The sequence below is a fragment of the Hemiscyllium ocellatum genome, chromosome 46, assembly GCF_020745735.1.
Source record: "Hemiscyllium ocellatum isolate sHemOce1 chromosome 46, sHemOce1.pat.X.cur, whole genome shotgun sequence".
Classification (NCBI taxonomy): Eukaryota; Metazoa; Chordata; class Chondrichthyes; order Orectolobiformes; family Hemiscylliidae; genus Hemiscyllium; species Hemiscyllium ocellatum.
In genome coordinates, this window is record NC_083446.1 from 14,526,401 (window position 1) to 14,670,579 (window position 144,179).

At 44.2% G+C, this 144,179-nt stretch overlaps 3 protein-coding genes across 4 annotated transcripts; all 3 read left to right on the forward strand.

Moving 5' to 3' along the window:
• The first annotated feature begins 1,469 nt into the window (after nucleotides 1–1,469).
• LOC132836210 (zinc finger protein 271-like) lies at nucleotides 1,470–53,732 on the forward strand. Its single transcript, XM_060855539.1, has 7 exons — nucleotides 1,470–1,789; nucleotides 2,831–2,995; nucleotides 3,100–3,290; nucleotides 4,056–4,174; nucleotides 6,108–7,756; nucleotides 9,350–9,458; nucleotides 51,733–53,732. The coding sequence occupies exons 4-7, from the start codon at nucleotides 4,121–4,123 to the stop codon at nucleotides 52,840–52,842; spliced, it is 2,922 nt and encodes a 973-aa protein (XP_060711522.1). The 5' UTR covers nucleotides 1,470–1,789; nucleotides 2,831–2,995; nucleotides 3,100–3,290; nucleotides 4,056–4,120; the 3' UTR covers nucleotides 52,843–53,732.
• Nucleotides 53,733–54,056: 324 nt separating this feature from the next.
• On the forward strand, nucleotides 54,057–65,397 carry LOC132836211 (gastrula zinc finger protein XlCGF8.2DB-like). The gene is made up of 3 exons (XM_060855540.1): nucleotides 54,057–54,098; nucleotides 62,351–63,055; nucleotides 65,329–65,397. Exons 1-3 carry the CDS (start codon nucleotides 54,057–54,059, stop codon nucleotides 65,395–65,397), a joined length of 816 nt encoding a protein of 271 aa, XP_060711523.1.
• Nucleotides 65,398–102,300: 36,903 nt separating this feature from the next.
• LOC132836314 (gastrula zinc finger protein XlCGF26.1-like) lies at nucleotides 102,301–118,119 on the forward strand. Of its 2 annotated transcripts, none has more exons than XM_060855724.1 (3): nucleotides 102,301–102,348; nucleotides 103,098–103,205; nucleotides 113,867–118,119. In XM_060855724.1, the coding sequence occupies exon 3, from the start codon at nucleotides 113,915–113,917 to the stop codon at nucleotides 115,370–115,372; it is 1,458 nt and encodes a 485-aa protein (XP_060711707.1). In that variant the 5' UTR covers nucleotides 102,301–102,348; nucleotides 103,098–103,205; nucleotides 113,867–113,914; the 3' UTR covers nucleotides 115,373–118,119. The 2 variants fall into 2 exon arrangements, with proteins under 2 accessions (XP_060711707.1, XP_060711708.1); XM_060855725.1 differs by lacking the exon at nucleotides 102,301–102,348 and adding an exon at nucleotides 102,381–102,442.
• The last annotated feature ends 26,060 nt before the right edge of the window (nucleotides 118,120–144,179 follow it).

The following is a 144,179-nucleotide window of genomic DNA, read 5'->3' on the forward strand; positions in this document are numbered from 1 at the left end:
TGTTTCTGTTTCTGGTATAATTCAATTTCACACAGTATTCAAATGGGAGAATTCACAGTCAGAAAATTCAAACCAATTATCATATCAGGATCTGACTGAGTCATCCAATTTATTGGAACCTGAATATCATCAGATTTTGAGTATGGAAGAAAAGGCACCATTCACACCAACATAAACTTTACAGGACATTGGTTAGGCCACTGTTGGAATATTGTGTGCAATTCTGGTCTCCTTCCTATTGGAAAGATGTTGTGAAACTTGAAAGGGTTCAGAAAAGATTTACAAGGATGTTGTCAGGGTTGGAGGATTTGAGCTATAGCAAGAGGCTGAACAGGCTGAGGCTGTTTTCCCTGGAGCATCGGAGGCTGAGGGGTGACCTTATAGAGGTTTACAAAATTGAGGGGCATGGATAGGGTAAGTAGGCAAAGTCTTTTCCCTGGGATTGGGGAGTTCAGAACGAGAGGGCATAGGTTTAGGGTGAGAGGGGAAAGATATAAAAGAGACCTATGGGGCAACTTTTTCACGCAGAGGATGGTTCCAGGTATGGAATGAGCTGCCAGAGGAAGTGGTGGAGGCTGGTACAATTGCAACATTTAAGAGGCATTTGAATGGGTGTATGAATAGGAAGGGTTCAGAGGAATATGGGCCCGGTGCTGGCAGGTAGGATAGATTGGGTTGGGATATCGGGTTATTCTGTATTCTGTTCTCTTTTGTTTGTGTTTAATTCAGCAATCTTGCAAACAAATTCTGTTTTGTCTAAAACTAAGTAGTTAGCACTGCTTGCCTCACAGCGCCAGAAACCCAGGTTCAATTCCTGCCTCAGGAAACTGTCTGTGTGGAGTTTGCACATTCTCCCCGTGTCTGTGTGGGTTTCCTCCGAGTGCTCTGGTTTCCTCTCACAGTCCAAAGATGTGTAGGTCAGGTGAATTGGCCATGCTAAATTGCCCATAGTGTTAGGTTCATTAGTTAGGGCTGAATGTAGGGGAATCAGTATGGGTGGGTTGCTCTTCAGGGGATTGGTGTGGACTTGTTGGGCTGAAGGGTCTGTTTCCACACCGTAAGTAATCTAATCTAGTCTCTAACTATCCTTCCTTGTCCATATTTGACAAAAATTAGAAGTGTCAATAAAAGATGGAGGAGCAGCTCTTTCCTATTGAATGGGAACCATGGACTACTCTAGGTTAGAAACATCACTTGCACTTGGGAATGTGTGAAGCTGTTGCCAGGATACAAAAGTAAAATCAAAATATTTTTGAATGCTAGAGATCTGCTCTACCAGACTCGAAACGTTCATTTTGTTTCTGTCACCACAGATATTGCCAGACCTGAGGAAAGACCATTCGAGCTGAAACGTTAACTCTGATTTCTCTGCCCAGACCCTGCTGAGCTTTTCCAGCAGTTTCTGTTTTGTTCCCGCCCACTTGATGTTGCGTCACCGTGTTGGTGACGCATGCGCGCTGCTCCCGCGGAACCAAGATGGCGGCCGTCAACCTGAACCTCTTCACGGGAAAAGGCAACGGAATCGGAAATATGGGACTTGCAGGTTATTAATGGAGCATTGAGATGTCTAATAACTGTTTACACACCGTTTCCGTGCCCACCCTCCTCCCCGGCTCCAGCGCTCCTTCCGCGGACCCGCATCTTCACCGCCTGCTGATGAGAAAATACAGTGTCTTTGCCTCTTGTCAGCACCGCCACTGCGCATGCTCGAGACACAATGGAGACACAACGCATTGCTCTCTCGTATCGTGACTGAGGGGACAATAACCATCACGGTTATTGGACAGAGGTGGTTATTAATAGAATTGGGAACCAAATTATATTGGACTGATGAAACAAAGAATGCATGAGAAACTCAGCAGCTCTGGCAGCAGACAGAGAAACAGGTCAACTATGACTCCTGAAACCTCAAAGGTTATGACACTGGAGTAATGGTTGTGTAAAGTGTATAGGGCAAGAGTTCCTGAAGTGTGTTCAGCCTTTAGTCTTTCCCCATGCAGATTAGAATTATGAGAATTGATTGGGGAATAAAAGGCTGAAATGGGATTATTGTGTGATTGGCACAAGAACCAAAATTGTCGTGAGGAGTGCAGTTAGTGGTGAAGATATGAAATGATCAACGAGAGAGGAAGTAGATTTCAGTTTGGCTTTCCAAATGGAATTGGATAAGCAAATGAAACTAGTCTGTGGATGGGACAGGGAACTAGATGCTCTGCCTTGCTCTGATCAAGATGTGGCAGAGGCATAATGGGCCACCTGTCAGAGCAGGACGCAATTGGAAGCCCAAGTAATTGAAAGAATGCCTTTTGAGAGAGCCATTACAAGCAATGAAAAGATGTGACTTTGAGCAAGCCTGATAGTACTTATTTATAGTTGAAATGTCTGGTGCTGGAAAAGCACAGTAGGTCAGGCAGCATCTGATGAGCAGGAGAATTGATGTTTTTGGCTTAAGCCCTTCATCATAAATGTCTGAACATCGATTCTTCTCCTCCGCGGATCTGCCTGACTGCTGTGCTTTTCCAGCACCACATTTTTCGACTCTGATCTCCAGCATCTGCAGTTGTCACTTTTTACTAATACTTACTTTAACTTGATTAAACTTTCCAAGGTATTTCACAGAAATTTGCAAGGCCAAAGTTTGACACTGAGTCATGTGAAGAAATATTTGACGATGCTGTCCTTTAACAGGGTTGTTTTGTTTTTGTTTTTTTCGGGAGGGGTCCTAAAGGCAGGGTTGCCAATATGTCTGGAAATAGTTATTTTAAATAACGGCAAGGGGAGTGGCCAGTTCTCCCAGTTCAGATAACTTATCTAGTTTGTTTTTTTTTAGCAGGCAGTTAGAAACTGCTGGTAGCAGAGAAGCTGTTACTGTGAAGAAAATGGTTCCATGCTTCAACAGATGTTTCTTGCCTGACTGCTCTCTCTGCAATCTCTCCTGTCTGTAAGAACCTGAGTTTGAATTTCCAATTTGCGAAGAGATTTTGAAATATTGCAGGTATTGGAACAGCTCCTTCATTAAGTTATGATTTGAAGTTGGTTGCACTTCCACATATTTAAGTTATTTTAAATTCTTTTATTCTGTTTGTGTTTCATCCATAGTGCGTAAATAACCTCTGCTTTGCTTAAAGCTGAGTGTTTTGACCAGCTGCAACACTCCTGGAATATCCACTTTACATCTGCCTTTAAAATAAGAAGAAGTTAATGTCTGGGTTACCTTAAAGTGTTTTGAGGGAGTCTGGCCTGGCCCATCACAAATATTAAATCAGACGATCAGACATTTGGTCAAAGAGGTAGGTTTTCAGGAGAATTTTAAAGGAAGAAAATTAGAACCATTGGAAGTAGGAGCAGGTGTAGGCCATTCAACCTTTAAGCCTACTCCAACATTCAGTGTGATCTTGGATGATCATCCAACTGAGCACCCTGTTCCTATGTTCTTCCCATAGTTTTTCAGGATAAAGAAATCAAAATATAAGTTAAATCTTCCTTGCAAAATTGCCTTTCTGGATGAAGAAATTTCTCCTTATCTCTGTCTTAACAGCCTAACCTAAATTTCTATATTGTGGCCGCTACTTCTAGACTCCTGGTCCTCGGCGACTCCATGAGGGAACTAGTTCAGTGTCCCTGTGAACTTCTGGAAGATAGAACCCAAATCAACCATTCTAAAATCCTACAGTGTTGGTCCGTATTCTTCGGGGTTTCTTAATTTCTACACCATGTCTTTACTCAAACCAATTTCTTTGAATTTCTAGTCTTGTCAGACCATTGATGCCTCCTTATTTCCAGGCATGTTTTTATTTTCTATCAAGGAAAACCTTTGAGAAACCCAGAGAAAGTTACCATCTTAATTGAGACTGAGCATGTGTATGACTATCCTCACATAGGAAGCAGAAGTCTCATGTTGTCCGTTTATCTCCTGGATATAGGTTATAAAAACTCATCTTGCAAGGGAATAGATGGGGATAAATTGCACACTGCAAACTCAAACCAAGATAATTGTTTGTCTCCTCTTAAATTCTGTCTTTTCTTAACATGACTTTTTTCATATCCTTTTACAGGGTGTTAAAAAGTTTGAAGACTGAGAGATTATTCTGTGACTCTGGAGTTTCCAATATCTTTCAAGATGCAGGATCCAGCCAGAGATTTTAAAATTGAAGACAGTGAAATTGTATCAGAGGTTAGAATTGTTGAGCTTTCATTTACAGTGTAAGGCATCAGTACTGTGCTTTTGTTCTATGGCTCTGAGACTGCTGTGGCTACTTTACTATCGATCCAAATCCATGTCATCCATTGCTTTGTCACATCTCTGTCTTTCCTAGTCACCTCTCTCCCATTGTCTAACTACCACTGCCTCTAATAATGTGTACTTTAACCACGTTTAATGTTTTGTTCCTGTTTCTGCAAATTGTGTCTAAATGAAGTTTCCACTACTGCCCATTCCCCAGCAATTTTATCAGATTTACCTACTCATTGTTAGGAACTGTGTATCCTTCACTGCAGTTAATTTCCCTTCTGCTTTTGATCTCCTGCGGAGAGTCAAATTCTCCACTACTTTTATTCCACTGAGGGGTGACCTTATAGAGGTTTACAAAATTATGAGGGGCATGGATAGGATAAATAGACAAAGTCTTTTCCCTGGGATTGGGGAGTGCAGAACTAGAGGGCATAGGTTTAGGGTGAGAGAGGATAGATATAAAAGAGACCTAAGGGGCAACCTTTTCACGCAGAGGGTGGTACGTGTATGGAATGAGCTGCCAGAGGATGTGGTGGTGGTTGGTACAATTGCAGCATTTAAGAGGCATTTGGAAGGTTTATACGAATAGGAAGGGTTTGGAGGGATATGGGCCGGGTGCTGGTAGGTGGGACTAGATTGGGTTGGAATATCTGGTCGGCATGGACAGGCTGGACTGGAGGATCTGTTTCCATGCTGTACGTCTCTATGACTCTATGACACAATTATTACCTCACCTGCTAATTATTTCCAGTTTTTTCTCTTTTCAATTTCCAGCATGTGCAGAATTTACAGAATGTAAGCAGTAGAGTTTTGGATCACCTCAAAATTACTGAAAGCTTGAATGTGTGAGACCAGCCAGGAGTGCAGAGTCATAGAAACCCTACAGTGTGGAAACAGGCCATTTGGTCCAACAAATCCACACCAATCCTCCAAAGTGTATCCCACCCAGACCCATTCCTCTACCATATTTCTCTACATTTACCCCTGACTAATGCACCTAACCTACAACACCCCTGAACACTATGGGCAATTTAGCTTGGCCTACTCACCTAACCTGCACATCTTTGAACTGTGGGAGGAAACTGGAGCACCCAGAGGAAACCCATGCCGACATGGGGAGAATGTGCAAACTCCACATAGACAGTTGCCCAAGGGTAGAATCAAATCTGGGTCCCTGTAAGGCAGCAGTGCTACCCACTGAGCCACCATGCTGCCCATAAGTCTAGAGATAAGAAGAGAGTGGAGGAGGGTTTCAAAACCATATGAGGCAAGACTAGGAGTTGGTTGATATCTTTGAGGTGGTCTTGGTGATGATATGAATATAATGTCAAAACTTTATGTTGAGCATGGCATTATTGTTCTGACAGTCTGTTTCAGCATCACAGTTGCAGGAAAGAGAGATGGTATTGGTTACTAGGGTACGGGGTTTGGAACTGAAGACAGCTCCTTTCATCATTGGAGGATATTTCTATATGTCAGATGTCATACAGGTCAGGAGGCTGAGAGATTTGGAAGGAATTCGGAAGTTACAGTGTCCACATAGGTCTCTAATCTTAGTCCTTCTAGATAGTGAAGGTTGAGAGTTTGGGAGATTCTGGGCAAGTTGTAAATATATACAATCTCTCTCCTTTGTCACTGTTCCTCTCACTTCTCCCTTTGCTTCATCCTATGGAGGCCAGATTCTTGAGCATGTTCAGATTGGGATGGCAGATTGCCTTCCTAATGAACCACGTATGTTTTTACAACATGATGGCAGGTTTCACAATAAATTTCTCTGACCCAACAAATTACCACATTCGTTCAGCTCAATGTCACAGCTTGATTTTGTGGGTGTTCTCTCATTCCTTTTTTTTTCCCTGATTTAAAACCATTTCAGAGGATGCCAGAGGAGGAGAAATTACAGTCAGGGATCACAGATCCAGCAGCACCTCAAACAAATCTGGTGGAGGCTTCCAGGTTATCTCAGTCAGAGTGTTGTTTAATTTTGAATGTGAAAGGAAAGAGCACACTTCACAATTGTCCCTACGTGTGTCCTGTATGTGGACAAGGCTTCAGCCAATCATCTGGCCTGTTCAGGCACAAGTGCAGTGGCAGTGGGGAGAAGCCATCGAAATGTGGAGACTGTGGGACAGAATTCAGCAACCAATCTGAGCGGGAACTTCATCAACACAGTCACACTGAGGAGAGACCATGGAAATGTGGGAGCTGCAACGAAGGTTTCAGATCCCTGACTGAGCTGGAAACCCATCGACACAGTCACACCGGGGACAGGCCATTCATGTGCTCTGAGTGTGGGAAGGGATTCATTCGGTCATCCCACCTCACGACCCACCAGCGGGTGCACACTGGGGAGAGACCTTTTAAATGCACAGAATGTGGGAAGTGCTATAAATGTTCTGGGGAATTGCTGTCCCATCAACGTGTTCACACTGAGGAGAGACCATTCAGATGCCCTCACTGTGGGAAGGGATTCAAGACATCATCTGAAGTCATTGTACACCAGAGAATTCACACTGGGGAGAGGCCGTTCACCTGCAGTGTGTGTGGGAAGGGATTCACTCGGTCATCCCACCTCACAATACACCATCGAGTCCACACTGAGGAGAGACCTTTTCAATGCCCAGACTGCCGAAAGTGTTTTAAAAGTTCCAGGGAACTAATGCGTCATCGACGTGTTCACACTGATGAGAGACCATTCAGGTGCACTCACTGTGGGACTGGGTTTAGACAGTCATATCATCTGACTGAACACCAGCGAATTCACACTGGGGAGAGACCATTTAAATGTCCAGACTGTGGGAAGTTCTATAAAAGTTCTGGGGACCTAATGTCCCATCAACGTGTTCACACTGAGGAGAAACCATTCAGGTGCTCTCACTGTGGGGCTGGGTTCAAGCAATCGTCTCAACTCACTGTCCATCAGCGAATTCATACTGGGGAGAGGCCGTTCACCTGCTCCATATGTGGGAAGGGATTCATTCGATCATCCCAACTCGTGACACACCAGCGGGTGCACACTGAAGAGAGACCTTTTAATTGTTCACTCTGCGGGAAATGTTTTAAAAGTTCTCAGGAAGTGATGACCCATCAACGTGTTCACACTGAGGAGAGACCTTTTAAATGCTCAGACTGTGGAAAGTGCTATAAAACATCTGGGGATCTGATGTCTCATCAACGTGTTCACACTTCTGAAAGACCATTCAGGTGCTCTCACTGTGGGATTGGGTTCAAACATTCTTCTCACCTCACTGTACACCAGCGAATTCACACTGGGGAGCGACCTTTTAAATGCCCAGATTGTGGAAAGTCCTATAAGAGTTCTGGCTATCTGATGATCCATCAACGTGTTCACACTCAAGAGAGACCGTTCAGATGCTCTCACTGCGGGACAGCATTCAAGCAGCCATCTCACCTCACTCTACACCAGCGAATTCACACTGGGGAGAGGCCTTTCACCTGTACTGAGTGTGGGAAGGGATTCACTCGGAAAGCCCTCTTGCTGAGTCACCAACGGGTTCACACGTAACTATGAGAGTTGGAGTTTGTTGTTAGTTATATCCAGAACCAAACCATGTTCATTGGCTAATAAACCCATTTGAGTTGTTAATATTTTGGATAAAAATAAAATAAAGCAGCTTTGTAATTCAACGGAGATTGGCGCATCTTTTCAATGTCTCTGACTCATTTGCTCTGAGTGAGTTCATTTTGAAGAGCAATTCCTCGTCTTCTCCATCCTCACCAACAAGTGTGAGGTACTCATGGAGCTTCTTTACCACTGAGATTGAAACAATATGATCAGCTATCTCTGCTGCTCCTCTCCGTCCCACTAATCCACAGTAAAATTGCCCCAACAGTTCCTCCCTGAATGAACCTTGAACTCACATCTTCCTTCAGTTTCTCTCTGATCTCCTGCTTTAATTAATCTCATCATGTCCAGGAGACCCACCTCATAGTCTCTGAATTCTATTCCTACTAACCACTCAAGTTCTCCACATTAGCTGATACTGTTAAGATTCTGTTCTATTTTGTGCCCCTCACCTTGAAATCAATAATGTCACCCATTCTGAGATAAAAAAATCAATCCTTCACCACGCCATCTTAACAAGCTTCTGCCTGTTTTCCATATCCTTGCCCTCTCCAAAGTCCTTGAACTTGGTGCCCCCGAAGGCTGCTCTTCTTTCACATCACAATGAGGATGTGAAGTTCCTATCCCTGATCTACATGAGTGAACCAGTCTGTGATTTTACAACACTCCATCACTATTCCCTAGTGCCAGTCCTAACAGATTTAATGACCATGGTTTCATAACCTGCCTTTGTTTTTATACATTGTCTCATGTTCCTTTGTTTTTAGAGTCATAGAGACGTACAGTTAGGAAATAGATCCTTCGGTCCACCTGTCCATGCTGACCAGATATCCTAACCTAATCTAGTCCCATTTCACAGCACTTGGCCGGTATCCCTCTAAACCCTTCGTATTTGTATACCCATCCAGATGCCTTTTAAATGCCACAATTGTACCAGCCACCACCACTTCCTCTGGCAGCTCATTCCATATATGCATCACCCTCTGTGTGAAAAAGTTGCCCCTTATGTCTCTTTTATATCTTTCCCCTCTTACCCTAAACCAATGCCATCTAGTTCTGGACTCCCCCATCTTAGGGAAAAGACTTTGTCTACTTATCCTATCTATGCGCCTCATGATTTTATAAACCTCTATAAAGTTACCCCTCAGCCTGCAATGCTCTAGGGAAAACAATCCCAGCCTGTTCCGCCTCTCCCTTTAGCTCAACTCCTCCAACCCTGGCAACATCCTGATAAATCTATTCTGAACCCTTCCAAGTTTCACAACATCCTTCCGACAGGAGGGAGATCAGAATTGCACATAGTATTCCAAAAGTGGCTGAACCAATGTCCTATACAGCCACAACAGGACCTCCCAACTCCTACACTCTGTCCAACAAAGAAAAGCATACCAAATGCTTTCTTCACTATCCAGCTACTTTCAAGGAACTATAAACCTGCACTTCAAGGCCTCTTTGCTTTGCAACATGCCCCAAGACCTTACCATTCAGTGTAAAGGTTCTGCTCTGATTTTCCTCTCCAAAATGCCTGTCAGCTCCTCTGGATTGTCCATCCATATCAATGATGCATTTGAAGTCTCGAGCCAGAATGACAGGACTGGATGCCAACAGCAGCAGTGGGAGCTCACTCTTTACCACTGGAGCGTACGTGTTAATTAGTCTCAGGGAAGCGTTTCTGTAGATAATGTCTGCTGTGAAGAGGCACCCATTCAACACCTCCTTAACTTCAGAGATGATGAAGTTGCCTCATCACAGAATACCCAGACCAGAGGAGTGGCTATTGTTTCCCCATGACCAAACCAAAAGCCCAACGGTCCATAAATTCGACTATTTCCTGTAGCTTCTGAGGTGCAGTATCCCACACTCCTGCGGAAACAGGAAGTCTGCTTTGATGTTGGCCTCATAAGCCAATGTAGAGACACATTGTGTAGTAGATTTAATGCTACGCACATTAATACTAGGAATTTTAAAACCCTTTTTAAGAGTTCATAGAATTACCCAACGTCCATTCAGCTGCAAGCTTGTTACTGGGGGAATCCCTATGGTTTGGGCGAACTATTGGAAGTAGCTACCTTGTTCCTCCGTGGGCTGTGGGGATGGGTTGCCCTGCTCTGATATCGTCAAGGTGAGAATGAAGCCAGGAAAGTCCATTTCTGAGTTTGACAAAAGGATTGTTATGCACAGCTCCTGATTCAGAGTGTCACTCCTCCTGGTTACCTGCTGTAGTCATAACGGCATTTCTGGGTTGGGGGGGGTGGGGTGGAGTGCTTCTCTCCTTCTCCCCTGTGGCACTCTGCCTCTTTTTTCTGTCCCTCTGCACATCTTCGTCATCAGAGGAGCTACATGATGTATCCATCATGCAGCTGCCTCTTGCCATTTTGCTCTGGGACTTCAGAGACCTAATGTGTTTTTCTTTCTAGGTTATTTCTTACTGGTATCTATTCCCCTGCTTCTTTCACTTCCCCCTCCTCCACTGACTCCATCTATTCAGATGGAGGTTGGATCAGTTGTTGTGCTGCTGTGCTGGCTACCCCTCCCTCGTCTCTGGCTTGTCTATCCTTCTGGGTGCACCTTGTATTAGGTTCTTGCTGAGGGGTGGCACCTTACTGACAGGCGATCCTTCCTCCACCCTCTTCACCATCACCCCAACTGTACTGCACATCTATAGCCAGGGGTATGGGCATTAGCAGAGGCCAAAGCTCTGGTTGGGAGGTCACCGAATTGACGTTACATTGAAGCCAGCATAAAGCTTAGCTCAGCCTCAGCTCAACCAATGATCTTGCACGTTCTGCTCCCAATCCAGCGCTGATCTCAAGGCCTTCCAATGGTGAAGGTTCTGAGCTCAGACCATGGATCTAGGTGTCTCCCCTCCTGAGATGTGGTGTCCCTCAGGTTAAAGCACCACCAGCTGTCTCTCTCTCTCTCTCTCTCTAATAAGAAACAATCCTATGGTCCAGAATGAGTGTGCATCTTTCCCATTTAATGTGTTGCTCAGACTGAGCTACACATTAAGTGGAAAAGATGCCATATATATTTGTGATATTATATCCCTGGGATGCCCAAAGAAATGTTTTATTCTCTATAATATGTATTACATATGTCAGTTGTCCTTGTGGGAGATAAGTAGAAAGATTGCTTGTACACTGAACAACAAATAGATTTAAAATTTACAATGGTGGTAACAACGCAGAATTCCAAGTTCTGGTGAATCTCCCCTATGCACAGAATTGCTTATCACTGCACATACACAGTATTTTCCCTGCCTAACCACAGTCTAGAGCATGGGCAGTGACCGTGACCCTGAAGGTCAGCACCTGTATTCTTCAGTTTCACATGAGGCAGAATGGAGGGGGCAATGGACCAAGCAGTTCAACGGAAATGCTTCGTGAATAACTTGTGGATGTGATAGACCCCATATAAAGAAATTATCTGTCCCTGTTTCACAAAACAGAATGAATCAAGGCTTTCTTTCAACAATAGGAGTGGCAGGGTGACTCAGTGGTTAGCACTGCTGCCTCACAGCACCAGGGACCCGAGTTCAATCCCAATCACGGGCGATTGTCTGTGCTGAGTTTACACATTCTCCCTGTGTCTGCGTGGGTTTCCTCCCACAATCCAACGATGTGCAGTTGAGTGAATTGACCATGCTATGTTGCCCCAGTATTCAGGGATGTGTAAGTTAGGTGCATTAGTTGGGGATAAATGTAGAGTAATAAGGTAGGGGTCTGGGTGGGTTACTCTTCAGAGGGTGGGTGTGGACTTGTTGGGCCGAAGGGCCTGTTTCCACACTATACAGATTCTATGAATAGGCTCTGGATAGCGGCTGCCACCTTTGTAAGGGGCAAAGGGCAACAAGGCACATGTGCAGTCGTCCTAGGCTAGGGGAGAGAATGTTGTGAATGTTTCCCTTGGACTAACAAGGATGGAGTATATAAACTCCTTTTATAGGAAGTGAGGAGGAGAGGATTTACATACAGCAAACTCCACATAACAAAAATATTTGTCTTTTCTGAATTTCTGCCCTGGACTGATTGAGATGGCATTTGTAAACTTATTTTACAGTGTGTTAGGAGTTGCAGATGGGAAAATCAAACCAAAAGCATACCAAGATTTGAGTGTGCCACTTCATTCATTATTCATTCAGCACTGGATATTATTGGCCTTTGAATGTAGATATTGAGTAACATAAAATAACGTAAAATTCCTTCCTTACATTTGCCAGTAGCTTTTGCCCAACATCTTAAATCTGTGTCCTTAATACTGTTAGTATCAGCTGCATTTTATCTACCTTATCTAAACCTACCAAAAACCTTTGTCAAATCTAATCTCAATTTCCTTTGCTCTGTGCAGAATAACTTCAGTTTCTCCAACCCAACCTTACAATTAATATCACTCATTCCTTGAATCATTCTGAGAAATGTATTTTTAAATTTCCTCACAGAAAGAAAGGGGGGGGCAGGAGAGGAGGGGGCGGTGGAGTTTTTGATAAGGGATAGCATGACTGCTGTACTTAGGGAGGATATTCCTTGGAATACATCCAGGGAAGTTATTTGGGTGTAACTGAGAAATAAGAAAGGGATGATGACCTTGTTGGGATTGTATTATAGACCTCCTAATAGTCAACAGAAAATTGAGAAAGAAATGTGTTAAGGAGATTTCAGTTATCTGTAAGAATAATAGAGTAGTTATGGTAAGGGACTTTAACTCTCCAAACACAAACTGGAACTGCCATAGTGTTACAGGCTTAGATGGAGAGGAATTTTTGTGTGTACAATAAGATTTTCTGATTCAGTATGTGGATGTACATAATATAGAAGATGCAAAACTTGACCTACTCTTGGGAAATAAGGCAGGGCAGGTGACTGAGGTGTCAGTGAAGGAGCACTTTAGTTTTAAAATAGTGATGGAAAAGGATAAACTGGATCTAAAAGTTGAAGAAGGCCAATTTTGACAGTATTAGACAACAATTTTTGATTGAGGGCAGATGTTCGCAGGTAACAGCTGGATAATGGGAAGGCTTCAAAAATTAGATAAGAGAGTCCAGACACAGTATATCCTGTTAGGGTGGAAGGTAAGGCTGGTAGGTCGACGGAATGGTGGATGACTAGAGAAATTGAGGTTTTGGTGCAGAAAAAGAAGGAAGCATATGTCAGGTATAGACAGGAGAGATTGAATGAATCCTTAGAATAGTATAAAGGCACTAGGAGTGTACTTAAAAGAGAAATCAGGAGTGCAAAAAGGGGGCATAAAATAGCTTTGGCAAATATAGTTAAGGAGAATCCAAAAGGATTTTATCTATACATTAAGGACAAAAGGGTAACTAGGGACAAAATAGGGCCCCTCAAAGATCAGCAAGACAGCCCATGTGTGCAGTGGCAGGAGATAGCAGATACTAAACAAGTATTTTGTATCAGTGTTTACTGTGGAGAAGGAATTGGAGGAAACAGAATTGAATTGAATTTATTGTCACCTGTACTGAGGCACAGTGAAAAGCTTTGTCTTGCAAGCAATACAGGCAGATCACAGAGTTAAGTTGTATAGATAGTAAATAGTAGGTAAATAGCGGCAAAAACAAAAATACCGTACAGGCGAATGTTCAGAGTTTGTGAGTCCATTCAGTATTCTAACAACAGTAGGGTAGAAACTGTTACAAAACCATCTGGTGCTTGTGTTCAGGCTTCTGTACCTTCTCCCCGATGGTAGAGGTTGTAGGGAAACATTGCCAGGGTGGGATGGATCTTTGAGAATGCTGGCAGCCTTTCCTTGACAGCGGGCCTGGTAGATGGATTCTATAGATGGGAGGTTGGCCTTTGTGATTGTCTGGGCCGAGTTCACCATTCTCTGTAACCGTCTCTGATCTTGAATGGTACAGTTGCCATACCAAGTAGTGACACATCCAGACAGAATGCTCTCGATGGCACACCTATAAAAGTTGGCGAGGGTATTCGCCATCATGCCCAATTTCCTCAGCTGCCTGAGGAAGAAGAGATGTTGTTGGGCTTTTGTAACCAGTGTGTCCACACGAAGAGTCCAGGAAAGCATGTTGTGGATGACCACTCCCAGAACTTTGACACTATCCACTCATTCCACCTCTGTGCTGTTAATGTGTGTGTGTGTGAGTAACATCCCACCAAAAGTCAATAATGGGTTCCTTGGTTTTGCTAGCATTGAGAGCTAGGTTGTTCTCAGTGCACCATTTTTCCAGGTCTTCCACCTCCTGTTTGTAGTCTGTTTCATCGCCATCTGAGATTTGACCGACTATGGTGGTGTCATCAGCAAACTTGTAAATGGCATTAGTCTGGTATTTGGTGATGCAGTCATGGGTATACAGTGAGTACAGTAGGGGGCTGAGTACGCATCCCTGGGTGTTGAGTGTTAGTGAGGGTGAAATATTGTCCCCAATCTTCACTGATTGTGGCTCGTGGGTCAGGAAACTGAGGATCTGGTAGCAGAGAGTGGGGCTTAGTCCAAGATCACTAAGTTTAGAAATCAGTCTTGAGGGGATAATAGTGTTGAAGGCTGGACTTGTCAATGGGTAGGATTCTTACATAGCTGCTCTTGGTGTCAAGATGTTCCAGGGAGGAGAGAAGGGCAAGTGATGTGGCATCTGACATGGATCTGTTGGTCCGATAGGCACATTGGAGTGGGTCAAGAGTAGTGGGGAGGCTGGAGTTAATTAATGCCATGACCAGCCTTTCAAAGTACTTCATGACCACTGAAGTTAGGGCCACTGCGTAGTAGTCATTGAGACATGCTGCATGAGCCTTCTTAGACACAAGGATGATATTGGCCCTCTTGAAACGGGCAGGGACAGTGGCCTACTGCAGGGAGAGGTTGAAGATGTCCGAGAGGACCTCTGCCAGTTGATCTGCATGTGCCATGAGTACACAGCCTGGTACTCCATCTGGTCTCATCGTTTTCCTTCGATTCACACAAAGGAAAATTGATCTGACCTCTGATGCAGTGACTGTTGGGATAGGTTTGTCAGGACTTGTGTTACCTCTCTGCTGAAACTGGGGGGAAATAGATGTTGGGAAATAAATGGTGACACCTTGAAACACGTCCATATTACAGGAGGAGGTGCTGAATGTGTTGAAACACATAAAATTGGATAAATCCCCCAAACCTGATCAGGTGTATCTCAGAACTCTGTGGAAAGCTAGGGAAGTGATTGCTGGGCCCCTTGCTGAGATATTTGTATCATCAATCATCACAGGTAAGGTGCAAAAAGACTGGAGGTTGGCTAACGTGATGACGCAATTGAAGAACGGTGGTAAAGAAAAGCCAGGGAACTACAGACCAGTGAGCCTGACGTCGGTGCTGGGCAAGTTGTTGGAGGGAATCCTGAGGGACAGGATGTACATGTATTTGGAAAGGCAAGGACTGATTAAGGATAGTCAGCATGGCTTTGTGCATGGGAAATCATGTCTCAGAAACTTGTTTGAGTTTTTTGAAGAAGTAACAAAGAGGACTGATGAGGGCAGAACGGTAGATGTTGATCTATATGGGCTTCAGTAAGGCATTCGATAAGGTACCTCATGGGAGACTGGTTATCAAGGTTAGATCTCACGGAATACAGGGAGAACTAGCCACTTGGATACACAGCTGGCTTAAAGGTAGAAGACAGAGGGTGGTAGTGGAGGATTGTTTTTCAGACTGGAGGCCTGTAACCAGTAGTGTGCCACAAAGATCGGTGCTGGGTCCATTGCCTTTCAACATTTATATAAATGATTTGGACGTGCACTTAGGGGGTATAGTTCATGAGTTTGCAGATGACACCAAAATTGGAAGTGTAGTGGACAGTGTAGTGGAAGTGTAGCACCTCATAGATAAATATGAGGTGCTGCATTTTGGGAAAGCAAATCAGAGCAGGACTTATACACTTAATGGTAAGGTTCTGGGGAGTGTTACTGAACAAATAGACCTTGGAGTGCAGGCTCATTGCTCCTTGAAAGTGGAGTTGCAGGCAGATAGGATAGTGAAGAAGGCATTTGGTATGCTTTCCTTTATTGGTCAGACCATTGAGTATTGGAGTTGGGAGGTCATGTTGCAGCTGTACAGGACATTGGTTAGGCCACTTTTGGAATATTGCATGCAATTCTAGTCTACTTCCTATCAAAAGGATGTTGTGAAACTTGAAAGGGTTCAGAAAAGCTTTATAAGGATGTTGCCAGGGTTGGAGGATTTGAGCTATCAGGAGAGGCTGAATAGGCTGGGGATGTTTTCCCTGGAACATTGGAGGGTGATGGGTGATCTTATAGAGGTTTATAAAATCATGAGGGCCATGGATAGGATAAATAGAAAGATCTTTTCCCTGAGGTGGGGAGTCCAGAACTAGAGAGCATAGGTTTGGATTAAAGGGAAAAGATATAAAATGGACATAAGGGGCAACTTTTTCACACAGATAGTGGTGCGCGTACGGAAGCTGCCAGAGGAAATGGTGGAGACTGGTACAATTGCAGTTTAAAAGGCATCTAGATGGGGATATGAATAGAAAAGATTTGGAGGGATATGGGCCAGGTCAAATGGGATTAGATTCATTTAGGATATCTGGTCAGCATGGACAAGTTGGACTGAAGGGTCTGTTTCTGTGCTGTACATCTCCCTCGGTCTATGAGAACTTCACATCCTTCATGGTGATCACTTGTTTGTGCAGACCCAAATACTCTGTGTTCGTGTGGGTGATGTTATCTCGCGCAGACTCAGTAACACTGATTCCTGGGTATTTCCTCAACTGGGAGAGTGTCCTCTGACCTCAGTGCTTCTGATTTCTTTCAAGCTGCAGACTCTGCCATTTGATTTTAAAGTTGAAGACAATGAAACTATTTCTGTATTTTGAACAAGTAGCCTATATGATTTAGCTTCTAGTCTATTCTCCATTATTTGTGGAAACTTGACATGGCTCTGGGACTGGTGTGTCCCCTTAACTGTGGATCTGAATCAATGTCCATCCACTGTGGTGATGCTGCTCCTTTAGCAAGGTTAGGTAGATCTTGGTTTTTTTTTAAAAGGTCATAAAGGTAGAGGGTCTGTTTTCACTGCATTTATCTGCTTGAAGAGGCTTTTAAGTTTAAAACAAAACAGTTGTACAATGAATGGGGAGTGACCAGTTCTCCTGGCTCAGCTTTTCTCTGGTTTGGTTTGGGGTTTTTAGCAGTCTGGATGTTCAGAGTTTAAGCTGGTCAAAGAAACAGCTACATGGGAGAAGGTGTTCCATACTGAACCTCTCTGCCATCTCTCTCTCTCTCTCTCTCTCCTGTAAGAACCTGTGTCTGATTTTTCCTTTTTGCCAAGGGAGTGTTTATGGGGACTGTTCCAGGCATTTGGAACAGCATCATTAAGTTGCGACAGAATCAGTTAGGTTCTTAAATACTTAAGTGATTCTGTACTCTGTTCTCTTTTGTTTGTGTTTCATTCAGTAATCTTGCAAATGAATTCTGCTTTGTTTAAAACTAAGTGGTTGGGCCAGCTGCATCCCCCCTGGAATATCCACTCTACATCTGCTTAAAACAGCTGGCAAAGTTAGGGTCTGGGCTACTTTCTTAAACTGTTTTGAGGGGGTCTGGCCTGGTCCATAACAGACTGGGGGCTCTTTGTGGGATTTGTCCTATAGTTTCAAACTGGGATTAGGGTTGCTGAACTCAAAGACAGTGCCTGATAGGTGTGAGTGTCTTTTGTTCTGGGTATTGATTTTGGTTGGTTTGAACCGTGCTATGGATATCAATGGCTCTTTCACTCACTAAGAGTTTTCTGGGGGTGGAAGAAGTGACTTTGGGGGATTTACAAAAGATGAACAATGAAAAGTTGCTGGAATTGGCAGATGAGCTGGAGTTGGAGCAGCCTCCTTCCATGAGGAAACGAGAGATAATGACAGCAACAGCTCAGCATTTAAATTTGCTGAAAACACCATCAGAACCTTTAGAGATGGCAAAGGTTCAACTGAAAATGAAGCAGCTTGAGTTAGAGGCAAAAGACATGGGGCAGAACAGAGGCTCAGTGATTAGCACTGCTTCCTCACAGCACCAGGGACCTGGGTTTGATTCCACCCTCGGATGACTGTCTGTGTGGAGTTTGCACGTTCTCCCTGTGTCTGTGTGCCTTTCCATCGGGTGCTCCGGTTTATTCCCACAGTCCAAAGATACTCAGGTTAGGTGGATTGGCCATGCAAAATTGCCCATGGTGTCCAGAAATGTGCAGGCTGGGTGTGTTAGCCATGGGAAATGCAGGGTTATGGGGATGGGTCTGAGTGGATTGCTCTTTCGAGGGTTGGTGCAGACTTGGTGGGCCAAATAGGCTGTTTCCAAACTGTATGGTTTCTATGTTCTATAATCTAACAAGGAAAGGGCATAAGAAATTAAGTTGTTTGAATTATGAGTAAAAGCAGAAGAAAGAGGAAAAAGGACAAATTGCTTTAGCAGAACTAAAAGAAAGAGAAGAAAAGGAGAGAGTGGAAAGTAAGAAGGAGAGGGAGTTTAAACTTAAGAAGTTGCAATTTAGACAGGAGTTCAAAAATTCACTTCCTGAAGTCGTGAGAATGCATGTGGAAGTCTTAATAAGTTAAGATTAAGGGGTTTTAAAATGAAGCCATCTTTGGATATTGATGTTTTTTTAAGGGGGAAGGTGTGACGATGCTGCTCCTTTAACAAGGTGATGTTGTCCTTGGCTTCTTTTTCAGTGAGGTCATAAAAGCAGCGATTCCAAAACGTCTGACTTGGATATGTTTTAGGGCCAATTTGATTAGATCTAACAGATACTGCCTCAGGCAAAAGATTTTAACTTTTCATTAAAAAAAACGCTAATATAATAAAAGTGGAGTGACCAGTTCTCCCAGTTGAGCTTTTCTCTGGATTGATTTGGTTTTGGCAATCTGGCTATTCATTGAAAGCAGTCAGGAAGTTTTAAGACTCCTGATCCACAAAACAGCTACTTGGGAGATGTTCCATGCTGCCACCTCTCTCTCTCTCCTGTAAGACCCTATGTTTGATTTTTCCTTTTGTGCCAAGGGGTGTTTAAGGAGATTATTTCAAGTATTTGGAACAGCATTATGGAACAGTTGGGATGATCTGTTGGATTTTCTGATAGGTTAAGTTATTCAGTATTCTGTTCTCTTATGTTTGGGTTTCATTCGATAATTTTGAAATAAATTCTGTTTTGTTTAAAACTAAGTGGTTTGACCAGTTGCATCCTTACTGGAAAATATACGCGTTTTACCTGCTTAAAACAAGGAACAAACTTAGGTTCTGGGTCTTTCTTGAAATGTTTTGAGGGGGCTCTGACTTGGTCCATAACACCATTCAGAATTGGAGGGAGCATTAGCAAGGTGGCATCAGACATAGAACATAGAACAATACAGCACAGAACAGGCCCTTCGGCCCACGATGTTGTGCCAAACATCTATCCTAGATTAAGCACCCATCCATGTACCTATCCAATTGCCGCTTAAAGGTCGCCAATGATTCTGACTCTACCACTCCCACGGGCAGTGCATTCCATGCCCCACCACTCTCTGGGTAAAGAACCCACCCCTGACATCTCCCCTATACCTTCCACCCTTCACCTTAAATTTATGTCCCCTTGTAACACTCTGTTGTACCCGGGGAAAAAGTTTCTGACTGTCCACTCTATCTATTCCTCTGATCATCTTATAAACCTCTATCAAGTCACCCCTCATCCTTCGCCGTTCCAACAAGAAAAGGCCGAGAACTCTCAACCTATCCTCGTACGACCTATTCTCCATTCCAGGCAACATCCTGGTAAATCTTCTCTGCACCCTCTCCAAAGCTTCCACATCTTTCCTAAAGTGAGGCGACCAGAACTGCACACAGTACTCCAAATGTGGCCTAACCAAAGTCCTATACAGCTGCAACATCACTTCACGACTCTTGAATTCAATCCCTCTGCTAATGAACGCTAATACACCATAGGCCTTCTTACAAGCTCTATCCACCTGAGTGGCAACTTTCAAAGATCTATGTACATAGACCCCAAGATCCCTCTGCTCCTCCACCTGACTAAGAACCCTACCGTTAACCCTGTATTCCGCATTCTTCTTTGTTCTTCCAAAATGGACAACCTCACACTTAGCAGGGTTGAACTCCATCTGCCACTCCTCAGCCCAGCTCTGCATCATATCTAAGTCCCTTTGCAGCCGACAACAGCCCTCCTCACTGTCCACAACTCCACCAATCTTCGTATCATCTGCAAATTTACTGACCCACCCTTCGACTCCCTCATCCAAGTCATTAATAAAAATTACAAATAGCAGAGGACCCAGAACTGATCCCTGCGGAACTCCACTTGTAACTGGTCTCCAGGCTGAATATTTACCATCTACCACCACTCTCTGACTTCCACCGGTTAGCCGGTCTATCCAATTGGCCAAATTTCCCTCTATCCCATGCCTCCTGACTTTCCACATAAGCCTACCATCGGGAACCTTATCAAATGCCTTACTAAAATCCATGTACACTACATCCACTGCTCTACCCTCATCCACATGCTTGGTCACCTCCTCAAAGAATTCAATAAGACTTGTAAGGCAAGACCTACCCTTCACAAATCCGTGCTGGCTGTCCCTAATCAAGCAGTGTCTTTCCAGATACTCATAAATCCTATCCCTCAGTACCCTTTCCATTACTTTGCCTACCACAGAAGTAAGACGAACTGGCCTGTAATTCCCGGGGTTATCCCTATTCCCTTTTTTGAACAGGGGCACAACATTCACTACTCTCCAGTCCCCTGGTACCACCCCCGTTGACAGTGAAGACGAAAAGATCATTGCCAACAGTACTGCAATTTCCTCTCTTGCTTCCCACATAATCCTGGGATATATCTCGTTAGGCCCGGGGGACTTGTCTATCCTCAAGTTGTTCAAAATGTCCAACACATCTTCCTTCCTAACAAGTATCTCTTCTAGCTTACCAGTCCGTTTCACACTCTCCTCTTCAACAATACGGTCCCTCTCGTTCGTAAATACTGAAGAAAAGTACTCATTCAAGACCTCTCCTATCTCTTCCCATTCAATACACAATCTCCCACTACTGTCCTTGATCGGACCTACCCTCGTTCTCATCATTCTCATGTTTCTCACATACGCATAAAATGCCTTGGGGTTATCCTTGATCCTATCCACTGAAGATTTTTCATGCCCTCTCTTAGCTCTCCTAATCCCTTTCTTCAGGTCCCTTCTGGCTATCCTGTATCCCTCCACTGCTCTGTCTGAACCCTGTTTCCTCAACCTTATGTAAGCCTCCTTCTTCCTCTTTACTAGACATTCAACCTCCCTCGTCAACCAAGGCTCCCTCACAAGACCATTTCTTTCCTGCCTGATAGGTACATACATATCAAGGACACGTCGTATCTGCTCCTTGAAAAAGTTCCACATTTCCACCACATCCTTCCCTGACAGCCTATGCTCCCAACTTATGCTCCTCAAATCCTGTCTTACAGCATCGTAATTTCCCTTCCCCCAATTTAAAATCTACCCTGTTGTGCGCACCTATCTCTCTCCATAACCAAGGTGAAAGTCACAGAATTGTGGTCACCATCACCAAAATGTTCACCACCAACAAGCCCATCACTTGTCCCGGTTCATTACCGAGTACCAAATCCAATATGGCCTCCCCTCTGGTTGGACAGTCTACATACTGAGTTAGAAAAGCTTCCTGGACACACTGCACAAACACCGCCCCATCCAATCTACTTGATCTAAAGAGCTTCCAATCAATATTTGGGAAGTTGAAGTCACCCATGACTACGACCCTGTGGCTTCTGCACCTTTCCAAAATCTGTTTCCCAATCTGTTTCTCCACATCTCTGCTGCTATTGGGGGGCCTATAGTAAACACCCAACAAGGTGACTGCACCTTTCCTATTTCTGACTTCAGCCCATACTACCTCCAAAGGCAGATCCCCCTCAAACTTCCTTTCTGCAGCCGTTATACCATTTCTAATTAGCAATGCCACCCCCCCCTCCTTTTTTACCACCCTCCCTAATCTTACTGAAACATCTAACCAGGAACCTCCAACAATCATTCCTGTCCCTCATATATCCACGTTTCTGTGATGGCCACAACATCGTAGTCCCAGGTACCGATCCACGCCTTAAGTTCACCCACCTTATTTCTGATACTCCTTGCGTTGAAGTATATGCACTTGAGCCCATCTCTGTGTCCGCAAGTATTCCCTGTCAGTGCTACCTTCTCCACAGCCTCCCTACATTCTTGGACATCCTGACAAACAGCTAGCTTACTTGCTGGACTACAAGTCCGGATCCCATCCCCCTGCCAAATTAGTTTAAACCCCCCTGAAGAGTGCTAGCAAATCTACCCCCCAGGATATTGGTGCCCTTCTGGTTCAGGTGCAACCCATCCTGTTTGTACAGGTCCCACCTTCCCCAGAATGCAGTCCAATTGTCCAAATACCTGAAGCCCTCCCTCCTACACCATCCTTGCAGCCACGTGTTCAACTGCACTCTCTCCCTATTCCTTGCCTCACTGTTTTGAGGGGGTCTGGCCTGGTCTATAACACTATTACTCTGTTTTGTTGCTGATCTCCCTGATCAACTCTCAGTCATTGCTGAACTTAATCTGTCTCCAATAATGGGTATTTTTTTTACACTGATCTAGCTCTATCAGAGCCAGCTCTCACAATGAACAGAATGCCTTACACTGTTTTTTTTTCTCTCTACCCCCACACCTAACTGCGGTAGTGCTTATTTATTCCCCTGCACCCATGTTGTGTGTGTGCAGGTGTAAGACACAGTGAAAGACACAAGGTGCACGAATCTTTATTCAATTTCCACCACCAGGAAGCAAAGAAATACCCAAGTGGCCAGTGACAAGCAGTGCCCTTCACATCAAAGGGCAATGCTGTGTGATCAAACAGTGAAGGGGAGGGCAGGGATTCCAATAATGGGTGTAACTGTCCATGGTCAGAGTCATAGCAGGGAAGCTGACCCTTGAATCCGCTCATCCATGCCGACCAGATATCCTAACCTAATCTAGTCCCATTTGCCAGCATTTTGCCTGCATCCCTCTAAACCCTTCTGATTTATCTACCCATTCATTGTATCAGCCTCCACAGGTTCCTCTGGCAGCTTATTCCATACGTGCAGCATCTACTGCATGAAAAGGTTTCCCTTATGTCCCTTTTAAATATTTCCCCTCTCACCTTAAGCTTATGACCTTGTCTATTTATCCTATCCATGCCCCTCATGATTTTATAAACTTCTATAAGGTCATCCCTCAACCTCTGACACTCTCGGGAAAATAGTCCAAGCCTTTTCAGCCTCTCCCTATAGCTCAAACTCTCTACCTTGGCAACATCCTTGTAGCACCATTTCCACTCCTCATGCTACCCAGCGAATCTTCTTGAGTTCCAGCCCCTGCTCCTTTCAGAGGGACAGGGATGGCTTTAACTCGTGCAGGTTGCTTTAATCAGTGTTAGCCTCATATGTCTTTGGGCCCAGCACCGAGGCTGTGCAGTCATTCAGCAGCACATCAACACTGAACTGCACCTCATTACCAGTTACATTAGTGACAGCACAATGTTTTTGAGCTATTTGCATCACTCTGATGGGAGCAAGTAAATTTCCCATCGTCACTCCTGAGCTCAATTCCCAGCCTGATCCAATTTTAACCCTCGACGTTTGACAGCACTGAACAGCATGGAGCATGGGGGAAGGGGAAAAACATGAACAAAAATATTTTATTGTTACTACCATTGACTCTCTAAATGATGCTTTTACAGCTGAACATCACTGGACCGTTGCTGCTGGTAATTATCTTCCCTTAGTAGCTCCCACAATGCCAATAGGTAAGGAGGTGTTTGTTGAGTCCAAATCAATGACAATTTACATAATGGAAACTTCCAAACATTTCCTCAGGATTATTAGAAAGAAACTTTTGACCCCGTCACATAATGTGACATTAGGAAGGTGACAAAATGTTTTTTGGTCAAATATGTAGTTTTCAAGGAGTATCTTAAAGTGCAAAACTGAGCCTGGGAAAGGGAGAGGTTTAGTGCAACAATTTCACAGTTTATGGCCTTGGCAGCTGAAGATTGAGAGCACCAAACAGTTAAAATTGAAAATGCTCAGGAGGTTGGAACTAGAGCTAATGTAGATATCTCGAAAGGCATTTTGAAAATTCGTCCTTGGGATTGGGCAGTGCTGGCTGAGTTAGCACTTATTGGCCAGCCCTAATTGCCTTTGAGAGGGCTGGAGGACATTACAGAGATAGATACAGAAGAGACTAACAAGAGGTTGGTTTAGAAAGATGAAAAGTTTAAAAGTTAGCTGCGTGAGCATGGGATAGTAGGTGATCAAGATGTGGTGCAAATACTCACCTGCACAGTAGAGTTTTGGATGGCCTCACTGGATTACATCACTGGGTGAATAGCAATAACCTGTAACTCCTTCCCCTTGTGAGAGCTTGTGTGGGAAGATAAAGGTAGCAGCACATGGCTGGGGGAATGGGCAGTGATAAACCTTCATTCGGATACAGGCAATGGAAGGAACGATAAAACACTAAACAGAGCTCAAGTTCACTCATTAACAGAAGCAGAGGAATAAGGCAAGTGCAGAGAGGGGAATGTGAGAGAATGGTAGTGAGAGCATTATAATAGTTAAGTCCAGAGGTAACAAAGCATTCAATGAGAGTTTCAGCAGCAGATGCACAGAGATTAGTAGGAGTTGGGTGATGTTACTGAGGTGGTAGTCTTGGTGGTGATGGGGATATGTGTTTGATGGCACAACAGTCCCACAGAACTTCCTGCACTGAAATGGTCTCTCCCCATAGCTGGTGTTGTATATGACTGGAAATTAATTCCTCTCCACAATCCCCACAGTTTCTCCCAAGTTTGACTGCATTTGTGGTTTGGTGAAAGTAAGGACTGCAGATGCTGGCAACCAGAATCGAAAATTGTGGTGCTGGAAAAGCGCAGCAGGTCAAACAGCACCAGAGGAGCAGGAGAATTGACGTTTTGGGCATAAGTCATTCCTGATGAAGGGCTTATGCCTGAAACATCGATTCTCCTGCTCTTCAGATGTTGCCTGACCTGCTGGGCTTTTCCAGCACCACATTTTCCAATTCTGCATTTGTGGTTTGTGAGCTGTGATGATTGGCTGAAGTCTTGTCCACACACAAGTGTACACGTTCTCTCCAGCGTGAACAGAGCTGTATCCTTTCATGTTTAAAATCTGATCGAGTTCCATTTATGATAAAATGGGTGACTCCATCAGATCATGGTGTGATGGTTGGTTTGAAAATCTTCGCCTTCTAATGTCCTCTGAAGTTGATGTCAAACAAAAAACAAGAGAGTGAGAGAGAATCTCTTCCAAGACTCTGGCGTCTGTGTGAAGATAGGGACAGAAGGAGAGGGATGTTCGACACCTATACGCTGACCAGAGCTTTGACAGAATCTTCCAAACCGTCAGCCTCCATCACCGAGGCGGAGCACGGTAGCAACAGGATGTGAACACCATTACCTCCCGGTTCCGTCCAGGTCACACACTTGTCCTGACTTCTCTGACATCCAGTCTTGGTGGAACAGGAATTTCCTTCAATTAAATCATGGCAAAACTGAGGCCTTTGTCTTCATTCGCCAACACAAACTCCACTGCCTTGCCACTGACTCCATCCCTCTCCCTGGCAACCATCTGAGGCTGAACCAAACACATCATAACCAGTGGGAAATATTTCAGCCCGAGATGAAACTGAGGAGAAACTGTGGAGATGTGGTGATGGTGGGGAGGAATGCATTTCCCCTTCTGAGCTGGAAATTTATGGGCACAGTCACACCAGTAACAGGCCATTCACCTGCACAGTGTGGGAAGGGATTCACTCAGTCATCTAACCTGCTGCAACACCAGCTCGTTCACACTGAGGAGAGACCATTTCAATGCCTGGATTGCAGGAAGTGCTGTAAAAGTTCAGGGGTCTGCTATGCCATCAATGCATTCGTACTGCAGACAGACCATTTCAATGCCCAGACTGTGGAAAATGCTTTAAAACATCCAGGGGCTTGACGTCCCATCAACATGCTCACATTAGGGAGAGAGCACTTACATATTCAGACTGTGGAAAGTGTTATAAAACCTCTGAGGACTTGACATCCCATCAACATGCTCATACTAATGAGAGACCTTTTAAATGCTCAGACTATAAAACGTCTGGGGACCAGATGGCCCACCAACGTGTTCACTCTGAGGAGAAAGCGTTTCGGTGCTCTCTCTGTGGGACTGGGTTCAGGCGATCATCTGACCTCATGGAGCACCAGCAGGTTCACACTGGGAAGAAACCGTTCAGCTGCTCAGAGTGTGGGAGGGGATTCACTCGTTCATCCAACCTGCTGAGACACCAGCAAGTTCACACTGCGGAGAGATCTTTTACATGCCCAGACTGTGGGAAGTGCTACACGAGCTCCTGGGGACTGACTTGTCATCAGCGTGTTCACTCTGAGGAGAGACCATTCAAATGCTCTGACTGTGGAAAGTGCTTTAGGAATTCTGTGGAACTGTATCCCATCAACATGTTCACATGAAGGAGAGACCTTTTAAATGCTCACACTGCAGCAATACAAGTTCCTGGGGACTGTTTTATCATCAACATGCTCACATTGAGGAGAGAACTTTCAAACGTCTAGTGTATGGGAAGAGCTATCAAAGTTTTATGGAACTGATGCCCCATCAACATGTTCACGCAATGAGAAACCTATCAGATGTTTTCACTGTGGGACTGGGTTCAGGTGATCATTCAAACTCTCAGTACACCATTGAGTTGACACCAGAGAGAAAGAATTTACCTCCTCCATGTGAGAAAAACAGTTAGATCACTCATCTACCCTGCTGAGACAGCAGAGAGATCACATTCGGGAGACAGACCATTCACCTGCTCCACGTAGTGGAAGGGATTCACCTGCTCATCGACCCTGCTGAGAAGCACAGAGGTCACAAATCTCAACAGCGATCGGACTTTGCTGTTCATCAAATTCAGGACTGAAAGCAAAGCTTTAATATTCTGTATAAAAGTCAAATAAGCTTTATGTTAAATACAGGTCATTGTAGTATGTCATGACAAAGTATTTAGAAGAGTCAGCACCACTTTGTCAACAGGAAGTCATGCCTGACAAATCTGTTTGGATTCTTTGAGGAAATAAGAAGTGAGTTAGAGAAAGGAGAGCCATGAATATGATCTGTTTACATGTCCAGAAGGCATTTGCCAAGGTGCCATACAGAAAACTGCTAAATAAGATGAGTCACTGATATTAGGGGCAAGGTACTGGCATGGATTTAGGATTAGCTGACTGACAGAAGGCAGAGAGTTGGGATAAGGGGGTCAATTTCAGGATGGCAGCTGGTGACGAGCAGAGTTGTGTTGAGATCACATATTATACATTAACAATCTGGACAAAGGAGTTGGTGGCATTGTTGCTAAGTTTGCACGTGACACAGTGTTCGATGGAGGGACAGGTCATACTGAGGAAGTGGGAAGGTTGCAGAATGTCTGTGACCGGTGAGGAGAGTGAGCAAAGAAGTGGCAGGTGGAATACTGTAAGGGAAAGTGTGAAGTTATATATTTTGGTTGGAAACTAGAGGTTTTAGAAAACTATTTTCCAAACGGGGAAAAAGCTTCAGATATTTGACACACAAGGGGACTTGTGAGTTTTAGTTCAGGATTCTCTTTAGGTAACGTGCAGGTTCAGTTGGTTGTTAGGAAGGCAAATGCAATGCAGGCATTCATTTCAAGAAAGCTAGAAAACATGAGCAGAGATGTATTGCTGAGGCTATAAAAGGTTCTGGTCGGACCGCATTTGGAATATTGTGAGGAGTTTTGGGCCTATTTCTAAGGAAAGGAATGCTGGTGTTGGAGGGGGTCCAGAGAAGGTTTCCAAGAATGATCACAGGGATGAGGGGCTTGTCATATGAGGAATGATGAAGGACTCTGCATCTGTACTCAATGGAGTTCAGTGGGATCTGATTGAAACTTACAGAATACTGGCAGGCCTGGATAGAATGGATGTGGAGAAGACAGTCCGAGTAATAGGAGAGACTAGGACACCAGGGCAAAGAATCAGAATGAAGGGATAACCTTTTAGCCTTTCGAGGACAAGGAATTTCTTCAGCGAGAGGTTGGTTAATTTGTGGAAATCCTTGCCGCAGAGGGCTGTGGAAACTAAATCACAGTGCAGGTCAGATAGAGATGGAAATGTATTGATTAGTAAGGGGATCAAGGGTTTTGGACAGAAGGCAGGAGAATGAGAAACATATTAACCGTGATCAGTTGGTGGAACAAACTTGATGGAAATAGATTGTGACATCTTGAAAAATGTCCATATTAAAGAGGAGGTGGTGCTGGATATCTTAAAATACATAAAAGTGGATAAATCCGTAGGACCTGATCAGGTGTACCGTAGGACTCTGTGGGAGGCTATGGACGTTATTGCTGGGCCCCTTTGCTGGGATATTTGTATCATCGATAGTCACAGCTGAGGTGCCGGAGGATTGGAAGTTGGCTAATGCAGTGCCACCGTTTAAGAAAGGCGATAAGGAAAAGCCAGGAAACTATAGACCATTGAGTCTGACATCGGTGGTGGACAAGTTGTTGGTAGGAATCCTGAGGGATAAGACTTATATTCATTTGGAAAGGCAAGGACTGATTATGGATGGTCAACATGGCTTTGTGCGTAGGAAATCATATCTCACAAACTTGATTGAGTTTTTTAAATGAGGGCAGAGCAGTGTACGTGATCTATATGGACTTCAGTTAAAGCATTTGACCAGGTTCCTCATGGTAAACTGTTAGCAAGACTAGATCTCATGGAATACAGGAACAACTAGCCATTTGGATACAGAACTGGCTTGAAGGTGGAAGACAGAGGGTGGTGGTGGAGGGTTGTTTTTCAGACTGGAGGCCTGTGACCAGTGGAGTGCCACAAGGATCGGAGCTGGGTCCACTACTTTTCAGCATTTATATAAATGATTTGGATGTGAACATAGGAGGTATGGTCAGTAAGTTTGCAGATGAGACCAAATTTGGAGGTGTAATGGCCAGCGAAGAAGGTTACCTCAGATTACAATGGGATCTTGATCAGATGGGCCAATGGGCTGAGGAGTGGCAGATGGGGTTTAATTTAAATAATGTGAGGTGCTGAGTTTTGGGAAAGCAAATCAGAACAGGACGTATACACTTTATGGTAAGGTCCTAGGGAGTGTTGCTGAACAAAAAGACCTTGGAGTGCAGGTTCATAGTTCCTTGAAAGTGGAGTCACAAGTAGATATGTGAGTGAAAAAGACATTCCTTTATTGATCAGAGCATCGAGTATAGGAGTTGGGAGGTCATGTTGTGGCTGTACAGGACATTAGTTGGGCCACTTTGGAATATTGTGTGCAATTCTGGTCTCCCTTCTATTAGAAGGATGTTGTAAAACTTGAAAGGGTTCAGAGAAGATTTACAAGGATGTTGCCAGGGTTGGAGGATTTGAGCTCTTGGGAGAGGTTGAATAGGCGAGGTCTGTTTTCCCTGGAGCATCAAAGGCTGGGGTGTGATGTTATAGAGGTTTATGAAATCATGAGGGGCGTGGATGGGGTAAATAGACAAGGTATTTTCCCTGGTGGGGGAGTCCAGAACTAAAGGGCATAGGTTTAGGGTGAGAAGGGAAACATTTGAAAGGGACCTTAAGGGGCAACCTTTTCATGCAGAGGGTGGTGTGTGTTAATGGAATGAGCTGCCAGAGGAAGTGGTGGAGGCTGGTACAATTACAGCATTTAAACGGCATCTGGATGGGTATATGAATAGAAGTGATTTGGAGGTGCCAGTGTTGGATTGGGGTGTACAATGTTAAAAATCACACAACACCATGTCATAGTCCAACAGGTTTATTTGGAAGCACTGGCTTTTGGAGCGCTGCTCCTTCATCAGGTGGTTGTTTGAAGCAGCAGCCTCCGAAGGCTAGTGCTTCTAAATAAACCTGTTGGACTATAACCTGATGTTTGTATGATTTTTAACTATGAATAGGAAGGGTTGAGAGGGATATGGCCCAAGTGCTGGTAAATGGGACTAGATTAGGTTAGGCTATAATGCTGACCATCCACCTCCCCCGATCATGGATATTGTTAACAGTTTTGTACCTCTTCTGCTTCTGCCTCTGTATTTCTCGCCGAAAATTCCACCATCACCAACATTCCTGAGAAAGACTGACCCTTCATCCTACCACCTTTGCAAACTACAGCCCCAGCTCCACCTCCCTTTCCTCTCTAATGTCCCTGAACTTGCTTATCCTTCAAGGGCCCTCCCATTTCTCATCTACACGCTGCCTCCAGTTAGTTTTCACATGAGACAGCACCCTGCACTACCTCACCAGCATTCCTCTCCAATCCTCAACTGTTGCTAGAGTATTGAACTGCTAATCACATATCCACTAGTGGGTGAGCAGAAATTTCCTTCAATTAACAAATAAACAAAACTCAAAAGGCATTGATTGCAGTCACCACGAAAACTTCCACTCCCTATTCCCAAGTTCATCTCTCTCTCTCATTAGAAACTCTCTTCAGCCTGAACCACACTTCAAAATCTTGGTCTCATCAGAAGGCAATGGTGTGTTTTACTGTCATTGGGCTAATCATTCAGATAATGTTCTGGGGTAAATTGGCAGATGGTAAGATTTGAACTCAGTAAATATCTGAAATTCAAAGCAGACATTGTTATAAAGACTATGTCCTTTAGGGACAGAATTATGCCAACCTTACTGATTGGATGACTCCGGACCCACAACCCAATAGTTATGGTTGACCCTTAACTGCCCTATAAAAAAGCCCAGCAAGCCATTCAGTTCTATCCACCACTAAAAAGGTGTCCCACCAGAAGGACAGACACAGCAGAGGGAATAGCATAGTGATATACAGCTAGCAGGGAATTGCCCTGGGAATCTTCAACGTTTCCTCCAGATTTCCAGAAGTATGATCGCACCAAGGTCAAATTTAGGCAGGAAAACCTACAAGGTACCTGCCAACATCTACACCAGTGCTCGTAACCTGTCCTGCTGATGTATCAGTGCACCTCTGTGTGAACAGCATTTGGAGGTAGCACTGAGGATGACAGACCCTTTGGTCCAACTCGTCCATGCCGACCAGGTATGCCAACCCAATCTAGTTCCACCAGCCAGCACCCGGCCCACATCCCTCCAAATCCTTCCTATTCATACAGTCCCTGTACACCTCCATCCCCCATCACGAAGGACATCCAGTCCCTGTACACCTCCATCCCCCATCACGAAGGACTCAAAGCCCTCCGCTTCTTCCTTTCCCGCCGCACTAACCAGTACCCTTCCACTGACACCCTCCTTCGACTGACTGAACTGGTCCTCACCCTGAATAACTTCTCTTTTCAATCCTCCCACTTCCTCCAAACTAAAGGAGTTGCCATGGGCACCCGCATGGGCCCCAGCTATGCCTGCCTCTTCGTAGGATATGTGGAACAGTCCATCTTCCGCAACTACACTGGCACCACCCCCCACCTTTTCTTCCGCTACATCGATGACTGTATCGGCGCTGCCTCGTGCTCCCACGAGGAGGTTGAACAGTTCATCAACTTTACTAACATCTTCCATCCCGACCTGAAATTCACCTGGACTGTCTCAGACTCCTCCCTCCCCTTCCTAGACCTTTCCATTTCTATCTCGGGCGACCGACTCAACACAGACATCTATTATAAACCGACTGACTCCCACAGCTACCTGGACTACACCTCCTCCCACCCTGCCCCCTGTAAAAACGCCATCCCATATTCCCAATTCCTTCGTCTCCGCCGCATCTGCTCCCAGGAGGACCAATTCCAACACCGCACAACCCAGATGGCCTCCTTCTTCAAGGACCGCAGATTCCCCCCAGACGTGATCGACGATGCCCTCCACCGCATCTCCTCCACTTCCCGCTCCTCCGCCCTTGAGCCCCGCTCCTCCAACCGCCACCAAGACAGAACCCCACTGGTTCTCACCTACCACCCCACCAACCTGCGCATACAACGTATTATCCGCCGCCATTTCCGCCACCTCCAAACGGACCCCACCACCAAGGATATATTTCCCTCCCCTCCCCTATCAGCGTTCCGCAAGGACCACTCCCTTCGTGACTCCCTTGTCAGATCCACACCCCCCACCAACCCAACCTCCACCCCCGGCACCTTCCCCTGCAACCGCAGGAAATGTAAAACTTGCGCCCACACCTCCACACTCACTTCCCTCCAAGGCCCCAAGGGATCCTTCCATATCCGCCACAAGTTCACCTGTACCTCCACACACATCATCTGTTGCATCCGCTGCACCCGATGTGGCCTCCTCTATATTGGTGAGACAGGCCGCTTACTTGCGGAACGCTTCAGAGAACACCTCTGGGCCGCCCGAACCAACCAACCCAATCACCCCGTGGCTCAACACTTTAACTCCCCCTCCCACTCCACCGAGGACATGCAGGTCCTTGGACTCCTCCACCGGCAGAACACAACTACACGACGGCTGGAGGAGGAGCGCCTCATCTTCCGCCTGGGAACCCTCCAACCACAAGGTATGAATTCAGATTTCTCCAGCTTCCTCATTTCCCCTCCCCCCACCTTGTCTCAGTCGGTTCCCTCAACTCAGCACCGCCCTCCTAACCTGCAATCCTCTTCCTGACCTCTCCGCCCCCACCCCACTCCGGCCTATCACCCTCACCTTGACCTCCTTCCACCTATCCCACCTCCATCGCCCCTCCCCCTAGTCCCTCCTCCCTACCTTTTATCTCAGCCTGCTTGGCTCTCTCTCTCTTATTCCTGATGAAGGGCTTATGCTCGAAACGTCGAATTCTCTATTCCTGAGATGCTGCCTAACCTGCTGTGCTTTGACCAGCAACACATTTGCAGCTATTCATACACCTATCCAGATGCCCTTGAAATGTTGCAATTGTACTAGCCTCCACCACTTCCTCTGGCAACTTGTTCCATACACGTACCATTCTCTGCGTGAGAAAGTTGCTCCTTAAGTCTCTTTTATATCTTTCCCCTCTCACTCTAAACCTATGCGCTCCAGTTCTGGACTCCCCCACCCCAGGGAAAAGACTTTGTCTATTCATCTTATCCATGCCCCTCATGATTTTGTAAACCTCTATAAGGTCACCCCTCAGCCTCCGGGGTGTAAAACATCTTCTACATACGGGATTTCAAAGTCCACCGCTAAGAGTGGCCCAACAGCAACATTTAGAGTCCGAGCTCATCGAGTCCAGAACTAGAGGTTTTGGGTGAAGGGGCAAGATTTGAAAGGGACTGAAGGGATAACGTTTTCACGCAGAGGGTGGTGCATGTGTGAGCTGCCAGAGGAAGTGGTGGAGGCTGGTACAGTTGCAACATTTAAAAGGCATTTGGACGGGTTTATGAACAGAGGGATGTGGGCCATGTGCTGGCAAATGGGACTGGATTAATTTAGGATATCTGGTTGGCACGGGCGAGTTGGACAGAAGGGTCTGTTTCCATGTTGTGTAGCTCAATGACTCTATTGTCCTAAAGAACATTGCTGCTCGATTGGATGTGCAGCTATTGGAGGGAACCATCAAGTGATGGGGGTCAGGGAGCTCTCCTTGTTCGGGAGTTGTCCCCTTGGGTGGGCTGGCTTTATACAGCATAGCTCTCAAGAGTGGGACCGTCTCCTTGGATGTTGTAGCAATCTGTCACACTGTCCTTCCCAGTCCCGTAGGCCCCATGAGAGAAAGAGGCGATGTTGAAACAAGCAGAAACTGTTATTTTTAGTAGAAATTCACCGTTTTTCAAGCCGGGGCCCATTGAAGTGAAGCAGTGACGACCATTACCTTTGGAGAAAATCAGCAAGCCTGGCAGGATCTGAAGGATCACTAAAGTCGAAACATTTTGCCTCCCTTCATGGACGCCGCCAGAGGTGAGTTTTTCCAGCAATTTGTTTTCTTTGGTGTTATTTATCTCACTCACTCGATTGGAGGACCAACCGCCCCAGCTCGGTCTTCCAGCCCCGCCCCTCATTCACTCCGATTGGTTGGAGGACCAACCGCCCCAGCTCGGTCTTCCAGCCCCTCCTCTCATTCACTCCGATTGGTTAGGGGAACGACCAAGTCGGCTCGGTCTTCCAGCCCCGCCCCCTCATTCATTCCGATTGGTTGGAGGACCAACCGCCCCGGCTCGGTCTTCCAGCCCCGCCTCTCATTCACTCCGATTGGTTGGGGGGGCCAACCGCCCCGGCTCGGTATTCCAGCCCCGCCCCCCAGTCACTCCAAGGGCATTGGTTCCTCCAGAACCGCGCTTCACTTCCTATTGGTTTGGAGCGGCCGCCAATCACCTTAATATGAAACACCCTACATGTGTGGTGTTATCATGCACCAACGTCTGCTGAAGACTTGTCCCTTTATTCAGGATGTCTGATCTGTTCAGTTTACAAACTATTCATGTACAGTATAGGATTTTCAGTGCTGTGCTCTGTTAGTTGAGACAGAATCAATGGCTCTGGGGCTGATGTGACCCATTTCCAGTAAATCTGAATTGCTCTGTTTCACCTCTGTCCTCCCTGATCATCTCCCTGATATTGTTTAACCTCCTCTGGCTCTCACAATGGGGCCACCTAACCCATGTGCAGAGTTTTGTTGGTCAGATTTCCTCAACTGCCTAAGCTCCTGATTTGAAAATGTGTTGCTGGTTAAAGCGCAGCAGCTCAGGCAGCATCCAAGGAACAGGAAATTCAACGTTTCGGGCAAAAGCCCTTCATCAGGAATGAGGAAAATGTGTCCAGCAGGCTAAGATAAAAGGTAGGGAGGAGGGACTTGGGGGAGGGGTGATGGAGATGTGATAGGTGGAAGGAAGTCAAGGTGAGGGTGATAGGCCGGAGTGGGGTGGGGACAGAGAGGTCAGGAAGAAAATTGCAGGTTAGGAGGGCGGTGCTGAGTTCGAGGGAATCGACTGAGACAAAGTGGGGGGAGGAGAAATGAGGAAACTTGAGAAATCTGAGTTCATCCCTTGTGGTTGGAGGGTTCCCAGGCGGAAGATGAGGTGCCGGGAGTGGAGGTTGGGTTGGTGGGGGGTGTGGACCTGACGAGGGAGTCACGAAGGGAGTGGTAACCTCCTGATTTACCAGCTTGACTTTCCCACAGGATCGTTCAAAAGTCAGAAATTGTTTTTATTTCTCCTGTATAGTCCATTCTCTTCCACTTCTGAGATTACTGTTTTATACTCCCTATATTTTATCCGATATACCATGAAATATTTTATATTCATTCACAGGATGAGGTCAGTTAAGAGTCAGCAACATTGGGTTTGGAGACACATGTAGGCCAGACCAGGTAAGGATAGTAGTTTCCTTCCCTAAAGGACATTAGTTAACCAGATGGAGTTTTCCAACAATTGGCAATGGATTCATGGTCATTATTAGACTCTTAATTCCAGATTTTTTTTATTGAATTCAAATTTGACCCTGGGTCCTCAGAACATTATCTGGATCTCTGATTAACAGGCAAGCAATAAGACCACTAGGCAATTACTGTTTCTGTCTCCACTGCCTGACGTGCTGAATTTTTTTCAGGATTTTCTCATTGCAGATGTCCAGTAGCCACACTGTTTTATTATGATTGTATTATAGGTGCTCGTGGGACAAAGCTTGGAAAGCCAGAGGTTGGAAATCTAGACACAGAAATTAAAAGATGGTTTGTATCTGGGTGCATGTTGGTTGCAGATGTTGGTCCCGGGTTGCATGGTTTTGTTTAGAATTATTCACAATCCCTACAGTGTGGAAACAGGCCCTTCAGCTCAACAAGTCCACATCAACCCTCCGAAGAGTAATCCACCCAGACCCATTCCCCTCCTCTGTATTTACCCCTGACTAATGCACCTAACTCTATGGGCAATTTTAGTATGACCAATTCACCTGACCTTCACATCTTTAGACTGTGGGAGAAAACCAGAGCACCCAGAGGAAACCTACGCAGACATGGGGAGGATGTGCAAACTCGACAAAGTTGCCTGAGGCTGGAATCGAACCTAGGTCCCTGGTGCTGTGAGGCAGCAGTGCTAACCACTGAAACACCGTGCTGCCCCAGGCAGGCACAATTTAAGACCGGAAGGTGAAGGAACACCTGGGGCTGGGGTAGAGTTCACCCGGCAGTTTGACAAGGAAAAGATATAATCAGCTGTAATAATATTACATTTGAGTAAAGGTAACTCCAAAGATGAGGGAGGAGCTGGCAAGAATTGATTGGAAGGAAAGCTGAACAAGGAAGATTGGTGGAATAGCAATAGTTTCTGGGGAGTAATTTGAAAGGCACAGCGTAAATTCATCCCAAGGAAGGAGAAATGAATACTAAAGGGAGGATGAAACAACCGTGGCTGACAAGGGAAGTCAGGGACAGCATAAATACAAAGGAAAAAACCTACAACGTGGTGAAGATTAGTGGGAAGCCTTTAAAAACTAGCAGAGGATAACTAAAAAAATCTGTAAGCAGGGAGAAGGTGAAATTTGAAGGTCAGCTAACTAGTATTATAAAAGAAGATTGCAAGAGTTTTTTTAAAGATATATAAAAAGGTAACAGAGAGGGAAGAGTGGATATTGGATCACTGAAAAATGAGGCTGGAGAAATTGTAATGGGAAACAAAGCAATGGTGGAGGAACTGAACAGGTACTTTGCATCTGTTTTCACAGTGGAAGACACCAGTAGCATACCAGAATCTGAAGAGAATCAGGGGGCAATGGGGAGTGTAGTGGCCATTACTAAGGAGAAGGTGCTGGCAAAGCTGAAATCATCCAGACCAGTTGCACGACACACCAAAGTTCTGAAGGCGATAGCTGAGGAGATTGTAGATGTGTTTGTGGTGATCTTTCAGGAATCACTGGAGTCAGGGAGGGTCCCAGAAGACTGGAAAATGGTTAACATAGCATATCTAATTGAGAAGGGAGGGAAACAGAAGAAAATAAATTATAGGCCTGGCACCCTGACCTCAATCATTGGTAAGACTGTCAAGTCCATTATTAAGGCTGAGATTGTGAAGTACTTGGAAGTATGTGATAAAACAGGGCTGAGTTGGCATGGCTTTATCAAGTGGGTCTATCGAGAGCAAATAGAGAAAGATGTGAATCCAGGCTCAGACAAGGAAATATGAGAGAAACAGTGGTCCTGGGGGTGACTGGAAAGGAGGGAAGCAGCTGATCAGATTATTTCAGATTTACTCATTCTTAGTGACTAAGAACATCCATGAGCTCCTTGTATTTATTGGGAGAGCATTTCAAATAAGGTTGGTTTATTTGACTTTATCCTATGTATTAACACCAACACCTGAGCTAGTGATTATTGATATCAACAGAAACAGGCTCCAGAGCTGAAAATGTGTTGCTGGAAAAGCCTAGCAGGTCAGGCAGCATCCAAGGAGCAGGAGAGTCGACGTTTCAGGCATGAGCCCTTCTTCAGGAATGGGGAAAGTGTGTACAGCAGGCTAAGATAAAAGGTAGGGAGGAGGGACTTGGGGGAGGGGCGTTGGAAATGCGATTGGTGGAAGGAGGTCAAGGTAAGGGTGATAGGCCAGAATGGGGGTAGGGGGCGAAGAGGTCAGGAAGAAGATTGCAGGTTAGGAAGGCAGTGCTGAGTTTGAGGGATTTGACTGAGACAAGGTGGGGGGAGGGGAAATGAGGAAACTGGAGAAATCTAAGTTCATCCTTTATGGTTGCAGGGTTTCGAGGTGGAAGATGAGGCGCTCTTCCTCCAGCAGTCGTGTTGCTATGGTCTGGCAATGGAGGAGTCCAAGGACCTGCATGTCCTTGGTGGAGTGGGAGGGGGAGTTGAAGTGTTGAGCCACGGGGTGGTTGGGTTGGTTGGTCCGGGTGTCCCAGAGGTGTTCCCTGAAATGTTCTGCAAATAGGCGGCCTGTCTCCCCAATATAGAGGAGGCCACATCGGGTGCAGCGGATGCAGTAAATGATGTGTGTGGATGCAGGTGAATTTGTGGAGGATATGGAAGGATCCCTTGGGGCCTTGGAGGGAAGTAAGGGGAGAGGTGTGGGCACAAGTTTTGCATTTCTTGCGGTTGCAGGGGAAGGTGCTGGGAGTGGAGGTTGGGTTGGTGGGGGGGTGTGGACCTGACAAGGGAGTCACAGAGGGAGTGGTCTTTTCGGAACGCTGATAAGGAGGGGAGGAAAATATATCCTTGGTGGTGGGGTCCGTTTGGAGGTGGCGGAAATGACAACGGATAATACGATGTATGTGGAGGTTGGTGGGGTATTAGGTGAGGACCAGTGGGGTTCTGTCCTGATGGCGACTGGAGGGGCTGGGCTCAAGGGTGGAGGAGCGGGAAGTGGATGAGATGCGGTGAAGGGAATCGTCGATCACATCTGGGGGGAAATTGCAGCCTTTGAAGAAGGAGGCCATTTGCGTTGTATGGTATTGGAACTGGTCCTCCTGGGAGCAGATGCGGCAAAGATGAAGGAATTGGGAGTATGGGATGGCGTTTTTACAGGGGGCAGGGTGGGAGGAGGTGTAGTCCAGGTAGCTGTGGGAGTCGGTCGGTTTATAGTAAATGTCTGTGTTGATTCGGTCGCCCGAGATAGAAATGGAAAGGTCTAGGAAGGAGAGGGAGGAGTCTGAGACAGTCCAGGTAAATTTGAGGTCGGGATGGAAGGTGTTGCTAAAACGGATGAACTGTTCAACCTCCTCGTGGGAGCACGAGGCAGCGCCGATACAGTCATCGATGTAGCGGAGGAAAAAGTGGGGGGTGGTGCCAGTGTAGTTGCGGAAGATGGACTGTTCCACATATCCTACAAAGAGGTAGCCATAGCTGGGGCCCATGCGGGTGCCCATGGCTACTCCTTTGGTTTGGAGGAAGTGGGAGGATTGGAAAGAGAAGAAACTTCTCTTTCCAATCCTCCCACTTCCAACTTCTCTTTCCCACTAGCTACCTGATGAAGGAGCAGCGCTCCAACTTGTATTTCCAAATGAACCTGTTGGACTACAACCTAATGTGTCAGTGCATAGTGAATTGCACTGGTTACCAGAACACACTCCCACATCAAGAACACATCAATGGTTTTTCGACAATAAGAATACATTGATGGGACATCAGGTCCCCAGAACCTGCATAGCGTCTCCCACAGTCTGGGCATTTAAAATATCTTTTACCAGTTAAACTCTTTGATGTTTGACCAGTTTATCTGACAGAATGAATTCCTCCCTACACTCGGAGTAAGTGAATGGCATCTTCCCTTTGTCAACTTGTTTGTGTGTCTGCAGGTGGGATCAACAAGTAATTCCCCTCTTATACTCAACAGGTGAATGACATTTTCGGGTAAAAAATGAGGTCTGCAGATGCTGGAGATCACAGCTGAAAATGTGTTGCTGGTTAAAGCACAGCAGGTTAGGCAGCATCCAAGGAACAGGAAATGCGACGTTTCGGGCATAAGCCCTTCATCAGGAATGAGGAGAGTGTGCCAAGCAGGCTAAGATAAAAGGTAGGGAGGAGGGACTTGGGGGAGGGGCTGTGATTTTCAGCTGTGATCTCCAGCATCTGCAGACCTCATTTTTTACCTGAAGATTTTAACCTACTGCGAATCCTCTTGCAAGGATGCCTTCCTTGAAGAAGCTCTCTTCCTCCCTCTACAAGGATTTCAGTGAGTCTCTCTCTCACTGCACCCCCCAGGTCATCTCCTCTGCACAGAAAATCGCCCCTCCCCCAAGTCCCTCCTCCCTACCTTTTATCTTAACCTGCTTGGCACACTCTCCTAATTCCTGATGAAGGGCTTATGCCCGAAACGTGCTTTAACCAGCAACACATTTTCAGGTGAATGACATTTCCCAGGTTCAATTTGCAGGTGGGTCAGTAGGATGGAAAACTGAATAAATCGCTTCTCACACTCAACAGCTGGATGACCTGTCCACAGTGTGAGCACATCAATGCATTTCCAGCGCTGATGAGTAATGAAATCCCTATTCACAGTCTCCAGATTTCCAGGGTCTTTCCTGTGTATTGACACTTGTGAACTGGCTGCTGCCTTGCAGTTTTCAGATGCTATGCTATTCAGATTACAATGAAATGGACACCCTGTCAGATCCATTTTACAATTGCAAATCTTCACCATTTCTTTGGCTGTAAAATTGATCTAAAACAGAAAAGCGCGAGAGGATTCATAAAAGCACAAAGACAAATAGTAAAATTGAACTGAAAGAATCTGAGAATCTGTTTGGACAACATTGGAAGGATGTATTGGGTGGGTGGGGTTAGTGCAATGAGAAAAAACGTTACAGGATGTTGACCAGAATGTCAATGAAGGGTAACTCTATAGTCATAGAGATGTACAGCATGGAAACAGACCATCCGGTCCAACTTATCCTTGCCGACCAGATATCCTAACCTATCTAGTCCCACCTGCCAGCACTTGGCCCATATCCCTCTATTTATATACCCATTCAGATACCTTTCAAATACTGCAATTATACCAGCCTCCACCACTTCCTCTGGCAGCTCACATTATACACGCATCACCCTCTGCGTGAAACAGCTGCCCCCTTGGTGTCTTTTATATCTTTCCCTTTTCATCCTGAACCTATGCCCTCTAGTTCTGAACTCCACCATACCACGGAAAATACCTTGTCCGTTTATTCTATCCATCATGCCCCTCATAATTTTATAAAGCTCAGACCATCCAACCCTGACAAAATCCTTGTAAATCTTCTCTGAACCCTTTAAAGTTTCAAAACTTTCTTCCGATAGGAGAGAAACCAGAATTTCACGCAATATTCCAAAAGTGCCTTAACCAATGTCCTGTACGGCTGCAAGATGACCTACCAACTCCTGTACTCAATACTCTTACCAACAAAGGAAAGCAAACCAAATGCTGTCTTTACTGTCCTATTGACCTGCGACTCCACTTTCAAAGAGCTGTGAACCTGCACTCCAAGGTCTCTTTGTTCAGCAACACTCCTTAGGACCTTACCATTAAGTGTACAAGTCAAGTTCTGATTTGCTTTTCCAAAATGCGCAAAATGCAGCACCTCACATTTATCTAAATTAAACTCCATCTGCTACACCTCAGCCCATTGGCCCATCTGACCAAGATCCCGTTGTACTCTGAGGTAACTTTCTTCGCTGTCCACTACACCTCTAATTTTGGTATCATCTGCAAACCTACTAACCATACCTCCTATGTTCACATCTGATTCATTGATATAAATGATGACCCAGCACCAATCCTTGTGGCACACCACTGGTCACAGGCCTCCAGTGTGAAAAGACTATCCCTAATCAGTCCTTGCCCTTCCAAATACATGTAAATCCTGTCCTTTAGGATTCCCTCCAACAGCTTGCCCACCACCAATGTCAGGCTCACTGGTCTGTAGTTCCCTGGTTTTTCCTTCCCGCCTTTCTTAAATAATAACACCATGTTAGCCAACCTCCAGTCTTCCAACGCCTCACCTGTGATTATCGATGTTACAAATACCTCAGCAAGGAGCCCAGCAATCACTTCCCTAGCTTCCCACAGAGTTCTGGGGTACACCTGATCAGATCCTGGGGATTTATCCACTTTTATGCATTTCAAGACATCCAGCACCTCCTCCTCTATAATATGGACACTTTTCAAGATTTCACCGTCTATTTCCCCACATTCTATATCTTCCATGTCTTTCTCCACAGTATATACTGATGCAAAAAGCACGGTTAGTATCTTCCCCATGTCCCCCGGCTCCACACATAGGCTGCCTTGGCTGATCTTTGAGAGGCCCTATTCTCTATCTCTTTGCATTCTCCTTAACCAATTTTGCCAAAGCTACTTCATGTCCCTGTTAAAGTACAGATTTGAGACAGCCCAGGGAATCCCTGTGGACTCAGACCCGTAAAGCCTCTCTCTTGGTTTGTCCCAGTGATCATACTCTTTGGAAGTCTGGAATAAAAATCTCTAACAGACAGTTTAGTTTAATTTTAGTCATCCCCTTTATTCGCTAATAGCATCACTGTTACCACATAACACTGATACCAATACTCGCAGACACCAATACCTACCAACAGATGAAGCTAGACCCGACCCCACAACTAGGAAATAAAATTACATGTCTCCTAAGAAAATTACGTAATTCAGGATAACTAAACAAAACGGAATTCCAAAAAATGAAACCAGACGGGACCAACACCCCATGATTCTACGGTCTACCAAAAATCCATAAACCTGGAGCCCCCCTCAGACCATAGTCTCACTACCCGGAACACCAACTTACAGATTGGCCAAAGAACTACACGCAAGACTGAAATACCTAGTAGAATAGTCACAGCACTCCATCCAGGAATTCCTAAAAATTATCAAAAACACCAAAATAGAGGAAGACGAAACAATGATCTCATTCGACGTAACAGCACTGTTCACCTCCATCAATATCGACCTGGCAAAGGAAACACCACACTTTTAGTTAAAAATCACACAACACCAGGTTATAGTCCAACAGGTTTAATTGGAAGCACACCAGTTTTCAGAGCGACGCTCCAAATCACACTTTTAGAACAGACCATCACACACACCCCAGCCACCATCAATCACATTACCAATGAAAACATCATGAAGCTAGTGGACCTGTGCTTCACCACCCACTTCACCTTCAACAACATAATCTACAAACAAACCAACGGCACACCCATGGGATCCCCACTATCAGGATTCATAGCAGAAGCGGTAATGCAGAGACTAGAACAAACAGTCCTACAAACCATCAAACCAAAAATCTGGGTCCGCTACGTAGATGACACCTTTGTCATCACAAAATGATACAGGATAGAAGAGACATTTAACATCATCAACAACACCCTCACAGACATAAAGTACACCAAGGAGGAAGAAACCGACAACAAACTCGCATTCCTGGACATCGCAGTCGAAAGAATGGACAACAGAGAACTACAAACCTGCATATACAGAAAACCGACAAACACTGACCAAATACTTAACTACAACAGCAACCATCCCAACACACACAAACAAAGCTGTATCAGAACACTATTCCAATGAGTCATCTCACACTGCAGCACAGACGAACTTCGGAAAACAGAGGAGAACCACCTATACAACGTTTCCAAGAACGGATGCTCAAAAAATACAGTCCGCAGATTTCTCAAGAACAAACCACGACAAGCAGACCAAACACAGCCAGAAACCCTAACCACCTTACAATACATCAAAGATGTTTCAGAAATGACAGCCAGACTACTAAGACCCCTCGGAATCCTAGTAGCACACAAACCCACCAAAACTCTCAAACAAAAACTAACAAACTTAAAAGATGCAGTACAACCCATGGACAAAACCAATGTCATCTACAAAATTCCATGCAAGGACTGCCACAAACACTACGTAGAACAAACAGGAAGAAAGTTAGCCACCAGGATACACGAACACTAGCTAGCCACAAAAAGACACAACCCTCTCTCCTTCGTAGCCCTACACATGGAGGAAAAAACCCACCATTTTGACTGGGACAACACATCAATCCTGGGACAGGCTAAGCAAAGACATGTCAGAGAATTCTTAGAGACCTGGCACTCCAACCACAACACCATAAACAAACACATAGAACTAGATACCATCTATCAACCCCTCAGAAAATGAACCGGAAATGACATCACCACAAACCCCAGAACCCAAGCCAAGACAAACATATAAATAGGAAGCAGGAGACAACAGCTTTGCTTCACTTGGAGGTTGCTACTGATGATGTTACCTAGCCAGGTAATGAAACATCTGGATATCAAACCTACACCCTAAACCTCAACTTGAGCTACAAACCTTGCTGATATCTATAAGCTAAACTAACTAGATCCTAATAACCTAGGAGAATAGGGTACCAGCTCTTTAAGTATCCTAGCAGGCTACTCCAATGTACTGCTACAAAGTGGCTTCCTTTATACAAAAGTCTACAAAAACATTGCATGTTCTTAATTAGACAGATAACAGTGAAAGACAATAATTCATAAGGAAGAAAAGTTAATTGACAGATATGTGTGCACTTGACTAATCACACCTGCAGGCCTTGAGCTATCCATCAGGTGGGAAAAACATACCCACCTTGCTAGTGAAATAAACTATCAGAAAGAGGTCCAGTCTGAGCTAATTGGAGAGTTCATGAAGTAACTAGCTCACATGTCTGTTTTACGAAATGGCTTCTTAGCAAGGAGGGCAAACATTTGGCCATAAAATGGCTTCCCTACAGATTGTGTCCGAATCTCTTCAATGTTAGGTTTAGAGTAATTTTAAGCTGGGAGCAGACTCCTGCTTTTTATCTTAAGCACAGAATCATTCTGTAGCTGAGGCTGAAATGTCACTGCCAGGCTGTATTTAAAACTATTAATTAGTCTTGAATTAAACATGCCTTCTTTTCAGGTTTTTGATTCAAATTCAAATAAGGCATAAGATCTGACTAATTAGAATTGACAGTGGGGCAGTCATGGTCTGTAAAAATAGCAAGTAAATTAAAGCTTTATCAATATTACATTTTACAGAGTTTGCATTTCATAACTAGTAATGGATACTCAATATCATCATAAAGTCCCAAAATGCAATTAAATTCAATCCATAACAGATAAGCAATAAGAGTTAATTTTCTACTGGCACCAACAGCCTCAACACCAAAATGGTTGGTCTCTCTCTTTCTCTCTCTCGTGTCCTTTTGAACTCTCAAGTCAGGGTTTTGTAACAGCAAAGATGTTTTTCTCTGTGTCTGCCTCATTTGCAAGGGATAAAAGAATCCATTATATTTAACAGCATCTGACCGTTAATTACAAAGTTTTTGATAGTACTGAGTTTTGTTTCAGGGTCAGAATCAAACACTGTCATTAACTTTACAAGGGAATGGCTGTGAATGTTATCACTTGGTGTCCTGTTCACACAGATTCACCAATGCTAACGCAAATGTTCTTAATTGTCTTACAGCATTCTGTTATCACTTGGTGAGCCCAGATATCCCTATCTTCTTCATTCCTTGAAATCCCTCCTTTTTCTAAGCCTTCCTGCCTGTCTATTTTCTAGTGCAGAAAATGTGTTCTATAATTCAGCATGACATTTTAGTCTAAATGTTTAAAGACAAGTTTTAAGGCTATTGACATTCTCCTCCCCTTTCTGCCCTCCTGATTTCCTTAGGTATACCCCTACTGCCTTTGTAACTTCTAAGGATTCACTGGATCTCTCCTGTCTATACTTGTCATATGCTTCCTTCTTTTTCTTCACCAAAACCTTAATTTCTTTATTCATCCACCATTCCCAACACCTTTCCTTCACCCTGGGGATATCGTTCCAAGTTAAAAAGGTGCATGCTTGGAGGGATACATGTAGATGCTAATCTTATGATGAACCTGCTGTACTTCTTTTCTAGCTCGTTGGAATTCTGGTTTTAGAAAGTGTATTGGATGAACCTTGTACCTAGCGGTATGTACACTGTGCTGCTAGTGTGCATTGATGGTAAAGGGAATGACTGCTGAAGGGGTTGGATGGATTGGCAATCATATTTTGTCTTGGATGGTGTCAAGCTTCTTAAGTTTTGTTGAAGCAGCACTTACCAGGACGAGCAGAGAGTAGTTGATCACGTACTTGATGGGTAGGCACTGGGGAGACAGGAAGTGCTTTATTTGCCAGCAAAAATCTTTGCAGCCATTATATATATGACAGGTCCACACAGTTTCTGGTCAGTAATCATCCCCAGTATGCTGCTACATTTTTAGATACGGTATTCATAATAAGGGTTTTCAGTGCAAAGGTGTACCTGGATTCACTGATACAATTTCACTCTAGCGACGGCTTTACATAAATGTTTATACCAGATTTATTATTGAGCCTTTCAGACCTCTGCCTTTACCTTCCAGCAGCAAACTGAATAATGACACCAGATTTTGAATCCTCAGTGGCTGTTACCCAGCATTCTCAGCGGGGCGGTAAATCCCCAAACACCAGGAGCATACTGCGCAGGCGTGATGTCATGCCATGTATGGAGCATGCGCGGAGACTGTGGGGGTGACGGGCGGAGTTTTCTTCCTCAGATCCGCAAACGGTAAGAATGAAGCGGCCCCGAAGGAGCGATGGATCCGGTTAATGAACGGGAAGGCTTCGTAAATATGTTTTCTAAGTTTCGGATCCCGAAATAGATTTTCCGGTCCCGTTGTTTGCACAGAGCGAGGCCGCAGCTCACAGCGTTAGGCTGGAGTTAACGGTAGCCATTTTTAATACCCCCCCCCCCCCCCCCCCAGTGCAGCGAGGCGCGTGCGCAGTTGCCTTTTTATTTAGCAAATTATTTCTCCAATGATTGAGATTCCAAGTAGTAGTTTCAGAAAGGCCACAACTGTCCATGAAACTGCATTTGTCTTTCAGTCCCAATGACTTACGGATGAAACAGAAAAATGGTGGAGAAGGCAGGTTATGTTCTGCAGTTGCCATGACCTTGTTCCATATCTAGCCCCTTGTGTCCTATCACAGCTCTGTTCGGTGATGGCTTTTGTAAACGTTGTTTGCAGAATACTAGAAGAGGATTTGTCAGAAAGTCAAGTGAAAATTAAACATCAATCTGAGAGTCATGCTCACATTAACACTTCAGTTAAACAATGACATTATTAACACACATTTATATACTTATGCTGAAAATATGTTGCTGGTTAAAGCACAGCAGGTTAGGCAGCATCCAAGGAACAGGAAATTCGACATTTCGGGCCAGAGCCCTTCATCAGGAATTGCTTTAACCAGCAACACATTTTCAGCTCTGATCTCCAGCATCTGCAGACCTCACTTTTTACTTTATATACTTATGCACAGGTACTCTCAAAGCAACTTGTAATCACTCATACTTTCAATCTCACACATTCACAATCTGTCTTAAACACACTACAAGCAAGCAAACACTAACTCTCATACTCGTGCACTTATTGAATCACATGAGCAATCTAATATGTACACACACCCACTCATTTCACATATGCTCACACTCCTGTCACACCAGCAAGCACACCCACACATTCTCTCTCAAACTCACTCATTCAGATTTAGACACTCACTCTCATACTTAATATGCTCATCCCTTTCACTCATTCTCATTACGCTCTTGTTTTCACAATCTCTTCTTACCCATGCACTCAATCACTCTCACACAATCACATTCACTGACACTATTCACTTTCATGCAGTCTCACATACACAGACCTACATGCAAATGCATATATTCATTCACACACTCGAGCCCTAATGAGACACCCATATACACAGTCTTTTTTACATGCTGATAGGCACATTCACACAGACATGGTGTCACATGCACATAATCACATACTCAGCCATGCTCTCTCATCCACACTCATGCATGTGTGCACCCATGTGTATGTGGAAGTACCCATATGTGTACACATACTGACACTTAAATATACACTCATACTTGTAAACTTCCAAATGCTAGCACATGCTCTTATTCACACGCACCATTACACTTACAAACTCACACATTCATGGTCACTCTTGCGTAAAGAATAACAGGGAGTGAGTTACAGTTGGGTGTGAATTGCAGACTGAAATCTAATCAAGGGGATTGGAGTGGTTTGCAGATTGAATAAGAGATAATTGAGAATTAGTTGCAGTCTGGAATCTAATCAAGGTGTTCAAGTAGTTTATACTTCTGAGAGTGAGTTACAAACTGAAGTCTAATTGAGGTGGTATAATGTGCAGACTGTGCAGTGGGACTTGGGTGTCCTGTGCATGAAAAAAGTTGGTTTGCAGGTGCAACAGGTAATCAAGGCAAATGGAAAATTGTCCTTCATTGCTAGAGAAATGGAGTTTAAAAATAGGGAGGTTATGCTGCAGCTGTATAGGGTGCTGGTGAGGCCACACCTGGAGTACAGTGTATACGTTTGGTCTCCTTACTTGAGAAAGGATGTACTGGCATTGGAGGGGGTGCAGAGGTGTTAAAGTACAGATTTGAGATGGCACAGGGAATCCCTTTGTGGACTCAGACCTGTAAAGCCTTGGTTCATCTCGGAGATCGTACTCTTTGGAAGTCTGGAATAAAAACCTCTTACAGACAGTTTAATTTAATTTTAGTCATCCCCTTTATTCACTAATAGCATCACTGTTACAACATAACACTGATATCTATAAGCTAAACTAGCTAGGTGCTAATCTCCTAGAAGAATAGGGTACCAGCTCCTCAAGTGCCCCGTCAGGCTACTCTGTTGTACTGATACAAAGTGGCTTCCTTTATACAAAAGTTTGAAAAAAAATTGCATGTTCTTAATTAGACAGATAACACTGAAAGACAATAATTCGTAAGGAAGAAAAGTTAATTGGTCAAGCACACACAGACCTATCAATCACTCCTCCAGGCCGAGAGCTGTCCATCAGGTGGGAAGAACAAATCCAGCCGAGTTAGGTATCTACTGGCAAGATAAGTTCCTATAAAGAAATACCAGTCTAAATTAAGTGGGAGGTGTCATAAGGTAACCTTGTACAGCTCGCATGTCTGATATCATTGTTTTACGAAATGGCTTCATAGTAAGGAGGGCAAATGTTTGGCCATAAAATGGCTTCCTGACAGATTGTGTCAGAATCTCTTAGAATAGTTTTAAGGCTTAGAATAATTTTAAGCTGGGAGCAGATTTCTGCTTTTATCTTAAGCACAGAACCATTCTGTACGTGAGGCTGAAATGTTACTGCAAGGTTGTACTTAAAATTTATTAATTAGTCTCGAATTAAACATGCCTTGTTTTCAAGTTTGTGATTCAAATTCAAATAAAACACAAGATCTGACTAGTTAGAATTGATAGTGGGGCAGTCTGTAAGGTGTCCCTATCCTTTTTGCATTCCTTAAGTTCCCCCCTTTTTCTGAGCCTTCTTGCCTGTCTATTTTCTAGTGCAGTAAATGTGTCCTATAATTCAGCAATGCATTTTAGTCTAAATGCTTAAAGACAAGTTTTAAGGCTATAGACTTTTTCAGAGGAGATTCACTGGGTTGATTCTGGAGTCGAGGGGGTTGAATCATGAGAGATTGAGTAGACTGGAAGAATGAGGGGTGATCTTGTAGAAACATAAAATTATGAAGGAAATAGATAAGATAAAAGCAATGAGGTGGTTTCCACTGGCAGGTGAAACTAGAACTAGGGAACATAGCCTCAAATTAAGGGGGAGCAGATTTAGGATTGAGTTAAGGAAGAACTTCTCTTCCTAAAGGGTTGTGAATCTATGGAATTCCCTGCCCTGTAAAGCATTTGAGACTGCCTCCTTGAATGTTTTTAAGGCAAAGATAGGCAGGATTTTGAACAGTAAAGTAATTGAGGGTTATGGTGAGCAGTTGGGTAAGTGGAGCTGAGTCAATGAAAAAGATCACCCATGATCTTATTAACTGGTGGAGCACGGTCAAGTGGCCAGATAGCCTACTCCTGCTCCTATTTCTTGCATTCTTAATAACAGGTACCTGGGAATGGGTTATGGACTGGAATCTGATTGAAGAGTCAAGGTGTTTTTTGTACAGAGTCACAGTACCTTGGGGGAAGAGTTACAGTCTGGAATCTAATCAAAGCTATTTATACTACACTTTATTGAATGTGGCCTTGATTCAAGGACCATACTCTCCCCATACCTTTGGAATTCAGCTCATTTGTCCGTGTTTGAACTAAGACTGGAGGTCAGTAGCTAAGTGGTCCTGACAGAACCCAAACTCTGCATCACTGAGCAGGTGCTATTGGATGGTACTGTTAGTGACATCTTCCATCGCTTTACTAATGGTCAAGAGGATACTGAAAAGGTGATTAATGGCTCGGTTGGATTTGTCCTGCTACCTGTGTGCAGGACATACCCTGTCAATTTTTCAGATTGTTGGTTGGATGCCATTGCTGTAACTGGAAGAACTGAGCAGTTATGAAAACTGAGTGCATCTCTTATCATACTCCGAGCAGGTGAATAGTCTCTTACTTGTGTGAACTCAGCAGATGAATGAACTGAGTGAATCCTTTTCCATACCCTCGCCAGTATGGATGTGTTGATGTATCAGCAAGTTGTGGGACCATGTGAATCCCTTCCCACACTCAGAGCAGGTAAATCATTTCTGTCCAGTGTGAGCTTGCTGCTATCCCAGCAAATTTGCTATCTGAATAAATCCCTTCCCATGCACAGGACAAATAAATGGCCACCCCCCAGTGTGAATTTCTTGTTGTGTAGTGAGGCTGACTGTCTGAAACTGTTTCCACAGGAAGTGCAGTGGAACGGTTTCTCCTCAGTGTGAGTGATGTGTTTCTGGAGGCTGCATAAACATGGTTATGAGCAAGGGAACTCATTTTCTCACAAACTTGAGTTTTTTTTTGAAGAAATAACCAAGATGATTGCTGAGAACAGAGGAGTAGACATTGTTTACTTGAACTTTAATAAAACCTTTGACAAGGTCTAACGTGGTAGTTAATCAGTGGAGGTGGGTCACACAGGATTTCGGGTGAGCTTGCCAATTGAATGCAAAATTGGTTTATCGAAAGACAATAGGATGATGGAGGGTTGTTTTTGGACTGGAAGCCTGTGACCATTAGTATTCCACAGTGATCAGTGCTGGGTCCACTCTTGTTTGTCATTTATATAAATAATCGAGATGAGAATATAGGAAGCATGGTTAGTAAGTTAACATTTGGCACCAAGATTGGTCTAGTGAATGGTGAAGATTACAAAGAGATCTTGATCAATTGGGTCAGTGAGCTAAAGAGTGCATTGGATAAATGTAAGTTTTTACATTTTGATAAAACAAAAAAGGCATGACTTATATAATGAAAAGCAGGGCCTTGGGTAGTGCTGCAGAACAGAGAGACCTAGCGATTCAAGTACATAATTCTTTGCAGTTTACATCACATTTGGATAGGCTGGTCAAGAATGCTTTTAGCATACTTGCCTTCTTTGTTCACAACTTTTGAGTAAAGGAGTTGGGTTGTCATGTTGAAGTACAGGATATTGGTGAGACCTCTTCTGGAATACTGTTCCTTGTTACAGAAAAGATATTAAGCTGGAGGGGGCTCAGAAGAGACTTACAGGGACATTGCTGGGAATGGAAGGTTTGAATTATAAGAAGAGGTTGGAGGGACTGGAACTTTTTCACTTGAGCATAGGAGGTTGAGAGGTGAATTTTAGAATCATGAGGTATTGGTAGGGTGAATGGCATGTGTCTTTTCCCTCTGGGGGATTTCAAGGCTAGGGGGCATATATTTAAGGTGAGTGGAGAAATATTTATAAAAGATATGTGGGGCCAATGCTTTTACAAAGATCATGGTTCATGTGTGGAATGAACTTGCAGAGGAAGTGGTGGATGTGGGTACAGTTAAAATGAATTTAAATAAGTAGATAAATCAGAAATGTTTGGAGGGATATGGGCCAAGTCCAGATAGGTGGAACTAGTTGAATTTGAAATTATGGTCGGCACAGACTGGTTGGACTGAAGCATCTGTTTCTGTGCTCTATGTCTCTGTGACTCTAATCTAATTTACATCTAATTTTATTACTGGGGCATGAGCAAGGCTAAAAAAGGCCAGCATTCACTGGCTGTGCAAATTTGTTTTACAGGGAATCACAGAAGCACGTTTGTTATCAAGCATTCCAAACAAACATTCTTTCAAGATCTGTGAGTGAGTCAATTCATCAGGACCTGATAACCATTGGATTTTCAACATTTGTCTGTTCGCTTGTGGGAAAAGATTTCAAACATTGGTGTGACTGGAAATATACCAATACACATACGTCCAACGAGTGTTCCAGTGAACTGACCGTGGAGAGAGCTGTAATTAGTTATACAGCCTGAGTGAGCGTGTTCTAGCGAACTGACCGTGGACAGATCTTGAACCAGTTGCATAGTCTGAATACCTTCACAGTACTCACAGTGGGGAGAAACTGTTTCCCTGTCCTGTGTATGCGTGAGGAATCAGCTGATAAACCAATATGGAGAGACATGAGCATACCTGTACCATAGAGAAACCCTGGAAATGTGCAGATTGTGGGAAGGGATTCAAATACCCATCCCTGCTGGAAACCCATCAACGCAGTCACACTGGGGAGAGGCCATACACCTGCTCTGTTTGCAGGAAGGGATTCACCCTGTCATCTGACCTTCTGAAACATGAACGCACTCACACTGGGGAAAGACCATTCATCTGCCCCGAGTGTGGGAAGGGATTCAGTGACTCATCCAACCTGCTGAAACACCAGCAAATTCACACTGGGGAGAGGCCATTCATCTGCTCTGAATGTGGGAAAGGATTCACTCTGTCATCTGACCTTCTGAAACATGAACGCATTCACACTGGGGAGAGGCCATTCATCTGCCCCGAGTGTGGGAAGGGATTCAGTGACTCATCTAATCTGTGGAGACACCAGCGCGTTCACACTGGGGAGAGGCCATTCATCTGCTCTGAATGTGGGAAAGGATTCACTCGGTCACCCCACCTGCTGAAGCACCAGCGAGTTCACACTCGAGAGAGACCATTCATCTGCCTAGAGTGTGGGAAGGGATTCAGTGACTCATCCTACCTGCTGACGCACCAGCGAGTTCACACGGGGGAGAAGCCATTCCCCTGTTCTGAGTGTGGGAAGGCATTCTCTCAGTTATCCAACCTCCGGGCACACCAACTAGTTCACACTGATGAGAAACCTTTCAAATGTTCGCTCTGTGAGAAAAGCTATAAACGCAGACGTGAAGTGCTGACACATCAACGCATTCACACTGGGGAGAGGCCATTTCCCTGCCCTGAGTGTGGTAAACGATTTGTACATTCAAAAAATCTTCTGAAACACCAACGAATGCACGCTAGTGAGAAGTTGTTACCTGCTCCTTCTTGGGAAAGGATTTACTCAGTCATCCAACCTGTTGAGACACCAGCAAGTTCACAAGTGACTGTGGAGCAGGCGCCTGTTGCTGTTGTTGTTCTTAATGAAACTTTTCCTCATGTCAACACTGCATCTTTTTCCCAAAACCTTAACTCTAGCTCCCCAATGCTTGGACCATCACAGAATGGAAACAATGTTTTATTTCTCTACCTTAACTAAACCTGTCAATAACTTGTACACTTGAGGCATGGTGACTGGGACTAGACTCTTTAGGACTTAACTAGAGAACTTTTAAAAAATCACACACCACCAGGTTATTGTCCAACTATTTCCCACAACAGGTCCCTCCTCCCTACCTTTTATCTTGGCCTGCTTGGCACACCCCCTTCATTCGTGAAGAAGGGCTTATGCCCGAAGCGTCGATTCTCCTGCTCCTTGGATGCTGCCTGACCTGCTGTGCTTTTCCAGCAACACATTTTTCAGCTCTGATGAAGGAGCAGGATCTGAAAGCTACTGCTTCCAATTAAACCTGATGTTGTGATTTTTAACTTTGTACACCCCAGTCCAACACCAGCATTTCCAAATCATGACTACCATCGACACCTTTAAAAAGATCCGTATCTTTTCCCTGATTTTCTTTTCTATCTCAGTTTATGAAGTTCAAGGTTCCATATGTTTTGCTCACAGCTCTCTCAATGTGTCCTGTCATCTGGATAGTGTCCCTACCTTGCAGCTAGAAGATCTGGTTTCAAGCCCTTCCTGCTCTGGAGCCGTTAGAGCAGTTTCATATTTTTCTTAACTGATGATTGTTCAATGTCCATTGGGGTCTGTTTTTGCTGAAGGTAATGAACTCCAGCTCAGTTAAACAGACTACCAGGGTGGGGTGGAATAATAAACTCAAGTTCATTTCTGCAATAAACTTGTTAATTTGTACAATAGATCTGTGTAATCGTCATTCATTTGTAAATTGGATTGATTCATTTGTGGGATTCTCAAACTCGTTAAAAGTAAACTAGCTGACTTGTCCATTTCAGTCCCATTTAAACCTTCTGTTGATCTGTATGAAAATTGTGTTCCCATGTGAAATAAATTTGTATATGGTTACAGAAGCCTGTGTTCTGTTGTCTAAATGAACCTGTATTGTAGTTGCTGCTGGTTTGAACCACAGCTTTGCCTCTGCATAGATTTTAAGTCTGGGGCTATTGTGGATGAGATGGGGGAGGAGAGGAACAGACTAAACTATTGAGCTGCTGCTTTCTCCCACACCACCTCTCTCTTTCCCCCTATAATCTCACAAAGATGCTTCTTGGAGTTCTCCATACCTAGGGAAGGGGTGCTCCATTTAGAGGCAACTGGGAGCTGACTGGATGAGCTGGGATTTGGGCAGAGAGGGATCTTTTGAGTGACAGAACTGAAGGCATTTCAAGTAGGTCATGGCAGCCATAGCTGCTCTTGCCATGTGGATGAACCAGGAGGTGAGTATCAGCGAGTTTCTGTCTGTACGTGTGTGGGTACTGGTGGAATTTCAATGCCAGCGTTGAATCTTTGCCACCCCCTGAAACATCCCGACTGATGTAAACTCGTGGAATATGGTCTGTCCCTCATGAGAGAAAGGCAATGTGAGAAACCACAGAGAGAGCTAGGATCCACTTGAATGTTGAGTATCCCTTCCTGAGTCTCTTCTCGGTCTTTCCTTCCCTCCTGCCGGTCTCTCTCTGGCTTTTTTCCCTTTTCGTTCTTCCTTTCTCTGTCTCTTCTTCAGTCAGTCTATCTCTTGTTTTCCCTCTCTCTGCCTTCCTGTCTAGCTCACACTGTCTTGCTCACTCCCTTCCTCTTTTTTTTCCATCTTTTGTCTCAGTCACTCGGTCCCTTCCTTCCATCTGGAGCAAAACTCCAACTGAAAATAATAGACCTCCTTCAGCTGATACGGAACTCCAGTAAACGTGGCTCTGATTCAGCTCTAACATTACACTTCAGTTTATGGGAAGGAATTGAGATGCAGAAACAATGTCTGGACTCTACAGCTGGTTCTTTGCTGTAAAATGTTTGAGAATATTGAGATGCAGCTACAGCCACCCCTCTGTCCTTGGTATGGATGTGGATTTATGTCTCAAATTCTACCTGTGATGCAATGGCACTCATTAATTTTGGATCATTTTGAATGAATACAATTGAATATAGAAAAGGTCTCCTTCTTCCTATAAATACCCAAGAAGTTAGACTATTTGACAGATCTAGCTCATCTTTGATAAATTGTGCCCAAAGGTGATTAGACTGTGTGTAAAGTATTTTGGTGCACTCCTTCATTACTTCCACAGCTTGTGTTTGATTGAATGACAGATAATCCGAGACTGTGCACTCTGATTTGAGATATCCCAGCCAGGGAAGACATCCTCTCACTAACTGTCCTGCTGAGACTTGTAAAAATGTTGTAAGCTTCCTTGTAATCACCTCATTCTTTTAAACCATGCCAGTTTCTTCCATTTTTCTTTATGCAGCATCTTTACCAATCTGGTGAACCTTTAACAGGAATATAACTGGTAAATATGTAGTTTTGTAGGTGAGACGACCAAAACTGCTCGCAGCACATCAAGGCCCTACACAACTGAAGCAAGCCGTACTTTGCTTACATTAAAGGTCAACCTGCCATCATGGTCACAAAGCATGAAGAGACACACAAACCAGTATAGATTTTCTAAAAAAAAATTATCTTAAAGTGGAATGTTGTATGAAAGTGGATACTACCAATTGCAATGTATGCAAGTTGTCACATGGGACCTTGATCAGATGGGCTGAGGAGTGACAGATGGAATTTAATCTAGATAAATGTGAGGTGCTACATTTTGGTGGGGTAAATCAGGGCAGGACTTAAACACTCAATCAAAAGGTCCCGGGGAGTGTTGTTGAACAAAGAGACTTGGGAGTGCAGGAACATTGTTGCTTGGAATTGGACTTGCAGGCAGACAGGATAGTGAAGGGCATTTACTATACATGCCCTTATTTGTCAGCACATTGAGTATAGGAGTTGGGATGTCATGTTGCAACTGTACAGGGCAATGGTTCAGCCACCTTTGGAATAGTGTCATGATCAGTGACTCAATGGTTAGCACTGCTGCCTCACAGTGCCAGTGACCTGGGTTCAATTACAGGGTGACTGTGCAAACTCCACATGTTCTCGCCATGACTTTGGATTTCTTCCAGGTGCTTAATTTTCTTCTTACAGTCCAAAGTTGTGCAAATTATGTGGTTTGGCTATGCTAAATTGCCTATACTGTTCAGGGATGTGCAGGTTAGGTGCGTTAGCCAAGGGAAATGCAAGGTTATGGAAATAAGGTAGGGGATGGGTCTGGGTGGATACTCTTCGGAGGGTTGGTGTGAAATTGATGAACCAAATGGCCTGCTTCCAAACTGTAGGGAGTCTATGGAATTCAGGGCTCTCTCCTGTCAGAAGGATGTTGTGCAAGTTGTAAAGGTTCATAAAAGAATTAGAAGGATGTAGCCTGGGTTGGAGGGTTTGAGCTCTCTGGAGAGGCTGAATAGCTGGAGTTGTTTTCCCTGGAGCATTGTAGGCTGAGGGGTGACCTTATAGAAATTTATAAATCATGAGGGGCATGGGTAGGGTGACTAGTCATGATCTTTTCCACTTCAAAACTAGATGGCATAGGATAAAGTTGAGAGGGGAAATATTGTAAAGGGGCCCTCTGGGGCAACCTTTTCATGCAGAGGGGTGTGTGTGTGTGGAATGAGTTGCCAGGGTCAGAGGTGGTGGTTCAGGCTGGTAAAATGATGACATTTAAAAAGAATCTGGATGCGTATGTGAATAGGAAGGTTTAGCGGGACATGGACCAAATGGGATTAAAATAACTTAGGGTAAAAATCAAAACAAACTGTAGATGCTGTAAATCAGAAACAATAACAGAAATTGTTGGAAAAGTTCAGCAGGTCTGGCTTCATCTTGGAGAGAAATAAGAGTTAAAACCAAATTTTGTGTACAGCCCCCTGATGTTTCACAAGCCCAGTTCTGCACCCATCCCCAGTTTTGTGCCTCCTAATCTGTCCTTCCAATTTTGCAACCCCTAATACGGCTTTCCTTTGCAACCACAATTTTGTGCACCCCTCCCCCCCCCCCCCCCAATTGATGTACTGCCTCATTTTTCACCCCACCATGCCTTTACCTGACCACAATTATAGAGCACTGATAATGTTCTGTGCACCTAGCCCAATTTTGCAGAGCCCGCAAAAATTTTGCACATCCCCATGTTTTGTGACTCTGCCAATTTTCCAGACAAGTGCCTCTGTGCCATCTATAGGAATGAGCCTGACTTTCCAGTTGCTTACCATTTCAATAAACCATTTTGTTCCCATTGTGAACATTTAATTCCTGAAGCTGCTGCAATGATCCACTGAAGCTTCACGCAAGCTCAAAGAACAACATCTCATTTTCACTTACAGTGGTTTACAGCCCCTCAGTTTGAATCCTCAATCTTCAGAAACTGACTCCGTGGTGTTTCAACTCCATTTTTCTTACATGTCAATCCCTGTGCCTTGTCTGCTTTGCTTTGCCCTTAGAAGAGAGGATCCATTCTTTCCCTTTCACGTTTTACCTTAAAACCATTTTATATCCCTTTTCACAATCACAAACAAGTGTTTTGTCTTTTGAATTGGGCCTCTGCACCAACTACAGCCTATCCTCTGTCTTGTCCACGAAAGTGAAAAGTAATTTTACAATACTTCAGTTTTGAAGAAGTCATACAAGATTTGAAATATTAACTCTGCTTCTCATTCCACAGATGCGGCCATATCTACTGAGTGAGGAGAAAGTGAGGACTGCACATGCAGATCAGTCAAAGAATATGGTCCTGGAAAAGCACAACCAGTTAGACAGTGTCCAAGGAGCAAGAGAGTCGTCGTTTCGAGCGCAAGCTCTCCATCAGGAATGAGCACTTCCTGATGAAGGGCTTAATGCTTGAAACATCGAGTCTCCTGCACCTCGGATACTGCCTGACTGACTATGCTTTTCCAGCACCATACCTACTGAGTTTCTTCACCATACTCTTGTTTGTAGCAGTTTTCCAACACACAAAGTTTTTTGCTTTTATTTTAACAAATGCTTGCCCAGGTCTTGGACCTACATAGCATCTGTCTGTTTGCATTTAAAAGCAGGAGCTAGGAAAATCTATTACAGCCGGTAAATTAGGCAGCAAAGTATATGGATGTGGAATTTGTGGAAAGAAGTAAATGGCAGACAGAAAAGTGTATATGCAGGGGGAATTGAAAATTTGTGCAGGAATCTTTTTATTTCGAAAATGTAATTTATTCGTTGAAAAAAAACATATATAGTTACTAAAGAAATTCCATTTTGTACAATGGCAAATAAAGAAAACAAAAGAAAATTGGAGGTGGACTCTATCCAATAAACAAACTAAATATAAATATTGTATTTACATATATCTGAGGCAGCGGGAGAGTTCCAAAAAAGTTAACTTTAAAATAGGTAATGCCTTTTTCACCACCAGCCAAGCACTATCTTAGTGCTTGTTGGAGAGTTCTGATGATGAGGCACTCAGCTAAATGACTTTGACAGTCTGCTCAGGGAACCATGCAACAGGATCCACCCTCTCCTTTTCCAGCAGGGTCTCAAGGGTGCTACGTGCTGACCACTTCCTGATGGGCTTGTGATCAAAGGTGTTTTTCTTTGCAAACGTCTCCATGAAGGATATGTGATACGGAAAGGTCCAACTAGTTCCTTTCAAAACCATCAAGAATACAACAGCCCGAATCCAATATTGCAAGCAACACAGTCCTTGTTCTTGCTCCAACCCACAGCAGTATTTTGCTTCCGGGCTTTCCTGGGATCTGGCTGCTATTGGCTGGGCCACAGCAGACTTTGCCCAGACCTACTCACCTTTCAACTGAGTGACTTGTCAGGGCAGTTAAAAATCAGCCAGTACTCTGAACAGGTCTGGTCTCCGTGTTACAGGAAGGATATTGTTAAGCTGGGGACAGTTCAGAAGAGATTTCCTCGGATGTTGGTAGGAATGGAGGGTTTGCGTTGTAAAGAGGGGCTGGATAGACTGGGATGTTTTTCAATGGAGCGTAGGAGGTTGAGGGGCGACCTTACAGAGGTTTATAAAATCATGAGGGGCACAGACAAAGTGAATAGTAAGTGTCTTTTCCTTAGGGTGGGGGATTTCAATTCTAGGGGCATATTTTTAAGGTGAAAAGGGAAAGATTAAAAAAACACGTGAGGGGCATTTTTTTTTACACTGAGAGTGGTTTGTGTGTGGAATGAGCTTCCAGAGGAAGTGGTGGATGTAGGCACAGTTACAATGATTAAATGACATTTGGACAGGTACATGAACAAGAAATATTTGGAGGGATATGAGCCAAGAACATTCAGGTGGGACTAGTTTAGTTAGGGATTTTGTTCAGCATGGACTGGTTGGACCGAAGGGTCTGTTTCTGCGCTGTATGACTCTCCAACCACATTGCTCTGGGTCCAGTAGTACATGTAGGCCAGACCAGTTACAGGCAGTAGATGTCTTTCTTGGACAAGCAATGATGGTTCCCGCAGTCTCCATTATATGAGATTGGCTTTTTCAGTTCAGATTCGTGGATTCAATTTCAATCCCAGCAGCTGCTGTCCCCAGAACTTGCGCCTGGGCCTCTGGATTCCTCATCTAGTGAGTTGACTACTGCTTGATCCCTGGCCTGCCTCACATCAAAACTGACCCCCCCATTCCCCATCCAAACCCCAAGTCCATTGTGAGGGAGTTTTCTTGGAGAGACACTCAAAAGTACAGTAGACACCAACACCAGCTACAGTAGGGGATAGTATTGGGGCCAGGGTAATTTACAATGTAGTTGTTGTAATCAGCCTGTTTGACTAGGTTACAACGCACTGCTTGGGCCTGGTGTGACTTGAATCCGGGCCTCATGGCTCAGAAGAAGTGACACTATCACTGAGCCACAAGAGCCTTTTATTCACAATCTGTATTCGTGACTTTGACACAAGGGAGAGGAGCTATCACCAAGTTTGCCGATGCCACAAAAGTAGGTGGTGTGGGTAAAAAAAACTTGGCAGATGGGATGTAATGTGGGGTGATGCACTCGGCAGGAAGAATCGAGGAGCTGAATATTATTTCATTGGAGAAAGACTGCAGAAAATTACAGAGCGGGCAAAGTCTTTTCCCTGGGGGTGAGGGAGTCCTGAACTAAAGGGGCATAGGTTTAGTGTGAGAGGAGAAAGATATAAAAGAGAATTAAGGGGCAACTTTTTCACGCAGAGGATGGTAGGTGTATGGAATGAGCTGCCAGAGGAAGTGGTGGAGGCTGGTACAAAATCAACATTTAAGAGGCATTTGGATGGGTATATAAATAGGAAGGGTTTGGAAGGATATGGGCCAGGTGCTGGTAGGTGGGACTAGATTGGGTTGGGAAATCTGGTCGGCATGGTCGGGTTGGACCGAAGGGTCTGTTTCCATGCTGGACATCTCTATGACTCTATTTGTAGCAATCTGTGCAGCAAGGCCAGTCCCATCTTTCACAACACCAAGGACAGGTAGAACCTCATTATGTCCTGACACTTGGTGTCTGCATACTGAGGACCTGCACACAGCTTGATGCAGCCGTGCAGCGTTGCCACCATGATGAGGGCAACATTGGGAACAGTCTCCCCTCTCCATGCAGAACTTTGTACATGGTGTCCCTGTGAAAGTGGTCTTAAATCTTAAATAGAAAAAGAAATTGCTGCAAAAGCTCAGCAGGTCTGGCAACACCAATGGAGAGATATCAGAGTTAAAGTTTCGGGTCGAATAATCCTTCCTCAGAACACGGATCTTACATAGACCAGTGCAGGAATGACATAGGGTAGGCATAATCGCATGAGAACAAGTGCAAAATGGCTTAATGTGAATAGCACGATAATCGGAGGGGGTATGAGTGGGCTGAGAGAAAAAAAAATCTTATTTATTTACTTATTTATTTTCCTTGTCTTAGTCCTAAATGGCATTTCCCCTCCCCACCCCGCCCCGTACAAGCAGGGACTAAAATCTTCCTTGTATCCACCCCATCTCTCCCTCTAGGTGGTTTGCAGGGATTTCAATGAGATCCTCTCTCAGAAAGAGAGGAGGAAAATGAATAGCTTTAACAAAGTGACCTCCCCTCCCCCAGAATCTGAGCTGGGGCCAGGAAGAGGGGGGAGGGGCAACCCATCGAACAGCTTCTCTGGCCCGCGCAGGCAACCCGTCGCCCTGGAAACCTCGGCTCGAGGAGGGAGAAGAAGGGGCGAAATAACGAGTGCGGGCGGGGCTGTCATGCAGACTGCATGTCAACGCTCAGCACCGTGATTCCATTGGCTGTTTCTACTATCAATCGTGTGAACGGGCCAATAGAAAAGGCTCGGACACAGGAAGCCTTTGTCCTCCAGCCAATCAAAGCCCCCTATTGTCTGAATGTGGACGTTGGACAATGAGCTTCTGAAGCTGTTCAGCTAAGGCGCAGCTGGTGCTCCTCTGTCTCTTTGAATGAAAATTGAGATTCACCCAGGCTGAAACCTCCTCTTCTGTCTGATCTCTGTGAGCACAATGCTTTATTTTCTCTCCCTTTCCACTTAATTTCTTGTGGTGCTAGACCTAATTTTAGGGACTGAACCCAGAGAGCTAACAAGTGTAGTAGGGAAGCAATTTGGTGAGAGCGATCATAATACTAAGATTTGAGATAGTCATGGAAAAGGACAAAGATGGGGCAGAAATAAATATTCTGAATTGGTGGCAGACCAATTTGATGAGACATTTTAATATGATAAAATAGCACCTTGCCAAAGTGGCTGGGAGCAACTACTTGTAGGTAAACTTAAAATAGAGCAATGGGAGTCTTTCCAAAAGGAAATTGTGAAAGACCAGGCCATGTTCACATAAAGGAGAAGGGTGGGATCCACAATCCAGAGAATCCTGGATGTATAGGATTGGATAAGGAAAACAACGGAAAACGTATGGAAGATACTGAGGGCTCAGAACATCATAAGTTTTCAAGACATACTGAAGATGCAGTAGGTTACTTTAAACGAAATGGGGAAAGTGAAAAGGAGCATGAAAAATGCATTAGTAGGTATAATAAAGAAGGAAATCCTGGACAGGTTGAAGAAATAATCTTCATAATTGTGCTTTTAATATCACAGTCAGATTCAGATACAAGGATAATATCTGTTATCCTGTGTGTTTGGTCAGGTTGCTTGAGATTTTAACGCAAGTAATAATTGAACTATTAAATTCTCCAGTTATAAATAATTGTAAAACAAATGGAAAAAATTATCTACAATTTTATTTGGATTTCTGCCCAAGGAGGAGGGAGGTTTAGTGGGATAGGGATTTACAGCTTTAGGGACCAAGAAGAAAAATTGTTCCACAGAAACTGGAATTATCCGTTCTGAATTTCTATCCTATTCTGACAGTGATAACCTTTGTAAACTCCTTTTCCAGTAGATTAGGAGAAGATTAGAAACAGCCAAACCAAACATCATCAAGATCTGATAGAAACCACTTGATTCATCAGGAGCTGAATATGATCGGTATTTGAATGTGTTCATCTGGTTTATCAATGGGACAATATTTCAAACACCAGTGTGACTGGAAAAACACAGAGACAAATACACACGCGTGTTTCAGTGAACTGACTGGAAAGAGCTTTAACCAGTTCCACAGCCTGAAAGAAATCACATCATTCACAGCAGGAGAAACCATACAGTTTGTCAACAAGAGAGAGACACAAGGACAACGGCACTGTGGAGAAACCATGGAAATGTGGGGACTGTGGGAAGGGATTCAAATACCCATCCCGGCTGGAAACTCATCGACGCAGTCATACTGGGGAGAAACTGTGGAAATGCGAGGACTGTGGAAAGGGATTCAATTACCCATCTCGGCTAGAATCTCATCGACACAGCCACACTGGAGAGAGGCTGTTCACCTGCACTGTGTGTGGGAAGGGATTCAGTCAATCAGCCAATCTGCTAAAACACCAGCTTATTCACACTGAAGAGAGGCCTTTCAGTTGCAGAGACTGTGGAAGGAGGTTCAGGCAGTCATCCAACCTCACTGCACACCAACGGGTTCACACTAAGGAGAGACCATTCATCTGCTCCGTGTGTGGGAAGGGATTCATTCAGTCAGCTACCCTGCTGACACACCAGCGAATTCATAGTGATGAGAGGCCATTCATCTGCACTTACTGTGGGAAAAGGTTCAGGCATTCAGGCCACCTCACTGTACACCAGCGAACTCACACTGGGGAGAAGCCATTCATCTGCTCCCAGTGTGGCAAGAGATTCACTGATTCATCTGCCCTGCTGACACACCAGCGAATTCACACCGGACAGAGGCCATTCACCTGCACTGAGTGCGGGAAGGGATTTGCTCATTCATCAAATCTAGTGGTACATCAGCGAGTTCACACTGGGGAGAGGCCGATCACCTGCACTGAGTGTGGAGAGGGATTCACTCAGTCATCCCAACTGCTCAGACACAAGCAAGATCACAAGTGACTGCAGGGAATGGATTCTGTTCTGAACCATAATGAGGACTGAGCCTCTTTCATCCTGACAGTTTGGATTTCGTTCTGCTGCTGTTAATAATTCTTGTATCTGGATAGGAGTTTAACATTTTTGCATCGATGGCTTATTTTATTCTTGCGACTACAATGTCCTTTTAAGAACCACTGTGTATGATCTTTCTCCGTAATTCAGGAACAACAGTATTCTGAACTCAATCCTAAATTTTAATTTGCTACAAATTCTACGTTGAGTGTCTGAAAAGTTCCACTGATTGATGTCTCCAATGAGAAAGTGCTGATGCATTGTTGCTCACAATTCTCAGTGACCTGTGCATTCCCACAGAGCAGGAAGAAAGGGAATAGGAATTGTAGGAGAATCAAAAATCTCCAAATGTTATCCCTCTGTCTGGTACAGAAATCCCCTCAGCACAGGAATGGAGATAAATCCAATCCGATTAACGGGATGGAGCGAATTATTGTATAATAACCTTGCAAAACTTTCAGAAATGTTTTGCATTTTATAGAAATAGCCCCCACTCAGTTTCTTTAATGAAGAATGCTTCCATCAGCCTATTGGCTGACAGGCCATATCTCTAACACAAACCCTGAAGCAAGGCATTTCTAACCCTGATGTTTGCGAGTGGCTCAGGAAATCCAGCTGTCTGTGCAAAGGTGCAAACTTTTCTTGAGGTGAAAAGAATCGCTCTCGACAGGAAAACAATTTTGATGTGATCCAGGCTGGCTCCAGCCCAAACCCCACCCTCTAGCTCACATGAGGAAACTTGATCAGAGGAACTGCTACCAGATATAGAGACCAGCAGCCACTGCACCTCATTGATTTGTCCTTTGGAATTGGTAAGCTGCTCTTGTCTGTCACGGGATGTAAGCCTGTTGTATCTATTTAGCTAATGCTTCAGCTTTAAACTATTTCTTTGCAATAAGCTACTTTAAAATCATTTGAGCTAAAATGACTCCTGACCTAAACCTTGCAATTGGTGTGAGATTACAGTGGTTGAGGTCATAGTCTTGAGAAACTGCAGGTCTTTTGAACAAAAATGGCAATGTTCTCAAACAAAGTCAGGCATATACAATGGCTTTGGAATATTACAGGAAACAATTAACAGAGAAAAGAGATGTGCTGTGGGTAAGCGATATCCTGGGAATCATACCAGATTGCAACAGGAATTGCCATGGTTTCCCAATGGCTTTCTAAATGTAATGAAAAAGGAAGTGTATCTAGAACCATTTCCTAAAACTGCATGCTGTGGATCCAACCAAGGATCAGGCTCGTTTAGATCTGGTCTTATGTAAAGAGGCAGGTTTTATCAATAATCTTAAGAAAAAGATCCATTTGAAATCAATGACCATAACATGGTGGAATTGAGCATTCCGTTTGAAAGGAAGAAATTTGGATCAGGTGCAACTTAAACAAGGGGAATTACAAAGGAACGAGAACAGAAATGGCTTAACTGCAAAAGGAGCTTGGCAGAGAAGATAGTAAATAAATAGTGGCAGCGGTTTAGAAGTCATGACTCGGAATAAAAACAACGCTCAGTGACAAAGGAGGATTTGAAGAAGGGGATAAACTAACCATGGTTAACCATAGAAGTTAATCATAGAATCCCGACAGTGTGGAAGAAGGCCATTTGGCCCAATGGGTCCACACTGACCCTCCAAAGAGTGACCCTCCCAGACCCATTCCCTTACCATATCACTCTATATATCCCCTGACTAATGCAACTAATCTGCACATCCCTGTACACTATAGGCAATTTAGCATGGCCAACCCACCTAACATGCACATCTTTGGAAGGTGGGAGGAAACTGGAGCACCCAGAGGAAATCCACACAGACACGGGGAGAATGTGCAATCTCGACACAGACAGTCACCCGAGGGTAGATTCGAACCCAGGTTCCTGGCACTGTGAGGCAGCAGTGCTAACCACTGAGCTACCATGCTGCCCTAGTATTGAATCAGTTTGAAACAAAAAAAATTGCAAATACTAGTGGTAAGCAAGATGGCGACAGCGGAGTAGGCAACATTCAGCTCCTGAGCCTGGGGTTTGACTGCTCCTGGGCAACATAGAGATGCACTGGTACAGCGGAGCTCACTGCTTCTACACCTTTTTCAATCTTTCCCAATCTTTTTCTCATTAGCATTACTTTTTGATGGGCTCAGTCTTGACAGGAGTGGCAGCAGAGACAGGAAGCATCAGCGGTGGATAAGGCCCAGAGCAAGACTCATCTCGGACATGGCTAACAGCGGACCTCTAGTCACCCATAGTGACTCTTTGCATTCTTCAGTATTCCGGTACACGTGGCAATAAATCTAATATAAATCTAATCTAAGAGGATTGGGAAAGTTTTGAAATTCATTTTTTGAAGCAGTGCGAACTTATGTGGAAGAGCAGAGAGTTAAACAGCAAGATTAGCAGCTGAAATGGCCGATGATTATGAAAAATCAAAATTTGTCTTCCAAAATCAATTTCAATCCTGGAGGGATAGAAATAGGGGAAAAGAGAACTCCTCTTGTGGAAAGGGAAAGGTAGGTGTCAGTGAAGATCATAAGGATAACTTAGCATGGAGTAAAAAGGAAACCATGAAGGGGAAAGCGAAGTTAAAAATTCCAGTGTTTTCACTGCAATAAAGTAGGCCACATGAAATCAGTGTTGGTGGGCTAGGGAAAGCACTGGGAAGCTAGATGTAAGGATACAGGATAAGCCAGTGAATTTTGTTGGAGTGGTAACAGAAAGCACGGTGGATGCTAAAAATCTGCCCCAGAATGTACAACCTGGTTGGATGTTGGTTAAGGAGGGAGTGCCAGATCTTCTTAAACCATATAGCTGCTAAGGTAAACTTTGCTCGCATAGGCCAGGAGCAGCAAGTAAAGAGGTTACAATATTAAGAGATACAGGATCCTCTCAATCTGTGATGTCTAACAGTGAGGAGATATATAATCTGCAAGACTATTTCCAGAAAAGGTACTAGTAACAGGAATTGACGGTGAGACAAGAAGTGCTCAGTTATGTAAAGTGAGGTTAGAGTGTCTAGTGAAGAGTAGAGAAGTCGTGGTAGGAGTCCTGGACAAACTCTCAGCTTCAGAAAGACAATTTGTCCTTGCTAATGATATAGCTGGTTCACGGGAAGGAATGCTACTTACTGTGGTTGAAAAGCCAGTGGAAACTGAACTAATGCAGAACACACATCCTGGGATTTTTCCTGTCTGTGTGATAATGAGGTCACTAAATCACCAGTTGAAACAGGAGAGATCAAGAAGTACAGACAAGAAAGTTGAAGCAGAATTAGCAGAGACCTTTTTTGATCACATGGTTGACACAAACTGGAGCAGATGGATGATAACGCAGACATCTTTAATTCAGATGAATTAACTGAGTTACAGCAGAAGAGGAAAATTTAAAGCAATTGTATCAAAAGGCATACACAGAAAAAGAATCCAGATGTATTCCTGAGTGCTATTATCTTAAAAATGATGTCTTAATGAGCAACTGGAGACCATCACATATTCAGGCAGACGAGAAATGATCAGAAGTTCATTAAGCCAGATTGCCACTGGGTTGTCGGAAGATGTTGCGAGTACTACACAAGCTACCACTAGAGTTATTTAGGAATGAGAAAAACTGAAGCTAAAATGCAAAAACATTTTTTCTGGCCTGGACTGTGGGAATGTAGTTGAATTTTGCCAGACATGCCATAAATGTCAAGTAATTGGAAAACCATAGGCAGTAATAAAATTTGCACCTTTAATATCTATTCCTGCATTTGAGGAACCTTTTACAAGAGTCTTAATTGCTTGTGTTGGAGCCCTACCTCTAACAAAAATTGGGAATCAGTATTTGTTAACAATAATCGATGTGTCCACTAGATTTCCAGAAGCTGTTCCATTACGCAATATCACAGCTAAAAGGGTTGTAGAGGAGTTACTCAAATTTTCACTAGTAGATATGGACTACCCACAGAGATACAATCAGATCAAGGATCAAACTTTACATCAAAATTATTCAAGGAAGTTATGGGCAGCATAGGAATAAAACAATTCAGTTCAATTCTTCGGCCTACCATCCAGGCAGTGCTACAAAGGTGGCATTAGACATTAAAGACCATGTAGAGGACTTATAGTCGAGACTATCTAGATGATTAGGATAAGGGAATTCTGTTTGTGCTGTTTGTGATCAGAGATGCTCCAAATAAATCGACCAAATTCAGTCCATTTGAATTAGTTTTTGGGCATGAAGTGAGAGGACCATTAAAATTGATTTAGGAGAAATTGGTAACTCACAATTCAGAGATCCCAGATTTGGAATGTGTGTCAAATTTTCGAGAACAATTAAATAGAATTGGGGGAGTTGGCTAGACAGTATTTGAAAGTATCACAGCATACAATGCAACAGACAAGAAATCAAAAACTCGGAAATTTGCTATCGGAGATAAGGTGTTATTGTTACTATCAGTGATAGGTGAACCTTTAAAAGCAAGGTTTAGTGGACCTTATCAAGTCAAAAGGAAATTGAGTAAGGTGAATTATTTGATAAGGACTCCAGACAGAAAGAAATCTCTCAGGGTGTGTGATGTGAATATGGTCAAAAGTTATTTTGACAGGAAGAGGAGAATGTATTATTGGTTACAACACAGTTTGAGGAACCAAGTTCAGAGGATTCTGAATTGGACATTCCTCAAATTATATTGGACAATGAGAAAGTTGTCAAAAGTTGGAATAAATTGTTGAGTTACCCTCCAGAGTAAAGTTGAAATGACCAGAAGAGCTTTTGCTATCACATGGGGAGATATGTGGAAATAAGCTGGGAAATATTAATCTAATTATGCATGATGTAGATACAGGTGATGCTGATCCGACTAAGCAATATCCTTATAGACATAAACTTCTAAATTTGGCACATGTTCAAAAGGGGATTTAATGCATGCTCCTAGATGACATAATTGAAGTGAGTTACAGCGACCGGGGCTCCCTAAAATAATGGTGCCAAAACCAGATTGCACACAACAGATATGTGTGGGCATTCGCAAAGTCAATGCAGTTCCTGATGCATTTCCAATTCTGTATTTGGAAGATTCTGTTGAAAAGGTGGGACAAGCAACTTATGCTTCCAAGTTGAACTTGCTCAGAGGATACTGGCAGGTAACTTTTGTCGGAATTAGCACAGGCAGTTTCGGCATTCGTAACACTGAATGGACTGTATTAGTTTAAAATCATGCCATGAAAAATGCACCAGTTGCATTTCAGAGACTAACCAGTAAGGTCGTAAGGATTATCCAACTGTGTCGCGTATATAGATGACCTGGTGATTTTTAGTCACATATGGAAGGAACATTTGCAACATTTATCAGATTTGTTCAATTGACTTCAGGAGGCAGGCTTGGTGATAAACTTAGCTAAGAGTGAATTTGCCAAAGCCCAACTCACCTTCCTGGGCCATGTTATTGGACATGAACAAATAGCCTCACAGGATGCAAAAACAAAAGTAATTGGGGAGTTTCCCATACCATCGACAAAAAGAGCACTTCCTGGGATTGAATGGATTTTATTGAAAATTTGTACCAAGTTTTAGCAGTGTGGTTACTGCATTCATTGAATTGTGAAAGAAAGACGTTTCAGTGGACAGCTGACTGTCAGAAGGTATTTGACAACCTGAAAGTTGTATTAACCACTGCCTCAATATTAGCCACACCTAATTACGCAAAGCCATTCAAGGTGGCTATTGATGCAAGTGATGTGGGTGTCAGTGCTATGCAGGAAGAGTGTGCTAAGCTGGAAAGACCTATTGAGTACTTCTCCAGGAAATTGAACATTCATTCGACAGTTGAGAAGGAGACTTTGAGCTTGGTATTGACATTACAGCATTTCAATGTTTATGTTACCAGTAACATATCTGAGACAATCATATACACTCACCATAACCCATTGAAGTTTGTGGAGAAATTTAAGAACAAAAATGCCAGACTGTTGCATGGAGCTTGTTGTTACAGCCATTAATTTGAAAATTGTGCATATGGCAGGAAGAGAAATCATGATTGCCCACGTTGAGACTTGAATGAGGAACAGAGGCATTCGGTAACAGGAATAGAACAGACTGAAACAGAATGTATTTGTGCATGTTAGCATGTTTATAGTCAGTGTAATGTATGTGTGTGTTATAGAGTAGTAACAGTTTATGATAAAGGGGTTTTAAACTGAAGCCATTCAGTGTTCAGTGTGTTTAAGGGTGGGGATGTGTGATGATGATGATGATGCTCCTTGAACAAGGTTTTGTTGTCCTTGTTTTTTTTGTCAGAGAGGTTACAAAAGACACAGACTCTGAAAATCAGTCTAAGTTTGAAGGATTTTAGGGCCAATTTGGTCATAACTAACAGATACTGCCTCAGGCAAAAGGCTTTCAAGTTTTAAAGAAAACTTGTACAATAAAGGGGGAGTGGCCATTTCTCCCAGCTCAGCTTATCTCTGGTTTGGTTTGGTCTGGCTATTCACTGAAAGCACTCAGGCAGTTTTGAAGGTGCTGGACCCAAGACGCAGGTCCATGCTGGAACTCTGTCTCTGACTTCTCTCCCGTAAGATCCTGTGTTTGATTGTACGTTTTGTCCCAAGGGGTGTTTATGGGGATTGTTGCAAGTATTGGGAACAACATCATTAAGTTTGTATAAACTTTTGGAATTTGGATTGGTTAAGTTATTCTATGTTATGTTCTCTGTTTGTGTTTCATTTGGTAATCTTGTGAATAAATTCTGTTTTGTATAAAACCAAGTGGTTTGACCAACTGCATCCTTCCTGGAATATCCACATTACACCTGCTTAAAACAACTAGCAAAGTTAGGGTATGGGCTATTTTCTTCAAATGTTTTGAAGGGGTCTGTCCTGGTCCATAACATAAGGAATCTGCTGCTATCAAATTCCACATGTGTGCTTATGTAAGGTTTCAATCATCTGTTTTGGGGATGTCATGAGTGGAATGTAGCATATGATACCAAAAATGGCATCTGCAAACCAGATAATTAAGGGTTGATTGGACATAGCTACAAACAGTTGTTGGAGAGTAGAAAAATACATGAGAACAAGATGTTTTGCAGCAGAACCTGGACTTGGTTTTGACCACCAAGTACAGAAATATGTATGAAAAAACTAAGGAGGGGCAATTAAGCACACCACATCAAATGCAGTATACTGTTTATGTCAGAGATATTTCACCATTGGCCTTCACCATTGGACTGGATCTAAACCACTGGTGTGGAAATTGAGATCAAACTCCCAAGTGGCAGTTATTGTAGAATAAGAGAATCCCTACAGTGCAGAATCAAGCCATTTGGCCAAAAAGGCCACACCGACCCTCCGAAGAGTATTCCCCTACCCTATCACTTTATATTTCCCCTGACTAATGCACCTAACCGACACATTCCTGAACACTATGGGCAATTTAGCATGGCCAGTTCATCTAACCTGCACACCTTTGGACATTATTGAGGAGTACCTGACAGGCCTGAGGCTCAGTTGTTTGAACATATCTAAGCCATTTAAGCTAATAATTAATTCCAATATATTTATAAGTAGTATAACCTAACAAATTCCATACGTAGTAATTTAAATTAATAAACTTGCATTATTTCAATGTGCATGTTAATTCTTCTACTCATTTTGGTCAGATCTCAAAGAATCAGTTAAGGCTCTTCAGAGTAACATTGCAGACACTGGGTGAAGTGTGGGTCATGTTACCTGTACAACTTTACAAAGGAAGATGATGAAGTGTCACTGAATTGAATTCTGTGAAGAATTGAAGCTGACGGAATGAAGAGCCCCGTGAGAGCAGGGCTGTAAAATTGTTTGCGAGGAATTGTTTCCCAGGCTCGAGGAGAGTGGACAGTATTGGGACCACCTCTCTTCTGGACAGATATTAATGACATGAACAATGCAGATGATTTCAAAATCCTAAACGAGGCAACAAGTCACCAATGAATGACATCAGGCAGAAAGCCACAGAATCTGTTCTTGTGCAAAAGAAAAGTTATTTTTTTGCAGAACCTTGTACTGTAACCTTTTTTGTCCTGCGTGTTTTTCCTGATGTTCCAATAATCCAGTAAAAGCCTCTCTGCGTGAGGCTTAGTCTCACAACCTTGGATTTGAAATGGAACACCTGTTTTAAAGGCCCCAAGAATGATGTTGGGGTATGTTAATCTTGCAACAGAGCAAATTGATCAGTATCAAAGTGAAAGCGAATGTTAAATTGTACAGTGCCACAAGGAAGTGACAGTGAAATTGAAGGAGGGAAATAAAGGAGGGTTAGTGATTGTGGGAGGGAGAAAAATCTCTGAGATGAGGTGTGCTTTGAAGGAAAATCATCACCTCAGAGAGTATAGTCATACAAAAAATAGTTGCTTCCTTAGTGCATTCCTTTACCATGTGATAGGGAGTAAAATGCAGAAAGCAATCATTAGGAGAAAGTGAGAACTGCAGATGCTGGAGATCAGAGTCGAAGAGTGTTGTGCTGGAAAAGCACAGCCAATCAGGCAGCATCCGAGGAGCAGGACAGTCAACGTTTCAGGCATAAGACCTTCATCAGGATTGAAGCTTGTGGGCCAAAGGAGCTGGGAGATAAATGGGAGCAGGGTAGGGCTGGGTGGAAGGTAGATGGGAATGCGATAGGTAGATGAAGGTGGAGGGTGAAAATGATAGGTCGAAGGGGAGGGTGGAGCAGATAGGTGGGAAGGAAGATGGACAGGTAGGACCGTTCAAGAGGGTGGTGCCGAGTTGGGAGGTTGAGACTGGGATAAGAGGGGGAGGAGGGGAAATGAGGAAACTGGTGAAATCCACATTGATCCCGTGTGGTTGGAAAGCCCCAAGACGGAAGATGAAGCATTCTTCCTCCAGGCATCGGGATGTTAGGATTTGATGATGGAGGCGGCCTAGGTGTGTCCTTGGTGAAGTGGCAGGGGTGTTAAAGTGTTCAGCTACACGGCAGTGGGGTTGGATGGTGCGGGTGTCCCAGAGATGTTCTCTGAAATGATCTGCATCCTGTCTCCCCAATGTAGAGGACACCACATCAGGTACAACGGGTGCAGTAAATGACATGTGTGGAAGTACAGGTAAAGTTCTGTCGGATATGGAAGAATTTTTGGGGGCCTTGAAACGAAGATAAGGGGGGAGATGTGGGCACAGGTTTTGCACTTCTTGCGATGACAGTGGAAGGTGCCAGGAGGGGAAGGTGTGTTTGTGGGGGACATGAACCCGACAAGGGAGTCGCAGAGGGAATGGTCTCTCTGAAACGCAGATAGGGGTGGGGAGGGAAATATATCTCTGGTGGTGGGGTCTGACAGTAGGTGCCAAGAAAGGTGAAGAATAATGCAGTGTATCCGGAGGTTGGTAGGTGGAAGATGATGATCGGAGGTGCGTTCTGTCCTTGTTGCGGTTGAAGGGGTGGGGTTCAAGGGCAGAGGTGCAGGAAGTGGAGGAGATGCACTAGGAGGGTAAACTGCAGTCTTTGAAGAAGGAGGCCATCTGGGATGTTCTGTGGTGGAATTGGCCGTCCTGGGAGAAGATGCGGCAGAGGCAGAGGAATTGTGAATAAGGGATAGAGTTTTTACAGGAGGCAGGGTGAGAGGAGATGTAATCTAGGTAGCTATGGGAGTCAGTGAGTTTGTCATGGATGTCTGTGTTGAGTTCATCACCAGAGTTGGAGATGGAGAGATCCAGGAAGGGGAGGGAGATGTCTGAAATGGTTCAGGTCAACCTGAGGTCAGAGTGGAAGGTGTTTGTGAAGTCGATGAACTGTTCAACCTCCTCGTGGGAACACGAGGTGGCCCTGATACATTCCTTGATGTAGCGGAGGAAAAGGTGGGGGATGGTGCCATGTAGCTGCGGAAGATTGATTGTACCTGACAAAGAGGCAGGCATAGCTGGGTCATGTGCGGGTGCCCATGGCTACCCCTTTAGTCTGGAGGAAGTGGGAGGATTGAAAGGAGAAGATGTTGTGGGTGAGGACCAGTTCAGCCAGTTGAATGAGAGTGTCAGTGGATGGGTCCTGGTTGGGTCAGTGTGAGAGGAAGAAACGGTGGGCTCGGCGGACTTCGTCATGGCGGATAGGTGTGTACAGGGACTGGATGTCCATGGTGAAGGTAAGGAGTTAAGGGGCTGGGTAAACAAAAGTCATGGAGGAGCATTGCCCAGACTTGGATTCAAACCAAGGTTCCTGTGGCCATAATGTGGAGTATTGACCACACAGTGCACTGTGCTGAAAGTTGAAAGCAAGTACAGCCCCAGAGGGCATGCCCAGAGCAGCACCAGAGACACAGAAAAGTGAACTTTTCACAACAAGTATATTTGCTAAATAGTGTAAAAAATCACACAACATCAGGTTATAGTCCAACAGGTTTATTTGAAAGTACTAGCTTTTGGAGCAATAATGGACAGAGATGAGGGAACTCAAGAGTGGGGTGAAATTTTGGAATTCGGCACTCCTGAAGTTGTGGAGGTCAGTCATTGAGTCTGCGATTTTAAAACACCACAATTTAGGGAATAGTGCAGGTAAACGTTGAAAATATATGTTTCAATAAGCAACGTAGTTAAACATCAGTTAATTCACTAATTTCCACACGTAAGGAAGTGACCGCTGCTGCAAACGATCATACACTCCGGGTTCCCAGCCCCAGAATCAGAGAAACTCAGTGCCTCAGCCGAGAAGATACAACTGAAATGTGGATGGAAATAAGGCTACTCTGTGGCTCCAGTGATGCAATCAGTCAGCGCGCAGTCCCACTATGATGGTGTCAAGGCGCATGAAGTGCCTAGGCTGGGAGCTCCAACCTTACACAGGGCAGCTTCTATTGACATACAGCTCAGGCTGTAGGAAACATCACAAAGCAATGTTGAGCAGAACAGAATTTATTGGAAACGACCAGTTTTGGATTTTGGAGAGTGTTCTGACGCTGGGAACTGTCTCAATTGTGAATCGAAAAGCTGCAAATATTCAACTGATGAAGAAGGATCTGTGGAGAGAAAAACAGAGGCGGGGTTTTAGCTCGATGACCTTTCTCGTATCATTAACCCTGCTTTGAGTAAATCTACTGAGAAAAGACTGTTCCGTATTATTTAATTTGCTGCAGACGCGCACAGGTCATTGAACCAACCAAAAGTAAACAGATTTATTTCAATGGGCTGTTTGAACGTTATTTTTAAATTTGGTGCCAACTTGAATAAAATAAGTGCTATTATGAACAGAGGGTTCTTGTGAGCTAAACGAAATAGCTTAGTTCTTTTGCAATTTATAATAGTTCACGTGAAACAGGCTGCCACACATCAAAACCATCAGTTATTTTCATACTTAGTCTTTATTCATTTGCACTGTTAATCTGTTACAATTGTCTTTTAAAATATTTTGGAATCAGCTTCTGTTTGTTTCTGTCAAAAATCATCCCCTATTTCAATAACCCTCAGTAAATTAAAATGCTGCTCCAAACTTTTCTGTCATTCACTGGTCGTTTTGAACCTCTGACCTTCAGTTATTGCCTCACCTGAAACGGGGAATTTCTATCCGACTTGCTCTGTTTCCTCACATCATGTGGAAAACTGTGATTAGATCATTCTTTCCTGTTTTCACCTGGCGTGACCCTTAATTTTTTCCACAATCCCCAATGAACACTGTCTGTGTCTTTTATGAATGTCTACATCCCAGTAAATTCTATCTGTACTTTCATATAGAGTCCCCACAGCACGAAGACAGACCCTTTGGCCCAAACTGGTCCATGCTAATCTCATTTCCCTGCATTTGGTCCCATATTCTTCTAATCCATGTATTTGTCCAAATGCCTTTTAAATGTTGTTAATGTACCCACCTCAACCACTTCCACTGACAGTGCATTCCATATGCGTACTCCTTCTGTTAAAAAAAGTTGCCCCTCACATTCCCTTTTATTCTTTCCCTTCTTACCTTAAACTGATGCTCCCTAGTCCTTGAATTCCCAACCCTGGGAAAAGACTAAGTGCATTCACCCTATCCATGCCTCTCATGATCTGATACATCTCTATAAGGTTCCACCCTTAGTCTCCTACACCATAAAGTAAAATGTCCTAGCTTTTTTAAATTAGATTCCTACAGTGTGGAAACAGGCCCTTTGGACCAACCAGTCCGCACCGACCCTCCAAAGAGTAACTCACCCAGACCCATTTTCCCTCTGACTAATGCACCTTACACTATGGACAACTTAGCATGGCTAATTCACCTGACCTGCACATCTTTGGAATGTGGGAGGAAACCAGAGCACCCAGAGAAAACCCACGCAGACACTGGGGGGAATGTGCAAAATCCACACAGACAGTCACCAAAGGCCAGAATCAAACCTGGGACCCTGGTGCTGTGAGGCAACAGTGCTAACCACTGAGCCATCATGCCACTCTTGTCCAACCACTTCCTACAACTCATACCATTGAGTCCTGGCAACACCCTTGTAAATTTCTTCTACACTCTCCAATTTAATAACATCTTTCCTATAATAAGGTGACCAAAACTGAACACAATACTCCAAGTGCAACCTCACCAACGTCCTGTATAACTGCAACATTTCTTTCCAACTTCTATACTCAGTGCCCTGACTGTTGAAGGCCAGTATGCCAAAAGCCTTCTTCAATGCCCTGTTGACGTGTGACTCTACTTTCAGAGAACTATGAACCTGAACTCCATGATCTCTCTGTTCCACGATACTCATTAAGGCCGTACCATGCACCATGAAATTACCTTAATTTAACTTTCCAAACTGCAAGACCTCACACTTATCTATATTAAACCCCATTTGCCATTTCTCGGCCCACTTCCCTAGCTGATCAAGGTTCTGCTGAAATTTCTGATAACCTTCCTCACTGTTCACAATATTGCCTGTTTTAATATCTGCAAACTTACTAATCATGCCTTGTACATTCTCATCCAACTCATTAATATTGATAGCAAACAGTAATGGGCTCAGCACCGACCCCTGGGGCACTCCACTAGTCACAGACCTCAGTCCAACAAACATCCTTCCACTATTACCCTCTGCTTCCTACCATTAAGCCAATTGTGTATCCAATTTGCCAGATCCCCCTGGATTCCATGTAATTTAACCTTCCAGAGCAGCCTACCATCTGAAACCTTATCAAAGGCCTTACTGAAGTCCATCTTAACTACATCTACCACCCCACCCTCAACAACCTTCCTGGTCACTTCATCAAAGAACTCTAACAAATTTGTAAGGAATGATCGCGCACTCACAAAACCATGCTGACTACTCCTAATTAAAGCCTGTCTTTCCAAATGCATGCATATCTTATTCCTCAGAATCTTCTCAAGTAACTTACCCACTACAGATGTTAAGCTTACTGGTCTACAATTCCCAGGCTTTTCTTTGCAGCCCTACTTGAGTAACGGCACGACATTCACTCCCCCCAGTCTTCTGGGACCTCACCCATGGCTAATGATGATGCAAAAATATCAGCCAGACCCCGCAATTTCTTCTCTCAACTCTTGCGGTGTTCTTGGATATATCTGGCCAAGACCAGTGGATTTATCCACTTCATACATTCTAATACATCCAGCACCTCCTCTACTGTGATGTGGACTGTTCCCAAGATATCACCACTAAATTCCTGAAGTTCCCAAGTCATCATGTCTTTGTCCATGGTAAACTGAGAAGAGAAATATTCATTGAGAACCTTGCCCACCTTTTGCAGTTCTACGTATATATGTCCACTTTGGTCCCTGAGGGGCCCTATTCTCTCCCTAGTTATTCTTTTTCCTTTAATATACTTAAAACAACTCTTTGGATTAACCCTAATCTTCTCAGCCAAGGCTATCTCGTACCCCCTTTTCGCCCTCTAGATTTCCTTCTTCAGTACACTCCTGTATTCCCTATATACCTCCAGGGATTCCCTTGATCCTATCTCAGCCCTTATAGCTCTAGCAGTCCCTGTCTATGTTAGGAAAATTAAAATCCCTAACTATGGCAACCCTATTGCTTCTGCAAGTGTCCCCAGTCTCCCTGCATATTTGTTCCTCTAATTCCTATTGACATATGTGCAACCCCAATAATGTCACCAGCCCTTTCTTAGTTCTGAGCTCCACCCACTGGATGATCCATCACTTATTTAATCTCTGACTACTGCTGTGATACTCACCTTAATCAGAAATGCAACTCCCCCTCCCCTCCTGCCACCACCTCTGTCCCGCCTAAAGCACCTGTAACCTGGTACATTCAGCTACCAGTCCTGTCCATCCCTTAGCCATGTTTCCGTAATGGTGATGATATCCCAGTCCCATGTACACTCTACTCCCTGAGTTCATTGGCTTCACCTGTCAGCCCTCTTGCATTGAAATAAATGCAATTTAATCCAACAGGCATTCCTCACTCAGTCATGTTCCAGTCTGACTTGTCTTTCCAATTTACTATTTCTGATTACTATATCTCCTTCCGGCCTCGCACTTGCCTCCCTGCTGTTGAAGATGCCTCCCCCCTGCCAATCTAGTTTAAACCTTCCCTTGCAGCACTAGCAAACCTGGCCACCAAGATAGGGGTCCCCCTCCTGTTCAGGTGCAACTTGTCCCTCTTGAACAGGTCACCTCTGTCCCAGAAAAGACCCAGTAAATATATCCTAGCAACTCCCTCGTGAAAGGATGCTGGGTTCATCAACCCAAGTTCAATGCAGCAAATTTCTCCCCTGTGCAATATAATCACATTAGTGCTGCAGGAAAGGTCTTTGCTGTTTCTGCAGTCACATCTGAATTGGTTTACCCGATACCTTCCTCGGCCAGCTGCTTCCAGCACACATAAAATCTGTAGAAATCGAACAACCTCAGTCTTTTACACACTCAATAACCTTCATAACCCCTGGGGCCACAAATTGTAAAGATTCTCCCCATTCTGAGTTCCCTAATATCAGTTCACTGTTTGGCAAGTGTGTGTCTGGTGCTGTTCCTGGCACATCCTCTAGCACGATACTCATTTTTGGGTTTTCTTTGGCTGGTTCATTTTGTGGCGCCGTGCCCACATAGTGGTTTCAATCCGAGTCCTGGCAATGACTTTTGTCCCCATTTCTTTCCTCTTAACGTGATAAAGTAACACATTAAGGGATCATTAATATTGCAAGAAGAGACACAATGAGAGGCATGTGAAATGCTGAAGTTCTGAGATCAAGCCTCGCCAGAGCAGCTTTTATTAACCTTGACCAGTGATTCCCGGAACATCAGGCTCTGGAAAATGACAGAGAGCGATTGAAACAGACTTCATTGGGAAATACCAGTTTCTGTGGCAAACTGCGTGGTTGAGTTCACTTGTCAGTTTTGCCCAATTTAGGGTTTTGAAATTGTCCACTCTACACAAATGCGGGTCATTAATATCTGACCAGAAGAGAGGTGGTCCCAATACTGACTCCTGGAACGCACAGTGCTGTTCCCCTCGAGTTTGAAAAACAACTCCTCACAGACAATTATACATCGCTGCTGTCACGTGGCTTTTCATTCCATTGACTTAAATCCTTCACAGAATTCAATTCCACAGATCTTGTCACTGAAAAATTTCCTTTTTGTGTTCGGCTCATGCGAGCCGAGTGTCACGGTGGGAGGGCATGGACCCACAGCCTAGGAGTCATGCCCTACCCTGGGAACCATATTCTGCTGTTTATCATTTCACTAACACCAGGGAGTGCTATCTGCTGTTCTGCATAATTTGCTCAACTGTTTTGAGAAGCAAGTTAAATAGTCTCAACTATTTTCTGCTCATAGTAATGCTATCAATCTCTCAAACTGCTTTGATTGGTAAATGCTGAAAACATGCACAAGTTGAGACTGTCCACTCTCACACATCCCTTTTCTCCACAGGAGATGTCAAGATTATGGAGTGAGTTGCCTCCTCCCATTTGCTGTTTACTCTGGAATGATTTGAACAGTAAAAGCTATTCTGTGAGCTGGTGACAACATGGTGAAGTTCATACACCTCAAACGCAGGGCATCTCCCTGCAGTAACACTGATTCAGACAGCAGCGACCTCCCTGTGATATCGAGAAGGACACAGACATAGCATTAGTCGGAGAAATTCTTTCTTTCTCATTGGCTCTGTATCTTTCAGTCTGCCTCAGACGAAATAATTTGGATAAGGTTCCAACAGAATTTTAGTTCCTGTGCATGTGCGACTTCCCTTTTGCACACTCTTCCACACTTTTCATAACAGCCCCCTCCCCCACCTCACAAGCCCATGTTAGATAGAGCTTCTTTCCCCCAGCACTGCTTGCCAGTGAAAGATGATTTATCCCAGGAGAGGGAGAGCCCTGTTCCAGAGGGAGGGAGCTAACACAGCCTCCTGGGAGCAGTCAGTCAAAATGGGAAGAAGCTGTTCTTAAAACTCATTGCTTTTACTTTCCAAAGCAATGAGAATATTTTTAGTTTACAAAAAATACTCACCTGGTTTATTGTTAATAATTTGGACAGAGCTCTGGCTAGTTTTCTAAGGAAATGATTCTCCCTTTGGGTGGGATGAGGTAAGTGCAAGAGGTTAAAGTCAACTAGGAGAAAGTGAGGACTGCAGTTGCTGGAGATTAGAGTCAAAGGGTTTGGTGTTGGAAAAGCATAGCAGGTCAGGCAGCATTCAAAGGGCAGGAGAGTTGACGTTTCAGGCAAAAGCCCTTCATCAGGAATGTGGCTTGATGGGCCCGTTTCAAATCCCCAACAACTCCTGGCTTGCTGTGAATAAAGAACAATAGAACAAAGAAAGTTACAGCACAGGAACAGGCCCTTCAACCCTCCGTGCCTATGCCTATCCAGATTCTCTATCTAAACCTGTTGTATATTTTCTAAGGATCTGTATCCCTCTGTCCACTGCCCATTCATGTATCTGTCTACATGCATCTTAAATGATGCTATCGTGCCTGCCTCTATCACTTCCGCTGGCAACTCGTTTCAGGCACCCAACACTCTCTGCATAAAGAATATTTCACATGTATCTCCCTTAAACTTTTCCCCTCTCGCCTCGAACCTGTGACTTGTGATATGGGTCTGAAGGGCTACTCTTCGGATGGTTGTTATGGTCCAGTTGGGCCGAAGGGCCTGTTTTTACACTGTAGGGATTCTAATTCTAATTCTAACAAAAACAAAGCAGAAACCCAGTTTCCATCTTTGTGCATCTTTCAAAGCTCTTTCTGTACCAAGTGGGAGGAAATGGTTTAATAATTTGCCATTGGAGAGAGCCCAGTCCCTGTGGAAAGGACAAACAGCACAGTCAGGAGTGCAGGGAGACAGAATGAGAAGAAGATGTTCTTGAAACTCCTTGCTGCTTTGAATTCCTGGACCAATGTCAGATGTATTTCACGCTGGTCTGCATTCATCCCTTGTGGTTGAAGGGTTTCTAAGTGGAAGATGAGGCGCTCTTCCTCCAGGCGTCGTGTTGCCATGGTCTGGCGATGGAGGAGGCCAAGGCCCTGCATGTCCTTGGTGGAGTGGGAGGGGGAGTTAAAGTGTTCAGCCACGGGACGGTTAGGTTGGTTGGTGCGGGTGTCCCAGAGGTGTTCTCTGAAATGTTCGGCAAGTAGGTGGCCTGTCTCCCCAATGTATAGGAGGCCACATCAGATGCAGCGGATGCAGTAAATGATGTATGTGGAGGTGCAGGTGAATTTGTGGCAGATATGGAAGGATCTCTTGGGGCCTTGGAGGAAAGTGAGGGGGGAGGTCTGGGCGCAAGTTTTGCATTTCTTGCGGTTGCATGGGAAGGTACTCGGAGTGGAGGTTGGGTTGGTGGGGGGTGTGGACCTGACGAGGGAGTCGTGGAGGGAGTGGTCTTTCTGGAACACTGATAGGGGAGGGCGGGAAATATATCCCTGGTGGTGGGGTCTGTTTGGAGGTGGTGGAAATGACGAAGGATGATACGATGTACCTGGAGGTTGGTAGGGTGGTAGGTGAGGACATGTCCCTCTAAACCCTTCCCATTCCTATATCCATCCAGATGACTTTTTAATGTTACAATTGTACCAGCCTCCACCACTTCATCTGGCTACTCATTCTATTACAGGCACCATCCTCTGCATGAAAAAGTCTTAAATATAAGGAAAGTAAAACAAAGAACTGTGGACTGAAGGTCTGAAACAAAAACAGAAATTGCTGGAGAAACTCAGCATTTGTGTATTGTCAGGGATGTGTAGGTTAAGTGCATTCGTCAGAGGTAAATGTCGAGTATCACTGTCTGACAGTGACAACGAAGCAGATTCAATAGATGCAAAAGGGTTTTGTTAAAAGCATAATGTGCAAATTTAGGAGGATAAGGCAAGAGAGTAACACTAAAAGAGACACTCATTTCCTCATTGTGGAGAGCCGATACAGCTATGATGTGTTGCATGGCTTCCATCTGCACTGTGACCAATTTGTGATTCTGAGTGAAATCAGAGTCCGACCAACTGAGTGTGGGAAGTTAGACAAAGGGTATATTGACACATTCGGGACACAGCTGTGCAACAGAATCTTACACAACAACAGTGAAGGTCTTTTGACATGATCCCTAAAGGGACATGTCAGAAGCCAGGTGGAAACCAAATAATTATTTGATTCACTAATAATTTTTTCGGACCTGTTGAGCTCAGGTGAGCAGAGTGGCTCAGCGGTAGCATGCTGAACTCAGAACCCAGAGGTCAATAGATCTGAAATATTTGGAAGTCCAATGTGCCACACCCGTCATTCCATTCTGCACCCTTCCTTTTGCTCTGCTTCCAGTAAGTCGATGAAATAAAAATTTCGTATTGATCCACGGCCAGGTTTACACACTGGTGAGCTGACACATGTGTGAAGGTCTGAATGGTTTTCTCATGTTCTCCGTCGGTCTATTATGATCTGAATCATAAAAGTTGTTCTCTGAGATGGAATCAACCGGTGAAGTTGAAACACATTAGTTGCTGGTGTGTTTCATGCGCAGGACGCCCTCCGGTAATTCCCCAGGCTGTTTCAGACAGCTGTGTCTTCCAGGTGAAGTGAAAAGTTATGAATGACAAGGGGATCATCATGTAGGAGGCAGCATCACTACACAGACGCAGTTCACCATTGACTGTGAAAAACTACAGAAGAGTCCCTGTGGACTTGATGTGTTCGACGATTTCATTGTACACGGTAATGATGCCATGAGTTTATGACATCAATCTCACTGTCTCTGGGATAGAGCTTCAAATCCTCCCACATCCTCCAGACCAAAGGGGTAGCCATGGGCCCCAGCTGTTCCTGTCTCTTTGTCGGCTACGTACAGCAGTCCACTTTCTGTAATTACATCGGCACCACTCCCCACCTCTTCCTCCGCTATGTTGATAACTGCATCGGCGCCACCTCGTGCTCCCACGAGGAGGTTGAGCTGTTCGTTAATTTCACCAACCAATTCCACCCTTACCTTAAATTCACCTGGATCATCTCTGACACCTCCCTCCCTTTCCTGGGCCTCTCCATCTCCATTAATGACAACCGACTTGACACTGACATTTTTTACAAACCCACCGACTCCCACAGCTACCTGGATTACACCTCTTCCCACCCTATCTCCTGCAAAAATGGCATCCTGTATTCCCAATTCCTCTGCCTCTGCCATATCTGCTCCCAGAAGGACTAGTTCCACCACAGAACACAGCAAATGGCCGCCTTCTTTAGAGACCGCAATTTCCCTTCCCACGTGGTTAAAGATGCCCTCCAACACATCTCATCCACATCCCGCCCCTCCGCCCTCAAACCCCATCCCTCCAACTGTAACAAAGACAGAACCTCCCTGGTGCTCACCTTCCACCCCACCAACCTTTGCTTAAACCTCATCATCCACTAACATTTCCACCACCTCCAAACGGACCCCACCACCAGAGATATATTTCCCTCCCCACCCCTTTCCGCTTTCTGCAAAGACCGTTCCCTCTGTGATTACCTGGTCAGGTCTACGCCACCCAACACCCACCCTCCCGGCCTGGCGCGTTCCCCTGCCACCGCAGGAATTGCAAAACCTGCTCCCACACCTCCTCCCTCACATTCATCCAAAGCCCCAAAGGAGCCTTCCACATCCATCAAAGTTTCCCCTGCATATCCACCAATATCATTTATTGTATCTGTTGCTCCCGATGCAGTCTCCTCTACATTGGGTAGACTGGGCACCTCCTCGCAGAGCGCTTTAGGGAACATCTCCGGGACACCCGTACCATCAACCCCACCGTCCCGTGGCTCAACTTTTCAACTCCCCCTCCCACTCTGCCGAGGACTTGCAGGTCCTGGGCCTCCTCCACCGCCGCTCCCTCACCACCTGATGCCTGGAGGAAGAATGCCTTATCTTCCACCTGGGAACACTTCAACCCCAGGGCATCAATGTGGACTTCACCAGTTTCCTCATTTCCCCTCCCCCCAGTTCTAATCTTCCAGCTCAGCACCCTCCCCATGACCTGTCCTACCTGCCAATCTCTCTTCCCACCTATCCTCCACCTATCACCTCCATCCCCATCCCCATTCATCTATTGTACTCTTTGCTACCTTCTCCCCACCCCCACACCTTCTCTCATTTATCTCTCCAGCCTGGAGGCTCCCTGCCTCCATTCCTGATGAAGGGCTTTTGCACAAAATGTCAATTTTCCTGCTCCTCGGCTGCTGCCTGACCTGCTCTTCTTTTCCAGCACCACTCTAATCTGAACTCTGGTTTCCAGCATCTGCAGTCATCACTTTTGCCTCTGGGATAGAGCAGACGAGTGATAACAAAGGCTCATCTTTAACCCTCCCTTCCGCATTGGACTGTCTGCAGCCCCACAGCTCAGGGCCATGGGGATGACTCTCAGTGAGTGAATGCTTCTCTTGGATTCTCTTTATCTGGGACAGTTGGTGTCAGACATTAACTCCTGCTCTGTCGGCAGCAAACAAATGGACAACCATGTTGCAAAGGGGTTTCTGCAGGATAGCTGTGTGAAGGCAACCCTGAACTTTTTTTTAATTTCAAAAATATAATTTATTCATAAAATAATTTGATGGTCTGTACAGTTGGTCATGCCACACATACGTAAACATTTCCATACAGATATCAGAATTTATCATTTGTATACACAGGTCTATACGTTTATCAATCATATGTCCATATATTTAGCTGAGGCATCAGCAGAGCCCAAATGACTGCGTGGGCCCCCTGTTCTTTTTAGGCAGGCAGATGTTACACGGTGGTCTTTCCCCACCGCGCCTTGGCAGCAGCTGCCCCAAGCTTCAGTGCATCTCTCAACACGTAGTCCTGGACCTTGGAATGTGCCAGTCTGCAACACTCAGTCAGGGTTAACTCCTTCAGCTGGAAGATCAACAGGTTTCGGACCGCCCAGAGAGCGTCCTTCACCGAATTGATGATCCTCCAGGCACAGTTGATGTTCGTCTCGGTGTGCGTCCCAGGGAACAGACCGTAGAGCACGGAGTCCCGCGTCACGGTGCTGCTCGGGACAAACCTCGACAAACACCACTGCATTCCTCTCCAGACTTCCTCTGCATAGGCACATTCCAGAAGGAAGTGTGTGATAGTCTCGTTTCCCCCCCCCACCCCCTGCAGCCGCTTCGAGGGCAGCGTGCGGTGCGGCTGAGAATCCAGGCGTGCATAAAGGATCTCACAGGCAGAGCCCTTCTCACCACCAGCCAAGCCATTCTTGGTGCCTGTTGGAAAGTTCTGGCGATGAGGCATTCTGCCAAATGGCTTTGACAATCTGCTCAGGGAACCGCTCGATACGATCCGCCTTCTCCTTTACCCAAAGGGTCTCAAGGAGACTACGTGCTGACCATTTCCTGATGGACTTGTGGTCAAAGGTGTTTTTCTTCATAAACTTCACGACGAAGGACAGGTGATACGGAACGGTCCAACTACTCGGAGCTTTCCGCGGCAGTGAGGCCAGGCCCATCCTTCGCAACACCGGGGAAGGTAGAACCTCAGTACGTAGCGACACTTGGTGTTTGCGTACCAGGGATCCACGCACAGCTTGATGCAGCCACACACAAAGGTGGCCATCAGGGTGAGGGTGGCGTTGGGTGTATTTTTTCCCTCATTGTCCAGATCTTTATACAGCGAGTCCCTTCGGACCCAGTCCATTCTTGACCTCCATATAAATTGGAAGATGGCCAGGTGACTGCAGTGGCACAGGTTCTGGGAATAGGCCAGACCTGTACCATGTATAACAGCAATGACAGTGCCTCACACCTGATGACCAGGTTTTTTCCCACGATGGAGAGCGACCATAGCTTCCATCCTGATGGACTCAGCAAATGGCTCTATGCAGCACACAAACAAGGCAGGATCTTTTTTTATTTCAAAAATATACTTTATTCATAAAATAATTTGATGGTCTGTACAGTTGATCATATCATACATATGTAAACATTTACATACAGAGGTCAGAATTTATTATTTTTATATACAGGTCTGTACGTTTTTCAATCATATGCCCATATATTTAGCAGAGGCGTCAGCAGAGCCCAAATGACTGCGTGGGCCCCCTGTTCTTCTTAGGCAGGCAGATGTTACATGCTGGTCTTTCCCCACCGCACCGTGGTCTTTCCCCACCGCACCTTAGCGGCAGCTGCCCCAAGCCTCAGCACGTCCCTCAACACATCGCCCTGGACCTTGGAATGTGCCAGTTTGCAACACTCAGTCAGGGTCAACTCCTTCAGCTGGAAGATCAACAGGTTTCGGACCACCCAGAGAGCGTCCTTCACCAAGTTGATGATCCTCCAGGCACAGTTGCTGTTCGTCTCAGTGTGCATCCCGGGGAACAGACCGTAGAGCATGGAGTCCCGCATCACAGCGCTGCTTGGGACGAACCTCGACAAACACCACTGCATTCCTCTCCAGACTTCTTCTGCATAGACACATTCCAGAAGGTGTATGACAGTCTCATTCCTCTGCAGCCGCTTCGAGGGCAGTTGCAGCACTCCAGCAAAATCCTCTTGACAAACACTGTCCGATCGACTGGTGTATGCTCCTCCACCTTCTTCACAGTCACCCTGACTGTGTTGCGAATGCCCTGGCCTGGCCTGGGCTGCGGGCGGCTGCTGAGACCATAGCTCTGAAGTTGGCTGGTACCTTAATTGGCGTTAAGCCAAAGCCAGCATAAAGATCCACCAAGAGCAGGTCAGCACAACCAAACGATCCTCCAACGTGCAATCAAAATCCAGCGATGATCTCCAGCAGCTCCGACGACTTGCAACACGATCCTCATGGTTTCTCCCCTGCCAGCACACATCTGCTGCATCGAACCTGCGAACAGAGTCTCTTCCTCTGGTCCTCAGGAACTACACATATTTCTAGCCAAAAGGCCGAGAAGCAACTGCCTCCTCTTTCACCGCTCTATGACTCTAAGGGCCAGGAATAAAGGTGGTTAAAAACAATGACTACAAATGCTGGAAACCAGATTCTGGATTAGTGGTGCTGGAAGAGCACAGCAGTTCAGGCAGCATCCAAGGAGCAGCGAAATTGACATTTCGGGCAAAAGCCCTTCATCAGGAATAAAGGCAGAGAGCCTGAAGCGTGGAGAGATAAGCTAGAGGAGGGTGGGGGTGGGGAGAAAGTAGCATAGAGTACAACAGGTGAGTGGGGGAGGGGATGAAGGTGATAGATCAGGGAGAAGAGGGTGGAGTGGATAGGTGGAAAAGGAGCTAGGCAGGTAGGACAAGTCCGGACAAGTCATGGGGACAGTGCTGAGCTGGAAGTTTGGAACTAGGGTGAGGTGGGGGAAGGGGAAGTGAGGAAACTGTTGAAGTCCACATTGATGCCCTGGGGTTGAAGTTTCCGAGGCAGAAGATGAGGCGTTCTTCCTCCAGGCTTCTGGTGGTGAGGGAGCGGCGGTGAAGGAGGTCCAGGACCTCCATGTCCTCGGCAGAGTGGGAGGGGGAGTTGAAATGTTGGGCCACAGGGCGGTGTGGTTGATTGGTGCGGGTGTCCCGGAGATGTTCCCTAAAGTGCTCTGCTAGGAGGCGCCCAGTCTCCCCAGTGTAGAGGAGACCGCATCGGGAGCAATACAATAAATGATATTAGTGGATGTGCAGGTAAAACTTTGATGGATGGGGAAGGCTCCTTTAGGGCCTAGGATGGAGGTGAGGGAGGAGGTGTGGGCGCAGATTTTACAGTTCCTGAGGTGGCAAGGGAAGGTGCCAGGATGGGAGGGTGGGTTGTAGGCGTGCGTGGACCTGACCAGGTAGTTATGGAGGGAACGGTCTTTGCAGAAGGTGGAAAGGGGTGGGGAGGGAAATATATCCCTGGTGGTGGGGTCTTTTTGGTGGTGGCGGAAATGTCGGCGGATGATTTGGTTTATGTGAAGGTTTGTAGGGTGGAAGGTGAGCACCAGGAGCATTCTGTCCTTGTTACAGTTGGAGGAGTGGGGTCTGAGGGCGGAGGTACGGGATGTGGACAAGATGTGTTGGAGGGCATCTTTAACCACGTGGGAAGGGAAATTGCGGTCTCTAAAGAAGGAGGCTATCTGGTGTGTTCTGTGGTGGAACTGGTCCTCCTGGGAGCAGATACGGCGGAGGCGGAGGAATTGGGAATATGGAATGGCATTTTTTGCAAGAGGTAGGGTGGGAAGAGGTGTAATCCAGGTAGCTGTGGTCATCGGTGGGTTTGCAAAAAATGTCAGTGTCAAGTCGGTCGTCATTAATGGCGATGGAGAGGTCCAGGAAGGGGAGGGAGGTGTCAGAGATGGTCCAGGTAAATTTAAGGTCAGGGTGAAATGTGTTGGCGAAGTTGATGAATTGCTCAACCTCCTCACGGGAGCACGAGGTGGCGCCAATGCAGTCATCAATGTAGCGGAGGAAGAGGTGGGGAGTGGTGCCGGTGTAATTACAGAAGATCAACTGTTCTACGTAGCCAACAAAGAGACAGGAATAGCTGGGGCCCATATGTGTACCCATGGCTACCCTGTTGGTCTGGAGGAAGTGGGAGGATTCGAAGGAGAAATTGTTAAGGGTGAGGACCAGTTCGGCCAAACGAATGAGAGTGTCGGTGGAAGGGTACTGTTGGGGACGTCTGGAGAGGAAAAAACGGAGGGCTTGGAGGCCCTGGTCATGGGGAATGGAGGTGTAGAGGGATTGGATATCCATGGTGAAGATAAGGCATTGGGGGTTGGGGAAACGGAAGTCTTGGAGGAGGTGGAGGGTGTGGGTGGTATCTCGAATGTATGTGGGGAGTTCCTGGACTAGGGGGATAGGACAGTGTCGAGGTGTGGAGATGAGTTCAGTGGGGCAGGAGCATTCCGAGACAATGGGTCGGCCAGGGTGGTCAGGCTTGTGGATCTTGGGAAGGAGGTAGAACTGGGCAGTGGGGTTCCCGGGCTATGAGGTTGGAAGCTGTGGATGGGAGATCTCCTGAGGTGATGAGGTTCTGTACGATCTGGGAGATGATGGTTTGATGATGGGGGGGGTGGGGTCATGGTCGAGGGGCCAGAAGGAAAAGGTGCTCAGAGCTTGGATCAGTACTTGGAGTGACAATGTTGTGGCCGTTACAGAGATAGGAATGGTTGTTGGACATTCCGGGGTTGAGATGTTTCAAAAGGAATGGGGAGGGAGGTAAAAGTGGTGGGGGAGTGGCATTCCTAATCAGGCATAATATAAGAGCTGCAGAAAGGGAGGTCGTTGAAGAAGGTTGTCTACTGAGTCAGTATAGGTGGAAGTCAGAAATAGAAAAGGAACAGTCACTTTATTGGAAGCTTTCTATAGATCACCCAGTAGCAACAGAGACATGGAGGAGCAGCTTGGGAGACAGATTTTGGAAAGGTGCAGAAGTAACAGAGTTGTTGTCATGGCTGACTTCAACTTCCCTAATCTTGATTGGAACGTCCTTAGTACAAATAGTTTGGATGGAGCAGATTTTGTCAGATGTGTCCAGGAAGGATTTCTGACTCAATATGGTAGATAAAGTTTAAAAATCACACTACACCAGGTTATAGTCCAACAGGTTTATTTGCAAGCACTAGCTTTTGGAGCGCTGCTCCTTTATCAGGTAGTTGTAGAACAGGACCTTAACATACAGAATTTATAGCAAAACATTACAGTGGCATGCAATTGAACTTATATACTGAGCAAAGCTGGATTGTTGTTAAGTCTTTCATGTTTTAGAATGGGTTGCAGGTTTCAGTTCATTAACATGTAAATCCCAGAACTTCTTCTAAGTCATATTCGCAAGGCTCAGTGGTTAGCGCTGCTGCCTCGCAGCACCAGGGTCCTGGGTTCATTTCCCGCCTGTCTGTGTGGAGTTTCCTCTGGGTGCTCCGGTTTCCTCCCACAATCCAAAGATGTGCAGGTGAATTGGCCATGCTAAATTGCCCATAGTGTTAGGTGCATTAGTTAGGGCTAAATGTAGGGGAATAGGATGGGTTGCTCTTCAGAGGGTCGGTGTGGACTTGTTGGGCTGAAGGACCTTTTTCCACACTGAAGGGAATCTAATCTAATCTAAAAATAACTTAAGGTTTTATTTAAAAAAGTGGCATCTCAGATCAGGCAATGCATTAAAGGTGTGAGGTAAGAATCTGTCTGTATCCCAATCTTGAGTCAGACTGGTTCTATTTCCAAAGTGGAATTTACAAAATACTACATGGACTGACTGCCTGCATTGACTGCCTGCATTGACTGCCTGCAGATTGTGCATTTTTTGAGCCTGGAGCTCAGTGACCAGTGGTGTTTTGTAGAGATCTGTTCTGGGACCTCTGCTCTTTGTGATTTTTATAAATGACTTGGATAAGGAAGTCGAAGGGTAGATTAGTAAATTTGCTGGTGACGTAAAGGTTGTGAATAGTGTGGAAGGCTGTTGTTGGTTGTAACAGGACATTGTGTTGCTGGAAAAATGCAGCAGGTCAGGCAGCATCCAAGGAGCAGGAGAATCAACGTTTCAGGCATGAGCCCTTCTTCAGGAATGAGGAAAGTTTGCCCATGCCCAAAACGTCGATTCTCCTGCTCCTTGGATGCTGCCTGACCTGCTGCACTTTTCCAGCAACATATTTTCAGCTCTGATCTCCAGCATCTGCAGTCCTCACTTTCTCCTGTAACAGGACATTGACAGGGATGCTGAGCTGGGCTGAGAAGTGGCAGACAGAGTTCAACCTGGACAAGTGTGAAGTGATTCATTTTGGAAGATCAAATTTGAATGCCGAGTACAGGATTAAAGGCAGGATTCTTGGCACTGGGAAAAACAGGGGGATCTTGGAGTCCATGCCCATAGATCCCTCAAAATTCCCACCTAAGTTGATCAAGTTCTTAAGAAGGCATATGATGTGTTGGCTTTTATTAGCAGGGGGATTGAGCTTAAGAGCCACAAGGTGATGCTACAGCTCTATAAAGCCCTGGTTAGAATACACTTGGAATATTGTGTTAATGTTTGATCGCCTAATTATAGAAAGGATGTGGAAGCTTTCGAGAGGGTGCAGAGGAGATTTACCAGGATGCTGCCTGGACTGGAGGACATGCCTTATGAAGAAAGGTTGAAGGAGCTAGGACTTTGATCATTGGAGCAAAGAAGGATGAGAGGTGACTTGATAGAGGTGTACAAAATGATGAGAGGCATAGATAGAGTGGATAGTCGGAGAGGTAAAGGTTGGTGGAGTTGTGAATAGTGTGGAAGGCTGTTGTTGGTTGTAACAGGACATTGTGTTGCTGGAAAAGTGCAGAAATGGCTACCAAGAGGGGGCATAATTTTAAGGCGATTGGAGGAAGATTTAGTGTAGATGTCAGAGGTAGGTTCTTTACACAGAGAGTGATGGTATGTGGATTACACTGCCAGCAGTGGTAGTAGAGTCAGATACATTAGGGATATTTAAACGACTCTTGGATAGGCATATGGATGGTAGTAATATATAGGGTAAGTAGGTTAGTTTGATCTTAGAGTAGGATAAAGGGTCAGTACAACATTGAGGGCTGAAGGGCCTGTACTGTGCTGTTCTATTCTATGTTCTACGTACCACTGGTGCAGCTAGAACATGAGCTCTGGTATCCTACATCTGAGGTAGGGACATTATCACTGCCTGAGTGGCACCTGATTTATTGTTAAGTGGGATTTTGCCATGATGCTTCATTGGTCTGTCAGTTTGCCTCTTTCTACTGGTGGAGATCGCAAGTACGAGGTTCTCCAGGTCTCAATCCCAGGTGAGCCCTTGTTGTCTTTGATTTTTTTTTACAGTCTTCGGGAGAGCATGTAGGTGATTCTTTTTGAAATGGATTTCAGTCTATGATCCCAAAGGGTCTTTGCTATGAATACATCTCATTAACATCCTATAAACCTGTTGGATGTTAACTTGGTCTCACATGACTTCAGACTTTATACGACATTCAGAGGAAAAGGAATCAAGTTTTCAACTATGTCTGTCCATGGTAGACTGGCTTCCACACGGGTGTTGATCAGTCTGGATCAATGCAAATATGCCTCCGTTAAATATCCTTCAATACAAGGACTCTGTTTGCTGACCCTGATCAGTGGAAAGAGTTTCTTACTATCCGCTCACTCAAACTGTCCAACCCCACCATTATAAATAGTGCCAAAATTGTCAGATGGTAGGTGGAAATGTGGAAAGGAAGCAGAACAGAAAAACCAGTCTCCAGCTTCATGAATCTTTCACAACTCTTTGTCAACCAGACACAGGGGAGAGGGAAGGGTGAACTGTCCAATTGAGCAGAGCCAGTCAAGGTACCTTTCCTTTATTTAAGATGCTGGAGCATTCTCTCTGAGGTTCTCAGTGTCATTACCTAATCTGAGAGATTGAAATAACCAGAATACAATGTAAAGATCAGGACTTCAAATGGAACCTTGACTCCCACACAATCAGATCCTTGGGAACAGAGAAGGAGTGGACAGGCTCAAAGGGAGATGGCTCCGGGTTCAGGGGACCTGGTTCCTAGTGGCATGGACTTCTTTGCAATAGGTGGGATCAGACCGTTTCTGTGTCTCCACAATCAATGCCCTATACTTGAAAGAGTAAAACTAGCAAAGGGCGACTGTTATTCTTGGCAAATCAGAATCTCCATCTGAAATTTAATTGCTCATCCCTAACTACTCCATTGACGGAGGTGAAGAGCCACTTTTTTGAACTCCTTGGTACCTAAGTACAGTGATTATATTGTTAGGGCAGGATTCAGACCAGTGACACTGAAGGAACTGTGATTTATTTCCAACTCAAAATGGAAATTTGAGTGTTTTTGGAGGGGAATGTGCAGTTGGAAGTTTTCTCATGTATCTGCTGTCATTGTCCTTCTAGATGGAAGCAAACTCTCACTGGGCTGATTCTGGCAGCTAAGCAGAGGTGGGTACTGCAGATGCTGGAGATTAGAGTGGTGCTGGAAAAGCACAGCAGGTCAGGCAGCATCTGAGGAGCAGCAAAATTGACTTTTCGGGCAAAAGCCCTTCATCAGCTTCAGTGTGTGTGTGTTCTTTTTGTAATCAGGAATTTGTTTTCATTTGGATAATTCACACAAGAGAAAGAAATCTTCTTTTCCTGACTGGGAATTGTGTTCAGGCCTCGGCAATGCAAGCTCTGAATCTTAACCACTGGAACACCAGACATGCTGACAGTAACCCGTGTGACCTGACTCTTACATGCTATGGTATCATTTCTTCACATCAGAACCACCTTCACCAGAAATGTTTTTCTTGCTAAGCTTCAAAACAATTCATACTGTTGCCTGGGTTTCAATGTGAAGAAAGCAGAGCTGTTGTTATTCAGCATATGTACTGCAGGAAGGTGCATGACAGGCTGATACTAAAAGGGACCTGTTTGGAGGTGCATTGAAGGGGGCTGCATCAACAAAGGTGTTGCTCAACTCATCTGATTCCAGACCCTGAGCAAGAAATGACCAGAAGCTTCTCACTGAATTTATTCAGGGTCTTGACTCAAAGAGACCATGCATGAAAGTATATTTCACTTCGAGGTTCAGTTCCCTAGACAGGACACTGTGAATACAGTTTACCCATCTCAAACTTCAGTCTCATTTGTTGTGTCACTTGAGATTAAAACTTTACAGGGAAAATATCATTGATTTGAGCACTTGAAAGGTCAGAGCACTCAAGGATACAGGCCAAATGCTGAAAACATGGATGATGGGCCTCTTTTTGTGCTGTAAGAACATGATGATTTGATCATCAGAGGTGGAACGAGTGGAGAGTGTCAAGCTCCTGGGAGTGGTCATCCACAATAAGCTTTCTTGGACTCTTTATCTGAACGCACTGGTTACAAAGGCCCAACAACATCTCTTCTTCCTCAGGCAGCTGAGGAAATTGGGCATGATGGCGAATACCCTTGACAACTTTTATAGGTGCACCATCGAGAGCATTCTGTCTGGATGTATCACTGCCTGGTATGGCAACTGTACCATACAAGATCGAAGATGGTTACAGTGAGTGGTGAACTCAGCCCAGACAATCACAAAGGCCAACCTCCCATATATAGATTTCATCTACCAGGCCCGCTGTCAAGGAAAGGCCGCCAGCATTCTCAAAGATTCATCCCACCCTGGCAATGTTTTTCTACAACCTCTACCATCAGGGAGAAGGTACAGAAGCCTGAACACAAGCACCAGCCGGTTTCGTAACAGTTTCTACCCTAATGTTGTTAGAATACTGAATGGACTCACAAACTCTTAGCATTCGCCTGTATTTGTGTTTTTGTTTTTGCTGCTGCTTATCGATTATTTACTTATCTATGCAATGTAACTGTGATCTGCCTGTATGCTCGCAAGACAAAGCTTTTCACTGTGCCTCGGTACACGTGACAATCAATTCAATTCAGTTCAGTTTATCTTGGAGAAGAAACTTATCTCCAATAAAAATAAAAGCCAAAAATGTGACACCAACAAGTGCTCTTGCCCTCATCCCTGGTAATCTATACACCAGAGTGAGTGTGAATATGGAAAGTTCCAGCAGAAAAAGAGGCAATATTGAAGCAGCCTACTGAGGACAAATGTGTTTCCTTTGCCAGTGAAACTCACCATCTCACAAAATGGGGACTATGGATGTGAAGCAGTGATGGTGATTATCTTTTCAGGTTGCTCACCTTGTGAATGTTATCATTGCTGCTCATGTCCCTGTTAACACCACAGCTCTGCAGCATATAGGTCTTGCGCATGCATTGGGTCAGTGGTGCAATGGATAATGCATCTGACTACGGATCAGGAGATTGTAGGCTTGAGCGCAATTTACAACTTTTTTATATTTCCAAACTCATCTTTCTCCTTGTCCTGAAACCAAGGTGCGGTCTGAATGGGGGGTATGCAGGAATGAGAATCCTTTCATTGTCTCACATCAGTAAATGTCACTGAAAACATCAGAGTCAATATTTGTAGTGCTGTCAGAGGAGGGGAAACTGAAATAGTCCCAGAAAGCTGCCCATGGGCACCATTCTATTTTCCAAATCCACTGTGGTTCCTGGGAATGGAAAGGAAACAAAACCAAAAACCTGGTCTTAACATTGTGAATCTTAAGAAATGGGAATCAGAGGAGAACAAAGATTGAACTATCTGACTGAGCAGAGACAGTGAAAGCACCTTCCCCTTCTTTAAGAGGCTGGGACATCGACTCTGATGTTCTCAAGGACGTGAAGTGATCCGAGGCACTGAAAAGATTCCTGTCAGAACTACTCAGCTTTTGCTGTTGTCACTATCAGGAACAACCAATCCTGATTCCCTGACCAGTAATTGAACCCTGGCCAAGTCAGTGAAAGCACCTAATTCTAACCATTCGACTACCAGGGATGGAGGCAACAGCACTTGCATAATTTCTTAATGACACAGCTTTTGGCTTTTTCTTTTCACTTGAGGTAAGTTTCTCCTCCAAAATGATCAAATCATGATGTTTTTACAGCACAAAAAGAGGTCCATCATCCCATGTTTTCCAGCACTTAGCCTGTAGCTCTGACATTTCAAATGTTCATCTCAAAGATATTTTCCCCTTAACATTTTAATCTCCAGTGACACAACGATTGGGACTGAAGTTTGAGATGGGAAAACTGTGTTCATGACCCCTCACTTACAGGAGGGAACAAACAGTCACATTCCCCCAAGAGTGACAGAGGCCTCAGGAGAGACCAACCCTCAGAAAGTAGGATTTCATCCACTTGGCTTAGATTGTTCCACTTCAGACTTCAAAACTAGAGTCTGGTTACAGCGAAAAAAAAAAGAAATATTTGGCTGTTCCCCTGCCCACGTTCCTCTCCCATTGTTTACCTGTCACTCTGCAGTTTATAGTACTGAATGATCTTCCTCATGTTCCTCGAAGGAGAAACAGGAATGTGATATTTCAAACACATTCTGGCATGTGCAGGAAATGACATTGTCATATTTTCAGATGATATTTAAAGTGCGCCTTTGGATGTTGGATGCATGAGGTGTACAAAATCTTTCGCAGACCCCAGTGAGGCTCAGACTGATAACCCTTGGTTTAGAAGGCCAGTGCTTGAACCACTGAGCTACAGGGCCAGAACTGTGCACTTGGAGAGAGGAGCGAGAGTCACAGAGTCATAAAGATGTACAGCACAGAAACAGACCATTCAGTCCAACTTGTCCATGCCCACCAGATATCCCAAAATTAATCTAGTCCCATTTGTCAGCACATGGACCACGTCCTTCCAAACCCTTCCTATTTATATACCCATCCAAATGTCTTTTAAATGTTGCAATTGTACCAGCCTCCACCACTTTCTCTGGCAGCTCATTCCATACACGTACCACTCTCTGCGTGAAAAAGCTGCCCCTTAGATCCCCTTTAAATCTTTCCACTCTCACCCTAAAACTATGCCCTTTAGTTCTGGACTCCCCCAAGCAGGGTAAATATACAAGATCTTTTCCCCGATCCATGCTCGTCATGATTTTATAAACCTTTATAAGGTCACCCCTCAGCCTCCAATGCTCCAGGGAAAACAGCCCCAGCCTGTTCAGCCTCTCGCTATAGTTCAAGCTCTCTAACCCTGACAACATCCTAGGAAAACTTTTCTGAACCTTTTAAGTTTCATAACATCCTTCCTACAGGAGGAAGACCAGAATTGCACATGAAAGGGGCCTAACCAATGTCCTGTACAGTCACAACATGACCTCCCAATTCCAATACTCAATGCTCTAAGCAATAAAGGAAAGCAGACTAAATGCTTTCTTCACTATTCTATGTACCTGAGACTCCACTTTCAAGGAGCTATGAACCTGCATTCCAAGGTCTCTTTGTTCAGCAACACTCCTTAGCATTAAGTGTAGTAGACCTGCCCTTATTTACTTTTCCAAAATGCAGCATCTCACATTTACCTAAATTAAACTCCATTTGCACTCCTCAGTCCATTGGCCCATCTGATCAAAATCCTGTTGTACTCCAAGGTAATGTTCTTCATTGTCCACTATACCTCCAATTTTGGTGTCACTTGCAAACTTGCTAACTATATCTCCTATGTTCACATCCAAATCGTTTATATAAATGATGAAAAGCAGTGGACAAGCACAGATCCTTGTGGCACTCCACTGGTCACAGGCCTCCAGTCCGAAAAGCAGCCCTTAAAGGTCTTCAACCTTTAAGCCAGTTCTATATCCACATGGCTCCCTGTATTCTGTGTGATCTAACCTTGCTAATTGTGGACTTCACCAGTTTCCTCATTTCCCCTGCCCCCACCTTACCTCAGTTCCAACCTTCCAGCTCAGCACTGTCCTCATGACCCAGTCCTACCTGCCAATTTCCCTTCTCACCTATCTGCTCCACCTTCCCCTCTGACCTATCACCTCCATCCCCACCCCCATTCACCCATTGTATTCTTTGCTACCTTCCCCCACCCTCCTCCCTGACCTATCACCTCCATCCCCACCCCCATTCACCTATTGTACACTTTGCTACCTTCCCCTGCCCTCGTCTCTGACCTATCACCTCCATCCCCACCCCAATTCACCTATTGTACTCTTTGCTACCTTCTCCCCCCTTTATCTCTCCACCCTGGAGGCTCCCTGTTATAGGACAAGCTAAACAGAGAACAGCCAGGAAGAGGCATGGCACTCCCAGAGGCATGGCACACATCCACAGATCCAATCAATAAGCATATCGACCTGGACCCAATATGCCGACCACTGCAACAGACAGCTGGAACTGACAACCGGAAGCGGCAGAGACAAACCACTATAAATGCTGGAGGAAACATCACAGAAGCGCTTCACAGGAGGCTCCCAAGCACTGAGGATGTCACCTAGACAGGGGATGAAACGTCTGCAACACAAATTCCCAGCTCGGCGAACAGAACCACAACAACGAGCACCTGAGCTACAAATCTTCTCACAAACTTTGAGCTCCCTGTCTCCATTCCTGATGAAGGGCTTTTGCCTGAAACATCGATTTTCCTGCTTCTCGGACGCTGCCTGACCTGCTGTGCTTTTCCAGCACCACTCTGATCTAACCTTGTTAATCAGTCTACTATGAGGAACTTTGCCGAATGCCTGGCTGAAGTCCACAAAGATCATATCTACCACTCTGCCCTCACTAATCATCTTCATCACTTCTTCAAAAAAACTCACCATGCACAAAGCTATGCTGATTATCCTGAATCAGTCCTTGCCTCTCCAAATATTTGTAAATCCTATCCCTCAGGATTCCCTCCAACAACTTACCCACCACTGGTGTCAGGCTCACTGGTCTATAGTTCCCTGACTTCTCCGTACTTTTCTTAAATAGTGGCACCATGTTAGCCAACTTCCAATGTTCTGGCACCTTACCTGTGACTATCAATGACACAAATATCTCAGCAAGGGGCCCAGCAATCACTTCCCTAGCTTTGCACAGTGTTCTAGAGTACACCTGATCAGATTCTGGGTATTTATCCGTGTTTATGCATTTCAAGACATTCAGCACCACCTCATCTGTAATATGGACATTTTTAAAGATGCCATCATTTTATTTCCCACATTCTGCATCTTCCATGTCCTTCTCCACAATAAATACTTATGCAAAAAACTCATTTCATATCTCCTACCTCTCCTATGGTTCCACAAAAAGGCTGACTTGCTGATCTTTGAGGGGTCCTATTCTCTCCCTAGTTACCTTTCTGTCCTTAACATATTGATAAAGTCCCTTTGGATTCTCCTTCACCCTATTTGCCAAAGCTATCTCCTGTCCTCTTTTTGCCTTCCTGCTTTCCCTCTTAAGTATACTCCTTTTTACTCTTTTAAGGATTCACTCATACCTGACATATGCTTCCTTCCTTTTCTTGAGCAAACCCTCAATTTCTCTCGTCATCCAGCATTCCCTCTACTGAACAGCCTTGTCTTTTGCCCTAACAGGAATATACTCTCTCTGGACTCTCATTATCTCATTTTTGAAGGCTTCCCATTTTCCAATCATCCCTTTACCTGTGAAAATCTATACCCAATCAACTTTTGAACATTTATGCCTAATATCATCAAAATTGGTCTTCCTCCAATTCAGAACTTTAACTTTTCAATCCTGTCTATACTGTTCCATCACCACTTTAAAACAAATAGAATTATGGGCACTGGCTCCAAAGTGCTCCCCCACTGACACGTCAGTCACTTGCCCTGTCTTATTTCCAAAGGTAGGTCAAGTTTTGCATCTTCTCGATTATGTACATCCACATACTGAATCAGAAAATTTTCTTGTCCACACTTAACAAATTCCTCTCCATCTAAATCCTTGCCACTGTGGCACTCCCAGTCTATGTTTGGAAAGTTAAAATCCCCAACTACAGCCACCCTATTATTCTTAAAAATAACAGATCTTATTACAAATTTGTTTCTCAATTTCCTGCTGATTATTAGGGCGTCTATAATACAATCCCAATAAGGTGATCATCCCTTTCTTATTTCTCAGTTCCACCCAAATAACTTCCCTGGTTGTATTTCCAGAAATATCCTCCCTAAGTACAGCTGTAATGCTATCCCTTATCAAAAGCACCACTCCCCCTCCTCTCTTGCCTCCCTTTCTACCCTTCCTATAGCATTTGTATCCTGGAACATTAAGCTGTCAGTCCTGTCCATCCCTAAGCTGTGTCTCTGTAATTGCTATGATATCCGAGTCCCATGTTCCTAACCATGCCCTGAGTTCATCTGTCTTTCCTGTTAGGCCTCTTGCATTGAAATAAATGCAGTTTAATTTACCTTGTTCTCTGCTTTGTTCCTGCCTTCCCTGACTGTTTGACTTTCTCCCTTCACGTTCCTGATGAAGAGCCTATACTCAAAACATCGATTCTCCTGCTTCTCGGATGCTGCCTGACCGGCTGTGCCTTTCCAGACCACACTCTTTGACCTTGGACCCTTTTCCCAACTGTACCAGTCTCAGATTGATCTCTTTTCGCACTATCTCTCTGGGTCCAACTCCTCTCCACCTTACTAGTTTAAATCCTCCTCATCAGCTCAAGCAAATCTGCCTGCCAGTATATTAGTCCCCTTCCAATTCAAGTGCAATCCATCCTTCCTATACCGGTCTCTTCTACCCCAGAAGAGATTCCAATGATCCAAAAATGTGAACCCTTCTCCCCTGCACCAACTCCTCAGCCACTCATTCCTCTGTTGTATCCTCCTCTTCCTACCCTTAATAGCTCATACCTCCAGGAGAATCCAGATATTACTAGTCTCAAGGACTTCCTTTTTAAATACCTGCCTAATTTTCTATATTCTCCATTCAGAATCTCATACTTTTTCCTTTCTTTGTTGTTAGTTCCAATGTGTAGAAAGACCTCCTGCTAGTCCCACTCTACTTTGTGAATATTCTGCACTCTGTCCGAAATATGCTTGATCCTGGCACCAGGGAGGCAGCACACAATTCTGATTTCTCACTGTCGGCCACAGAAACATCTGCCTGTGCCTCTGACTAGAGAGTCCCCTTTCACAATTGATTGCTTTGAACCTGATGTACCTCTCGTTACATTAGAGCCAGTCTTGGTATCAGAAACTTGGCTGTTCATGCAACATTCCCCTGAGAGTCATTAGCCCTCTACATTTTCCAAAACAGCATACATGTTTGAGATGGAGATAGCCACAGGGGACTCCTGCACTACCTGCCTCCCTCTCCTACCTTTCCTCGCAGTAACCCTATTCTGAAATGTCACAGATGATTGAAAAGCCAGCATATGATAAACCACGACGTAATTAAACTGAGACAGAGCCAAAGGGATCATGTGCAGAATGACGGGAAAATGCAGTGCTGAATCAGATAGTGTCCAGGGTGATATAAACAGAGTTCTTCCCTGGGAGAAAGTGAAGACAGAAAATGTTGGAGATCAGAGTTGAAGACCGTGGTGCTGGTCAGGCAGCATCTGAGGAGCAGGAGAATTGACATTTCAGGCATAAACCCTTCCTGAATTCCTGTACTTTTCCAGAGCTCTTCTCTGGTAGTCTAGTGTTAAGGATTCAGTGTTTTCACTGCCATGGCCTGTTAATGGTGAACATTTATTATAATAAATACTGATTGCTGAATTGTGTCATGGACCATTCAGGATCACTTCATGACGTATTACAGTTTCACATCAGCATTGTCAGCTGCCTGACTGTGCAAACAGTTTAAAACTAGAACATCAGGAAAAATGAAGGGCAAAGGTAGTTTGTGAGAGTTGACTGCAGGCCTAGTGGAGTCAGGCTCAATGTGAATGCTGAAGACTGGCTTGACCTGCTACACAGATCACTCTGCATCAATCACCCACAATGAGTCTCCTTTGTGGGTTGCCCTTTGCACATCTCACCTCAGTTCATTGTCCTGAGGGGATTCACACATTTTTTAACTTGACAAATTTTATTCAGGTCTTTTTTGCAGCCTCATATTAAGACCATAAATGTGAGGAGCAGAAAGAGATCATCAAGACTGCTCTGCCAATCAAGACTGCTCCACCTGAACTACACCTTCTTGCCTTTTCCCATAACCCTTGATACCTTTACTGATTAAAAATTTGTCGATCTTAGCCTTGAATGTAGTTAATGACCCAGAACGGACATCCCTCTGCTGTAAAGATTTCCACCGATTGACAACTGTCTGAGGGAATAAATTCTACCACATCTCTTTCTTAAATGTGTGACACTCGTTCTGATATTAGGCACTCTGGTCCTAGACTGTCCCAAAAAGAAGCCAAGCTTTCTGCTTCCAACCCATTCAATCTCCAAAAACATATCTTTCAATAAGGAGCAATTTTATTTTGCAGTACTGTGTCTGAGCAGGCAAAGGCAATGGATTTCAGTGCTTCTTTCCATTTATTTCATCACTGATGTGAAATTTTCACTTATTCGGCTCTCTTTGTAGTTTTAATGTCAGGAATTCATGTTCATTTTAAGAGTTTGCACAAGAACAATAAATCTCTATCCCCTGACTGGGAATCAAACAGCAGTTAAGTGCTGAATCCCAATTACTAGGGCATCAAGGAAGGCACATGTAACGCTTGCAAGTTTTCTTGTTGACACTGCTTTTGACCTTGCAAAATGATAGAGAATGACGGAGTTTTTAACAGCAATGGGATAGGTCCTTAGGCCATTATGTCAATGTCAGTCATCAAACATCTCACTTCTAAATCTAGTTTCCAGCACTTGGCCTTTGGTTGTTGACAGTTAAGTGCTCATCTAAATAGTTATTCAATGTCTCAAGGGCTTCAATGGAATAAAAACAGCTCCTTCAACCAATGACAGGAAACATTGCTGTTTTTTTGGGACATGAGCTCGACATTCTCTTCCTTGAAGACAATCCCGAAAGGGAAACTTTCTCGGAGCCACTTGCTGGTTTTCCTCATAATGCCAATAGCGTGGGTTTAATTTCGGCGGGTTACCACAAATGACTCTCTTTTTCAACCTCTCTGCTTATCTATGGTGTGGCAGCATTCAGCGTAAACCACCACCAGTTGTTTCTCTAAAACAGTCCGGAATGGGTAATGGCGACTTCAAAATTTAAATATGTGGTTTAGTGTCAGACTTCGTGATATTATATCCCTGGGATACACACAAGGAACATTTTATTCTCTATTATATGCATTATAAAGGCCAATGCGCTTGTTGATGATAAATAGAAAGACTGCTTGTATACATAACAAATAAATTCAAAATGCAAAATGGCACAATTGCAATCTCTGGCAAACGTGCCCAAGGCACTGAAACGCTTATCTCTGCGCATGCTCCGGCTCGCTCCACCTCCCCAACACTGTTTTGAGCATGCGCGTTGCTGGCGATCCTGAGGAGGGGTCGTTGTTTTTTTTCTGCTCCGCAAAAGGTAACAATAAGGCAGAACGGACGAAGCGATGGATCGGACGGTTAGACGGAGAGGTTTTGTAAACACCTTGTGCCTGCGGCAAACCCTATATCAGGTCACATCTGTTCCCCCTTTTTGACGAAACGGGACAAACCGCGATTTCCTCCCTCACAGCGGCAGGCCGGGGTTACCGCCGCCATTTTCGCAGGAAGCGAAGGGCAGCAGTGCGCATGTGCGGTCATTCTGCGCCCGGGGAGAGAGTGTCTCTCGTGCGCTGTGATGCAGAGGCGCTGGTCTTGGACTGGGGTAGGGGCTCTGTAAAGTGTGGCGCTGGGGGAAAAAAATAAACCACAGCAGTTCAGGCAGCATCTGAGGAGCAACGGAGTTGATGTTTCGGGCATAATCCTTCATCAGTCTTGACCTGCTGTGTTTTTCAGCGTCACACTTAATGGACTCTGACTTCTCCAGCAGACCTCACTATCTCCTTGGACTGGGGTGGACAAGGTCAGAAGTCACACGACACCAAGTTAGGGTTCAACAGGTTTACTTGAAATCACAAGCTTTTGCATGTATGTGAAAGCTCGTCACTTCAAATAAACCTGTTGAACTATAATCTCTCCTGGACTGCTCGGATGGAGTTCAAACACCTTTTACGGTGCAGGAGGAGGGGAGGATTTACATACAGCAAACTCCAAATAACAGAAATATTTGTCTCTTCTGAATTTCTGTCTTGCATTGACTGAGATGACTTTTGTAAACTTACTTTACAGCATGTTTGGAGTTGTAGATCGGAAGTTCAAACCAAATAACATACCAAGATCTGAGTGTGCCACTTTATTCATTATTCATTCAGCATTGGATATTATTGGCCTTTGAATGTAAGTATTGATTGAAATAAAGGTAATGTAAAATTCCTTCCTTACATCTCCCAGTAACCCAGCTTAAAGCTGTGGATCTAATACTTTTACTGTCAGCTAATTGGAATATCTATACTTTATCTATTTTTCTAAACCTATCACAAACTGAGACACCTTATCCAATCTCACCTCCATCTCCTATCTTCTGTGCAGAACAACTTCAGTTTCTCTAACTTGACCTTACAATTAATATTGCTCATTTCTTGGACGACTCTGATAAATCTCATTTTAAGTCTCTCCAGGGGCCCTCATATTCTCATGGTGATCACTTGTTTGCACACACCCAGATGCTCTGTGTTCATGTGGGTGATGTTATCACACAAGGACAGTTGCTCAGTAACGTCACCCTGATTCCCAGGAATTTCCTCAACTGTGAGAGTTTCCTTTGAACCCAGTGTTTCTGATATCTTTTCAGCTGCATTGTTTTTAACTTTAAAATCAAATGTAATTATTTCAACACTTTTAACCAGTAATCTGCACGATTCGGTTTCTGGTGGTACTCTCAGTTATATATGAAAGCTTGACATGCCTGTGGGGCTGCTGTGACTGCCTTCGCTATGGATTTGAATCAATGTCCATTCATTGCTTTGTTTCATCTCTGCCCTCCCTGATCTACACTCTACCATTGTCTAACTTCTCTGTCTCCAAGAATGGGTGTAACTGTCTTAGGTATTTTATTGTAACTTCCATTGACTCTAAAAGAGGTTTATACAGCTGAATATCACCTGATCATCTGGCAATTATCTTCTATTCCTGGCTCCCGTTACACAGGGAGTTATTTGCCAAGTGATGATGAAGGGACTGTGATACGTGTCCAAGTCAGTGACAACCAATTTATATCAATATTGTGTTATACACCAACTTTTGACCCTGGTCTCACAACAGATATTAGGGACGTTACGAAATGTTTGATGGTCAAATACATAGTTTTCAAGGAGTATTTGGAACTGTGAAACTGAGGTCAAAAAAGGAAGAGATTTAGTGAAGAAATTTCACCGTTTATGGCCTTGGCACCTAAAGATTGAGAACACAGTTGAAATTAAGATTGCTCATGGGGTTTTGGAATTAGAGGTGTTATAGACCAGGCCAGACTCCCTCTATATACATTTTAAGAAGGTATCCAGAACCTAACTTTTTTAGTTCATTTAAGCAGACGTAAGGTGAATATTCCAGCAGTGATGGAGCTGGTCAAACCACTAGGTTTTAAACAACACAATTTAGTCATACCCAAACAATAGAAAACAGAATTTAGGGTAAGATAACTTATGTGAAAACCCAGTCGACTCTATCACAGTTCAGTGATGCTGCTCCAAATACCTGCAACATTCCTGTAAACGGCCGCTTGGCAAAAAATGTAAAATCAAACACTGGTTCTTACAGGAGAGATGTCAGAGAGAGAGAGCGAGAGAGAGAGATGATCAGCATGGAGTTGTTTCCTTCAGTCTCTAGCTAAAACATGACCAACAGCTTCAAAGAGATTGCTTACTCAACATAAACCAAACTAACCAGAAAAACCCTGAAATGGGAGAACTGTTCACTCCCCTCGAGTGTTTAAAACAAAATCTTGAAAACATTTTCAAGTAAACATTTCCAGACATATTGGAACCTCTGCCTTTATGTCTCCTCTCAAAAGAAAACAAGGACATAATAACCTTGTTAAAGGATCAGCATAGTCACACTTTTCCCCTTTAAAAAAAGAACCACCAGTATTTAAAGACTGCGTCATTTTAATACTCTTAATCTTAGTGTTAGAATCCTGCAACACATATACTTTGTTTGCATGTTCATAATCAAAGTATTCACTCTGTTTACTCTTGCCACTGAACGCCCCAATTTCTCAACCAAGTCTTGGCAATGGTCGGCAATCGCATTTTCTTGTTCTCCCACATGCGCAGTATTTAAATTGAATGGCTGTAGCAACATCCTCCATCTGAACAGTATGGAATTTTTGTCTTTAAATTTCAGTCGTTAATGATCAGTGTATATGATTGTCTCAGATACATTACTGATAACATAAACGTCGAAGTGTTATAATGCCACCTCCAAGCTCAAAGTCTCCTTCTCAACTGTCAAATATTTCTGCTGATGAATGTTCAATTTCCTGGAGAAATACCCAAAAGGTCTTTCTACTTTCTCATCATCCTGTAAGAGCACAGCACCGACACCCATGTCACTTGCATCGATAGCCACCTTGAATGGATTTGTATAATTAGTGTGGCTACTGCCTGGGCAGTGGTTAACAGAGCTTTCTGGCTGTCACATGCCTTCTAATTGTCCGCTGTCCACTAAAACATCTTGCCTTTCTTTAGTAAGTCAGTGAGTGGAGCAGCCACATTGCTAAAATTTGTTATGAATTTCAGATAAAATCCACTCAAGCCCAGGAATCGTATTTCTACTATTTTTGTCGATGGCCTGGAAAACTTCCCAAATATTTTTGTTTTGCATTCCGTGGGGCCATTTGTCTATGTCCAATAACATAGCCCAAGAAGGTGACTTGGACTTTGGCGAATTCATTCTTAGCCAGGTTTGCCACCAAGCCTGCCCCGCCCCACCTGAAGTTGATTGAACAATTGTGATAAATGTTGCAAAGACTCCTTCATGTGTGACTAAAAATCACCAGGTCATCAATGTACGCAACACAGTTGGGTAATTCAGTTTGTCTCTAAAATGTGGCTGATGCATTTTTGCCATGATTTTAAATTGATTCAATCTATTTGGCATTATGAAAGCTGAAATTGGCTTCACTCTTTCAGACAAGAGTACCTGCCAGTATCGTATGAGCAAGTGCGACTTAGAAATATAAATTGCTTGCCCTCTTTGTCCAATACAGTCTACCAAACATGGAATTGTATATGAATCAGATGTAACTGCATTACTTTGCAGTAGTCCATACATAACCTTTGGGTGCCATCTGATTTTGGCACCACTATTATTGGTGAGCTGCTTTCACCGCAACTCACTTGATTATGTCATCTTGGAGGATGGCGTTCAATCACCCTTGAACCTGTGCCAACTTTTAGAGGGTTAAGCCTAAAAGAATGTTACTTAATCAGAACAGCATTTCCTATATTTACATCATGCATACTTAGGTTAGTACTTCCTAGCTTATTCCCACATGTGATTGTAGTAACTCTTTTGGTCATTTTGATTTTCTTCTGGAACGTAACTTAATAATTTATCCCAGTTTTTGACAACTACCTCATTGGCCAATTTAGTTTGAGAACTAGCGAATTCAGAATCCTCTGAACTTGGTTCTTCAGTCTATGTTGTAAGCAATAACACAATTTCCTTACCTGTCAAATTTTGAGCATGTTCACATGACACAGTGAGATTTCTTTCTGTTTTGAGTCCTTATCAAATAGTTCACCTCACTCAATCTCCTTTTGACTTGATAAGGTCCACTAAACCTTGCGTTTAGAGATTTACCTATCATTGGCAATAACACTAACACTTTACCTTCAATAGCAAAATTGTGAGTCTTTGATTTCTTGTCTCCTTCTTGTTTCATTGGATGCTGCGATGATGAAGAGTTTATGCTTGAAGCATTGACTCTCCTGCTCCTCGGATGCTCCCTGACTGGCTGTGCTTTTTGATTGATCTCCAACATCTGCAGTCCTCACTTGCAGTCCAACTCCCCTGCTGTATTTAACTGTTCCCTAAAATTTGACAAAGTCCAAATATCTGGTCTCTGTGTTATGACTTACCAATTTCTCATTAATCAATTGTAGCAGTCCTCTCACTCCAAGCCCAAAAACTAATTCAGAGGGACTGGATTTGGTGGATTCATTTGGTACATCTCTGATGGCAAAAAGTACAAACGGAATTCCTTTATCCCAATCATCTGGATAGTCTTGACAATAAATCTTCAACATAGTCCTTAATGTCTGATGCTATCTTTGTGCTCCCTGTGATTCTGCATGATATGCAGTAGATTTGAATTGTTTTATTTCCAAGCTGTCCATAATTTCCTTGAATAATTGATGTAAATTTTGATCCTTGATCTGATTGTATCTCTCTGGGTAGTCCAGATCTCGTGAAAAAAATTAAGTAACTCCTCTACAGTTCTTTTAGTTGTGATATTGTGCAAAAGAACTGGAGCTGGATGAATTTCAGATCATTTGGGAGGCTGAAGGTGTATTTGAGAAGAGTTAGACTAGTTCTAGGTAGTCACACCACAGGTAAAGGAAAAAGATAGATGGGTTGCACTCGGAGCGGAAATGGAACAGACAGCGCAGGGATCCCCTGTGGCCATTCTCCTCAATAACAAGTATAGCGTTTTGGATACTGTTTGGGGGGAGGGTGGGTGCGACTTACCAGGATTAGGCCATGGCGTACACGCCTCTGGCATAGAGTCTGTCGCTGTTGCTCAGAAAGGAAAGAGGGAAATGGGAGTAGAACAGTGGGGACTTGAGCATTAGGGGCACAGATAGGAGATTCTGTGGGAATGGGAGAGACTAGTGGTTGGTGTGTTACCTGCCAGGTGTCAGGGTCTGTGATGTCGCCGATTGTGCTTTCGGAATACTTAAGGGGGAGCAGCCCCAAGCCATGGTCCACATAGGGACCAACAACATAGGTAACAAAAAGGATGGAGATGTGAGATGTTCAAGGAGCAAGGGTGGAAGTTGAGAGCTAGAACGAACAGATGTTATCTCTAATTTGTTACCTGTGCCACATGCTAGTGAGGCGAGGAATAGGGAGAGAGAGAGCAGTTGAACACGTGGTTGCAGGGATGGTGCAGGAAGGAGGGATTCCGATACCTGGATAATTGGGGGCACATTCTGTGGTAGGTGGGATCTCTACAAACAGGATGGTCTAAACCTGAACCAGAGTAGGACAGATATCCTGGGGGGAAATTTGCTAATGCTCTTCAGGAGGGTTTAAACTAATTCAGCAGGGGGATGGTAACCTGAATTGTAGCTCCAGTGTACAAGCAGTTGAGAGTACTGAGGTCATAAGTAAGGTTTCAAGGTCGCAAGACTGTATCAGCAGGCAGAAAGCTGGTTTGAACTGTCTGCTCAACACCAGGAATAGCTGAGTGAACTTGCAGCATGGATTGATACCTGGGACTTCGATGTTGTGGCCATTTTGGACACATGGATAGAGCAGGGACAGCAATGGTTGTTGCAGGTTCTGGGTTTAGGTATTTCAATAAGAACAGGGAAAGTGTTGCTTTGTTAGTCAAGGACACTATTATGGTGGCAGAAAGAAGGCTTGATGAGAACTTGTCCATTGAGGTCTAGGAAAGGAGAGGCCACCCTGTTGGGAGTTTTCTATAGGCCTCCGAAAAGTTCCAGTGTTGTAGAGGAAAACTTTCCTCATTCCTGATGAAGGGCTTTAGCCCAAAACGTCGAATTTCCTGTTCCTTGGATGCTGCATGACCTGCTGCGCTTTAACCAGCAACACATTTTCAGCTCTGATCTCCAGCATCTGCAGACCTCACTTTACTAGAGGAAAAGATAGCAAAGATGATTCTGGATAGGAGCGAAAGTAACAGGGCAATTGTTATGGGGAACTTTAACTTTCCAAATATTGACTGGAAACGTTATAGTTTGAGTACTTTAGATGGGTCAGCTTTTTTTTCCAATGTGTGTAGGAGGGTTTCCTGGCATAGTAGGTAGACAGGCAAACAAGGGGCGAAGCCACATTGGATTTGCTACTGGAATGAACCCAGAGAAAGTGAGTCCTGCAGATGCTGGTGATCAGAGTCAAGAGTGTGGCGCTGGGAAAGCACAGTAGGTCAGACAGCATCCACAGAGCAAGGGAATGGGTATTTCTGCATAAGTCCATCATCAGGTGATGAACCTGGCCAGGTGTTAGATTTGGAGGTAGGTGAACACTTTGGTGATAGTGACCACAATTCAGTTATGTTTACTTTAGTGATGGAAAGGGATAGGTATATTCCGCAGGGCAAGAGTTGTAGCTGGGGTAAAGGCAATTTTGATGCACTTAGACAAGGTGTCGGATGCATAGGAAGGGGAAGGAAACTGCAGAGGATGGGCACAATTGAAATGTGGAGCTTTTTCAAGGAACAGAGATGAAGGTAAGATGTTTGAGAGTTACATGTTAGCCAGGAAGGACCTAAGAGCTAAGAACAACTAGGAGGGGACATGAGAAGTCTTTGGCAGGTAGGATCAAGGAAACCCCTAAAGTTTTCTTTAGGTATGTCAGGAATAAAAGAATGACTAGAGTAAGGTTAGGGCCGGTCAAGGACAATAGTTGGAAGTTGAGATTGGAGAGGTCTGAAATGAATGTCTTTTTATAGTGTGAATACTGAAGAAAAATAATGTTGTCGAATAGAATAGAGATACAGATTGAGGTTCATAAGGTGAAAATATTATCAATTCTGGAGAGTGTGAAAATAGGTAAGTCCCCTGAGCTGGATGGGACTTATTCTCAGATTCTCTGGGAAGCTGGGGAGGAGATTGCGGAGTGTTTGGCTTTGATCTTTATTCATCGTCTACAAGAATAGGACCAGAAGCCTGGAGGATAGCAAATGTTATTCCCTCGTTCAAGACGGGGAGTGGAGACAACCCTGGTAATTATAGACCGCCTTACTTTGGTTGTGGGTAAAGTATTGGAAAAGACTATAAGAGACAAGATTTATATAGATCTACAAAGCAATAATTTGATTTGGGATTTATATACATCTACAAAGCAATAATTTGATTCGGGATTTATATACATCTACAAAGCAATAATTTTTGAAGAGTAAATCGTACCTCACAAACCTTAGAGTTTTCTGAGAAGGTGACTAAACAGGTGGATGAGGGTAAAGCGGTTGTGATGTATGTGGATTTCAGTAAAGTGTTTGAAAAGATTCTCCATAGTAGGCTATTGTAGAAAACATGGAGGCATGGGATTGAGAGTGACTTAACATTTTGGATCAGAAGTTGGCTAGTTGGAGAAAGACAGAGTGGTGGTTGATGGGAAATGTTCATTCTGGAGATCAGTTACCAGTGGTGCACCGCACGGATCTGTTTTGGAACCACTGCTGTTTGCCATTTCTGTTTGAGGGCACAGAAGGATGGGTTAGTAAATTTGCAGATGACATTAAGGTCAGTGGAGTTGTGGACAGTGGAAAAGGATGTTGCAGAGGGACGTAAATAAGCTGCAGAGCTGGGCTGAGAAGTGGCAAATGGAGTCTAATATGGAAAAGTATGAGGTGACAGAAGTAACAGAAATACAAAGTACTGGGCTAAAGATAAATTTCTTGGTAGTGTGGATAAGCAGAGAGACCTCACAGTTCGTGTGCATTGATCTCTGAAAGTTGCCACCCAGATGGAAAGGGTTGTTAAGAAGGCATGCAGTATGTTAAATTTTATTGATGGAGGGATTTAGTTCCAGAGCCACGAGGCCATGTTGCAGCTGTACAAAAGGGAGCAGCATGGTGGCTCAGTGGTTAGCACTGCAGCCTGTCAGTGCCAGGGACCTGCATTAGATTCCCGCCTCAGCGACTGTGTGCACATTCTCACCAGGTCTGCATGGGTTTCCTCCGGGTGCTCCAGTTTCCTCCCACAATCCAAAGATGTGCAGGTCAGGTGGACTGGCCATGCTAAAATGCCCATGTTGTTAGATGCATTAATCAGGGGGAAATGGGTCTGGGTGGGTTAGTCTTTTGAGTGTTGGTGTGGACTTGTTGGGCCAAATGGCCTGTTTCCACACTGTAGGGAATCTAATCTAATCTAAAACTTTGCTGCGGCCACACTTGGAATATTGCATACAGTTCTGGTTGCCGTGTTATTGGAAGGATGTGGACGCATTGGAAAGGGTGCAGAGGAGATTTACCAGGATGTTACCTGGTATGGAGGGAAGGTCTTATGAGGAACGGCTGAGGGACTTGAGACTGTTTTCATTAGAAAGAAGATGATTAGATTCCCTGCAGTATGGAAACAGGCCCTTTGGCCCAACACGTCTACACTGACTCTCTAAAGAGTAACCCATCTGCACCCATTCCCCTACCCTACATTTGCCCCTGACTCTCATCAGACCTCTGCATATAGCATAAAAGCAGGACAGTTTATCACCGTCATATCTCTCAACCCATACTTTTCACATCCGTCATAAGCAGATAAGCAGTGCAGTTAACAATGCTCCATTGAATAGAGGAAGCAGCTCAAGCCTCATTAGGTTTGCTCTACTTTTAATGCCTTTAATCACCTTTCAAAATTATTTTGTTTGATCCTTTCAAACTCAATGTAGGTTTGACCAGGGTCCCTCCTTCCTGAAACGTCTCTTGGCTTATGGTACAAGCTCATCTGCACTTAAAATGGCTTTCTTGAGCTCATCATACATCCCAGATATCTCCGCTGATAGTGATGCGAATACCTCACTAGCTCTGCTTACAGGTTTTGTTTGGATCAACAAAACCCACTGTCACTGGCTGCTGCATTTGTTTAGCCACCTTTTCAAATGAGATGAAAATAGCTTCTACATCTTTCGTCAAATTTAGGCAATGCTTGGATATATTTAAACAGAACCCCATGGGTTTGCTCATCCTCATTTTCTTCCTCACTAATCTTACCTTCAGCCTTCATCTCTTTTAAGCTGACTTTCCTGTCTAAGTGCCAACGTATGAAATTCAGACTCTTCCTTCCGCCCCACCCCCCCTTTTTTTCCCTTTCTTCTCTCTCTTCATATTTCCTCTGCTTTTAATTGTAATTCAAACAGTTCAATTTCTTTTTCTCTTCCATTTTCTCTTGTCTCGAACTCAAGCTGCTTAATTATCAATTGAGTTTTAGGCATCTTCAAAGATTCTGATAGCGTTTCCAGCAGTTTAAATGCTGAGCTAATGCTGCAATAACCACATCTTTTTCCGGCCGCACAGGCAATTTCAGCTCCCACTTGTTTGCAAATTCCAACAGCTTTTCCTTGTTAATGTTTTGTAAAGCCCCCAAAGTCACTTCTTCCACCACCCCAACACTCTTAGTGACAGAGCAATTACCCTACGCACTGTTTAAACCAATGAATTCAACACTCAGAACAAAATACACAGACACCTACCACATGCTGCCTTTCAATCCAAAATCAAAACTATAGAATAAATCCTGCAATTGGCTCCCAATCTGTTATAGACCAGGCCAGACTCCCTTAAAACATTATTTGAAGGTATCCAGAATCTAACTTTTCTAGTTTTTTTTTAAGCAAGTGAATATTTCAGGAGTGACACAGCTGGTCAAGCCACTCGGTTTTAAACAAACAGAATTTATATACATACAAAAGAAAACTGAATTTAAAATAACATAACTTATCTAACAACCTAATCGACTCTATCGCAGCTCAACAATGCTGTTCCAAGTACCTGCAACGTCCCTATAAACAGCCCTGTGACAAAGAAAATGTAAAATCAAACATGGGTTCTTACAGGAGAGATGTCAGAGAGAGAGATATGATCGGCATGGAGCTGTTTCCTTGGGTCTCCAGCTAAAACCTGACCAGCAGCTTCAAACCAAACCAGAAAAACCCTGAACTAGGAGAACTGGCCACTTCCCTTTCATTGTATAAGTGTTTTAGAAAAAACTTAAATCCTTTCAAGCAGGTATTTCCAGACAAATTGGAACCTTTGCCTTAATGACCCCTCTTAAGAAAAACCAAGGACAGAATAACCTTGTTAAAGGAGCAACGTGGTCACACGCGTAATGCAAATATCTTGAAGGGCATCTTTAAAAATTCACTCTTGGAATGTGGCATTGCTGGCTGGGTTAGCCTCTTATTGGCCAGCCGTAATTGCCCTTGGGAGGGCTGGAGGCCTTTCTCTTTGTGTATCAGGAGACTTGAATAGAAGGTAATAAAATTTAAAATTTAGCTGTGCGAGCACAGGGCAGTGGGTGAACCAGGTTTTGTGTGAATATTCATGCGGGGAGCAGAGTTTTTGATGACCTCAAGATTACATCATTGGGTGAATAACCTACAATTCATTGCTGTATAGCATTGTCGGAGGTCGTTTGGGAAGATAAAACTGTTAGGACAGCAGCACATGATTGGGAGAATGGGCAGTGGTAAAAACCTCATGCAGATATATGCAATGGAAGGAACAATAAAACATTAAACCGAGCCCATGTACACTCATCAATGGAGGCAGAGGAAGTTCGACAAGTGCAGTGAGGGGAATGTGAGGGGGTACAAGGACAGTTAAGGCCAGAGGTAACAAAGGAATGGATGAGAGTTTCAGCAGCAGGTGGGCAGAGACTAGGATGACTCAGGTTATGTTACTGAGCGGGAAATGGGCAATCCTGAAAAATCACCTCGGGATGAAATATTTCAAAACATGTTCTGACTTTTTTTCAGACTCATAGTTAGCGGGGAGTGGGATGGAGTCAGTGGCAAAGCAGTGAAGTTTGTGTTGGGGAATGATGACGAAGGCCTTGGTTTTGGGATGATTTAATTGGAAGAAATTTCTATTCCACTAATACAGGATGTCAGACAAGTCAGGACAGTGTGTGAAAGGAACTTGGAGGTGATGGTGTTCACATTTACCTGTTATCCTGCTCCTCCTCAGTGATGGAGGCTGAGCATTTGGAAGATTCTGACGAAGTTGTAGGTGTCTAAAATCTCTCTCCTTCAGTCCCTACCTTCATATAGACGCCAGAGTCTTTCACTCTTGTTGTTTGATATTAATTTCACAGGCCATTAGAAGGAGAGGATCTGCAAACCATCCATCACACTATGATCTGATGGAGTCGCCTATTTTATCACAAATGGAACGTGATCACATTTTAAACATTGAAGGAAAAAACTTTGTTCACACTGGAGATAAACCGCACACTTGTGTGTGTGGACAAGGCTTCAGCCAATCATCAGAGCTCGCAAACCACAAATGCAGTCACACTGGGGAGAAACTCTGGAAATGTGGGGATTGTGGGGAGGAATGCATTTCCCCTTCTGAGCTGGAAACTCATCGACGCAGTCACACTAGTAACAGGCCATTCACCTGCACAGTGTGTGGTAAGGGATTCACTCAGTCATCTAACCTGCTGCAACACCAGCTCGTTCACACTGAGGAAAGACCATTTCAATGCCTGGATTGTGGGAAGTGCTGTAAAAATTCAGGGGGACTGCTATGCCATCAACGCATTCATACTGCAGACAGACCATTTCAATGCTCAGACTGTGGAAAATGTTTTAAAACATCCAGGGACTTGACATCCCATCAACATGCTCACATTAGTGAGAGACCATTTAAATGTCCAGACTGTGGAAAGTGTTATAAAACCTCTGGGGACTTGACATCCCATCAACATGCTCATACTAATGAGAGACCTTTTAAATGCCCAGACTGTGGAAAATACTATAAAACGTCTGGGGACCTGATGGCCCATCAACGTGCTCACACGGAGGAGAGACCTTTTAAGTGTCCAAACTGTGGGATGTGTTATAAAACTCCCAGGGACCTAATGTCCCACCAACTTGCTCACATTAATGAGAGACCTTTTAAATGCCCAGCTTGTGGGAAATGCTACAAAACCTCCAGGGATCTGATGTCCCACCAACGTGTTCACTCTGAGGAGAAAGCGTTTCGGTGCTCTCTCTGTGGGACTGGGTTCAGGCGATCATCTGACCTCATGGAGCACCAGCAGGTTCACACTGGGAAGAAACCATTCAGCTGCTCAGAGTGTGGGAGGGGATTCACTCGTTCATCCAACCTGCTGAGACACCAGCAAGTTCACACTGCGGAGAGATCTTTTACATGCCCAGACTGTGGGAAGTGCTACACGAGCTCCTGGGGACTGACTTGTCATCAGCGTGTTCACTCTGAGGAGAGACCATTCAAATGCTCTGACTGTGGAAAGTGCTTTAGGAATTCTGTGGAACTAATGTCCCATAAACGTGTTCACACTGAGGAGAGACCTTTTAAATGCTCAGACTGTGGGAATCACTTTGCAAGTTCCTGGGGACTGTTTTATCATCAACGTGTTCATATTGAAGACAGACCTTTCAAATGTGTAGTGTGTGGAAAGTGCTACCGAAGTTCTGTGGAATTGATGTCCCATCAACATGTTCACATGATGAGAGACCTTTCAGGTGCTTTCATTGTGGGACTGGGTTCAGGTGATCATCTCAACTCTCAGTATACCAGTGACTTCACACCAGGAAGAAAAAATGTTCCTGCTCAGTGTGAGAAAAACAGTTAGCTCACTCATCGACCCTGCTAATCAGCAGAGAGGTCACATTGGGAGATATACCATTCACCTGCTCCATGTGTGGGAAGGAATTCACTGACTCATCAACCCTGCTGAGACAGCACAGAGTTCACACATCTCAACAGCAATTGGACCTAGCAGTTCATTAAGTTCAGGACTGAAAGCAAAGTTTTAAAATTCTTGATAAAAGTCAAATAAGTCAGCTTTGTTATAAATGCCATTTGGCAGGTCATTGTAAGGATGTGATCATCATGTACTTGGAAGAATCAGCATGTTGTCCAGGGGTAATCATGCCTGACAAATCAGTTAGAATTCATTGAGGGTATAACGAGGAAGTTAGATAAAGGAGAGCCAGGAAATGCATTATGTTTTGATTTCCAGAAGCCATTCAACAGGGTGTCATACGAGAAGCTGCTAAATAAGAGTCCATGATGTTAGTGGCAAGGCACTGTCAAGGATTGGCGATTGGCTGACTCTTAGAATGCAGAGAGTTGGGATAAAGGAGTCATTTTCAGAATACTAGCTGGATGATGAGTGGAGTCAACAGGGGTCAGTGTTGATACGACAACTATTCACGTTATACATTAATGATCTGGACAAAAATTGAGGACATTGTTCGAAGTTTGCAGATGGCACAATGGTAGGTGGAGGGACAGGTTGGAAAGAGGAAGTAGGAAGGCTTCAGAATGACTTAGACAGTCTTGGAGAGTAGTTAAAGAAATGGCAGATGGAATACATCATGGGAAAGTGTAAGGTTATACATTGTGGTCAGAAGAGTAGAGGCATAGGCTATTTTCTGATTGGAAAAATCTTCAGATATCTGAAGTGCAAAGGGACTTGGGAGCTCTAGTTCAGGATTCTGTTAAGATTTTCATGCAGGGTCACCTCGTGGCTAGGAAGGCAAATGCAATATTGGCATTCGTTTCAAGAGAGCAGAGATATACTGCTGAGGTTATGAAAGGCTCTGGTCCGACCGCATTTGGAATATTGTCAGTAGTTTCCAGCCCAGTATTTTAAAGAAAATCGGGATGAATAGGTTAAATAGACACGGTCTTTTTCCTGGGGTGGGAGAGTCCAGAACTAGAGAGCATAGGTTTAGGGCGAGAGGGGAAATACGTAAAAGGTACCTAAGGGGTAGAGCGTGGTGCGTGTATGAATGAGCTGCCAGGAGAAGTGGTGGGGGCTGGTAAACGCCAACATTTAAAAGGCATCTGGATGGGTATATGAATAGGAAGTGTTTAGAGGGCTATGGGCCAAATGCTGGCAAATGGGACTGGATTAGGTTAGGATATCTGGTTCGCATGAATGAGTTGGACCAAGGGGTCTGGTTCTGTGCTGTGCATCTTTATGACTCTGTGCTGGTATTGGAGGGGTTTGGCAGATACATCTTCCAGGATTGCTCTGCACAAGTTTTTGAATTTCATGGAGCTTTTCCAGTGACACTGATCTTGGAAATCTCTCCCCGCAGAAACAACAAACAAACCTTTTACTTTGTATGGTGAAAGGCTGAATGATAGTGAGGTGCTGGTGAATGGATTGACTCTGTTTGATGTTGCTGTATTATTTGGTTGGAATTGACGATCTGGAAATGCATCCCATTGAAAATGCTGTAAAAAGAGTGGACAGAAAGCAGTCCAACCGTCAGGCCAGAGTGAAATCCTCCATCCAATTTGGCAGCAGAGTATCGCTCCTCACCAGAGTCTATCCGCATTTCTTTCTTTTGGTTCTTTGATTTTTTTTAAATCTCTGTCATGGAGACAGTGATGGCAGTGGCTGGGGCTTTTGACAGTTGGCTATGAGATGCTGAATCCTGTCGCTGGCATCGAGGCTTCATCAATGTCTGTAGTAGTGCTCGAGCTGGACTCTGCATTGAGATGGCTGATGGAGCATGGTTGCCAATGGGACCCAGTGAGAGCGGTAGTAGCAGCGAAGGATGATAGCAACGATGAAGCCTGGTATGCCCCACGAAGGTTGGCAGCAGCAGTCAGCGCTGAGGACAGTTGGCAGACAACAGATGCATCTTGCCCAGTGTGGAGAAAGCAATCCTCAGGCCAGTGCTCTTGGGGAAAGCTCAGCTTGGAGTGTCTGCAGGCCCATGGCTTAAGAAAAACCTGTAATATTTGACTTTTTAAGTTTTCTGAGTTTAAAAGGTAAAAATAACAATGTAGTGCTGAACATTTTAACTCCTTTATTTTTCAACAACAAATTGAAAACAACAAATGCTGCAGAACACAGTGGGTCAGCCAGCATCCATGGAGAGACAGCAAGCTAATGTGTTGAGTCTGCATGAATTTTCATGACTTTGATGATATCTGCATCAGTATTTGCAGATGCATTCTATTTTGTTCAAAAAGGACAAAGCTGTAGGCAGTTAATCCATGTGACATTTACAAATTCCTAAGTTGGAAGTGGAAGCGGTCTGACTCAAGGTTGGAATACAGACAGACTCTAACCTCCCACATTGAGCTGAGATGTCACTTTTTTTTAAAATAAATCTTGAGGTATCTCAGGAATGGTGACTTGAAAGAAGTTCTGGATTTGCATATTAATGAATTGAAACCTGCAACTGATTCTAAAAGGTGAAAGACTTAACTGCAATCTAGGTTTGTTCAGTATATCACATCAGTTTTATGTCCTTTTGCTATAAATTGTGTCCTATAATCCTGCTCCACTAGCTACGTGACGAAGGAGCAGTGCTCCGAAAGCTTGTATGTCCAAATAAACTTGTTGGACTATAACCTAATGTTGTGTGATTTTTAACTCTGTCCACTCTAGTCCAATACCGGCACCTCCATATCGATGGTATCAGCATCATGGGCTCACCTGCGATAGGTTAGCACTGCAGTGTCACAGTGCTAGGGACCCAGGTTTGATTCCAGCCTCTGGCGACTGTGTGGAGTTTCCACATTCTCCCTGTATCTGTGTGGGTTTCCTCCAATAATCCAAAATGTGCAGGTTAAGTGCTTGCTTAAGTTAAGGCCTTGCTAAATTGCCCATCATGTTCAGTAATGTGTAGGTTGGGTGCATTAGTCGAGTGAAAATAGGGTAGGGGAATGGGTCTGGGTTGGTTACTCTTCAGAACATCAGCGTGGTCTTGTTTGGCCGAAGGGCCTGTTCCCATACTGTAGGGATTCTATGATTCTTCTACGATCATAAATGCTGTCTGACTGGCTGTGATCTCCAGCATTTGACTTATTTTCTGTACGGATTCCAGCATCTGCAGTAATTTGCTCCTCTTTATCTTTCAACTTCTGGAACTAAGATTTTGTACCTAAGTTGCTGCTGTTTGGGGTGATATTGTCTACTTCTCACTGTACTTCTTTTATGGGCAATATCTGAGTGCACATCATAATGACACCTAAACCTTATAAAATGCCTTCAACTCATGGGGTAGGGGAAAATCTTATCGGTCCTGGTTTAATGCAAGATTCATTCAGAATGGGAATTATTTCCTTTGTTTTAGTCAAATGAGTTTGAGTTTTGATGGTGTGCACCTACCAGCAAGGGCTTGATCAGCTCTGGCAGTTTCCTGTAGCATGAGTGAAAGATGCTAATAACTGAGGTTATATCACACTGTAAATTTTTGCTATAAATTCTGTTAAGATTGAGCCCTCCACTATCACCTGATGAAGGAGCGACATTTCGAAAGCTAGTGTGCTTCCAATTAAACATGTCGGACTATAAACTGGTGCTGTGTGATTAATAACTCTCAGCTTATTTACTGGAAGACCTTTCTGGTGCACAACGGTTGAATGACTCAATGGGCTATTCAATTTCACAATTTGAAATTGATTTATTCTTCTTCCTATTCCCCCGTCAACTGAGGGAGCTTAATCTCATAGAGCAAAAAAAAGAATAAAATATCAAATTGTCCATCAAAATAAAACCTAAACTTAAAACGAAGTTCTGTATCCAGCGAGTCAACATGTAACCCTACCCCTCCAACACAGTTTGGAGGCGGAGCCGTCTTCGGTTTTCTGATTGGCTGGAGGGTCAAGAACTCCGGCTTCTAATGATGCCCCTTGCTTGCTATTGGCTGTAATACGTTCTCAATCAGACAGACGGGGTTCTGGGGCATGCGCACATTTGATTAGGTTCACGAGCGGGTTTGTGAGAGTGATGGCCTCAATGCCATATTTGTCATGGCGAGTGGTGACTGAAGCCCTCAGCGCAATATTCCAGTAAGAAAGTTTCATGATTGCCCAGGTTAAGTCTTAAGCCCCAAACGTAGGTTTTCTGGGGCCGCGATTTAAGCCGTAGAAGAGCCCCCGGCTTCTTTCCTGAAGCGGGTGCCGGTTATCGGCCGCCATTTTGGTGCATCCAGAGGCGGGTGTGCGCAGGCGCGGGTTTGAATGGTGATGTGATGTAGTGGGCGTGTCGGGTAGTTCCTCCCGCCCTCTTCCTTGTTTAGTTCCCTGGGGAGGTTTTACTGTTGTAAAAGGTGAGATGATATGGATCTCGATGTGATTAAAAAAACACAGCAAAATCATCAGAAACCACCTGTAAAATTTACAGGTGTCTCAGCAGCTGGATGTCTGACTGAATTCTTCCTGCACATGGAGCAGGGTCTTTCCCCAGTGTGGCTGTGCCAGCTCAGGTGAGTCACTCAGGTGTATCCCTGTCATTGTCCTGATATTATCAGTTATCTCCATATGTCGGTAACTTTTTCTCTCCTGGCTGGATGATCAGATAAATTCTAATCCAATAGACAGAACACCCATATAGTTTCTCTCACCTGTGTGTGGTATGATTTTATTTCAGGGGATCAGAGTTGAGCAAGAGAATCGACATTTCGGGTGTAAGCCCTTCAGCAGCAATGATGGGCCAGGGGCTGAGAGATAAATGGGAGGGTTGGGAGTGGGCTTGGGTGGAGGTAGCTGAGAATGCAATAGGTGGATGAAGGTGGGGGAGAAGGTGATAGGATAGGTCGAATAGGAGGGTGGAGCGGATAGGTGGGAAGGACAACAAGTCAAGAGGATGGTGCCGAGTTGTAGGTTTGTGACTGGGATAAGGTGGGGAACTGAGGAAACTGGTGAAATCCACATTAATCTCGTGGTTACAGAGTCCCAAGGCGGAAAGTCAGTTGCTCTTCTTCCAGGCATGGGACGGTTAGGGCTTGGCGATGGAGGGCCAGGACCTGCATGTCCTGGGGGGAGGGGGAGTGGGAGTGGGGAGTTGAAGTATTCAACCATGTTGGTTCTGGTGTCCCAGTTATATTCTCTGAAACGATCCGCAAGTTGGCGTCCTGTCTCCCCAATGTAGAGGAGACTACATCAGGTGCAATGGATACGATAGATGACATTGGTAGAAATACAGGTAAATTTCTGTTGAATGTGGAAAGATCCTTTACCCCACTGCCTCATCCTCTGCCTTGGCACACTGCAACCACAAGCTATTAATATAGATTTCACCAGTTTCCTCATTTCCTCCTCCCATTTGGCAGCACCCTCTTGACCTTTCCATCATCATTCCAACTATCTGCTCCACCGTTCTCTCCAACTTATCACCTCCCCGACCTTCATCTACCTTTTGCATTCTCAGCTACCTTCACCCAAGTGTCAGCCCCCCCGACCCACAAGCCTCATTCCTGATGAAGGGCTTATACTCGATTCTCCAACTCCTCGGATTCTGTCTGACCTGCTGTGCTTTTCCTGATTTTATTTCAAAAGCCTCCTGGCTGCCCACCTTCTACTCCCTCTGGTAGCTGAAAATGTGTTGCTGGAAAAGCGCAGCAGGTCAGGCAGCATCCAAGGAACAGGAAATTCGACGTTTTGGGCATAAGCCCTGGTAGGCCAATGACCCGGATATTGATCCCCAGCCACTGTTTCCAAGTCCTCGACTTGCTCAGACAGGGACCGAGCCTGTTTCTCGAAGGCGTGGATTCGCCCAGCCGAAGACGCAACCTCGGTCGCCCTTCCCAAACCATTCCAACTCCTTCTCCCTCTTTTTGCAGCACAGCAGAGATGGGCTCCAGTTTATTCCCAGTCTCTTCCCTCATCTCTTGGATCAGCTGTCGGATCACTCCGAGTTCCCCCATGATGTGCTGCTGCGCAGGCGTTCCTTTCACAGCTGCAGAGGGAGCTGGAGCTGCTTCCCCAGTTGCAGTCTCAGGCCTGCCCGCTGTTTTCAAGTGTCCTGAGTGTTGAGACTTGGCCTTTTGCTTTCCCCTTAGTCATTCTTGCATGCTCGATAAAGGATTTAAACGGTTGTCTTACCATTTAACAATACGTTTTTCCAAAATAAAAACTTAAGGTGGGAGCTAAAAAAAATTATCTTGGGTTGGGGTGCAGAGGCTGATCTATTCACATCGCCACCATCTTGCATCCCCACCTGTGTTCTTTGAGGACCACACACACACAAACACAAACGTTTTTGTAAATCAAACAATAATTTTTATTTGTACAAGGGCTGGTTTTCCTACTGGTAGTAAGGTATTGATACCCTAAGGGTCAGTCTGAGAAGACCAAACCGTTACAATACACACACAGTTTCGAGACATGTCTGGTTAGATGCAAATCGTTCTGTTTGGCAGCTGGATCAGGCAATGGGCTCGTGACACATAGTCACAATATAGTAACAAGATTTACAGAAAACTGAACAAACAAGATCTAGTTACAAATTTACACATCTACTGACACCACATTGTGAAAAAGAACAAAACAAGTAATCAGGTAAACTGAAAAAATGGTCACTGCAGCCAGGCCTAATGAGATTACAATTTCAACCCTTTTACCAATCTTTTCCATCTTGCTCAATCTACTGAGTGATGTTGTCAATTCATTTTTCAGAATCGTCAGTCCCTAAACAACAATCAGGTCTAATAACAGTACAGGCGCCTCCTTGAGCTGGTAGCACATAGTCCAACGCCATCTGATTTTGCAAGTTCAGTGTCCTTATCTCCGATTTGTTCTGGTTCGCTAATCCCATTGCAATCGCATTTCATTTTCCATCTTGGTGAATGCATATGCCAACTCATTTAATTCATAAAGAGCTGATACTGTACCACAATTTGGTCACATAGAAGCAAAGAAGTCCTGCTATCCAGAGTATTCACATTGCAGACTACGTTTGCTCCACTTTGTGTAGTGGTACTCTGTCCATTCAGATGATGGAGTGGGGGCCATTCCTGAGAGTCAAAAGGCAGGGATGTAATCCACCAAGGCGCAGCCTCCATTAAAGTCAACAGGCAACCAGGAATAAGCTGTATGGTTACACATCCATGTGGTCATTCCACACAGTTCAGGCTACATTTTTTATGACTGTATATTGGAACATGTGTAGCAGTGTGTTCTGCCCATGCTACCAACATTTGTGGCACTCTCCATCAAAGGCAGTTTCATCTCTGGCTGCTTCTTTATGCACACCTTGGTCTGTAATTATGTAATGACAGTGGCTAGGGTAAGACCACCCTATCTTGGATCTGCTTCCATTTGTTCACTCTATACACCAGTCAACAATTGGATGTATAGTGCCTCCTGGCATCTCATATATACTTGATCTTTCTGAGCTTTCCCTCCACATTTAATTTGGCACATCGGCAGTTTATCTCTTGTGGCATCACCGTGTTGTTAGCTTATGGATCATCTATGTGAAGGTATAATAGTGCACACAGAGCACAGGCTGGGATTGGAGTCCCCTGAGTAGAGAAGCCAGCTCCAATCGACTGATCCAGAATTGGAGTGCAGAAGATCTAATGTTTCTCAGGTACAGATCCGTTGTTCTTACTCCTTACTGCTTGATGAACCTGCTGTAACCATTCACTGTTATAGGTTTTGACTTCCAGGTTGTAAACTAGTCAAATGCATACTTTGCACTTCCTTCCTTTGGTATTGACAGCGTAATTATATCGAAAATCTCTTTGTCGTCCATGACCTGGCCCTTGAGGATAGTCGAAGAAATAAACCTTAATGGTTTGCTGGGCCATAAAAGTTCAACGTTTGCTTGGTGTACCATTAATTCCATTTAAGTGTTGTACAGAAATATCGCATGCATATCGTTAGTTAAAGCCAGTCAAAGTACAAAGACACAGTGCTTGTACCAAATTTTTATTTGTCAGGGTACTATTGGTATTCACACAGAAGATTGTGGTATCTTTAAGGGCACGTGGGATCGTGTTCAAATAATGACTGAGGTCAGTGAGTGGTGAAAATAGCCTCTTTATTCAGCAACTGCTGAAAATGTGTTGCTGGAAAAGCGCAGCAGGTCAGGCAGCATCCAAGGAGCAGGAGAATCGACGTTTCGGGCATAAGCCCTTCTTCAGGAATCATGCCCGAAACATTGATTCTGCTGCTCCTTGGATGCTGCCTGACCTGCTGCGCTTTTCCAGCAACACATTTTCAGGTCTGATCTCCAGCATCTGCAGTCCTCACTTTCTCCATCTTTATTCAGCAATTACAGCACAAGTTCAAGGTGGCATTGGATTCCCAAAATACAGTTCTTACAAGAGTCCTTTTATACACAGTATAACACAAATGAAAATTCCATTACGTTGGTGTTACATTTTTTAAAAATCTATAGTACACAAAGGTTTGAAGGGCTTCTATCCTGGGAGACAGGAGATGGGTTAAAACTTACTAAATGCTGGCTGCTAATTCTGATGGGATTAACAATGGCTGTCTAGTCTGCTTGCGTAATTAAGAGGTGTAAGTCATTTTGCCTTTTAAATTAGTAAATGTTGGTAAAAATACTGGGCCTATATGCTTGAAATAATTTAGAAATAGAATTAAACAAACAATATTAAACTGATGACTGTAGCTAGGTGGTGAGATTTATTTACTATTTGCTGGTATGAGTTTCATTCATTCATGCAATTTCATGCAAGCTCTGTTTTGTCAGTTCGCTTCTTAAAGGGATAATGGTCCAGGTAAGAGGTAATTAACAGGTTCAGGTACTTAATCCATTCAGGTCCAGGAGGTGCTTGGTAAGGGCTGATTTAATATTGCAATGTTTTTGGAGAGTTGGTGGGGATGGTATTATTCTGTATGCTGATAATGTGTGGAAATGCAGTAATGGGTTTGAAAGGATTGTTTTTAAATTGGATATTACAGAACCACGGTTTTCTGAATGAATGGATGAAACCGTGTTATAGCAAATAATGAGTTTGTAAAGGGTTATGAATGAATGAATGAACGGGAATCCGGTATTAATTAATACAGCGAGCTGGTGAGTGAGTGAATAAAGATAGTCTATAATACAATATCTCACAAGCACTTTGATTTAATGCATGTATGCAATAGGTACAAATACTCCTACAGAAGTCAGGGGTTGGTGAATTAGTGGAGAACCGGCAGATAGTTGGTATTGGGACACTATCATCTGTGTCTGATCTGTAGATATTGCCAGCTCCACTCTCACTTACTCCCAACCTGAGGACTCATGTCCCGATAATATAGAATAGTCTTACCTTCATGATAGCACCTTTTTACAGTGACTCAAATATATCCACTTAAGTTTTTTGTTTTATTTTGCAGTTGGTGTCATTAGCAGGACATCATATGGTCCTTCCCATCTGGGCATCAATGCCTTTTGGTTCAATGTTTTAACCAGTACTTGATCCCTTGGTTGGGAGTCGAGATTTAATGATTCTGCAGGTAGTGATACCTCCTGCACCTCTGCCATCTGGAAATGATACTTATACATAGCATGAGTTTAATTCACCAAGCATTTCATTATCTCTTGCATGCAACTCTCTAAACCGACTAGGCTTAATCTGATAGGGAGCCCGTAGTGGCCTTCTAAAGACAACTTCTGCTGGAGTAAGTTTCATTTGCTTCTGGGGAAGGGTTCGTATTATCATCTGAGCATCTCCAGCCAGGATCTGCCCGATTCTTGCTTCAGCTTAGCGAACAATGTTTTTGAGGTACCATTTGCTCTTTCCACCACTCCTGATTGTGGATGATTGGGACAATGCAGGTGTTGCTTAATCCTTAAAGCTTCGCAGAGTTCTGCATTTAACTGTGCAGCATTGTCGCTAGAAATTATCTGTGGAATATTAAACCTAGTCATTATATCTCTCAACAAGCACTTGATTACTGTTTTAGTGTTGGACAAAGTGAGGGCTGCAGATCAGAGTCCAGATAGTGTGGTGCTGGAAAAGCACAGCAGGTCAGGCAGCATCTGGGAGCAGGAGAATTGACATTTCGGGTATAAGTCCTTCATCAGGAGGGCTTTTGAGTCTCCATTTTGTGTCTACGTTTCTGCAAGGACAGGCTTCTACCCATCTGCTAAACAAATCAATCATCACTAACACAGATTTATAACCATTATTACTGGACAATTGAAGAAAATAAACAAAAGGTCCCCATGTCAAGGGAGTATGATATTGTCTTGCCCTAATTGCTTTACCAGGCTTGTTCAACTGGCATATATAGCAAATATTTGCAATTTGGTCTGCTGCTTTATGTAAGGACCCCCCCCCTTTCTTCATATTACCAGGTAGATAGAATTCTGTCCACTGACCCTCCCCTTGCCAGTGTGTATCCACACATGGCAAACCTGTAACAGGATGGGTACAACAATTTGCCCATCCGGATGGTGCCAAATTCCATTAGAATTCTGCAGGCAGCCATCCTTCATCTATGATGCATGCGAATCCATAGCTTTGCTTTGCACTGCAGTTAACTTCTTCCATAGCTGGAATAGATAGGGATTGTCATCGTTGGGGCTTGTAAAGAAGAGTCTTCAAAGGGAAGTCACCTTTTGAAGATTGGAGAGTTAGGTGGAGAACTGGCAGATGGAGTTCAATCTGGGCAAATATGAGGTGATGCATTTTGGAAGGTCTGATTCTAGAGCGAACTATACTGTTAACAGAAGAGCCTTGGAAAAAGTTGATGAGCAGAGAGATCTTGGAGTTCAGGTCCATTGTAGCCTGAAGGTTGCTGCACAGGCAGATAGAGTGGTCAAGAAGGCATATGGTATGTTTGCCTTCATCAGACTGGGTATTGAGTATAAGAGCTGGCATGTTAAAATTGTACATGACATTGGTTCAGCTGCAGTTCTGTGTACAGTTCTGGTTGTCACATTAACAAAAGGATGTGAACGCTTTGGAGAGGGTGCAGAGAAGGTTTACGAGGATGTTGCCTGGTATGGAAGGTGCTAGCTATGAAGAGAGGTTGATTAGGTTAGGATTGTTTTCCTTAGAAAAAAGGAGATTGAGGGGGGACCTGATTGAGGTCTATAAAATCATGAAGGGTATAGACAGGGTGGATAAAGATAAGCTTTTTCCCGGGATGAGGGATTCAATAATGAATGTGAGAGGTGAAAAGTTTAAGGGGGATACGCACAGCAAGTACTTTACACAGAGGGTGGTAGGTGCTGGAAATGCGTTGCCAGCAGAGGCGGTAGAGGCAGGCACGGTAGATTCATTTAAGGTGCATCTGGACAGATACATGAGTAGGTGGGGAGCAGAAGGATAGTGAGGAAGATAGGAATTGGGCGATAGGTTTAGACAGTGGATTTTGATCAGCACAGGTTTGAAGGGCCGAAGGGCCTGTCTCTGAGCTGTAAATTTTCCTTGATTTTTTGGAACTAGTAAAGCTGCAAGAGACAGAATCTGCAAGAGCATTTTTCCTTTGGCGACTTCTGCAGTTAACGCAGTGTGAGCTGCACACTTAATAATGGCTGTCTGTTTGGGTAATAATATGGCAGATAACAAACATAGGACAAGATCCCCATGCTTAAATCAAGCCACCTGATGAAATCAAGAATTCCCTCTTTTTCCAGAGCTGTCCGAAATCCTGAGCAACTCCAAAAGCCTATTGGGAGTCAGTATAGTTAGTAACTGTCTTTCCTACAGCGAAAATTCAATCTCCAGTCCGGGCAAAGAACTCAGCCGCCTGTGCGGGCAAGTGGGAAGGCAGTCATCCAGCTCCAATATGTCGAGGTTCGAACAAATGCTACATCCTGTCACATCGATACCATCAAAGCCTTTGGCAGAACAACTATCTGTGCAAAGGAATAAATGTGGATTCTGTAGTGGGATCTCCTTTAAGTCAGCTGTGGGCATGTTTTGAATTTAGCAAGATCTAAACAGGAACTAGAACAGATTAATTTGGGATATCTGGTTGGCATGGACGAGTTAGACCAAAGGGTCTGTCTCTGTGCTGTACATTTCTATGACTCTAAATTTACAAATGTAGTAGCACACATTGCGAAAAAGAACAAAGACAAGTGATCAGGTAAGTCAGAACAATGGTCACTGCTGCCCGGCCTAATGAGATTCAATTTTGACCCATTAACCTTTAGTAAATAGGTATGTTCCCACAACCAAGTGTGGGTGAAAATGGGTTGGCTGTGCTGAAAGCAGCCAATGTCAGGATAGGGCCTGAGTTATGCTGGTGCAAAAGGACATCAGACATAGGAGCAGAAGAAGGCCATTTAACCCATTGAGTCTTCCGCTATCAAAAGAGATCATGGCTGATTAGATAAGCTTTTGAGTCATACAGTCCTACAGCATAGAGACCCATTTGGACTCTTTTGGTCCAAACTAGTCCATGCTGACCAAACTATCCATTAACGCTAACCCCATTTCCCTGCACTTGGCCCATATCCTTTTAAGAGAAAGTGAGGACTGCAAATGCAGGAGACCAGAGTTGAAAAGTGTGGTGCTGGAAAAGCGCAGCAGGCCAGGCAGCATCCGAGGAGCAGGAGAATCGATGTTTCGGGCATAAGCCCTTCTTCAGTGAAGAAGGGCTTATGCCTGAAATGTTGATTCTCCTACTCCTCGGATGCTGCCTGGCCTGCTGCGCTTTTCTAGCACCACACTTTTCAACCCATATCCTTCTGATCCTTTCCTATCCATGTATTTGCCCAAAAACCTTTTAAATGTTGTTAGTGCATCCATCTCAACCACTTCCACTGACAGCACATACCATATGTACCACCCTCTGTGTAAAAATGTTGCCCCTTAGATTCCCTTTTATTCTTTCCCCTTTAACCTTAAAGTGATACCCTCTAGTCCTCGATTCCCTGACCCTGGGAAAAAGACTGAGTGCATCACTGTATCCAAGCCTCTCGTGATCTTATACACTTCAGTAAGATCCTCCTCAGTCTCCTACGCTGTAAAGAAAAAATGTCCTAGCTAGATTAGATTAGATTCCCTACCGTGTGGAAACAGGCCCTTCGGCCCAACAAGTCCACACCAACCCTCCGAAGGGTAACCTACCCAGACCGATTTTTGTCTGACTAATGCACCTAACACTATGGGCAATTTAACATGGCCAATTCATCTGACTTTTGGACCACCACATCTTTGGACTGTGGGAGGAAACCAGAGCACCTGGAGGAAACCCACACAGATGTAGGGAGAATGTGCAAACTCCACACAGACAATTGCCCAAGGCCGGAATCAAACCTGAATCCCTGGCGCTGTGAGGCAGCAATGTTAACTACTGAGCCACCGTGCCATCCCAGTTAGCTTTTTTTTTAGATTAGATTACAGTGTGGAAACAGGCCCTTCGGCCCAACTAGTCCACACCGACCCACTGAAGCGTAACCCACCCATACCCCTACATTTACCCCTTACCTACCCACACCCCTAAACTAACACTACGGGCAATTTAGCATGGCCAATTCACCTGACCTGCACATCTTTGGACTGTGGGAGGAAACCGGAGCACCCAGAGGAAACCCACGCAGACACTGGGAGAACGTGCAAACTCCACACAGTCAGTCGCCTGAGGTGGGAATTGAACCCGGGTCTCTGGCGCTGTGAGGCAGCAGTGCTAACCACTGTCTAACATCTTCTTATAAGTCCGACCCTTGAGTCCCATCAACATCCTTGTAAATTTCTTCTGCACTCTTTCCAGTTTAATAACATCCTTCCTATAACAAGGTGACCTAAACTGAACATATACTCCAAGTGTAACCTCACGAACGTCCTGTACAACTGCAACATAACTTCCCAACTTCTATACTCAATGCCCTGACTCTCACTGCCCTGTCTACCTGGGACTCCACTTTCAGAGAACCGTGCACCTGAATTCCAAGATCCCCCTGTTCCACTACACACCTTAAGGCCCTCCTGTTCACCAAGAAACTCCTACTTTGATTTGACTTTCCAAAATGTAAGACCTCACACTTATCTATATTAAACTCCATTTACTATTTCTCGGCCCATTTCCCCAGTTAATCAAAGTCCTGCTGCAATTTCGGATAATCTTCCTCAATGTCCGCGATATCGCCTATTTTCGTGGCATCTGCAAACTCACTAATTGTGCCTTGGACATTCTCCTCCAAATCATTGATATCGATGACAAATAACAATGGGCCCAGCACTGACCCCTGAGGCACTCCACTGGTCACAGGCCTCCAGCCTAACAAGCATCCTTCCAGTATTAACCTCTGCTTCCTACCATCAAGTCAATTGTGCATCCAGTTGCCAGCTCGCCCTGGATTCCTAGAGGCATGTGGAACCTTATCAAAGCCTTATTGAAATCCATATGGATTATGTCTACTGCCCTGCCCTCGTCAAGCTTCCTGGTTACTTTAAAGAGCTCTAACAAATTTGAGAGGCATGATCTCCCAAATACAAAGCCATTCTGACTGCTCCTAATGCCCCTGCCTTTCCAAATGCATGCATATATTATCTCCCAGAATCTCAAGTAACTTACCTAACACAGATATTGTTAGGCTTACTGGTTTATCGTTACTAGGCTATTCTTTGCAGCCCTATTTGAATAAGGGCACAACATTTTCTACCCTCCAGTCTTCCATGACCTCACCTGTGGCTAACAATGATGCAAAAATATCAGCCAGGGCCCTCGCAATTTCTTCTCTAGCCTCTTGCAGTGTTCTTGGATATATCTGGTGATGCCCAGGAGATTTATCCACCTTCACATGTTCTAATACATCCAACATTTCCTCTACTGTGATGTGGACTGTCCCCCAAGATATCACCACTAACTTCACTTTCCTGCCTTATCCCCATAATTCCGGATTCCCACATTGATCAGAAATCTACAGATACATTACCAAGTGCTCATTGACAGAAAAGCTTTTAAATATCTGACTACATGATCTGGTATGAAAGTTCTGTGGAGTTGATGTGCCATCATGTGTCTGCACTGACAAGAGATCATTCAGGTGCTCTCACTGCGGGAGTTGCTTCAGAGGACCCAGCAAATTCACACCAGGGGGAAAACTGGCATCTGCTTGGTGTGTGGGACAAGGTTCAAATTGGTCATCCACCACACGACACAGCAGCATGCTAATTTTTAATAAGAAAGCTTTGTAATATTCTGTGATCAGAGATTTAAAATCAAAATGGTCTTGCTGTCCTCGAAACCCATTGACATTGGTGTGAAGCTGTTTACCTGCTTTGTGTGTGGGACAACTGTCACTCAGTCATCTCACCAACTGAGTTCACAAGTGATTGCAGGGGTCGGATTCTGCTGTTAATCACATCCAGGACTGAATAGCATTCTGATAGACTGGTGTTGCTTCTGCTAATATTAACAATCCTTGTAACTGGGCTGGAACTTGATAATATATTAACCAATACACGGTTAATAATTTAGCTTTACTTAAAACAGTTTACTGTGGATTTTTCTTTCCCATCTGAATGTTTAACATTACCTGCTAGAACTCAAAGGATAATCTGGGGAGGGATCATTGGGAGGTTCAGCTGATCATAATCCTTCAGGGTCATACTGAGAGGGACAAATAGCACTTTGATCTTTCCCATCACTCTTCTCTGACAGCAAAATTCCCACATGGGATAATCCTGAGGTGTGTAAGAAATATTTCCCAACTGCACTTTTCAGTGGTTCTGTCTGCTCAATCCCTCAGCTTCTCCCTGTAACACTGGGTAGCTGCCCTGACTGAGAAATTCACCAAGTGACATTCCCCCAGCTTCTTCCTTCTCAGATAATAATCTAATTTCCTCTAATATCTTGATCGAATCTGCCTCCACCATTCTCTAAGGCAGCACGTTCTACGTCTTAACCACTCACTTTCTCCTCACACCTCTATTTCTTCATTTTCCACTACCTTAAGATTTTACTTTCGTTTCTAATGAGTCAACGGGATATCAATGTGAAGTGGAATGTTTTGTCAGTGTTGTCATGGCAACCTGTCTACAGTGAAGTGACATTTTTGAATTCTAATCTCCATCCACTCTACTGCTCTTTCCTGATCAGCCTGAAAGTGTTTACCTTCAAGCTCCTCTTCAGTCATCTTCTGAAGGTTCCTGTTACTGTACCAACCCTTCAGACACTGCATTTCAGATTATAACAGCTCACTGTGGAGTGAAATATTTTTCTGGGTGTCCTGTCTGCTCTGAAACTGCAGTTTGAGATTCTAACTCGGTTCCAAACAAACTTACCCAGGAAGAGATAGAAGAGAAACTCAGTGTCTTGTCATTAAAACAATGGAGGATGAGGAGAACTGTGAGCGTGAAGTTTAAAACTGGATCAAGGTCAAGGTGCAAACTTTCACAGACATTTGTTCCTCATGATTTGACTGCAGGGGAGACATTGATGGATTGATCTCATCTTCATTAAGTTGACATTCTCCAGTCAGATACATCCCAGATTAAATCCAGAAGAACTGCATCACTGCCCCTGGGATATCGAGACTGAGGGACTGGAAGTGTCTGGGACAATGGCACTTCTCACTCTATAAGCTGATCATGTCTCACTTCCCATTTCCCCTGGGCTCCTCCTCCTGTTCCACTTTCTGGAACAAAATGGAGTTCAGTCCAGCCCATAATAAGCATGGCTGAGGGAGGGTGGTTCCCAAGCACTGCAGTGATGTCATAAAGCAGCATCAGGCAGCCTAACTGATCCCTTCCTTGTCCCTTTCAATGTGGAGAGCTGGGAATCCCTGTATCAAAATGCACACAGATAAATGGCACGAAGTTGGTGAACAATGTTGGTGAGCTACAAGCACAAATAGCTGTGTGAGAATCTAAGTTGCATCAATAATGAAATTTGTGGCTTAAAATTGTGTAGGAACGATATTGTTATTGTTCAAATACAGGAAAGAGAAGAAGAAAAGGGTGCTTGGGTGGCCTACTGATTACAGCTAGTTTGTAAATTTACTTCAATGATTAAATTTGGATTGATATTCAAAGTGAACTGGATTACTGAAGAAACAGTTTCAGCTGAGAGTTAGTGAATGAAGAAGAAAGACCCACAGGGCAGTTCTTCAAGGTCCACTGCAGACCAAACATCTCAAATCAGCTTTACTTTCAGATCAGAAGACCTCAACAATTCCATACACTGTCCTCAGGGAAGTTCTTCTGTCAGTAATGGGACAAACTGTACTGCTTTCAATAATGCCACCAAAAAAAAACTTGATTAAATGGTTACTTACCTCACAGCTGTTTGCGGGATCTTGCTATGCACGTGCTGGTTGATGTGAAACAATAAAGGAGGTTATTTCTAAAGGAACCAACATTTCTTTACAATCACAGAAAGGCTCGGGAGACTTTGACAGATTTGACACTTATCCAGAATTCTAACAACCAGAGCTGGGCTGGAGCTGATTAATGTCATCAGGAAAAGATTGCAGCTGTCCTGAACATGGTTCAGGATAAGTGCTTGAAGGTAAACACTTTCAGTTGATAGGGAAAGAGCAGTAGACTGGGTGGAGATTAGAATTTTAAAAAGTCACTTTACTGTAGACAGGTTGCCATGACAACACTGACAAACATTCCACTCCACATTGATATTCCATTGTTATTGTTATTGACTAACAATAACAGCAGAATCCAATCCCAGCAATCACTTGTGAACTCATTGGTGTCACTATAGATTGCTGGAAAGAACAAATCTCTTTCCATACAAAGACCAGGTGAATGGCCTCTCCCCCAATGTGAACCTGCTGGTGTATAGAGAGATCAGATGATCACCTGAATCCCCTCTGCAGCAACTCCACCTCAATGGTCTCTTGTCAGTATGAACAGGTTGGTGGTGAGCCAGATCCCCAGAACCTTTATAGCACTTCTCATAGTCTAGGCATTTGAAAGGGTTCTCCCCAGAGTGGACACACTGGTATATCAGCAGGTTGGATGAATTAGTGAATCCCTTCCCACACCCACAGCAGGTGAAAGGCCTCTCCCCAGTGTGGACTCACTGTTGTATCAAGGCTGGATAATTGTCTTGAATTTCTTGCTGCAATGAGAACATTGGAATAGGGAATACCCAATGGGAATGCGCTGGTGCTCCCTCAGTCCATATGGACATTTAAAACTGTTATCCCAGTTATAGCAATGATACTGTCTCTCATCATAGTGAACTTGCCAGTATCTCAGCATCACCAATAAAAACATATATTTCTTCCCACACACAGAACAGGTAAGTGGCCTCTCTCCAGTGTGAACCTGCTGGTGTGTCAGCAGAGTGGATGAATGAATAAATGCTTTACCATTCTGAGGAAGATCAGCGGACATGAAACATTAACTTTGCTTTCTCTTCACAGATGCTGCCAGACCTGAGCTTTTTGTTTCTGATTTACAGCATCTGCAGTTCTTTTGGTTTTTATTAAATGCTTTACCGCATTTGATGCAGCAGATTGGCCTCTCCCCGTATGACCGCATCGATGGCATTCCAGCTGATCGGGATTACTGAATCCTTTCCCACAGTCCCTATATTTACATGGTTTCTCCCCAGGGTGACTCTACTTGTGTTTTGACAATCCAGCTGATCAACTATAGCCTTGTCCACACACAGGACATGTGTACGGTTCCTTCCCACTGTGAGTGGTGTTTTCTGTTTCCATGATCAAAGGCTGTTGATATTCAGATCCTGAGGAATCCAGCAGCACTGTCAGATCCTGACGTGATATTTGGGTTTTCCATTTGTACATCCTCTCCTTCTAATTTCTCGTGAAATGAATTGATAAAAAGCAATGAGAGAGAGAAAAACTACAAAAATGCAAAGACAGATTGTGAAGCTGAGCTGAATGAATCTGTTTTTTTATGTGGTCAGCATGTGAAAAAGAGATTACTGAAAGCTGCCAGACTGTCAAGACTATTTGCCAGTGTCCGTTAGGAAATGGAACCTACCACCATGTTTGGGCCTAGACAGCTGAATTTAGGAGGAGAAAGTGAGGTCTGCAGATGCTGGAGATCAGAGCTGAAAATGTGTTGCTGGAAAAGCGCAGCAGGTCAGGCAGCATACAAGGAACAGGAGATTCGACGTTTCGGGCATAAGCCCTTCCTGAAGAAGGGCTTATGCCCAAAACGTCAAATCTCCTGTTCCTTGGATGCTGCCTGACCTGCTGAGCTTTTCCAGCAACACATTTTCAGCGGAATTTAGGAAGTTAGTAAAGAAGGATTTCGATATGACGTGTAAGCCAAGAGCAGCAGGTGTATGGAAACATTCTCTCCAAATCCCCTTCAAGTCAGACACCATTCTGATTTGGACATAACTTGCTGTTACTGGGGGAAAATCCTATAAACCCTCACTGGAAAGCATTGTGGTTGCACCTTCACCACCTAGTCCACAGCAGTTCAGTAAGAAGGAACCCATCACCTTCTCATTGGGTAACTCAGATGGTCTTACCAGTCTCGTCCATATCTGAGGAAAGAAGTAAAAGCTGTCTTTCGAGATACAGTGGATGAAAAGACCCCACAGATATACTTCTTATGAACACATAGTTGAGTTTTTTGGGATTTGTGGAATTATATATTACTGGTTTTAAAAAAATAAACTTCTGAATTTGTATGGTTTGGTTTATTCTATTTTGTATTCATCTCTATTGCTAATAATCTTCTGTTTTATTGTTAAAGCAAAATCTGCAGCACTGTATGCTTAACTTACAGTGAGAGACCACATTGGTAAAATCAACAATGACAAAATCTCAGGTTTCTGTCTGGCTTATAGAGTCATAAAGATGTACAACATGGAAACAGACCCTTTGGTCCAACCCATCCATGCCGACCAGATATCCCAACCAGGCTTGTCCAACAGCTGGAATCATAACAGCTGGAGGGCCACTGTGGGGGGCAGGGGGATCTTGATGGGATTTTAGAGTTCGTGAGGCTATAGAATGGTTCTGGGATGTGAAGCACTGGGGAAGTTTATTGCACAAAACGTAACAATGACTTTGGATGTCGGTAAGAGTTCTCTACAAATGGGCGATCAAACAGTAGATTATCTAAAATCTTTGATGGAAGACTAAACAGAGAAAGTTAGCAGATAGTTCTTGTGAGGATGAGATATTTCAGGTCATTGTACAAAATTTAGAATTAACTTAGAAGCAGAATGTCACAGTTGGAACTGGCTGATGAGCTATAAATGGAAGAAAATAGACCATCTGGAGAAAGAGAAGTAAACGTAAAATTTGAAATTGTGGAAAATGAAAAACGCGAGTAATGGAATGATAAGTTAAAGAAAAACAGGGGATAATGGAGGCAGAAATGCAAACGGAGATGGATTTTTAAAAGGAAACTCCAAAGAGATAAGGAAATTAGTGAACACTAGTTTGGCAGAGGAAAGCTTAGAATAGAGAAGGAAGAAATAGATAATAGTCTGCAGGATGATTATGATTCCATTGAGGGGATTTATTTCAGAATTTATACTTTGTGTTTAACTTTAACAAGGATAGAGTTGAAACAGATTTTACCTTATTTGAGAAGGTATCTGGACAGATGAAATGGCCAAAAGGAATCGGGACCTTAAAGTTACAAAATATTTTGATGGGTACAGCTATGACTGTGTACACCAGCTTGTCAGAAGTACAATCTGCAGCATTTGGAACTGTCAAAGCTGCAATATTCAATGCTTACGAGCTTGTATCCAAAGCTTATGAACTAAAGAGGACACTTGCTGACACCTCCAAGCCTCTATCAGTTGACATGTGCAATACACCAGCCAGCGGTGCCAATGAAGTCCTTCCATCTCAGCCACTCCATCTCAGTCACTCAGATTTGTCGCATGTATTTGAGTGCTACCACTTTTTTTTTAACTGGCAGGGCTTTTCTCAAAGTCTGCATGAGTAGAGCTTTCTGCATGAGGCTTGTCAGGAGATTCAGTCTTCATTTGAATTTAGCTCCTCAAGAAAGAAACCTAATCAGACGTTTGTAGAATTTCCAAGGGACTGTCAGATCAGTCAAGCTAGAGAATGTTTTGAGAGTGTGAGGGAAATTATGCTCACAATTCAAACAGCATTATTTCAAATTCAGAAATTTATGAGCGTGAAGTATTCAAGGGGGCTGCACAGTGGCTCAGTGGTTAGCACTGCTGCCTCACAGCACCAGGGACCCAGGTTCGATTCCACCTTGGGCGAATCTCTGTATGGAGTTTGCACATTCTCCCCGTGTCTGCGCGGGTTTCCTCCAGGTGCTCCAGTTTCCTCTCACAGTCCAAAGATATGCAGGTCAGATGAATTGGCTATGCTAAATTGGCCATAGAGTTACGTGGGTATGGGTGGGCTACGCTTCGGAGGGTCAGTGTGGACTTGCTGGGCTGAAGGGCCTGTTTCCACACTGTAGGGAATGAAATCAGTGAATGGGGAGATCTTTCATCTCCCCTGATCTTCAGTTTCTGGAGAAGTTCTTTTCTCTTTTTTGCAGAGTCAATTCTTGCAGGAACCAAAAGGAATGTGGTGATTTCTCAGCATGAGGAAAAGTGTAGCTCGCTCCTTCTAACACACAGTCAGTACGTCATCACGTCCAGAGATAGCAACGATAGTGACACATAAGAAAGGCGAGAATTCAAACAGTGTGAAAAAGAGCAGCATCTTCATGAAAGATTTCATGCCTGAGAAGGAGGTTTGTGAATTGACAGAGAGTCAGATATGCAAATGGACTGAAGTTAAGCTCAAAATGAGGCTTCGATGATATGACAGTGACATCACAGAGGGTCTGGCCAGAAGCTGTCCATAACCGGGTGTTAAATATTACAGGTTAGAATCAATTTGAAATGAAAATAAATGATGGAGCAACTGGATAACAGGAAGTGCCCCCCACCCTGTAGAGAATTTGTTTAAAAAAGTATTATACATAATCAAAAGCAATATGGAAATTGCATTTCAATAAATGGAAAGAACTGTGGGTGCTGGAAATCTGAAACGAAAACAGAAATTGTTGGAGAAACTCAGCAGATCCGGCAGCTCTTGGAGAGAACCATTAACTTTGCTTTCTCTCCCCAGCTGCTGCTAGACCAGCCCAGTTTCTCCAGCAATTTCTGTTGTTATGATGGAGAGGCAATTGTTACAATTAGTGGCATCAGGTATTCGTTCAGAAATTGTAGAATTTACAACTAAACTCAAGTATTTTAATGGTAATCCAATATTTTCTGATGGATCAGGTCAATTTGCATAGTTCAGATATTTCCCAAAGTCTTACCCATTTTTAGTTTCTCCCTGTTCTCCTGCAATGATCTTTGACTGTCTTCTCCCTTGAGTGACTCACCTCCCACTTCACTGGCCCTAGTCTCACAAAACGATTCACCAAGACAGATACACCAGAAAGTACCATTCAGCATACAGATTGGCACCTTGTACCTGCGCCATGTCCAATATGTTCATGATTTCATTGTGATCACAGCTTCTGATCAGCAACTACACCTGATAGTTTTTTACTCTGTTGCCGAAGAGTATAAAGGCAGTAGGAGTATACTTAACAGGGAAATTGGGAGGGCAAAAAGGGGACATAGGATAGCTTTGGCAAATATGGTAAAGGAGAATCCAAAGGGTTTTTACAAATACATTAGGGACAAAAGAGTAACTAGGGAGAGAATAGGGCCCCTCAAAGATCAGCAAGGCAGCCCACGTGTGGAACTGCAGGAGATGGGGGTGAAACTAAACAAGTATTTTGCATCAGTGTTTACTGTGGAGAAGACCCAGAATTGGGGAAATACATGGTGACATCTTGAAAAATGTCCACGTTACAGAGGATGGGGGGCTGGATGACCTGAAATGCGAAAGGTTGATAAATTCCCCAGGACCTGGTCAGGTTTACCCTAGAAATCTGTGGGAAGCTAGTGAGGTGATTGCTGGGCCCCTTGCTGAGATATTTGGATCATCGATAGTTCCTGGTGAGGTGCTGGAAGACTGGAGGTTGGCTAATATGGTGCCACTGTTTAAGAAAGGTGATAAGGAAAAGCCAGAGAATGATAAACCAGTAAACCTGAAATCAATGATGGGCAAGTTGTTGGAGAGAATCCTGAGGGACAGGATTTACATGTACTTGGAAAGGCAAGGATTGATTAGGGATAGTCAGTATGGCTTTGTATGTGGGCAATCATGTTTCATTAACTTGACTGAGCTTTTTGAAGAAGTAATAAAGAGGATTGATGAGGGCAGAGTGGTGGACGTGATATATATGGACTCCAGGAAGACGTTCGACCAGGTTCCCCATGGGAGACTGGTTAGCAAGGTTAGATCTCATGGAATACTGGGAGAACTAGCCATTTGGATACAGAACTGGCTCAAAGATGGAAGATAAGAGGGTGGTGGTGGAGGGTTGCTTTTCAGACTGGAGGCCTGTGACCAGTGGAGTGCCACAAGGATCAGTGCTGAGTCCTCTACTTTTCACATTTATATAAATGATTTGGATGTAAGTATAAGAGGTATAATTAGTAAGTTTGCAGATGACACCAAAATTGGAGATGTAGTGGACAGCGAAGAGGGTTACCTCAGATTACAACAGGATCTTAACCAGATGGGCCAATTGACTGAGAAGTGGCAGATGGAGTTTAATTTAGATTAATGTGAGGTGCTCCATTTTGAAAAAGCAAATCTTAGCAGGACTTATACACTTAATGGTAAGGTCCTGGGGAGTGTTGCTGAACAAAGAGACCTTGGAGTGCAGGTTCATAGCTCCTTGAAAGTGGAGTTGCAGGTAGATAGGAGAGTGAAGAAGGCATTTGGTATGCTTTCCTTTACTGGTCAGAGAATTGAGTACAGGAGTTGGGGGTCAGGTTGCGGCTGTACAGGACATTGGTTAGGCCACATTTGGAATATTGTGTGCAATTCTGGTCCCGCTCCTAGAGGAAGGATGTTGTGAAACTTGAAAGGTTTAAGAAAAGATTTACAAGGAGATTGCCAGGGTTGGAGAATTTGAGTTATTGGGAGAGGTTGAATAGGCTGGAGCTGTTTTCCCGAGAGCATTGGAAGCTGAGGGGTGACCTTACAGAGGTTTATAAAATCATGAGGGGCAAGGATAGGAGAAGTAGACAAAGTCTTTTTCCTGAGGTGGGGGAGTCCAGAACTAGATGGCATAGGTTTAGGGTGAGAGAGGGAAAATTTAAAAGGGATCTAAGGGGCAACTTTTTTCACACAGAGGGTGGTGCGTGTATGGAATGAGCTGCCAGAGGAAGTGGTGGAGGTTGGTACAATTACAAAATTTAAAAGGCATCTGGATGGGTAGGTGAATTGGAAGGGTTTAAAGGGATATGGGCCTATAGCTGGCAAATGGGACTAGATTAGGTTAGGATATCTGGTCAACATGGACAAGTTGGACCGAAGGGTCTGTGTCTGTGCTGTACACCTTTACGACTATATATAGGAGAAAACAGCAGTTTATTGTCGAAGGAAATCAGGAGGGCAAAAAGGGGGCATGAGTTAATCTTGTCTAAGAGGATTAGGGTGAATCTAAATGGATTCTTTAAGGATATGAAAAGAAAAAAAAACTTGAAAGAGAATAGGATTCCTCAAGGACCAAGGCGGATATGTGTGTACTACCGCAGGAGATGGGCAAGGTCCACAATGAATATTTCTCATCTGTGTTTACTGTGGAGAAAGACACAAAGACTCGGAACTTGGGGATGTTAGTGGCGATATCGTGGGGACGGTCCATATCACAGTGGAGGTGCTGTTGGAATTATTAGAATGCATGAAGGTGGATAAATCTCCTCCTCCTGACCAGATATACTGAACACTGCAAAAGGCTAGAGAAGAAATTTGCAGCATCATTAGCCATGGGTGAGGTCCCGGAAGACTGGAGGGGAGTGAATGTTGTGCCATTATTGTAGAGGGCTGCAAAAAAAAAACCTGGGATCTATAGACCAGTAAACTTAACATCTGAGGTGGAGAAGTTACTTGTGAAGATTCAGAGAGGTAAGATATGCATGCATTTGGAAAGAGGGGGTTTGATTCGGAAAAATCAGCATGACTTTGTGCATGGGAGATCATGCCTTACAAATTTCATGAAGTGACCAGGAAGGTTGACAAAGCCAGGGTGGCAGACATAGTCTATCAGGATTTCAGTCAGGCCTTTGTTAAGCTTCCGTATGGTAGGCTGCTCTGGAAGGTTAGACCGCATGGAATCCAGGGGAGCAGGCAAATTGGATACGCATTTGGCTTGATGGTAGGAAGTAGAGGGTAGTAGTGGAAGGACGCTGTCAGACTGGAGGCCTGTGACTAGTGGAGTGCCTGAGGTCAGTGCTGAGCCCATTGTTGTTTGTTATCTACATCAATGATTTGGATGAGAATGTACAAGGCATTGTACAAGGCCAGTGTGCCAGAAGCCTTCTTCACTGCCATGTCTACCTGTGACTCCACTTTCAGAGAACCGTGCACCTGAACTCCAAGGTCCTTCTGTTCCACAACACTCCTTAAGGCCCTACCATTCACCATGGAGCTGATACACTCCACTCCAGGCAACATCGTGGTAAACCTCTTCTACACCCTCACCAAAGGCTCCACATCCTTCCTATACTTTGGTGACCAGAACTACCCTCACAAATGGTGTGGCATGGTGACACAGTGTTTAGTACTGCTGACCCAGGCTCAGTTCCAGCCTTGAGTGACTGTCTGTGTGGAGTTTGCACATTCTCCCCATGTCTGCATGGGATTCCTCCCACAGCCCAAAGAAGTGCAGGCAATATGGACTCAGAAATGCACGGTTACAGGGATAGGGTAGGGGGCTAGCGGAGGGGTAGGTCTGTCTATGATGATCTTTGGAGAGTCAATGTGGACTCAATGGGCTGAAAGGCCTGTTTCCACACTGTAGAGGTTGTATAATTCTCTGTGAAATCCAAATGTGGCCTAATGGAAGTCTTAGAAGCAGCAACACGACTTGTCAATTTTTATACCGTGCCCTAACCAATCAAGGCAATGCCTTCTTTAGTACCTTAACCAACTGTTTTCAGGGAGCTATGGACTTGGACCCCAAGATCCCCCTTTGTCTCAATGCTTCTAATGACCCTGCCATTTACTATATACTTCCCTCTTGAATTTGACCTCCCAAACTGCATTACCTCACACTTGTCCGGATTAAACTCCATGTGCCATTTCTCCATCCAACCTTCCATCTGATCACTATCCCGCTGTACCCTTCTACAATCTTCCTCACTATCCTCAACTCCACCATTTTGGTGGCATTGGCAAAGTTATTATTCAGACCACCTACATTTTCATTCAAATTATTTATAAACATGACAAACCTTATGGAATACCATTGGTCACAGACCTCCAGTCAGAAAAAAAAACATCCTCCACAACTATCCTCTGTCTTCTACAATCCAATCCAATTTTATATCCAACTTTGCAACTCACGGTGAATCAATCCCATGTGACTTCATCTTCTACATCAGCCTATCATGAGGGAGCTTGTCAAATGCTTCAGTAGAGTGCATGTAGACAACATCCATCAATCATCTTTATCACTTCCTCAAAAAAACTCAATCAGGTTTGTGAGACATGACCTCCACTTCAGGAAGTCATGATGCATATTGTCTGCATGGACTTTAGCAAGGCTTTTGATAAGGTCCCTCATGGCAGGCTGATATTGAACTTGAAGTCACACAGGACACACTGAGATGAGTACAGAACTGACTTTGTTATAGAAAGCATACATTTGTGGTGCAAGTGTTACTGTGACTGGAGATCTGTGACCTGTGCTTTTCTGTATTGCTCAGTGCTGAGACACTTCTTGTTTACATATATATTGTAAAAGTGATTTGAAACAGAATGTAGGTGTTCTGATTAAAAAGTTTGCGAATGGCACAAAGACTGGGGATAGCAGCGAATAGTGAGGAGGAATGCCAGAGAATACAGCAGGGTATAGATTGACTGGAGAAATGGCATATAGAATTTAATCCAGACCAATGTGAAGTAATGCATTTTGGAAGATGTAATGCAGGAGGGAACATAGAACATAGAACAGTACAGTACAGTATAGGCCCTTCGGCCCTCGATGTTGTGCTGACCTTTTATCCCACTCTAAGACCAAACTAAACTACAATAGCCTTCATTTTACTATCATGAATGTGCCTATCCAAGAGTTGCTTCAATGTCCCTAATATATCTGACACTCCTACCACCGTTGGCAGTGCATTCCACACACCCACCACATATTGTGGAAACAACTGACCTCTGACATCTCCCCAAAACCTTCCTCCAATCACCTTAAAATTATGTCCCCTTCTGACAGCCATTTCTGCCCTCGATCTGTACCTCTCACCATCTTGTACAGCTGTATCAAGTCACCTCTCATCCTTCTTCACTCCAATGAGAAAAGCCCTAACTCCATCAACCTTTCTTCATAAGACATGCCCTCCTATCCAGGTAGCATCCTGATAAATCTTCTCTGCACCCTCTCTGAAGCTTCCACATCCTTCCTAAATGAGGTGACCAGAACAGAACACAATATTCCAAATGTGGTCTAATTAGGGCTTTGTGCATAAACTCGTGGCTCTTAAACTCAATTCTCCTGCAAATGAAAGCCAACACGCCATACACCTCCTTAACAACCCTATCAACTGGGGTGGCAACTTTGAGGGATCTATGGACATGGACCCCAAGATCCCTCTGTTCCAAGAATCCTACCTTTAACCTTGTACGCTAACTTCTAAAATGAATCACTTTACACTTTTCCAGGTTGAACTCCATCTGCCACTTATCAGCCCAGCTCTGCGTCCTGTCAATGTCCCGTTGTAACCTACAACAGCCCTCCACACTATTCACTACTCCACTAACCTTCATGTCTTCGGCAAACTTACTAACCCACTCTTCTACTTCCTCATCCAAGTCATTTATAAAAATCACAAAGAGCAGAGGTCCTAAGACAGATCCCTGTGGAACACCGCTGGTCAGCAAGCTCCAAACTGAATAGTTTCCATCTACCACCACCCTCTGTCTTCCCTGGGCCTGGAGGAACTTGTACTTGGAGTCGGAGGAGATCGGCGAGATTCTTAATGAATACTTTACCTCAATATTCACTACTGAGAGGGACTTTGACATTTGTGAAGACAGTGTGAAACAGGCTGATATGCTCAAATAGGTTGATGTTAAGAAGGAGGATGTGCTGAAAATTTTGAAAATAGTAAAGATAGATAAGTTCTCTGGGGCCAGATGGGATATTCTCAAGGTCACAATGGGAAGCAAGGGAAGAGATTTCTGCACCTTTGGCGATCTTTGCATCCTCACTGTCCACCTGAGTAGTGCCAGATGACTGGCGTATAGAGTAAATGACAGAATCTTGAGAAACATCAGAGAGAGGCATCCAAGCATACAGGTCCATAGTTCCCTGAAAATGGAAACACGGGTGGCACGGTGGCACAGTGGTTAGCACTGCTGCCTCACAGCGCCAGAGAGCGGGGTTCAATTCCCGCCTCAGGCGACTGACTGTGTGGAGTTTGCATGTTCTCCCCGTGTTGCGTGGGTTTCCTCCGGGTGCTCCGGTTTCCTCCCACAGTCACAAAGATGTGCGGGTCAGGTGAATTGGCCATGCTAAATTGCCCGTAGTGTTAAGTAAGGGGTAAATGTAGGGGGATGGGTGGGTTGCACTTCGGCGGGTCGGTGTGGGCTTGTTGGGCCGAAGGGCCTGTTTCCACACTGTAAGTAATCTAATCTAAACAAGCGGATGTGATGGTTAAGAAGGCAAACAGTATAAAAATTGACAAGTCAT

What these genes read in the sequence shown, in the direction of transcription:
- LOC132836210 (XM_060855539.1), top strand. Translation starts at nt 4,121, where the DNA reads ATGCAGGATCCAGCCAGAGATTTTAAAATTGAAGACAGTGAAATTGTA. An exon ending in CACCAACGGGTTCACACGTA is followed by an intron (nt 7,757 to 9,349) that starts ACTATGAGAGTT and finishes AATGCCTGTCAG; the next exon opens with CTCCTCTGGATTGTCCATCC. An exon ending in TCACTCTTTACCACTGGAGC is followed by an intron (nt 9,459 to 51,732) that starts GTACGTGTTAAT and finishes ATCAGCTGATAA; the next exon opens with ACCAATATGGAGAGACATGA.
- LOC132836211 (XM_060855540.1), top strand. Translation starts at nt 54,057, where the DNA reads ATGGCAGCCATAGCTGCTCTTGCCATGTGGATGAACCAGGAG. An exon ending in CCATGTGGATGAACCAGGAG is followed by an intron (nt 54,099 to 62,350) that starts GTGAGTATCAGC and finishes CATCATTCACAG; the next exon opens with CAGGAGAAACCATACAGTTT. An exon ending in CTCATTCATCAAATCTAGTG is followed by an intron (nt 63,056 to 65,328) that starts GTACATCAGCGA and finishes TTTTCTCATTAG; the next exon opens with CATTACTTTTTGATGGGCTC.
- LOC132836314 (XM_060855724.1), top strand. Translation starts at nt 113,915, where the DNA reads ATGGAGTCGCCTATTTTATCACAAATGGAACGTGATCACATTTTAAAC.